The sequence below is a fragment of the Myodes glareolus genome, chromosome 7, assembly GCF_982192425.1.
Source record: "Myodes glareolus chromosome 7, mMyoGla1.1, whole genome shotgun sequence".
Classification (NCBI taxonomy): Eukaryota; Metazoa; Chordata; class Mammalia; order Rodentia; family Cricetidae; genus Myodes; species Myodes glareolus.
Window position 1 is genome coordinate 49,820,771 of NC_142032.1, and position 112,531 is coordinate 49,933,301.

Here is a 112,531-nt window from a genome sequence, read left to right on the forward strand (position 1 = left end):
GTCCTTGGAATACCAGCTGTCCCTGCTTCAGTGCTGAGGAGTTCCATCCAGAGAGGAGGAGATGGGCAGGCGCCAATGAAAGAATTCCTCCAACAACCTGAAAGGCAACATGACATTACCAGAATCCAGGGATCATGAAACTAGAAGAATTAAACACCCTACTCCAGAAGAAGTAGAAGAAATTGACTCTAAGCAGATCTTTATGAAAATAATAGAGGAACTTAAACAGGAGGTGAAAATCTGCAGTAAAAAAATGGAAGATAAGTATAACAAAAAGATTGAAGAAATGAGTAAAGAAATGGAAGAAAATTATAACAAAAGTTTGAAGAAATGAGTAAATCCGGAAAAGAAATTCTGGGAAACCAAGAAAAAACAATCAAATAGGTAATGAAAACAGTTCAAGATTTGAAAACTGAAATGGAAGCAATGAAGAAAACACAAACCAAGGGACGGCTGGCTATAGAAAACCTAGGTAAAAGAACAGAGACTTCAGAAACAAGCATAACCAACAGAATACAAGAGATAGAAGAACGACTCTCAGACTCTGAAGACGCCATAGAGAAAATAAACGCTCTGACCAAAGAAAACAGCAAAACCAACAAATTATCATCACAAAACATTCAGGAATAATGGGACATAATAAAAAAAAACCCAAATCTAAGAATAATAGGGGTAGAAAAAGGAGAAGAACTGCAGATCAAAGACCCAGAAAATATATTCAACAAAATTAAAGAAGAAAATTTCCCCAACCTAAAGAACGATATCCCTATGAAGGTTCAAGAAGCATACAGAACGCAGAATAGACTTGATCAAAAAGAAAATCCCATCACTATATAGTAATCAAAACACAAAACATTCAGATTAAAGAAAGAATATTAACAGCTTCAAAGGATAAAGGTCAAGTAACTTATAAAGGTAAACCTTTCAGACTTATACTGGACTTCTCTATGGAAACCATGAAAGCCACAAGGTCCTGGATAGAGGTACTGCAGAAACTAAGAGACCATGGATGCAAGCCCAGACTACTATCCCCAGCAAAGCTATCGTTCACTATCAACGGAGAAAACAAAATATTTCAGGATAAAAAAAAATTTAAACAATATGTAGCCACAAATACAGCCTTACAGAAAGTATTAGAAGGAAAATCACAACCCAAGGAATTCAACATTGCCAATACTGCCTACAATAACTCAGACAACTAGCAACCCTTCACAAGCACATCTTAAAGAAGGGAAAAACACACTCTACTACACCCCCCAAAAAAGGAAAATATCCGGAGACAACAAACACTGGTCATTAGTATCACTGAATATCAATGGACTCAATTCACCTATGAAAAGGCAGAGACATGCAGATTGGATATGAAAACAGGATCCAACATTCTGCTGTTTACAAGAAACACACCTCAACCACAAAGACAGACACCTACTCAGAATAAAGGGTTGGGAAAAGGTTTTCCAAGCAAATGGACCTAAGAAACAAACGGGTATGGCCATTCTAATATCTAACAAAATTGACTTCAAACTAAAATCAATCAGAAGAGATGGAAATGGACATTTCATACTCATAACAGGAACAATTCATCAGGAGGAAGTCTTAATCCTGAATATCTATTCCCCTAATATAAAGGCACCCACTTATGTAAAAGAAACTCTTCTAGAACTCAAGGCAGTCATCAAATCACACACACTAATAGTAGGAGACTTCAACACACCTCTCTCACCAATGGACAGGTCAATCAGAGAGAAACCTAACAGAGAAATAAGAGATTTATTGGAGGTATTGAATCCAATGGATTTAACAGACATCTATAGAACATTCCACCCAAAATAGGAAAGAATATACCTTCTTCTCTGCAGCTCATGGAACCTTCTCGAAAATTGACCACATACTCGGTAACAAAGCAAACATACACAGATACAAAAAAATATTAGTAACCACCTGTGTCTTGTCAGACCACCATGGATTAAAGTTAGAATTCAATAACAATGCTACCGCCAGGAAGCCAACAAACTCATGGAGGCTGAACAGTCAACAACTGAATCACCCCTGGGTCAAGGAAGAAATAAAGGAAGAAATTAAAGTCTTCCTTGAATTTAATGAAAATAAAGACACAACATACTCAAACCTATGGGACACAATGAAAGCAGTGCTAAGAGGAAAGTTCATAGCACTAAGTGCCCAATTAAAGAAAATGGAGAAAGCACACAATGAAGACTTCACAGCACACTTGAAAGCTCTAGAAAAAAAAAGAAGCAGATTAACCCAGGAGGAGTAGAAGACTGGAAATAATCAGACTGAGGACTGAAATCAACAAAATAGAAACGCAGAAAACAATCCAAAGAATCAATGAAACAAAAAGCTGGCTCTTGGAGAAAATCACAAGATTGACAAACTCCTATCCAAACTAATCAAACGGCAGAGAGAGAACTTGCAAATTTATAAGATCAGAAATGAAAAAGGGGACATAACCACAGACACAGAGGAAATTCAGAGAATCATTAGAACTTACTACAAAAGCCTTTATGCCACAAAATTGGAAAATGTAAAAGAAATGGACATTTTTTTTAGATAAGTACCATATACCAAAGTTTAACCAAGACCAGGTGAACAATCTAAACAGACCTGTTAGTCACAAAGAATTAGAAGCTGTTATCAAAAATCTCCCTACCAAAAAAAGCCCAGGACCAGATGGTTTCAATGCCGAATTCTACCAGAACTTCCAGGAAGAGCTCATACCTATACTCCTTAAGGTATTTCGCAATATAGAAACAGAAGAGTCACTGCCAAACTCCTTTTATGAAGCTACAGTTGCTCTGATAGCAAAACCACACAAAGACACAACCAAGAAAGAGAATTGCAGGCCAATCTCACTCATGAACATCGACATGAAAATTCTCAATAATATACTGGCAAACAGAATCCAAGAACACATTAGAAAAATTATCCATTATGATCAAGTAGGCTTCATCTCAGAGATGCAGGGATGGTTCAACATATGTAAATCTATCAATGTAATCCATCATATAAATAAACTGAAAGAAAAAAACCATATGATCATTTCATTAGATGCTGAAAAAGCATTTGACAAAATTCAACACCCCTTTATGATAAAGGTGTTGGAGCGATTGTGGATACAAGGATCATACCTAATATAATAAAGGATATCTACAGCAAGCCGACAGCTAACATCAAACTGAATGGAGAGAAACTCAAAGCCATTCCACTAAAATCAGGAACATGACAAGGCTGTCCACTCTCTCCATACCTCTTCAACATAGTGCTTGAAGTTCTAGCAATAGCAATAAGACAACATAAGGGGATCAAGGGGATTCAAATTGGAAAGGATGAAGTTAAACTTTCATTATTTGCAGATGATATGATAGTGTACATAAGCGACCCCAAAAACCCTACCAAAGAACTCCTACAACTGATCAACACCTTTAGTAATGTGGCAGGATACAAGATTAACTCCAAAAAATCAGTTGCCTTCCTATACACAAAGGATAAAGAAGCAGAGAGGGAAATCAGAGAAACATCATCTTTCACGATAGCCATAAATAGCATAAAATATCTTGGGGAAACACTAACCAAGGAAGTGAAAGACCTATTTGACAAGAACTTTAATTCATTGAAGAAAGAAATTGAGAAGGATACCAGAAAATTAAAAGATCTCCCTTGCTCTTGGTTTGGGAGGATCAACATAGTAAAAATGGCAATTCTACCAAAAGCAATCTATAGATTCAATGCAATCCCCATCAAAATCCCATCAAACTTCTTCACAGACCTTGAGAGAACAATAATCAAGTTTATATGGCAAAACAAAAAACCCAGGATGCCAAAACAATCTTATACAATAAAGGAACCTCTGGAAGCATTACCATCCCTGACTTCAAACTCTATTACAGAGCTACAGTATTGAAAACAGCTTGGTATTGACATAATAACAGAGAAGTCGACCTATGGAATCAAATAGAAGACCCGGATATTAACCCACAAACCTATGAACACCTGATTTTTGACAAGGGAGCTAAAGGTATACAATGGAAGAAAGAAAGCATCTTTAACAAATGGTGCTGGCATAACTGAATGTCAACCTGTAGAAGAATGAACGTAGATCCATATCTATCACCATGCACAAAACTCAGGTCCAAATGGATTAAGGACATCAATATTAATCTGACCACATTGAACCTGATAGAAGAGAAAGTAGGAAGTAGTCTACAAGACATAGGCACAGGAGGCCACTTCCTAAGTAGAACCCCAGTAGCACAGACAATAAGAGAATCAGTGAATAAATGGGATCTCCTGAAACTGAGAAGCTTCTGTAAAGCAAAGGACACTGTCAGTAAGACAAAAAGGCTACCTTCCGACTGGGAGAAGATCTTCACCAACCCCTCATCAGACAAAGATCTGATCTCCAAAATATACAAAGAACTCAAGAAACGAGACAGTAAAACTCTAATCAACACAATTATAAAATGGGGTACTGAACTGAACAGAGAATTATCAACAGATGACCTTGGAATTGCCAAAAGACACTTAAGGTCGTGCTCAACCTCCTTAGCGATCAGGGAAATGCAAATCAAAACCACTTTGAGATACCATCTTACACCTGTCAGAATAGCTAAACTCAAAAACACCAATGATAGCCTATGCAGGAGAGGATGTGGAGTAAGGGGAACACTCATTCATTGTTGGTGGGAATGCAAACTTGTGCAGCCACTGTGGAAATCAGTGTGGCGGTTTCTCAGGAAACTGGGAGTCAGCCTCCCTCAGGATCCAGCAATTCCACTCTTGGGAATATACCCAAGAGATGCCCTATCATACTACAAAAGCATTTGTTCAACTATGTTCATAGCTGCACTATTTGTAACAGTCAGAACCTGGAAACAATCTAGGTGCCCCTCAATAGAAGAATGGTTAAAGAAGGTGTTGAACATATATACATTAGAGCTTTACTCAGCGGTAAAAAACAATGACATCTTGAATTTTGCATGCAAATGGATGGAAATAGAAAACACTTTACTGAGTGAGGTAACCCAGACACAAAACAGGAATATGGTATGTACTCACTCATAAGTGGATTCTAGCCATAATTAAAGGTCTTTGAGCCTATAATTCGTGATCCTAGAGAAGCCACATAAGAAGGTGAACCAAAGAAAATCATATAGGTATCCTCCTGGATATTAGAATTAGACAAGATTGCCAGGCAAACTTGGGTGCACCGGGCGTGGGGGGGGGGGGTGGAAGTAAGGGGAGATGGTTGGAGAGAAGGGAGAGGGGGAGGATTGGAGATGGCTTTGGGGAATGGGATGGGGGGAGTGAGGAAGGATGGATGTGGGAGCGGGGAGGTGTGTATCTCAACTAAGGGAGTCATTTTGGGATTTGCAAGAGACTTGATTCTGGAGGGGTTCCCAGGCCCAAGGAGAGGTTCCTAGATTGTTCCCTGGGCAGCGGAGGAGAGGGTGCCTGAACTGGCCTTAGCCCATAACCATACTGATGAATATTTTGCATATCGCCATAGAACCTTCATCTGGCGATGGATGGAGATAGAGACAGAGACACTCATTGGAACACTGGACTTAACTCCCTAGGTCCAAATGAGAAGCAGATGGAGGGAGAGCGTGAGCAAGGAAGGCAGGATCAGAGGGAGCCTTCATCCTACGATGGATGGAGATGGAGACGGAGACCCACATTGGAGCACTGGACTGAGCCCCCAAGGTCCAAATGAGGAGCGGAAGGATGGAGAACATGAAAAAGGAAGCCAAGACCGCGAGGGGTGCGTTCACCCACTGATACAAGGGAACTGGACTGGTGGGAGCTCACCAGGGCCAGCTGGACTCGGACTGAACGAGCGTGTGATCAGGCTGGATTCTCTGAATGTGGCTGACATGGGGGCTGACTGGGAGGCCATTGACAAAGGCGCTGGGTCTTGTTTCGTCTGCATGTGCTGGCTCTCTGGGATCCTGGTCTGTTTGGATGCTCACCTTCCTGGACCTGGAGGAAGGTGGGGAGGAACTTGGACTTCCAGCGGAGCATGAGGCTCTGACCACTCTTGGGTCTGGAGAGGGAGGAGGGGAGGGAGTGGGGGGAGTGGGAGGGTATTAGGAGGAGGGAAGGGACTTGGACTTCCCATGGGGCAGGAAGCCCTGACTGCTCTTGGGAATGGAGAGGGAAGAGGAGAGGGAGGGGGGAATGGGAGGGTATTGGGAGGAGGGAAGGAAGTGAAAATTTTTTATAAATAAATGAATAAATAAAAAAAGAAAAAAAAGAAAAAAGAAGCAAAAAAATATACAAAATATACTATATATTGACTTAAAAAAAACCCTTTGGAAGTAGTGCAATTTAAGACCCTCCTAATCAATTGTTATTCTCTATTCACATTAAATGTTCCAAAAAGAAAGTTAAATTATTACCATTCAAACACTAACAAGAGGATCACCTTTAATCCCCAGCAAGCAGAAGGAGAGGCAAGTGAAAGTATGTCAGTTTGAAGTCAGTCTACATAGTGAGTTCCAAGACAGCCAGGTGTTGGGGAACCTCCTTCAGTCAATGGCCTTGAGAGGTTGGACCAGGTTGGATGTGGCCTCAGGTACAAAAAAAAAGCACAGATTTCCTGACCTCCATGCCTGTGTGTTACATTTCATTCCTGTTCCACGTTGTAATCTGTGAGTTCCCCTTTAATAAAGAACGCCATCTAAAATTGCAATGCCCTGCCTACAGAAACAGAAAAATCAATGCAACAAATGTATACTGAATTGCAATGGGAACTTACTCGCCCAATAATTCTAAAATAAGAGTAACATGAGGTGGCTCACACTTTTCCATTTCATAAACTGTTACAAAGCCAAACTAATCACGACAGTATGCATCCAGACTAAGAACAAAGAAATAGAAAATTGAACAGAGCTATCTAAAAATAAGAATCCTTGCACAGTGGACTACTTACTATTTTATCTTAAGTTTTAGTTTACAAAGTATGCAAAGACAGCAAAAATAATAATGAAAAGAAGAAATTTAATTAGGAAGATACTTGTATTAATATTATTTTAAAATAAAATAGGCTGAATGCAAAGCCAGTTGGTGAGCTACTTGAAGTAAAAACATGAGGATTTTACTTCAGCTAGCCGGGCTTTAGTTTTCCAGGTTTATAACACCTGCAATGCAAAGACAGAATGGGTGCATCCCTGTAGCTCACTGCCTAATCATCCTAGTCTGATCAGTAAGATCCAGGCCATTGAGAAACAGTGTTTCAGTAAGCCATGTGAATAGTGTAGTGAGGAGCAGCATTCAGTGTTGAACTCTGTCCCTCCTCCCACACATGCTTACACAAGAGCTCACATGTGTACACACACAAGTTTCATATACACATTGTACATCGACACATATACAAAAATAGTAGAATGAAATAAAAAACATAAATGTCAGTATATCAATAAATATGACATTCGGATGTTTCCATTACTCTGATTGTCATAATTATACATTTTGAAACAATGTATAATAGAATTATCAAGGATGATTATTTTGCTATGCAATTTCAAGTGTTTAACTTGTCTATACTTTGTAGTGGCATTTCATTTGTATTTTAATAAATAAAGTTTGCCTGGGAATTAGGAAAGTAAAATATCCATACTGGCCAATCTTATAGACCAGCCAGCAATGACATACACCTTTAATCCCAGTAGCCACATTAGTTGTCGTAGAAAGCAGGTGGTACATGACTTTAATCCCAGTGGTGCATACCTTTAATTTCAGTACTTGAGAGAATTATATAGTGGGAGGAAACAACTCTCAGACACAGTCTCATTCTGCGATTCCTGGAGGCAGCATTGCTTTTTCCGACTGAGGTCGAGGTACGAGCCAGTGACTGGCTGTTTTGCTTTTCAGATTTTCAGGTTGAGCTCCAATTTCAGTCTCTGAGCTTTTATTAATTGGGCCTCATTACTTTTTATTTTATTTTTGAGATTATAATATAATTACATCATTTCTCTTTTCTTTCCTTCCTCCAAATCCTCCCATATACCCCTCCTTATCTCTTTCAAACTCATGACCTCTATTTTTGTTAACTGGTGTTACACACACATATGTACATGAACAAACATATGTATTTTAAATATTACCTGCGAAATTTGTATAATATTACTTGTATTTATGATTTCAGTGCTGAGTATTTAGTATGCATAACCCCTGCTGTGTTCTTCCCTGTAGTTGAATATTTAACAAAATTATCAGCATTCCTTAGTTGCCTGTAATTTTTTGTTTAGGATTAAGGCTTAGTGGTCTCTACTGAAATGTTTATTATTGTTGTCCTTGTTCAGCTACTGTACAGAGAGTCAGGTTGGCAAGACTTTATAGGTGAAGCTTATGACATTACTAAGAAACACAATCTCACAGAAAATCCCCTGGTCCTCTGAATTTTACAGTCTTTCCACCCCTTCTTCTGCAGTATTCCCTAAGCCTTTAGGTGTGGAGGTTGTTGGCAGATGCATCTACTGGAACAGGGATCCACAACTCTGTATTTTCTGAATTGCAGTTTTCTGTAATGGTCTCATATGTGACAAAAAGAAGCTTCTTTGATGAGGAATAAGGAATATACTTAAATTTGAAAATCTGGAGCTAGGAGTCTTAAATGAGAGAGAACATGTGATGTTTGTCTTTCTGCATCTAGGTCACTTCACTTACAATTGTGTTTTTCTAGTTCTGCCCATTTACCTGCGAAGGCAATGACTTCATTTTTATTTACAGCTGTGCAGTATTCCATAGTCTATATGTACTACAATTCCTTCATCCATTCCTCAATTGATTCCATTTCCTAGTTATTGTGAATAAAGCAGCAATGTGCATGGCTGAGCAAGCATCTGCGGGGTAGAATGTAAAGGCCTTTGGGTGTTCTCAAAAAGTGGAACAGCTGGATCATATGGAAGTAACCTTCTAGAATTCTCCACATTTGTTTCCATAGTAGATGCACCAACTGGCAAACCCACCAACAGTGAAAAAGCACTCCCTTTTTTCTACACCCCTTTCAGCATTTGTTTTCAGTTGTTTTGTTGAACCTTGACATTCTGATTGGAGTAAGATGAAATCTCAAAGTTCTTTTGATTTTTATTTCCTTAATGTCTAGGAAAAATGAGTATTTTTTGAGTTATTTATCTTCTTATCATGTTTAGACTGTCTTTATTTACTATATCCTTAATATATTTTATTTTAAATTTTTATTTGAAAATAAATTTTTATACAACATGTTCTGATTATAATTACCCTCCTCCACATCCGTCCAGATCCTCTCTACCTCCCCACCCACCCAAATCCACATCTTTCCATGTTCTCTCTCATTAGTGAACAAACAAGTAACTAAAAAACAATAATGCAATAAAACAAAAATATTCATGGGACCCAACAAAGAAGCAAACATAAAAATGGAGAGTCAAAGAAAAGGCTCAAGAAATGTATATAGACATAGAGACACATGCATTGCCATGCACAGAAATTCCTTAAAAGCATAAAGTCAGAAACCATAATAAATAAGCAAAAGACTTGTGGGGTAAGAAAAAACAAAGAAAGAAAGAATGTACAGACAACACATTATGAGAAAAAAAACTAAAAAATGCCATTGAGTTCATTTTGTGTTGAGCATCTACTGCTGGCCATAGGGTCTGGCCTTAAAATTGGTTTGAGTGCTTTGTGAGACTCCATTAAATAAAACTAATTTTTCATTTTCAATTTCTGTAAGTTCGTATGGACATTGATCATGTTGATTTAGAGGGCCTTGTTTTCTTAGTGTGCTCCTAGACCCTCTGACTCTGACAGTTTTTCTGCCTCCTCTTCCACAAGCTCCATGAAGCCTGAGGGGAGGGACTTGATGGATATGTTGTATTTAGGATGTTCCAAGGTCTCTCACTCTTGGCACAAAGTACAGATGTGGGTCTCTGTATTTATCACATTAATTGGTTCATCCCACAAGCTTTGTGTCACTATTGTACTAGTGCAACATGCATGCAGGTCACCATTGTAGGTCAAAGATTTTGTAACTGGGTTGGTATTTATTTTTCTACTTGGGTAGCATGTTGATATGGGATTCTCCTCTGTGTGCGATGAATATGTTTTATTACCATTTGTTAGTAAAGAATCTGCTTTGGCCTATGGCAGGGCAGAATATAGCAAGACTGGAAATTCAAGTAGACATAGAGGAGGAAAGAAGGAGGAGTCAGAGAGATACCATGGAGCTATCAAAAAAGAAAGATGCCAGAGCCTTACTGGTAAGCCACAGCCTCATGGTGATACACAGATTAATAGAAATAGATTAATTTAAGACATAAGAGCTAGCTAGAAATTTGCCTGAGCCACCAGCCAAACAAAGTTGTAATTAATATAGTTTCTGTGTGGTTATCTTGGTCTGTGCCCCTGGGAAATGAAAATGTAGTCTCTGTTAATAGCATGCCAAGTACCTTCAGCACCATGAACACTGCTAGTCAGTAGGAATGCAGGCTCTAGGTTGGCAACAGCTTGATTTCTCCATGTTTAGTGAGTTATGTAAGTGTTGTCTTAAACAATATGGTCTTACAATCAATTTGTGGAGAGCAACCACTTGGAAGCCTAAGTTGTTGGGGGTTCCCACTGGGCTCCTTTGGCCAACAATTTGATTAATTGTAACCTGTTCTGGGAATTGTTAGCCTCATTTGATGGTGAGAGATGTCCACTTGATGCTTTGTCTTCCTTGTTATTTGATGATTTCATTTAGTTCACCTTCATATATGCATATATTTTAGGATGCTTCTATTGTATTAGGTTTCCATATGAGCCCTAAAATAGCCCTTAGTTTTAGCTGTCCCACCCCATATTCTCTCCTTCACTCCCCTCTTGTTTTCCTTCCCTGTTTGGTTCTTAAGTTCCAGTCCTCCACCATCAATCTATAATTATATATTCAATTTCCCTTTTCTAGGATAATGTAGTCCTTCTCTCGGTTCCTTCCTTTGTATCTAACTGCTCTTCTTGGAAATCTGCTGACCACATTAGCTAGGGAACCAGGTAGGCAACTTTCACTCTCTTTTCTGTTCTCCAAATCCAAATCCCTGCCCTGTAGCAGACCACCTGCAGAGGCCTGTCTTCCCTCTCTTCCATTCCCTGTGTACTCCACAGATCCTTGTGACAGACTCAACTCTCCTCCCTCCCACCCTCTCAGTCCCACACCCTGCTAGCCCATCCCCATTCTTGCATGTCAGATTCCAACACAGAAAGAAGTTCTACCCAAGACCCTTAATGGTCACATCTGGTGAGGAATCAGAAGTACACCTACCCAAACAACCCACTGCCATCACAGGGTCCTAGGATCCAGAGAGGGCAGCAGAAACTGACGACCATAAAATCCATCCAAAAAGGTAAGGTCAGTGACAATATCGAGAACTGCAATTGTCCCAAACATTTAGACATTTTAAAAGTCTAAAAGTTGGCATAAAAGCACCGTCAATAACAGTTAGGACAATGTGTCTCCACTAGACCCTAGCAGCCCCACTACAGTGAACCATGAGAAATGCAAAATGGATGAAGTACAAAACAAGAACTTCAAAATACCTATTATGAATATGCTCAAGGACCATAAAGAGAATATGAATAAATCCTTTAATGAAATCTATAAAAACACAAACAGTAGAATGAAATGAAAGTTGCTCAAGACATAAAAGTTGAAACAGAATTAAAAAGGAAAACCCAAACTGAGCAGAAAATAATTTCCCTACAGCACATAATAGCCAAGGTGCTAACTATACAAAAGAAAGAAAGAATATTAAAAGCGACAGAGGAAAAAGAGCAAATGGCATATAAAGACAGACCAATTAGAGAATAACATCTGACTTCTTTTAGTATTGTCATCATCATTTATTTTTTTATTTAAAATTTCATATACATGGCAAAATATGATGTCAGGCATATAGTAAATATTCCATTAATATTTCTTCTAAATGACAGACACCACCCGACATTTCTTTTCCCCCTCTTATTAAATATAGATTTATTTCTCATATAATATATCCTGATTACAGTTTCCGTTCCTTTTACTCCTGCCCAGCTTTTCCCCACTTCTCTTATCTGGATCCACTGTCTTTCTATCTTTCAGTGTGAAAAGAAGAGGCTTCTAAGAACTAACAACCAAGCATAACAGAATAAAATATAAGATAAAATAAAGCTACTGGCTGTTTTTGTGTGTCAGCTTGATGTAAGCTAGATGAGATCAAGCTGTAAGGCATTTTCTTGTTTAGTCATCAGTGGGGGAGTTCATAGTGGGTAGTACCATCCCTGGGTTACTGATCCTGGGTTCTATAAGAAGGTGGACTGAGCAAGCTATGTGGAATAAGGCAGGAAGCAACTCCCCACCAAGGTCTCTGCAGTAGCTCCTGCCTCATGGATGCTCACCTGCTTTGAGTTCCTGTCTTGGCATCCTTCAGTGATGAACAGCAAGGCAGACGTGTAAGTCAAATAAACCCTTACCTCCCCAACTTGCTTTTTTGGTCAGGTGTTTCATTGCAGCATTAGAAACCCTAGCTAAGACAAAAACCCATTTTATCAATGTTGGACAAGAATCAAATTTTAATGAAAGGAAAAATAATAACTGAGTGGTTCCTGTTTTGTTTACTTTGTTTTTATTTTTGAAACAAGCTCTCTCTATGTAGTTCTGGTTGTCCTGAAATATAGACCAGGTTGGATTCAAATTCACATAAATCCTCCTATCTCTCTCTCTCCCACGTGCTCGGATTAAAGGCATGAGCAACCATGCTCTACGTAGAGTTGTTCTTAAAACCTAAAATCCGACAGAATTTTTCTAGAATTGCCTATTTCACAGCTTCTAGGCATCAAGTAGAATCATCTATCATGGGAGCAGCACTCTGTTATACTGGGAAAATAAAGCACAATGTGTTTGTACACTTAAAAAGAATAACACCTGATTTTTAATGGAGACTCTAAAAGCCAGAAAGGCCTGGACAGGTTTCTACAAACTGTACTAGACCACAGGTGTCAGCTCAGACTGCTATACCCAGAAAAGCTATCCAACACAGTAGATGGAGAAAAAAAAAAGACATTCTAGGGTAAAACCAAATTTAAGCAGTATTGATCGAAAAGCTCAGCTCTACAGAAGGGGTTCCAGAATAAAAACTTCAACCTGAAGAATTTAACCACACCCAAGAAAGCACAAGTAATAAGTTATCTCAGACCAATAAATCAAAAGACATCTATGGGATTAATCTAGTAAGAAAGAGGACCATGTTGACAAAAGCAGTCTATAGATTGAATGTAGTCCCCATCAAATTTCCAACACAATTCTTCACAGGTCTTGAATTCTCCTTTCTGCTTCCTCATCTGCCCCAGTGTGAGCAAGCAGCCTCATATTTCTGCCACCACAGCCCACAGCTGCTCCTTCTCCCCCCACCCCTGCAACTGATAGCAGACCAAACCACCAACCCACTAGCCAAACAAACCCTCTGTGCTTTAGTATGTCAGGTGTTTCATCACAGCCTGAGAAAATTAACTAATGTGGAAAACTATCCAGAAAGTACTCATAAAACTACAGAAAAGAAAATACCGTTGTGAGTCACTTATCTGGTAAAGACTTAGTATCCAGAATATGTTAAGAACCTCTACAGAGCAGCTTGAGCGGTGGCTCAGCGGCTAAGAGTGCCTAACGCTCTGGTGGAGGACCCGGGTTCGAGTCCTGCCTGGCACTAATAGCAATCGATACTAGATCACTATCAATAATCGGGGAAAAAAAGAACCTCTACAGGTCAGCAACAAGGAAAAGTCAGAGACAAGGAAAAGAAAATATTAAAATCTAAAAAAGAAAGTCCTTGAGAACTGTAAGAGAGTATCTTGCTGGATTAGACATTAATGCAGCCAGAGGCCAAGAGAAAGGACCCAACTATACCTGATGTTTCAAAGATCAAAGATGCCTGTGGTAGGAATGGGAAACTGGAAGTCCACACAGAAGACTCTTGCTGGGACCCTCTTTACTGGCCAGACACTCCTGCTGACTCATTTGCCTTATACTTATTAAATACACTCCTTCAAATCCAAGGCACAGATATTATGGCATAGGTTCTGTGGAAAACAATTTGGCAGTAGCTCACTAAGGAAAATTAAGGTATCACATAGACCTGCCACTCCTAATTACATGCTTGACAATTTGCAAGAACTCAAAATGATTTCTATATGGCATTATTCACTACCTCAAAAAGGCAGGTGAAGTCCATGTATTTATCATCTGATAGCATATAAATCAAAATATGGCCTGAACACATGGTATGATGCTGCTCAGTCATAAATGCTAATGCATACTGCACTGCTGGGGAACCTCAAGATGGAACTATGCTTGATCTTACCCAAAAGACCAAGAGGTGTTCTACAATAAGATTTAAGTCAAACTGGCATGCTTTACTGTTCTTTCCATACACAGGGTAGGTAAGTTTATAGAGATGAGCAGATTAGCGATTCCCAGAAGGAAACAAGTGTTGCTGTTTGCTACTCCAGCTGTTTTAGACTGTGTAGATATGATAGCTGGACATTACAGTTTATGCAGTAAATGACAGTTAGTTTGAAAACAATGAGTTCTATATTTTGTGGATTTCATAGCAAATTAAAAAGAGTAGCAGAGGGAGGTTAGAGAGACACAAAGAGGAAAAAGCAATGGGACCAAAGAGGTAGAACTAAGTTCTGCATACCAAGTGACAAGCTAGGAATGCTGGTAACCACCTAAGGGAGAGGCAAAGCAAACTCTTCTCTAACTCGCCTCTAGAGGGCGCCCTACCTGTAAGTCTCTGATGACTTTTATTATTTTTTTAATTTATAAAAGTTTATTAATTTATAAAAGTTTCCATTTCCGCCCCTCCTCCCAACACCCTCCCACTCCCCCCACTCCCCTTCCTCCTCCCTCTCCATCCCTAAGAGCAGTCAGGGTTTCCTGCCCTGTGGGAAGTTCAAGATCCTCCCCCCTCCCTCCAGGTCCAGGCAGGTGAGCATCCAAGCAGACTGGATCCCCAAAATCCAGTATATGCAGAGGAAACAAGTCCCAGTGTCATTGTCAATGGCTTTTCAGAAAGACCTCGTGCTAGCCACATTCAGAGAATCCGGCCACATTCAGAATCTGATCTTTCTTTTTAAACTCAAGTCGTTTTTATTTATTCAAGTTCTAAAGCATTCAAGCATGAGCAGTTGCAATACATTTCTCTTTAATCATTTTCCAAGAATCATTAATATTTACCCATTTTAGTTTCTTTTCCTCTTCTCACTCCTTTGATCATTGACCTTTACCCCAGATCATTAACTTTTATATTACAAGCCAAATGATTACATCTAGCCAGGGACATCTTATTCATACTGTGCCCTAGCTGGCAGCAAGTATGTGTTTACAAAAAAAAAGGCGTGATATTTTTGTATTTTTGAAATCAGTTGAGTGTATGATGTCATACCTCGGATATGATTTTCAGGTGTAAATCAATTTCTAGATAATCTGTATATCACTTTTATGTGGACAACAGTTATAATCCTATTCTTTATAAATTTTCAAAATGGTAATGATTGCCTAAATTTTAAACTGTTGGGACCAAATTTCTATTCTTCCTGGAAGTTTGTTTGCGTCATTTTACTTCCAAGGGAACCGGGAGCTTTAACTGAAAACATAGTTAACCGTTCGTATCCTGGCACCAGAGAGATGTCTGACCTTTCATATCATTTATCTTTACTTTATGTTGCCCCACAGGTTTTCAGTGTCATCTTTTAAGAAACCATCTCCCAAGTTCTTAAGCTCTTTGGAATGTAGTTTTCTAATGAGTTCCTTTTGCTTACTCAGAATGACTGCAAAAACAGCCAGGGGCAACTGGAGAAACCGGTTTCTGTGAATGACTGCAGAGAGCCTTAAATTTTTTTTGTAGAGACTTTCAGAAAAATTATCCTGTAAACTCAAGCCACAATCACAACTGGCAAAGCAAAACTAAGAATTACCATAAGAGTAAGCAAAGTGAAAGTTAGAGAAACCTGAAGCCCAGGAGCTCCCTGAACCAAGGCAGGGGTGGGCAGCATCACTTCCACAGGTCCTTCTGGGTGGATGGGGTTCTCCAAAGGGCCACGCCTTAAGGACCTCCATATGCGAAACATTTATGCACCATTCCCAGGGGTGACAGCTTGGCTTCTGCCACTTAATCCTTTGTTTTCTGATTTATTTCTGTATCCCCAATGTCAATCCTCTGTCAGCTATATAGCTAGTGAATATTGCCTCCCATTCTGCTGCCTTCCTTTACACCCTGTTCATTGTTTGCTCATCTATATGGGGTCCTTTTATTTATATGAAGTTTCAGAGCTCAATTCTTGGTCTTAATTCCTAAGGACACAGAGTCCTGTTTAGAAAATCCTTTTCACACCTATTTTGAAGGGTGCTATTTATGTTTTCTTATGATAGTTTTAGTGCTTCGGGTTTCATATTGAGGCCTCAATTTTTCTTTTGTGCAGTCTTTTGGCAAGGAATTACATGCTGTCTCATTACACATCTTAGATTTTCTACAAAAACCAGTTGACCCTTAGATGAAAGCATCATGGAATATGTACCCTTTCCCACTGATTAGTTATGGCCGAATTCCATTCTCAGTACAAATGGTGTATCTATGATTACACAGACTATCTCAAAGTTTATAAATATTACACATTATAAATTATGGAGAGGATTTATCCTTGAGAATGATGAGGGAACAGTAAACAGCTAACTGTGGCACACAAGAGTTTCCTTTTATTTAAAAAAAAAAAAGAAGAAAAGCCTGGTTTTAAAAAAAACAAGGGTAGCTCAGTGGTTTAGAGCATTGGATACTCTTCCAGAGGACCTGGGTTCAATTGCCAGCACCCACATGGAAGTTCACAACTGTTTGAAACTCCTGTTCTTTGGGATCTGATACCCTCACACAGACATACATACAGGCAAAACACAAGTGCACATAAAATTAAAATAAATAAAAGAAAGAAATGAGGAAAAAGACAGTCTTTTGAAAGTTTGAAATACCAATATCAAAACAAGGCAAATAACCAATAAGAACTAAGAGCTGGCTATTTAAAACTATTGGCAAACCTTTAGTAGGATTGATGAAAATAAGAAGATAGATAATTGCAATTAAGAAAATCAGAGTTGTGCAGAGTTATATGACAAGAGAAACAGGAAATTCAGAGAATCATAAAGACATCCTTTTAGAAATCTACAATCTTCCACACTGGAAACTCTAAAACATGGAGGAATTTCTTAATACACATGACCTACCAATGGTAAACCAAGATAAGCTTGACCTTTATAACATAAATGGTCCAATAATATGCAGTGATACACAAGGAAAAAAAGTTCCAAGTAAGAAAATTTCAGGGAAAGTTGGAGTCAATGTGGAATTCCAGCACTTTTCCAAAAAAGAACTTATCAGTTCTCCTCAAAATATTCTGTAAAACAGAAGCAAATGAACAGTCCCATGCTCCTTTCATAAAGTCAGTGTTGCTCAGAAAGCAAAAGCAAAATACTAGCCATTATAAAGAAATTATAGGCACTATTTTTGATACTTGTAGATGTAAAATTGCCAATAAAATACTTTAAAACTGTATTTAAGAACACATAAAAATGATTATCCACCATGATAAAGTTGGTTTCATCCAGGAGATGCAGGGATGGTTCAGCAAACCTAAAGTATTTAATGTAATCTAGCACATTCATAAATGGCAGAGACCACATTTCCAATTCATGAGATACAAAAATGAATTTGAAATTATTTACCACTTCTGAAAAACATACTTAAGAGTATAGGGATACCTGGGATACAGTTCAATATAATAAAGATAACATATGGAAAACCCACATCAAACATCATCCTAAACAGATAAAACTTCAAAGAATTTCCACTAAATCAGAAAGAAGACAAGTTTGTCTCCTCTTTTCCTGCATAAAATACTTGAAGTCTTAGCTGGAATAATAAAGCAAAGATTGAGTTAAATGGGGTGCACACAAGAAAGGAAGAAGTCAAAGACTCTTTGCTCACACATGATAGGTTTATATACATAAAAGACTCTAGGAGTCTCTGATATTTCATCGGGTTGAACTTGGTTGAAAAGAAACAGAGGCACTGCTGAAGTGCTCTTCCCAGAGAGCTGAGTGGGTGCTAGCCTGGGCAGCCTGCCTGCCTGTCCGGGAAGGGAGCACAGCCCTTCCCCACTCAGCTTCTTCGGCAGGGTCTTCGGTGTTCCAAGGGACCCCTCCCCTCCCCCCACTGCTGCGGGCCCTTTGTCTCCCGGGTCCTGGGAAGACCAGCTAGCCCTGTTGCACTGCTTAGGAGTTCTTCCCAGAGAGGTGAGTGGGTGCTCACCTGGGCAGCCTGCCTGCCCGGGAAGAGAGCACAGCCCCCCCCCCAGCTTCTGCAGTAGGGTCTTCAGTGTTCCAAGGGACCCCTCCCCTCCCCCCCACTGCTGCGGGCCCTTTGTCTCCCGGGTCCTGGGAAGACCAGCTAGCCCTGTTGCACTGCTTAGGAGTTCTTCCCAGAGAGGTGAGTGGGTGCTCACCTGGGCAGCCTGCCTGCCCGGGAAGAGAGCACAGCCCCCCCCCCAGCTTCTGCAGTAGGGTCTTCAGTGTTCCAAGGGACCCCTCCCCTCCCCCCCACTGCTGCGGGCCCTTTGTCTCCCGGGTCCTGGGAAGACCAGCTAGCCCTGTTGCACTGCTTAGGAGTTCTTCCCAGAGAGGTGAGTGGGTGCTCACCTGGGCAGCCTGCCTGCCCGGGAAGAGAGCACAGCCCCCCCCCCAGCTTCTGCAGTAGGGTCTTCAGTGTTCCAAGGGACCCCTCCCCTCCCCCCCACTGCTGCGGGCCCTTTGCCTCCCGGGTCCTGGGAAGACCAGCTAGCCCTGTTGCACTGCTGAGGTGCTCTTCCCAGAGAGCTGAGTGGGTGCTAGCCTGGGCAGCCTGCCTGCCTGTCCGGGAAGGGAGCACAGACCTTCCCTCCTCAGCTTCTTCGGCAGGGTCTTCGGTGTTCCAAGGGACCCCTCCCCTCCCCCCACTGCTGCGGGCCCTTTGTCTCCAGGTCCTGGGAAGACCAGCTAGCCCTGTTGCACTGCTGAGGAGTTCTTCCCAGAGAGGGCTGAGGAGCTCTATCCAGAGAGTGCTGCGAAGTCCTACCCAGAGAGTGCTGAGGAGTTCTATCCAGAAAGTGCTGAGTAGTTTCATCCAGAGTGGAGGAGATGAGCATGCGCCAATGCAAGAATTCCTCCAACAACCTGAAAGGCAACATGACATCGCCAGAATCCAGGGAGCTCGAAACTAGAAGAATTGAACACCCTACTCCAGAAGAAATAGAAGAAATCGACTCTAAGTGCTTCTTTATGAAAATAATAGAGGAACTTAAACAGGAGGTGAAAATCTGCCGTAAAAAAATGGAAGATAAGTATAACAAAAAAATTGAGGAAATGAGTAAAGAAATGGAAGAGAAATATACCAAAAAGTTTGAAGAAATGAGTAAATCCGTAAATGAAATTCTGGGAAACCAAGAAAAAAACAATCAAACAGGTAATAGAAACAGTTCAAGATTTGAAAACTGAAATGGAGTCAATGAAGAAATCACAAACCGAGGGCCGGCTGGCTATGGAAAATCTGGGTAAACGAACAGAGACTTCAGAAACAAGCTTAACCAATAGAATACAAGAGATAGAAGAAAGAATCTCAGACTCTGAGGACACCATAGAGAAATTAAACACTCTGACCAAAGAAAATAGCAAATCCAACAAATTCTCATTACAAAACATTCAGGAACTGTGGGACACAATAAAAAAACCAAATCTAAGAATAATAGGAGTAGAAGAAGGAGAAGAATTGCATTTCAAAGGTGCAGAAAATATACTCAACAAAATTATAGAAGAAAACTTTCCCATCCTAAAGAACGATATTCCTATGTAGGTTCAAGAAGCATACAGAACACCGAATAGACTGGATGAGAAAAAAACATCCCCTCGTCATATAATAATCAAAACACAAAGCATTCAGACTAAAGAAAGGATATTGAGAGCTGCAAAGGAAAAAGGTCAAGTAACTTATAAAGGTAAACCTATCAGACTTACACCAGACTTCTCGATGGAAACCATGAAAGCCAGAAGGTCCTGGATAGAGGTACTGCAGAAACTAAGAGACAATGGATGCAAGCCCAGACTACTTTACCCAGCCAAGCTATTGTTCACTATCAATGGAGAAAACAAAATATTACAGGATAAAAACAAATTTAAACAATACGTAGCTACTAATCCAGCCTTACAGAGAATACTAGAAGGAAAATCACAATCCAAGGAATCTAACATTCCCAACACTGCCTACATTAACTCAGACATCTAGCGACCCTTCACAAGCACAACTCAAAGAAGGAAAACACATACACTCTACTACCCAAAAAAATGACCAGAGTCATCGATCACTGGTCATTAATATCACTTAATATCAATGGACTCAACTCACCTATAAAGAGGCACAGACTTAGAGATTGGATACGAAAACAGGATCCAACATTCTGCTGTCTACAAGAAACACACCTCAACCACAAAGACAGACACCTACTCAGAGTAAAGGGTTGGGAAAAGGTTTTCCAAGCAAATGGACCTAAGAAACAAGCGGGTGTGGCCATTCTAATATCTGACAAAATCGACTTCAAACTAAAATCAATCAGAAGAGATGGAGATGGACATTTCATACTCATAACAGGAACAATTCATCAGGAAGAAGTCTCAATCTTGAATATCTATGCCCCTAATATAAAGGCACCCACATATGTAAAAGAAACTCTTCTAGAACTCAAGGCAGTCATCAAACCACACACACTAATAGTAGGAGACTTCAACACTCCTCTCTCACCAATGGACAGGTCAATCAGACAGAAACCTAACAGAGAAATAAGAGATTTATTGGAGGTACTGAAACAAATGGACTTAACAGACATCTATAGAACACTCCACCCAAATAGGAAAGAGTATACCTTCTTCTCTGCAGCTCATGGAACCTTCTCAAAAATTGACCACATACTTGGTAACAAAGCAAACTTCCACAGATACAAAAAAATATTAGTAACCACCTGTGTCTTGTCAGATAACCAAGGATTAAAATTAGAATTCAACAACAATGGTACCCCCAGGAAGCCAACAAACTCATGGAAGTTGAACAGTCAACTACTAAATCACCCCTGGGTCAAGGAAGAAATAAAGAAAGAAATTAAAGTCTTCCTTGAATATAATGAAAACAAAGACACAACATACTCAAATCTATGGGACACTATGAAAGCAGTGCTAAGAGGAAAGTTCATAGCACTAAGTGCCCACCTAAAGAAAGCGGAGAAAACACACATTGGAGACTTAACAACACACTTGAAAGCTCTAGAAAAAAAAGAAGCTGATTTACCCAGGAGGAGTAGAAGACTGGAAATAATCAAACTGTGGGCTGAAATCAACAAAATAGAAACACAGAAAACAATTCAAAGAATCAATGAAGCAAAAAGCTGGTTCTTGGAGAAAGTTAACAAGATTGACAAACCCCTATCCAAACTAATCAAACGGCAGAAAGAGACCTTGCAAATTAATAGGATCAGAAATGAAAAGGGGGACATAACCACAGACACAGAGGAAATTCAGAGAATCATTAGATCTTACTACGAAAGTTTATATGCCACAAAGTTGGAAAATGTAAAAGAAATGGACATTTTTTTAGATAAGCACCATATACCAAAGTTGAACCAAGACCAGGTGAACAATCTAAATAGACCTGTTAGTTGTGAAGAACTAGAAGCTGTTATCAAAAATCTCCCTACCAAAAAAAGCCCAGGACCAGATGGTTTCAATGCAGAATTCTACCAGAACTTCCAGGAAGAGCTAATACGTATACTCCTTAATGTATTCCACAATATAGAAAAAGAAAAGTCACTGCCAAACTCCTTTTATGAAGCTACAGTCACCCTAATACCAAAACCACACAAAGACACAACCAAGAAAGAGAATTACAGGCCAATCTCACTCATGAACATAGATGCGAAAATTCTCAATAAAATACTGGCAAACCGAATCCAAGAGCACATTAGAAAAATTATCCATTATGATCAAGTCGGCTTCATTCCAGAGATGCAGGGCTGGTTCAACATACGCAAATCTATCAATGTAATCCATCATATAACTAAACTGAAAGAAAAAAACCATATGATCATTTCATTGGATGCTGAAAAAGCGTTTGACAAAATTCAACACCCATTTATGATAAAGGTGTTGGAGAGACTGGGGATACAAGGATCATACCTAAATATAATAAAAGCAATATACAGCAAGCCGACAGCTAACATCAAATTGAATGGAGAGAAACTCAAAGCCTTTCCACTAAAATCAAGAACACGACAAGGCTTTCCACTCTCTCCATACCTCTTCAATATAGTGCTTGAAGTTCTAGCAATAGCAATAAGACAACATAAGGAGATCAAGGGGATTCGAATTGGAAAGGATGAAGTTAGACTTTCGTTATGTGCTGACGATATGATAGTGTACATAAGCGACCCCAAAAACTCTACCAAAGAACTCCTACAGCTGATAAACACCTTTAGTAACGTGGCAGGATACAAGATCAACTCCAAAAAATCAGTGGCACTCCTATACACAAAGGATAAAGAAACGAAGAGGGAAATCAGAGAAACATCACCTTTCACGATAGCCACAAATAGCATAAAATATCTTGGGGTTACTCTAACCAAGGATGTGAAAGACCTATTTGACAAGAACTTTAAGCCTTTGAAAAGAGAAATTGAGGAGGATACCAGAAAATGGAAATACCTTCCCTGCTCTTGGATTGGGAGAATCAACATAGTAAAAATGGCAATTCTACCAAAAGCAATCTATAGATTCAATGCAATCCCCATCAAAATCCCATCAAACTTCTTCACAGACCTTGAGAGAACAATAATCAAGTTTATATGGCAAAACAAAAAACCCAGGATAGCCAAAACAATCTTATACAATAAAGGAACTTCTGGAGGCATTACTATCCCTGACTTCAAACTCTATTACAGAGCTACAGTATTGAAAACAGTCTGGTATTGTCATAAGAACAGAGAAGTCGACCTATGGAATCAAATAGAAGACCCAGATACTAACCCTCAAACCTATGAACACCTAATTTTTGACAAGGGAGCTAAAGGTATACAATGGAGGAAGGAAAGCGTCTTTAACAAATGGTGCTGGCATAACTGGATGTCAACCTGTAGAAGAATGAAAATAGATCCATATCTATCACCATGCACAAAACTCAAGTCCAAATGGATTAAAGACATCAACATCAATCTGTCCACTTTGAACCTGATAGAAGAGAAAGTGGGAAGTAGTCTACAAGATATAGGCACAGGAGGCTACTTCCTAAGTAGGACCCCAGTAGCACAGACAATAAGAGAAACAATGAATAAATGGGACCTGCTGAAACTGAGAAGCTTCTGTAAAGCAAAGGACACTGTCAGTAAGACAAAAAGGCTGCCTTCTGACTGGGAGAAGATCTTCACCAACCCCTCATCAGACAAAGGTCTGATCTCCAGAATATACAAAGAACTCAAGAAACTAGACACTAAAACTCTAATTAACCCAATTAAAAAATGGGGTACTGATCTGAACAGAGATCACAACAGATGAACTTCGAATGGCCAGAAGACACTTAAGGTCATGCTCAACCTCCTTAGCGATCAGGGAAATGCAAATCAAAACAACTTTGAGATACCATCTTACACCTGTCAGAATAGCTAAACTCAAAAACACCAAGGATAGCCTATGCTGGAGAGGATGTGGAATGAGGGGAACACTCATCCATTGTTGGTGGAAATGCAAACTTGTGCAGCCACTGTGGAAATCAGTGTGGCGGTTTCTCAGGAAACTGGGAGTCAACCTCCCTCAGGACCCAGCAATTCCTCTCTTGCGAATATACCCAAGAGATGCTCTATCATACCACAAAAGCGTTTGTTCAACTATGTTCATAGCAGCACTATTTGTAATAGCCAGAACCTGGAAACAGCCTAGGTGCCCCTCAATAGAAGAATGGTTAAAAAAGGTGTGGAACATATACACATTAGAGTTTTACTCAGCGGTAAAAAATAATGACATCTTGAATTTTGCATGCAAATGGATGGACATAGAAAACGCTTTACTGAGTGAGGTAAGCCAGACCCAAAAAGAGGAACACGGTATGTATTCACTCATAAGTGGATTCTAACCATAATTAAAGGTCTTTGAGCCTATTATTCGTGATCCTAGAGAAGCTAAATAAGAAGACGAACCTGATGAAGATTATTTAGCTATCTGCCAGGAGGTAGGAAATAGTCAAGAGTCTCAGGTAACCTTGGGTCATGGGGGGGGTGGGAGTGTTGTTGGAAGGGGAGAGGGTTAGAGAGAAGGGAGTAGGGGAGGAATGGAGAAAGCTGGGTTGACCGGGATGGGGGGAAGGGAGGAAGGATGAATATGTGATCAGGGAAGAATATATTTCAACTAAGGGAGTCATTTTAGGGTTTACAGGAAACTTGATTATATATGGGATCCCAGGTCCAAGGAGAGATCCCCAGATTGTTCTCTGGACAGAGGAGAGGGTGCCTGAACCGGCCTTGGCCCATAACCATACTGATGAATATTTTGCTTATCACCATAGATCCTTCATCTGGCGTTGGATGGCAATACAGGCGGAGACCCACATTGGAGCACCGGACTGAGCCCCCCAAGATCCAAATGAGGAGCAGAAGGACGAAGAAAATGACGAAGGACTGCGAGGGATGCTATCACCCACTGATACAAGGGGACAGATCTAATGAGAGTTTACCAAGGCCAGTTGGACTGTGACTGAACGAGCACGTGATCCAACCAGATTCTCTGAATGTGGCTGGATTCTCTGGATGTGGCTGGCCCGGAGTCTTTCTGAAAAGCCATTGACAATGACACTGGAACTTGTTTCCTCTGCATATACTGGATTTTTGGGATCCAGTCTGTTTGGATACTCACCTTCCTGGACCTGGAGGGAGGGGGGAGGAACTTGAACTTCCCACAGGGCAGGAAACCCTGACTGCCCTTAGGGACAAAGAGGGAGGAGGAGAGGGAGTGGGGGGAGTGGGAGGGTGTTGGGAAGAGAGGTGTAAATGGAAACTTTTATAATTTAATAAAATTACTTTAAAAAAAATCTGGGAAAAAAAAAATTTCCTAGCAGAAAATTTTCCCAGGAAGATAGTGGCCTTCCCCTTTCCCACCCAGGATATTCTGAGCACAAGGTCACTTAGCTTAGCCCAGCCAGCCACCTGGTACAGGCTGATAAAGATGGCCTAACTCAAGAGCAGTGGCCTCTCTAAAAACAAGAAAAAAAGCTTATTTTACAAAATATGAGGGAGCAAAAGTCCTTGTACCCATGCCAAAGCATCTTCAAAGATTCTCTTTGTAAACTGTTTCATGCTGTTCTTTTCTATTTTATGATCTGATGATGTATGCCTTTGCCAAGTTCTTTGATTGTAAAAGAATATAAACCTTCTGCTAATTAAAGTAAAGTTACAGCAGCATATTCAGCTACATTGAATGTGTCTGTCTGTCATTTCCTCGCCGATTCCTGAATTTTCCTGAGCCTTCGCCCTGATTCTCCCACGGTCTGAGTGGCTCCCCTGAGTCTGTCCGTGGCAATTACTAAGCTTCATAATAATCAAAATTAAATGTATAAACATTATGTAGTATATTAGAATACTTGTTTGTTATATTTATTACCGATACATATTGTCAATTTGTATCCAATGCAGACTTTTACAATGATTTCAGTCAAGTGTATAATAAATAAATATGAAGCAGTTTCTCAATTTAATTCACCTAGCATACTGACATCATTGTGCTGAGTAAGAATTTAGATAAAAATATTTTAGCAAACTGGAAAATTGGTGGTAACTTTTGAGTACCTCTAGAAGTATACAAGCATATAATGCATGACACTCTCTACATCGAATGGTTACCCTATTTAACAGAGGGAGCCAGTATGCAGTCTAGGAGTTGTTCTAAGGAGGATGCAGACTACTGAGAGTGAAAAGGAAAAAAGAAAGGAATACCACCCGTGGTGTTAGAATATAGGTCCTTAGGGACAAACAAGTCAGGCCCCAGCTAGGGGAGAGGAAGAGATAAGGGGGCCTGTTGTCCTGTGACAGGATGTGAGTCAGGGTAATTACAGCCGGCCATCGGCCATCGGGTCTCCAGCTAGGAAAGCAGGAAAAACAGGAAGCCCTTGGACAACCCCCTCCTTGGTATTTAGGTGAAAGGTCAAGAATTTGCCACTCAGCGCGCATTCTTAGCCTTATTTGAATTGACCAATGGAATGAATCCCCGTAACCACGCTTTTCGCTTCTGTTCCCGCGCTTTTGCTCTCCTATAAAAACCCCTCACCCCAGCCTGACGGGCGCGCAAGTCTTCCGAGAGACCTTGTCACCCCAGGTACCTGTGTATTCGAATAAACCTCTTGCTGTTTGCATCCGTAAGTGTGGTTTCGTCTGATTCGTGGGTCCGGGGGCCTCTCTCGAAAGGAAGACATCCCTCGGGGGTCTTTCAGGAGGGGTGGATGATACACATGAAGAGTGACTATTTTATAAGATGTTTAAGTTGGGACAGAGAAAAGGTGACATCCAGAGAGCTAAGTGGAGGCAGGGAGTATTCCAAAAAGAGGGACAGGAAGTACAAAGGCCCTGAAGCAGAAGCTTGCTTGGAATTATAAAGAAATACCAAGGAAACTGGTGTGAATGAAGGGAAGGATTTGGTAATTAAGTAGCTACAGTGCAATAAAAGTGGTATCGTTTAAAAGGAGCCTCTGTTAGGATGCCGGCACACTTTCAAAGAGAGCAACAGACAGCATTCTTGTTATTGTTGTTTTTTGTTTGTTTGTGTGCTTTTTTATTTTTGTTGTTGGTTTTTCTTCTTCTTCTTCTTCTTCTTCCTCTTCTTCTTCTTCTTCTTCTTCTTCTTCTTCTTCTTCTTCTTCTTCTTCTTCTTCTTCTTCTTCTTTTTTGTAGACAGGGTTTCTCTGTGTAGTCTTGGCTGTCCTGGAACTCACTCTGAACTCAGAGATCCACATGCCTCTGCCTCCCAAGTGTTGGAATTAAAGGAGTGCACCACACCACTGCATTGCTGCTATTTTTGTTTTTAAGACAGGGTCTCATGCAGCACAATTTGACTTGGAACTCATTGTGTATCAGAGGATGTGATGGCCTTGAACTCTTGATACTTCTTCTGAACCTTCTGAGAGCTAGCATGTAGGCTTGTGCCAGCACATCTGATTTATGTGGTGCTCAGAATCTAACCCTGTTCTCATGCATGCTAGGTGAGTACTCTACTGACTATGTCCCCAGCTTCATTTTGTTTTGTGGTTTTCTTTTTCAAAACAGGGTCTCTGTGTAGCCCTGCTTGTCCTGGAACTTGTTTTAAGCAGCATAAGAACCAGGTTGTCTTATACAAATGAACTAATTGTTTTCTTATATTTTATCTTCTCTTTAAAGAATTTTTAAAAATATCTTTTATGCCTGACTGTTTCAGACAGAATCTAACTATTTAACCTTTACTGATCTGGAACTCATTCTATAGAGTAGGCTGTCCTTAGTCACAAAGATCTGCCTGTCCTTGCTTTCTGTGAGCTGGGATTAAAAGCTTGCTGGACCACACACAACCTTTTTGAGAAATTTTATGTGGACATGGTAATAAAATTATGAGGTCATACAGGAATATTAATTTATATAAGAAGCATAGACTATGAGATTTCCAATAAAATGTGCCCCAAAAGTACATTTTATTTGAAAGTACACCACTTTTTAATGGATTTTTAGCCAAAGAGATTAATATTGGGAACTGGAGTGATGGCTCAGTAGTTAAGAGCATTTATTGCTCTTGCAGAGGACCTGAGTTTGGTTTCAAGCACGTATGTTGGTGGCTCACAAGTACCTGTATCTCCAGCTCCATGGGTTCTGATGCCACTGACCTTAACAAGCTTCACAGTCATGTGCTGCTCACCTCCACAAAATGGTAAAAAAGAAAGAGAGAAAGGAAGAAAGAAAAAGAGAAAGAAAGAAAGAAAAGAATCTTTTAAGAATAAATATGAGATCAATATGCCCTAAATGTTCATATTATAGTTAATTTTGGGTTATTTTTGTGACAAACAGCTTTCATTTGTCTCTGACAAACTTCCCATATACATGTGTTTTCAAAGCAAGCACTCTTACTCACAGAGACATCTCTCCAACCCCTAATAAGATCTTTAAGTTTATACTTCTAAACATGTTATGTGCTAGGTGAATCATACATAGTTAGCCATTTAATTCTCTAAACAATTCTATTAAATTGATTAGTCATTGTGTTCAATTTTACATTAAGTCATTTGCTAACAGAGAATAATGCAGACTCCCAGACAAAGTCAAATTTCGGATCTAATCAGAACATTATTCAACTTAAACAATGCTAATGAATATGGGATGGTTTTTTATTTCACGTATTTTTTTATTCCATTTCCCCAAGCCTAGTGTATGGGGTTGCATAGAGGAGCAATGAATTTAAAACTGAATGTCTAGTATTCAGCAGATAAAGTCTAGTAAGCAGCAGATAAAGGTTGCATTTCATCCACACACAAACAGCAAAGCCAATCCTGAAAAAAGGGGATAGCTTTAGGCATGAAATCTAGGGCTCAGAGAATAGCTGCTTTCACACAGATGGGTACACAGTCTTATTTTCTTCTTAGAAGATATTGGTTCGTTATCTATGCCTCTTCCACCTCATGTTATCCATCACCAAAATGAAGGTCTGAGACCTGCCTCCAGATCTTATGAGTTCAATTTGATAATACATGACCAATAGTATAGTGTGTGTGTGTATGTGTGTGTGTGTGTGTGTGTGTGTGTGTGTGTGTGTATTCATCACAATGTCTGCCAGTGATGTGGCATTGTTATGTATGCCATAGCTCTAGGTGGAAACTACAGACATATATGAAGATACAAAAACTTAGGCATGAATATAATGCACAAACCAGGGTAATGGCTTTAAATAATCATTTCTTTTATTTTACCTTTTTTTTTCTGGAGCTGAGGACCAAACTCAGTGCCTTGCACTTGCTAGGCAAGTGCTCTACCACTGAGCTAAATCCCCAACCCCTAAATAATGCCTTCTTAAATTTAGGAAGTTATTGACAAAACAATAAAAATGGCATTCGGCATATTCAGTCTTTTCACTGGTGATGAACCTGCTAAACATAACTAATTTAAGTTAGTTTAACAGTTTCAGTAAGCTTAAATGATGCATTTCCTCTCCAAGAAAAGAACTACCATGATAATTTATGCATTTGTTTAAGCAGCATTCTCACCCTCTGAATTATGGATTTTTTTGGCATTAACAATTTCTTGTCATGAGGTACTGTCCTGTGCACTATGGTGTTCTCCATTCCTAACTCTCTTCTCCATTCCTAACTACTAAATACCTGAAGCGACATTCTTTCCTCTACACAACCTTCTGCTGACTTAAGATAAACCAAATGTCAATAGGCATTACCAAATGTCACCTGGGGGAAAATATGTCCCCTGAACAATCACTATTGGAGTAGAAAAATCAGACTTACAGTACAAATGTTTTTTTAATCCACAAAGTTATAAATATGTAGCATTATGTGAGGGAGAGGGAACCGTGTATTTTACATACATTGGTATGTAAAATGGTATTTTATGCATTTGCAATCTCTGAGATGATTTTCATGCTTAGCAGTACAGTTTAAATGCAGTTTCACTCTGGACCACAGCATAGATAGGCCTGTAAAATACTACCTGGCATATCTATGATGTAAGATAAAGATGTCTTATGAACTCAAGCTTTTAAAAGTCATTGAAAGTATGTAATCTTGCAAATTTTAGGTACTATATTTCTAAAGAATGTTATAGAGATTTATATTGGGATTACATTGAATCTGCGAATGGCTTTGGTAGAAGGGTCATTCTCTCAATGTTAATCCTACCAATCTAAGAGCATGGGATGTCTTCCCATATTCTCAGTCACTTTCTTCAAAGATTTAGTTTCAATTTCAGAGGTCATATCATTTAATGACTATAGAATGCCAATCTCACAGAAATACATTGATATATCCGAGGTCAGAGAAAAGAGTTTGGAATATACATTAATAGTATATTGATTTGGTCACATCCATTTTCTATGACTTTCAATCAAGTTAGTGCAAGAGCACAGCAGGAATTTCCATCAATCATGTGACCAAGAGAAATAAATGAAAAATGATAATTAATGATTGGCATTGATGAACACTTTAAAGATGTGATATGTGCCTGATATGGAGAATAGCACAAGGTAAATGGAAAGCAAGAGGTCTAAGACTGTGTCTTTGACCTGGAAACATCCAGAGCAAGACAAGTTTTGGACCAAAATTAGTGGTACACTCTTGCAACCTCAGCTCTTGGGAGGTAGAGACAGGATTATCATTAATGTAAAGTCATCCTCAGCTACACAGTGCAATTGTGGTCAACCTGAGCTGTCAAGACCCTAATACAAAAGAATAACAAGTGGGGAAGGACCAACCAAAGAGACAAACCAACACAAAGAAGCTTAAAAAGAGAGATGGAAAGGATGTGAATGACTATTTCAGTGTGATAAAGAACTCAGTCACCCTTATAACGGTGAATGTAGAAAAATTTTACAAGGCAGAGAGTAATATGAATTTCCATCTGTTGTCTTGGGGAAGAAATGCTCATTATTTTTCTAAACAAATGATTCTGAAAACTTGGCTGCTAGTCTGACAACATCAGAATCACTGGAAAACTCATTAGAAATGTAAAATCTAAGGCCTTTACCATGATCATTAAGTCACAGAAAGTAGATTTGAAGCCCCACATTCCGATTTTTATATAAAGTTTTCCATCCTTCCCTTTTTCCTCCCTCGCTTCCTTATTTTCTTCTCTTAATTTGGCATAGGCTCTCCATCTGCCCAAACTAACCTCAAATTCCTAGGTCCAAGTTATCTTGTCTTGGCCTCCTGAGTATCTTGGCCTGCAGTTGTACACCAACACCTAGCTACTATGTCGTGTGCTTCTGATGCATGCACAAATTTGAGGACCACAACTAACAACCAGTGTTTTCCAAACAGTGACCACTTGGTCTCCAAGGGATATTAATGTCTGCAAATTCTTCCAGTTATCAAAGGATAATGGGAGAGAGGGAGATAAGTCAGTTGGTGAAGTGCTTGCTGTGTAAGCACGAAGACTTGAGTTTGGATCCTCAAGACCCATGTAAAATGTTGGGTACAGCAATGCCTACCTGTAATCATAGTGCTGGAGAAGAAGAGGTAGGAGGATCCTGGGATCTTGCTGCTCAACCAATCTAACTGAATTGACAAGGTCCAGGTTTAGTGAGAGATAGTCTCAAAAAGTTGGGAGTGGAGTGCAATAGAAGGCACACACTATGTGTACACACACACATACACACGGTGGGGAGACTAGAAAAAAGTCATGGAGCATGCTACTCACACCATATGAGTAGGGACCTGGCAAGCATCCTAACCCCAATCATACCATACAATATGGGGTCATATAGTCACTGTTACATGTCTAAGGTGCTAAAACTGAGAAACCCTGCTCTCAATTGAACCTCCCGTGTCTTCACTTTCCAAGAAATTAAACCTCAGCCATTACTTTGGACTTGGTGGTATAGGACTGGATGTCCACTTCTATAACATTAACACCAGGGTAGAGATGAAAAGGAAGGATATCATTTTAATTACAGAGCACTCTGCTGTCCCTGTTGCTACTGGGACAAAGAACTGTCCTAGCAAACATGTCCCAACTTAGGAGCTCTCTCCTGCTCTTCCCAGCAACAACATGCTTTCCCATGACATAAACTGTCTGTGCTTAACATGCTAAGGCACCAGAAGATATGTGACAGTAAGTGTTCTGACTGGGCTTCTCTGTCATCAGCTCCTTCCTGGGTGCATCTATATTTTACTCTCCATAGCTTATCACTTGCTCTCCTTAGCATAAAACTTGTGCAACCAGCCACATACTCTATTTATTCTCACTGGGTTGCAGTAGATTGGGAAGTCAAGTTTTTGAAAGTCACATTGCTTCATTTTCTTGGGGCTAAGAGGGAACTGGAAAATCAAAGTTAGGCTTTTCCTTGTTATCTTCCTTTGCTATTTTATGTGTATTTTGTTTAATCTGATAAACTGTATGATTCATGTTTAATGTATTTAATATAAAAAAAAGCAGTCAGCAAAGGAGTGGCTACTTTCTTAAGACCTGATGAAAATACACTTGCTGATTACTGAAGGAAAAGCCATAGACAGAGAGGAATAAAGCACAGAAGCCAGAAAACATTATTTCATTATCACTAGCAAGGTTGCAGAAGTCTCCAAGTTGTGTACTAGTGCTTCCATGAGGAACCATTTGGAGCTTTGTGTAGTTGATAAAGGAGTGTCATTTAGATCCAGGAAGAGTTCAATACAGAAGGGCATAGACTTTCTTCAGATCATGAACTTAAGGGAGTCTAAGAGCAATCTGATGAGCATGAACTATGGCATATCTGTCAGCCATTCACACTGCTTCTCCAGAGTACAGACAGCACCAATTCTTTGCATCTGGTTTCCATTTATTTTCTTTTTGGTCACCTTTATTCTTTGTCTGCCATCCAATTACATCCCCAGCCCCCCACAACACCATCTTGTGTTCAAGGCCAGCTTTACACAGGCACACACTTCCATTGGTTCCAGGCGCTGGGCATGGTGAGATGATGCAGTTTGTAACTCATTTTTTGCATGGCAATATTGCTTTTGTCTGTGTGAGAATAAACAGGAAAGCCACGTTTCTTCATAATCTGGTCTTGTGAATAAATAACAAAGGAGACAAGACCTTGCTCTCGATACTCAGGCACGGTGCCTCCCATTCTCATCTCTCCAGTTTGGTCCATTAGGGTCCAGGATGCAGGAGTCCCTTCAGGCCCCAGGACACAGGAACTTGGGAACTTCTTTATACAGCGTTCAATGAATCTATGGCTCCGCTCATTGCCACCAAAAAGCCAGAATTTATTCACCAAGGCAGCATGAGTGATATCCAAGGATGAAAGTTTAAACATGTCTTGATTGCTATAGAGGGTCCAAAAAGAAAGCAAAGCCTGTTAGTATAAGGGTATAGTCTGTTCCTACCTCTATTTATCTTGAAGGGCAGAGCATTGAAAACATCAAATGCAAAGTCCTGGAGGGACTTATGCTGGGAGGGGAAGAAGGCCAGTGTGGTAGGAGAACATGAGCAAGAATAATAAATGTCAAACAGTGAACAGAGGACTTTACTTTTACAATAATATGAACAAAGAGAAACCTGGTCAGATTTATACTTTTGTAGATTATTCTGATCACTTTTAATTTCCATTCTTAATTTATTTAATGACTTTTTGTGTGGGGATGAGTAAGAGAGTACGGATGTACATGGACTGGGGATTAGAGAAGAACCTGTAGAGATGGTTCTCTCCTTTGACCATGTTGGTCCCAGGTATTGAGTTCAGTAGATCAGTTAGTCAACCATGGCCATCAAAGTCATTACTTGATGAACCATCTTGCTGGCAATATTATAATTCAAACTTTTAAAAAGTTTTTTATTTGATAATTCCATGAGTATATGTCACAGATGTTAGTTTTAATCACTTTTAACTACCTTCATTCTACTGTCCTCACTCTATTGAAGCTCTGCCCAATAAGTTCTTCTTTCATTTCCTTTGTGCGTGTAGTGTAACCAACTGAATATAAATAGAGTGGCTTGCATGAGCATGGGTGGGGTCATCTACAAGAGTGTGGACAGCAAGGACCAGAGTAAAATCAGCATCAGACAGTGGGGCTGTAGAAGAAAGATGTGAAAGATATATAACAACTTTGATCAAACTCACATGGCCTTGGGCAGGCCACTACCCGGAGGTAAATTCTTTGGATCCAGCATGGCAGGAAACAGTTTCTTGATTGTCTCTGATGTTGCAAAGAGGATGTTTTCTGAGCGGTTGACTTGGAAAGACTGAATGTTTGCAATATTTTGTATCGCCTCATTCAGGCGGGACTGGGAACCTAAATGGGTTTATAAGAAAACATTGTGAACTTCTAAGCAGAGAGGAAATGGCTAGATACGTTCTGGGTGGGGCCTCTCCAATGGGGTAGAAAGTGTGAGATTTAAGGTAGAATTTGATTATTCTCGTGTTGATGCTGTTGTGTGAACGGCCATATAGTCATGGCTGACAAAATGTTCCCTGTTTTACAAAAATGAAGACATGACAGGGAATGAATTAATTCATAATCATTTTGTGAACAAACCAAGACTGGAACTAAGTTTTTAAGCTATATAATTGTGTAGTTTTGATAATCAAAGAGAATGAGCTATAAAATATGGTAGCCAGCTTCTTCGGAGTCATGTACCCAATATAGTGGATTATTGAAGCAAGGATTTGGAATTTAATTTGCTGCATCTGTTCCCTGGAGTAGTTTATTTCTGTACCCCGTCTGATCAATAGGCATATAAACTTATACAAAAAGAGGTTTAACGGTATTAGACCTTGAGACTTTATTTATTATTTATTTATTGATTGATTGATTGATTGATCCTAGTTACCTTGAGACCAACTGCATAGAAACTAGCGTAGGGTAGCTGGTCAGAGACACATTGTACCATCATCACAACCAATAGTTGGCATTGACTGACAGTCAGAACCACCAACTACACATGTGAATGAGCCTGTGGTGAAGCAACATGTATTGAGTTCTCCAAACAACATATGATACATGAACAAATCTAGTAGAGAAGAGTAATGAGCTGTCTGCAAAGCCCAAACTAAATTGTTGGTTCGCTTCATTATGAGTTTTCTATTACAGCAAATTTTAACTGACCTATTCCCCTGTTCTAGTTTCATACTGTGGCTGTTGAGAACACTATAATAAAACTCAACTGGGGATGGGAGGATTTATTTGACTTATACTTCAAGGTCACAAATTGTGGACATCTGACTGAGGACATGGAACTTGGCAGGGAGAGCATGCAGATCTTGTGAGACAAGAGACAGAAGGGATTGATCTCATTTCCCATTGTTCTTACTTTGAATCTGCAAATGTTGTTTCCAGTTGACTACTTCTGGGGAGTCCAGGAATTCCTGACAGTTCTGGGGATCTTTAGAGAAGATTTGGTAAGTATTGGTGTAGAAATCATGGTCATCTGCCATGTCCTGTTATCATGGAGAAAGGAGAGATAATACTTATTGCTTCTTGTTTATGATTGCAGTGCTAGTTATATTATACATTCATATCTTAATTTTTATTTTATTATTTTATTATATGGGTGTTTTTCTTGCATCAGTATCTGTGTATCACATGCATGTGCTTGATCTCAGGGAAGCAGGAAAAGGGCATTGGATCTGTTGGAACTGGAGACACAAATGATGGAAGCCATCATGTGTGTGCTAAGAATTAAACTCAAGTCCTCTGGAAAAACAGACAGTCCTCTTAGCCATTAGGCCATTATAGACTGTGTTTACACAAACTAAAATGGTTACAATGTTATCAGGAGATGTACTAAGCATGTGTGTGTGTGTGTGTGTGTGTGTGTGTGTGTGTTGCACATGTAAGCAACTACACATAGAGGTCAAAGAAGAACCTTCAGGATCCTTCCTTAGGTATCATCCTTTTTCTTCAGACAAGGTCTATCATTGGCCTGGAACATGCCTAGCAAGCTAGTAGTCTGATTAATAAGCCCCAAAGATCCATCCATCCTGTCTCCCTAGCACTAGGGTTACAAGCACATATCACCATATAAGACTTTTTCAAGTGGGCTCAAACTTTGACCCTCATGCTTCCATAGCAAGTACTGTACCCACTGAGGTCTCATCCCAGCCTAGGCAATGTAGTTTGATGGGGTCATTGCCATACATTTGGTCCATCACAAATTGAAATGTTAATGTGTAACATATGTGTATGCATATATGTGTGACATGTATAAACCTGACTAATTAAAATATACAACAGTGAAACTTTTGGTATGAACATTTTACATTTCTCTCACCATTTTAAGAATATAATGTAATTAGTTGTCATACTATACAATAGGTCTCTAACATATTCTTCCATTTTAACTGTAATTTTGTATCTTTTCATGAGCATTTTGTCTATTTCCCTTAACACCCAATCTCTAGAAATTACTGTCAAACACTTGTCTTCTACAGGACCAACTCTATTTTTTGAGATTATACTATAATTACTACCTTTTCCCCTTCCCTTTCCTCTCTCCAAAACCTCCCATATACTTCTCCCTTCTCCCTTTCAAATTCATCACCCCTTTTTCCATTAATTTTTTATAACACGTACATAGGTATATGTATATAAATGTATATTCCCAAATATAATTGATGTGGGATTCCCCTCTGTTTGCTGTGGTTACCATCGGTTAATAAAGAAGTTGTCTTTGGCCAGGCAGGGTAGAATAGAGGCAGGCAGGGAAAACTAAACTGAATGCTGGGAGAAAAAAGGAGGAGTCGGCAAGATGCCATGGAGCCGTCAGAGGGGAAAGATGAGAGCTGCCAGCTGGAACCTTGCTGGTAGGTCACAAGTCACATGGTAAAATATAAAATAAGAGAAATGGGTTAACCAAATATATAAGAGCTAGCTAGCAATATGTTTAAGTCATTGGTCAAGCAGTAATTTAAACAATATAGTTTCTGTGTGATTATTGTGGGGTCTGGGTAACTGGGAACGAACAAGTAGCCTCCCACAGCATATAATCTGGGATAAAATATTTTAGATTTTACATGAATAATCATAGAAGAATACTTGTTCACACCTGGCTCCTTACCTTTTCCTGAGGTCGGACAACCACTGTGTTAAAATCAGGCCACTTGTCAACGATGGCTTTTAGGTTGAATGGGTTTCCATGGATCATGTGAAAGACGGTCCCATAAACCTGAAAGGAAGCGAGACAGTTAGTTTATTAAAGATGAACCAAAAAGCACCTTGTGTGGTCTGGATGTAGACATTCCAATGAAACTGTGACAGTTGGTGATGACAAAGAGCCAAGGACAAATCTAGGACCAACAATATCATTCACTACTTTTTTCTTCATGGATATTCTAGGCTTCTCTTGGAAGAAAATGTGTGCTTTAGCGTGTGAGTAAAGAGTTAAGTATTCCCTTCTAAACAATAGAGAGCAACCTCATCTCACTCCATGGGCTCTGCAATACCACTGGGAAACACCCAGATTTTTCTCAAAATGCTTGACATTCACTTTTAACATAAGGAATAGGAAAATTACATTTTAATATTCGATATCAGAGAGTATGTAAAAATAGCTTTTAGCCTTCAGAATTTCTGAAAATAGTTGTTCAACATAAAAATAACTCAATGTAGGTGTCCATAAAGTGTCAAATGACATAATTTCCAGGAAAAAAATTAAATTTTCTTTCTCCCTGAGAGATTTCTTGACTCCTGTGGATTGCCAGGGCACATAAGAAGATCTTGGCTCTTATCAGTGGGCTTTACTAAAATGTGTTTTTTCATTTTAGTTTGATTTGAAACAGATTTATTTGGGTGGTAAATAATAGGATTGTTTCCTCATTAGCCTTTTATTATTAAATAAAACAAAACAGTCTATAAATGAAAGAATGGTAATATTTTTCTTCTTTATAGAAGGGAGTAGAAAATCTGTTAGAGAAAGTAAGAACTGAGGGCTGGAGAAATGGCTCGGCCATTAAAGGCTAGGCTCACAACCAAAAATATAAGAGAAAGTGAGAACCGAATCTACTCACTTTGTCTTAAGTAATTTTGTAGAAAATGTCTTATAGAGTGACACAAATCTGGAACTATTTTTCCTCTAAGCCACACACATGCAATCACACAAGCACCAACATTCATATATTCACACACAAACATGGGCACCAACACACACAGAAATATACAAATAAATGAAATACACATGAACTATTTTACACACATACAACTACTCACACAAACATACATACACACAGAAATACATATACAAACATGTGCATATATACATATATGCTATGGGACAATCTTTGTACACAATGAATATGTATTACTCTCATTGGCTAATAAAAAAGATGATAGCCCAATAACTGAGAAGGAAAAGATTGAACAAGAGAGCCAGACTAGAAGAATTCTGGGAAGATGAAGGGTGGAGTCAGAGGAGTCACCAGTCAGATGTGGAAGGAATTGGACACACAAAATGAGATAGAGGTAAAAGCTGCAAGCCTCAGCACAGCACAAAGGTGAAGAGAAATGTGTTAAGTTGAAGAGCTAGTTAGTAAGAAATCTGAGCTATAGGTTAAGCATTTATAACTAATGTAAGCCTCAGTGTGTTTATTTGAAACCAAGTGGTCAGGACAGGAAAACTCCACATATATACATTCATACATATGTCCATACATACACCACCACAAGTGCACACGCACAGCACCCAGAAAACATACACATAAACTCTTGCATACAGATAAACACACATAACTATGCACACAAACACACATATACAGCACACACAAACATGGTTATACTTAAGCTCCACTGGAGTGAACCTCACCTCATTTGATAAAAAAAACATCAAGGATCTGAATCTACCATTAGAGATGCCTTTACACAGCTCACATGTTAGCATTTGTATCTATTGACACAGTTTAGTCAACTCTAAGGTCTCTACTCAGTTGCACTGGGTTTGTGGGGGGAAAAAATGGAAGCCAAGTCCAAAATATTCTGATATGCATTAAGTTCAGACCCGTTTCTAACTTCAAACACACTCAAGATGGTTCAATTTTCACATGGAAGCATTCTTCTGGAATGCACAAATTAAACATTACTAGGTACCCTCAACTAAATGTGAAGGAAAACCCCAGGGAATCTCAAGTGCTGCTAAGAATTTCAAGTGCTTGAAAAGAAGCAGCAGAGGGCAAAGTCCATGTGTGCACATGACTGTGGTACAACTCATTGCCTTTGAGACATGGAGAAGTAGATATCCCTACATATTCTTGCATTTTATTTATGTATTTTATTTGTGGGGCATCCATGAGTCACAGCGTGTATGTGGAGGTCAGATGGTAACTCTTAGGAGTTAGTTCTTTTCTGTCACCAAAGGGGATCTGGAGATCAGACCTAGGTTGTCAGGCTTGCAGGCAAGCACCTGTCTCTTGAGAAGTTTTGCCTACCACAATGCTTAAATTACTTCTTTACATCACCACAGTCTTTTCTATGATGGTTGAGTCTTACACTATGTATCTCTGGCTGACCCAGAACTCATATGTAGATAGGATGACCTCGAACTCACAGAGAACCACCTGCTTATTGGCTTCCAAGTGCAGAAATTAAAGGTATGCACTACCTCACCTGACTATATCTCCATATTCTTAACTAATGACACAGATATAGTGGCAATATATTGAAAAAGGTTATGTAAATTAAATTGGAAAAATATGAAATATGTATTGGCTCAAAATAATATTGCATAGGATCTGGGAAGATGGCTCAATGGATAAAGCACTTACCACACAATAAACTCCACAGACAAACTCCAGTTCAAAATTCTCGTTCCCAGTACCCACACAGTGCCTAGTAGTGTTGACATCCTGCTTGTAATCCCAATGCTTGGAAGGCATAGTCAGGGGAAATTTCCTGAACAACCTGACTAGCTATACTAGTGGAATTGGTCAGCTCCAGGTTCACCAAGAGACCCTGTCTTAACACATAGGGTGAAAAGTGATCAAGGAAGACACTGAACATTAACCTTGAGCCTCTTCATGCATACACATATTCTATTCATGCATGTACACACTACACACACATCAGTCATACCAAACACATGAACACACACCACATGTGCATGCGCACACAAACAGTGAAGCATAAAAGTTAGACTCTTTTTCACTTCCACTTTCTCCTTGTTGGCCTTCACATTTTCTGAGATCACCTTTAAGGATTCAGGAAGATACTTCCTCAATGATCTCTCCAGCATCTGCAGCATTTGTGCACCTTGCAGTGTGACAGCCATGAGGACACTTTACCTTGGAGAAATAATAAACGGACATTCGTTAATGACAGAAATAACAGTAGTCAGTTCTGTATGATTAGTCAAATCTTTCATTCACTAACATTCTCACCAGCCCTAAGGAAGCACTGGGCTTGCAGGAGGAACACAGGAGTCTCTCTAACCTTCGCAGTTTCTCATCTCATCATTGGATTCAAATTACATTAACAAGTGCATTTTATTCTTTTGAGTTTCCAGTGTGCTGTTGTGTCTCCTGGCATCTCCAGTAATGGTGTTACTCAGGAAGTTGCCTAGCCTCTGTGCTTTGATTTCTTCAAAGGTAGATGGAATGATAGCATCATTGGGCTCATAGAATGTTTGTGGAGCTAAAATTAGATTGACTAACATTCAATGTGTTTTGGTAGAGAGCTGGTCATATAAACAATATTCAACCAGGCTATTTATTTTCTTGCTAATGTTTCTCCTTCTCTTCTTTCTCCTCACGTGAGTTAATATTGCATAATATCTTGATGAAAATGTTTCATTGTAAAATACTTTGACATTTTTAGATATAAGTAATAAAACTTTATAACCAAGTCATATTCCAGCTTCTGTTTTTAGCCTGTTGTTGTTTTGTGCCTTTCTTGCACAGTTCCCTCTCTAAGCAAATTCTTGAGTAGCACTGCGCAACTTTTAATTGAACTCTGGAGTTGCTGACCCTGCCATGCCAGAAATAGAAATTAATCTGATGAAAGCAGTTTAAAAGAACAGAACAGAATTTTTAAAAGCTATACAAACACAGGTACATGCTAAATAGAACTTCAATGTTTATGACTAGGGAAAGAAAACATAAAATCCAATATAGCAAATATTATAACTTTAAAACATTAACACCATACCTACAGGCATGATATACAGTGAATATAGGTACAGGATTGTGGGAAGTGGGCATAACATTACTATTAAAAATACAATCAAAACAAATAGCTCACAAAATAGCTTCTAAGTAACATGCAAAGGATGAGTTTAAAAGAAAGCATAGGTAAATTCAAAACTAGTCTTCAGATGCAACTTGAGCATAAACTAGTCTGTGGTAGTAGTCTTCAGATGCAACCTTGAGAATACATTTTTCTTGCTATCTGATTAATAAGTGGCATCACCATGGGGTGTATTCTCGCTACCTTCTTACCAGTAGTGAACAGAGAAACCCAAGTACCTTGTAATACAACTGGAAAGACTGAGAACAGTAGTGCAGTACCTCCACACAGTAGATTCTATATTCACCCACTTCCAAAAACCAGAAAATACTACCTCATTACTGCGTAGAAGAAATATTTAAAGATTTTTCACTATGCTTGACAAACTACCTTTTACAGAATACGTGTATGCTATATGTTTCTTCAAGAGACATTACTATTTTTCCCTTAGGTATTTTGGGTACATATTCTGAGAGTCATTCAGTACAATCATTTTGATATCATTTATTTGAGATGAGGAAAATGCTAAAAAGCAATAATGATCTTTTACAAACCATGTTGTTTTATATATTTAATGTATACCATGTGATTTTGTAGAACATACACACAGTGCATAGCTTTATATTAAATTTGCAGGTGCTGGGTATGTGTGCATGCTGACAGAGTGAAGCAATTAACATAGTTCATTATGTCAATAGGTATGGAGAATTTTGTTTGTTTGGATGCTCTGTGAGCACAGCTGATACCATGGGCTAGGGAGATGATTCAGCAGGCAGAGGAACTTACTACACAAGCTCGGTGATCAGAGTTTGATCTCCAAAACCCACATAAAGGTGAAAGGAGAAAATCAGCTCTTCAGAGTTAGCCACTGTCCTTCACAAAAGGGCTGTGGTACACATGCTCCCAATATAAATTAATAGATAGAAAAAGAGATGATGAGGATGATGAAGATAGATAGATAGATAGATAGATAGATAGATAGATAGATAGATAGATAGATAGATAGATAGAGAGATACTTTAATGAACAGTTAAGACCTACTCGTCATTTATGCATCCCACAAAAACATTTTATGACCCAAAGTTCTTGTGTTGTTCATTTGGCCTCCAGACTCTTTCATTCCACAGATCTACTACTCTGAGACACATCCTCACCTGGAAAGCTGTCTCCACAAGATGTATTTGTAAAAGTGGACTTCTGGGAGGTGAAAGACCCTTCCGAGGCAGCAGTCTCAGTGGGAATCTGAAGAGTGAGTGAACGTTGATGTGTCTCTTGCAAAAATTAACTGAGCTGGGGCTAGAAATGTGGACCTTGCACTCGGCACGTTTACAAAAACTTCTTGTTAGCTCCAGTGAAATCTAACCCTTCCCTCCTTCCCTGGTCTCAGGCTGTAGGAACTGGCTCTGCAAGATGAGGCTAACATTTGCTCTCTGAACTTCTCTCTTGTAAACATCACCTTGCTCTTTGCCCCACTTGCCATTAGTATGCCAAACAAAGGTATAGTAGGCCAGCAGAGTGGGAAGGAAGAGTTAGGTGAGCAATATCCTCTTCCTCCCCATTCTTACCATCAAATATCAGCAACAGCACAAAACAGGAAGTTTGATTTATAGTGCTCAATATCATATCTTTTTTTTAAATGCATGACATAAAAGAAAATGACTTTCCTGCAGTGTTAGAGCAATACGAATCCCTTTCTCATAGTCTTTTTCTGCTGCTGGAAACCATTTTGTGTTCTTGGTCTGTGCTCCCTCAGGAGGCCATATTTATGCCCATGGTCTGGATCACCACCAAAGGTCATGTGAATGCCCCTGGTCTGTGCTGCCGCCTGAAGTGCTGCTGATGTCTAAGGCCTGTGTTGCCACTGGAGGCCATATCGATGTCCATGGCTTGTGCTCTGGTCAAGGACCATAATGGTGCCAGTGGTCCAGACTGTAGCCAAGGATTGTATTAATGTCTGTGATCTTAACTGCTGCCAGAGACCATGCTGAGGTACGTGGTCCATGCTGATGGATGCTGGAGGCCATGTGGATGTCTATGGTACCTGTACTATTTCCAGAAACCCATGTGTAAGTTCATGATCCATGCTGCCACTTATTGGAAATGTCAAGGAAGTTTCTGCTGCAGTGGTATCTATGACTGCAGACTTACAGTTGAGAACGAGAGACATAGAAGACTGCTGCAGCATCTGTCTCCCCCACTCTTCCCCCAAAGAAACAGTCTAGACAGAAAGTCATTGAGGAGAACTCTTAATCTCACTTTTACGGAAACAGAAACTGGTGGCTACTGTGGTGAATATAGAAAAGCATTCAGTACAGACATCTTTTATTCTTTTATAAATTCCACAAAAGGGCTGCATTATGCTATTGCCATGATGTATAGGATATATTTTGACTTTCCATAGTAGTAAATGATATGCTGTATCTGCCTCCTCTATAACCCTTTCCTATCTCCTCTCATTTTACCCTCTTTTCTCTTCTAAATCTCTTAGAATACCTCTATTTTCACTTTATCTTTCTTCCATACGACAGAAAATATGTGATGCTTATATACATGAGCCTGCCTGCTCCACTGATGATCCCATTCAGTTTCTGTACATTTTCCTGTAATGCAATTTTATTCTTCTTTGTCACTAAACGATGCTCTGGTGTGTGTGTGTGTGTGTGTGTGTGTGTGTGTGTGTGTGTGTGTGTGTGTATGATTTCTTCCATCCGTTTGTCCACTGATGGCTGCCTACCATGATTCATACTTTGGCTATTATGAAGAAGTAGTGAAGTACAGGCATGCAGACATCTCTGTAGTAAGTTTTGATTCTCTGGGTATGGTCTTAGTATGGATGAAACACATGGTACTTTTAATTTCTTTCTATAACATCCCATTGAGTTCTACAGTATCTGAACTAGTTTGCATTGCACCAGCAGTGTCTAAGGGTTCTTTCTCTGCTTCACTGTTGACAGAATTTTCTGTCTGAGTTCTTAAGGCTAGACATTTTGACTGGAGTGAGAAGGAATCTTGATGCAATTTTGATTTTCATACAACACTTATTAACATTTGATCCACCTTTTTAAGGACAGACAAGGTTTATTGGGAAGTTATTTTAAGTCCCAACTTCGCTATATGAGACAACTAAGGGAAGAAGTTTGACAGGCTCCAGATTCTTGGAATCAGTACCATTTTCCCCGCTAGTCATGAGTTCTGCTAAGGAAAGAAGAGATGCTGAAACTGGAGAACCAGAGTAGATATTACCTACACAGAAAGTCAAAAGAACTTGAATGTTCCTTCAGTCAATGGACTGGCACTGTGTAAGCCTGCACATTTCTCTGTCTCATTTTAGGATTCTGATGTGGGATTTCCCTCTTTATGTCTGAATACCATTAATGAGTAAAAAAAACTGCTTTGGATCTATAGCAGGGCAGAGTTTAGGTAGGCTGGGGAGACAGAACTGAATGCTGGGAGAAAAAAAGGGCTGAGTTAGCTAGAAGCCATGGAGCCACTACCAGAGACAGATGTGCTGAAACTTTGCTGGTAGGGCCACGACCTCGTGGTGACACTCAGATTCATGGAGATGGGTTAAATTAATATGTAGGAGTTAGCCAATAAGAAGCTAGAGCTAATGTGCCAAGCAGTGATTTAAATAATGCAGTTTCTGTGTGATTATTTCAGGGCTAAGCTAGCCAGGCAGCCAGAAACCAACAAGCAGCCCCCTCTTTAACAGGGTTCTGCATTTCCTTGGCACATTAATTCTCCTTCCCATCACTTGGGGTTTGAAGCCACTGTGATTAACCTTGACTTTATCTTTAACATAACTCCGTTGAACTGTTTTGATGCCATTTACAGGGTAAACACATGGACTGCATAAATCACAAAGGCTGACTACAACAGAGGAAAGGGGTCCTCCTTTACCCCAACTATAGAAGCAAACCCCTCCTCTTCTGTCTTCTTCATCCCACTTACTTAAACATACAGCCAGTCAAAAGACAAGGAATGTGTCTACTCTCCTCTTTCCAAGGGCAAGTTTCTTAACTTCTTTGATACTTGGGAGGGAGATGTGTTGAAGTGGGGGTAAAGGCAGCTGGAGGCAGTGGGGGTATATATGATCAATTAATATTGTATATATAAATGCAGTTCTCAAAGAATAAACACCCTTGTTGGCATGGGTGTGGGAAAGGAGGAACTATTCTGCATGACTGGTAGGAATGTTGATTGGTACACCCATTATGAAAAATTGTATGAATACTTTAAAAGAAATTTAAAAACAGAACTATCATGCTATCCATAAATACTTCTTCAGGGCATCTATACAATGAAGACCACCCGATCTTTACTTCATGAAGGCAAACTCAATGTGGGGCAATTCATAAATTGTCAAGATATGGAAATAACCTAAATGTTTGTAGATGGACAAATGGAAAAAGAAACTATGGCATGAAAAAATATATACCACAGTGTAAAAATATTATCCTTGACAAGAACAAGTTCTTACCAATTTCTGTAAAGTGAATGAACTTGGGTAATATATCAGTTAAGATAAACTAGGCAGAGAAAAACTAACACGTGAATTCACTTATATATGAAACTTAAAACAATTTTTAAAAACAGAAATAGAGAACAAAATGCTAGTCACGGAGGTTAGGCATGAGGTGAGAAAGATAGTATGTGTGTCAGAAGATTACAAAATTTCCCTCATGTTGATAAGAAAATGTGGAGATCAACTTATAACATAAATATCAAAATAGCAATGAACTGTATATGAGATTTAGACTAAATGGGATTGTAGATGCTCTTAATGTCAAATCAAAATATAGTAAATATGTGAGGTGATTGACTTGTGAAATTGATTCACTATAACAAACATTCTTGTTGTCTATTTTTTCTAAAACCTCATGCTGTACATATTTAAAACACACAATAAATTTTCTTAAAAATTAGTCTTCCAAGAACAAGTGCAGTTCCTCCAACACCAGTACATAGGTGCAGGCCTGTGTGTCTTTGGGCTAGAGAGTCGGATGCCCATCTTTGGGTCGTAGTAGTGGTTGTAGTGTTTATTACCTGGGAGTGAATTAAAAATGGGGGATTTGAGAAAGGCAAGAAGAGTTTTGTTCAGAAGTGTGTCCAGTGTCACACCATGGAAAAGGGAGGCAAACATAAGACTGGATCAAATCTCCGCGGTCTGTTTGGGAGGAAGACGGGTCAGGCGGCTGGATTCTCGTACATAGATGCCAACAAGAACAAAGGCATCACCTGGGGAGAGGATGCCCTGATGGAGTGTTTGGAGAATCCCAAAAAGTACATCCCTGGAACAAAAATGACCTTCGCTGGAATTAAGAAGAAGGGAGAGAGGGCAGACCTAATAGCTTATCTTAAAAAGGCTACTAATGAGTAACTCCACTGCCTTATTTATTACAAAACAAATGTCCCATCTCATGACTTTTAATGTGTACCATAATTTAATTCATAACCAAAATTCAGATCATAAATGGCTAACAATATTTTGTTGGACAGTTCTGATTTAAGTGAAACTGACTTACAGAAAAGTGAATATGATCTTTTATAAAAATAACAATTCCAGTTGCATAAACGCTATCATTGCTTTCCCTTTCTCAAAGTAAGATTAGACTAAATTATTAAAGATCTACTTTCCACAAAAATGGGGGTGTCACCTCAAACCTACTGAATATTTTTATACTGAAATTTATATAGCTGGGCATATGACTATGTTTAAACACTGGGGAAATTCTGTCAACATCTCAGAAACAAGAAGACTCGCCTGTGTTTCAGTTTGTACTCACTGGCCTGTTACAGGCAATGGCCAGATTCAGGAAGCAGCTGTCTAGTGACTCAATGATGCTTTAATTATAATTTCCTAAGTCAAAGGATGTTTCCTTTTACCACTGAAAGGCACTTACTGTGCTCTATGTATAATAGCAAATAAAGAGTATTTAGCACTTGCTAAAAAATTTGTCTTCCAGATACCATACCATACATTATAATAAATTCACTTATGAAATATTTATCATGGTTATTAAACAGAAAACACAGGTCTATCAGTGAAGTGTTCAGTCCAAAACACCTATTGATGAAGAGCACTCTAGCTCCTAAGTAAAGAAAAGAGTGTGAGAGAAAAGTGTGAGCTATCCACAAGTCAGCACCATATCCTGACACAAGAGATTGTGGACAACAGTCCACAAGAGGATAGTAATGTGCAGCTGCAGAGAAGTGTCACTGACATTCAGAGTGTAGAAAACTGAACAAAGCCGGTGGCTCAGTGAAGAGGTCTGGCCATGCTTCATCTGTTGGATCTGAAAGGTAATATGAGGGCGGGAACTGTGACATACTATTGCCCATTCACACTGCTTCCCCAGAGTCCAGTGCCCACTCCTTTATTGTTCATTACAGTTTGTATTTCCTCTATGTGCACCATTCTCCCCTCCAGTTTTATTGTTGCTTATCCAACACAGCCACATGTTCAGCACCAGAGTTACAGAGGCACACAATTCCACTGATTCCAGTCACAGGGCATAGGGACGTGCTGCAGAGTATGGCTCATTTTCTGCATGAGTTTGTTGGCTCTGTCCATATGATTATACACAGGGTAGCCATGTTCATCCATAACCAGAGTCTGAGTATGAATGATGTGGGAGATGAGACCTTGTGCCCGGTAATCAGGCACAGTGCCTGCCATTCGCATTTCTCCAGTTTGGTCCATCAGAGCCCAAGATACAGGGGTTCCTTCAGGTCCCAGAAGACATGAGCTAGGAAAGGTCTGGATACAGCGCTCAATGAATCTCTGGCTCCTCTCACTGCCACCAAAATGCCAGAATTTATCCACCAAGGCAGCATGGGTGACATCCAGTGATGAGAGTTTAAACATCTCGTGGTTGCTGTTGAAGAAAAAGAAAAAGAGCAGCCCTAAATTTCATGCACAGAGAAACGTTTGTCCCTTCTCATAAAAGTCTCCTGTGAGGTGTGAGTGTTGCAGTGATGGTAGGCATCAGCTGGGCAGTGTCTGGCCAGCCATGTGATGGTAGGCAGAAGCTGGGCAGTGTCTGGCCAGCCATGTGATGGTAGGCAGAAGCTGGGCAGTGTCTGGCCAGCCATGTGATGGTAGGCAGAAGCTGGGCAGTGTCTGGCCAGCCGTGTGATGGTAATCATCAGCTGGGCAGTGTCTGGCCAGCCATGTGATGATAGGCATCAGCTGGGCAGTATCTGGCCAGCCGTGGCAGTTAGGTAGGTAACTAACTTAATTTAACCCTCTCCATTCTTCTGCTGCTCTATTTAGAAGGGATGAGTTAATAGCCATTCTATCAGATGACAGAAATTAGTATTATAGGAAGTTTCATCTTACAAGTACCCAGGACTGTACAACAAAACAATTAAATCTTCATTAAGTAGAAGTAGAAGTGGGTCTCGACATTACTGTGACCCACCTTCCCACAGGAAATAGAGAAGATGACATCATATAAATAAGAAAAATGGACAAATAAAGAATAAGTACTCAAAAACACATTCTAGAAAGCAGCAATGCAAAACTTTAGAATCATGGAACCGTGTATGTGTGTGCGTGTGTGTGTGTGTGTGTGTGTGTGCAAGATTTTGGGTGCTTTTCTCAGTCTTGCTCAGTCTCACTCACTTAACTTGGAGATCATCACTGTCCAGGGATCTCCCATTATCTTCTTGACTCTACCACATCAGTACCAGGATAACAGGCACACTATAACATCTGGGTTCTTATGGACATTCTAGGGATCATAACTCAAATCTTCAGGCTTGCATGGGAGACACTGTATAGACTAAGCCTTCTTCCCAGCCCTCATATCATGAAATCTTCAACACTGGTATCTGAGAGTCCTTGGCTGCCATATTGAATGCAAGGCAAAGTAGAAGTTCAAATGGTCAACAGCATGGCATATAGACAACTCCTCCTTTGTCTACTAATGTGTGAAGACACCTACAATGAAATAAAAACTCTCAGGATGCATAAGCAGCGGATACAGACTCCGGTCACAACCATGCCCTTCATCATCCTCATGGTGAGCAAGTCACTCCGCCATCAGAGACTATTTCCTGCTGTGAACTCTAAAAATATATCTCCTGTCCTGACTGTCCTCTGAGTAGCTAAACCAGTGCTACTCTGGATGAAGAGGTGCTCTCTGGCTCCTAATGCCCTTTACAGTGTGAGCAAAGTTCTTCAGTCATACTGAACCAGAAGGCCCATGGGACTGAGCATCAAGTTCCCATCAGTTTTTAGTGCTGCTCTGTGCTACCTTGGAAATAAATGGAGGGAAAAACATAGTTTGCTTAAGCGTTCTTAATTGAAAAATATTTTCTCTGTGAGGTGCATTGATTGATTAAACATATATTTATTAAGAACCAACATAAATTGACATGCTAACGTGGAAGGGTAAAAATACCTCACCAGGCTGTACCTCTAAGAACTACAGGAAACTAACAAATGCTGAGAGCAGGAGAAACAGTCTTCTCCCAGTATGAACCTCCTAATTGGTTATCCAATCTATTGGTCCGCCATGAAATCATATACATACAAGTAATGCTAAACAGACTATGTTGTATGTGTGTGTGTGCCTATACACACATGTGTAAAAATAACAGTTAAAGAAAAAGAGTCCACAAATTTGAGAAGGAGAAGGTGGAGGCACAGGATGAAAAGAGGGAAAAGATGCAATTATATTTTCATTTCCAAAATCAGAACTTTCTATATGTTGGGTACTGTTTTGCCTCACACTGAACAACACAAAAAGACTCTTGTTCTTTTTGTATTTTTTCATATTGTTGGGTCACACATGTGGAGGTTGGAGGACAATCCATGAGAGTAGGTTCTCTCCTTACACCATGTGGGGCCCAGGGATCTAACTCAGGTCATTATCTTTGCAGCAAGTGACTTTGCCCACTGAGACATCTCACTCACTCAATACTCTTATCCTGTGAAAGTCTAAATATTGTGGCAGGCTTCTAGCAACACACAAGTAGATATTTTTTAAGTAATCTGATTTCAGCTAATTAAAGTGCAATAACAGAAATATAAATAGTTTTCATAACAATTATAAGTGGTTCTTGACGGGGTGTTCCGAAAAGCATTGTCCATGGATATATAAACGAGACTATGAAAAACATAGCAAAAAAGCAAGACAGAGGAAATATGTGAATAATGGAAGGACAGTCTGATCCCCAAATCCCATGTTTGTTTAAAACTGGGTAGAGAAGTACAAGTCTGCAATCATAGCTCTGGGGAGCAGGAGACAGGTGGATCCCTGGACCTGACTGCCCAGACAACCTGTCCTCCTCAGTCAAATCCTGTCTCAAAAAGGAAACAAGCAAAACCAGAAAATGGATGCTTCTCAAAGGAAATACCATCTGAGGTTCTCCTTTGACTGCCACATGTATGTACAAACACATCAACACACACATACTTGCAAAGATTTTAAAAAGCCATGAAAACAATTTTTAAAAACTGTTTGTGGCATTTGAGGAGATATATCACACAGTTCCTGTTACATTTTTAAAACAATTATCTTGTAAATGGTCTTTTAGAGTAGTTAGGGAGCTGTGGTAGTGAGAGATCAGAGCAAAACAGAGTATCTTCAAACCAACTCACATGGCCCGGGGTCTGCCAGATTTATGATGTAAATTCTCTGTATCCTCCATTAGGAAAGGAACCAGTTTCTTTGCTGTCTGGGGCATCATGTAAAGAATACATTGTGTTCTTTTGACTTTGACCAGCTTAGCAGCTGTAATGCCCATTATTGCTTCATTCAGGCTGGATTGTGAACCTAGAAGGGAGTGAAACAGGGAATACATAACTGTCCGTCTAGGTCAAAAAAGCAGTCCAAAGATGTACACAAGATTTAGTAAGGAAACCTCGCCTTGAGTATGAGGTTTCCTAAGTTATTCCCTAACTAACATCCCTAAGTTATTCCCTGGAAATGTTTTCTTTCATGTCCAGCAGAACAGTAAAAATCCTTACTGTCTCTATGAACAGAAGCATATTTAAATAATAGTCAATCTTGTTCAAGCATGTCCAGGCATTAATCTTATACTTCATTCGATCTTCTCATTGATTCAAGTTTTAGGATCTTTCAATATCAGAATTTTTATATATGAAGACACTGAATAAAGAGAAAGTCATTTGCTCAAGAATCACAACTTGGAGGCAGAGCCAGGAACTTTTCTGTGGTCTTAACTCCAGAGGGCACATTTGTAACTGCACTAGACATAAACCTGAATGACCTTACAAGTGCTCCATGTCACAGTAAGCTGTCCTGCTTGTTCCAGGAAGAGAAGGATGGGAAAGTTCTTCAGAGGTAAAGTTCTATCTCCCATCTAGTTGTCCTGAGGGCTTCTAAATATGTCTTCAAAACACATTAGGTTAACCAAAAACTACACATTTGCTGCTTCTTCTATTAACACCATAGTCTGTAATATTTGAAACTGATTCCACCATAGAGGTAGTGGAAGCCAGACCAAGAAATATGCATTAGGTTGAGATTCTGAAGTTTGCAGAAAGAAAGAAAGGCTGCAGGGTGAGGTTCCCAGAGTGGAGATTGATCCTATGGATGTTCATGCAGGAGATCCCAGCAGCCAGCACGCAACTCCTGTCGTCTTACTTTGAACCTGCAGATGTTGTTTCCAATTGATGGCCTCTGGTGTGCCAAGGCACTCCAAACAGTTCTTAGGATCCTTAGAATAGATCTGGTAAGTGTTGACATGGGGATCAAAGTCATCGGCCATCTCCTAGTGGGTTGGGCAACATAGAATCAATACAATAGATTATACTATCTATGTAAGTTCAATATTTTTCAGAATTTCATTACTCTTTTTCCTATTATTTTTTGAATTTATTATTTGAAAACTTCATAAGTATATATAACACATTTGGTCATATTGTCCCCATTCCCTCCCTCCAACTCCTCAAGACCCTTCCCAATATATAGCCTCTCCAATTTTATTTATTGTTTTAAAATTAATCATTGAGTCCAGTTAGTACTGTCCAGATGTATATGGATTTGAGGCGACCCCCCTCCAGAACATGGGCAACCTGCCAGCGGCCACTGACCCCAAAGAAGTGGCTCTCCTTCCCTCAGCAGCCACCAGCTTCAGTCAGGGTTTGGGGTTCAGGGAATCCTTTCCCATCCTTTCTAGCATTTTCAAACTCATTTATCGCTGGGCAACGGGGGCACACTCCTATAACACCAGCTCTTGGGAGGCAGAGGCAGGTGGATGTCTGTGAGTTTGAGGTCAACCTGGTCTACAGAGCGAGTTGCAGGATAGGCTTCATAGCTATTGAGAAACCGTGTCTCAAAAAACCACACACAAAGTGGTTTTGATTTGCATTTCCCTAATCGCTAAGGTTTTGCATGTCACCACAGAACCTTCATCTGGCGAAGGATGGAGATAGAGACAGAGACACATATTGGAACACTGGACTTAACTCCCTAGGTCCAAATGAGAAGCAGAAGGAGGGAAAATGTGAGCAAGATACGCAGGACCAGAGGGAACCTTCATCCGACGATGGATGGAGATAGAGACGGAGACCCACATAGGAGCACTGGACTGAGCCTCCAAGGTCCAAATGAGGAGCAGAAGGAGGGAGAACATGAAAAAGGAAGTCGGGACCACGAAGGGTGCGTTCACCCACTGATACAAGGGGACTGATCTAAGGAGAGTTCACCAAGGCCAGCTGGACTGGGACTGAACGAGCATGTGATCAAACCGGATTCTCTGAATGTGGCTGACATGGGAGCTGACTGAGAAGCCATTGACAATGGCACTAGGTCTTGTTTCGTCTGCATGGACTGGCTTTTTGGGATCCTGGTCTGTTTGGATGCTCACCTTCCTGGACCTGGAGGGAGGGGGGAGGAACTTGAACTTACCACAGGGCAGTAAACCCTGACTGCTCTTGGGACTGGTGAGGGAGGAGGAGAGGGAGTGGGGGGAGTGGGAGGGTATTGGGAGGAGGGGAGGAAGTGAAAATTCTTTAAATAAATAAATGAGGAAAAAAACACACACTCACACACAAAAAAAACTTTCCTCAAACTTATTTATCAACCCCAAGCTGAGATGTTTCCCTCAAATGTCAAGACCAACCTTCACTCTATTTATAAAAAATTTTTATTAAACCTTATTAAATTTTATGTATAGGTACCATTACAATTTAAAATCAATTAATGATGGCTAATGAAGCATTCTTCCCTAACTTAGTAATAGTCAGGAAAAGAAGAAAAGTGATACTGTCAAAGGCTTTATAAGAATAAGTCTTGTTCCAAACAGCCTCAAAACGAATGTGCCTTTTCCTTCTCTCTGTGTACAGAGTGTTTGCACAGGGATGTGAGATGTGCATGGAGGTCAGAGGTCATCTTTGAGAGCCAGGCCTTACCTTCACCTTGTTTGCCGACGCCAGGGCAAGGTCACCTGCTTAGCAAACTTCCAGGAATTCTCCTGGCTCTCAAGCCCCAACTCTTGTAAAATGCTGGGATTACACACACGCATTGCTCTTTATAGAGCTTTATGGGGCTGCTACAGATCTGAATTCAAGCCCTTAAATTTCCATGGCAAACCATCTCTCCAGCTCATATATATGGCACAACAATATTGAAATTGGCAAGATGAACTTGTATTTGAATTTATATATATATATATATATGATAAAGTCATACAAGAATAAAACATGATGTCTTTAAACTGTAAAGCACAAAGAACCATTCTTCAAAAAAAATGTGTATTTCTGGCAAAATCATCACGTAAGTTTTTCAAAAAGCTCTTCTCAAAGTAAGAATTTTGAAGATAATTTTGAAGATAAAGGGAAGTACTGAATACTCGCTAGCCAGAAAATATTGCACAGAAATGAGCCTGCAGCTAGACAAAATTACAATTGACAATCCATCTTATCGATATATTTGAAAACAAAATATTATTTATTTTTATATTTTAAGTAAATTAAAATTTAGTATATAGTGTATGTTGTTTGGTGAGGTTTTTTTTTTAAAGAAATGTTCCTGTGTATGTAAGAAGGTACATGTGATATTATGAAACACATCCTCATCACCATCCTTGTCAATAATAATAATAATAACATTGAATATACTGAAGCCAATTAGCAGATCTGTTGTCTCACATAATTACTATTCTTTCTTTGAAAATACTAGCAAGAACTTAACTAATTTAGCAATAAATACCATAAAACTTCATGCTGCACATTAGATCTTTGTACTTGATTAGCCTACAGATCTACTTGTTTGAAGCCCTAGGCATGTAGCTCCTTGCTCACCACCATCAGCTACATGGGTTTCAGTTTTGTTCAGATATTTAGAAAATTTTTAGATACATAGAAAAATGTTTTAACTCACATGTAAATGAGATTATATTGGGGTTTTTTGTGTGATTGCCAATTTCACTTACCACAATGTCTTCCAGGTTAATCTCTATTTTAGAAGACAATAGGATACCATTCTTTTTCTGCTAATAATATTTAATTTTATACAGATATCACTTTCCCATTAATCTGTCTGTGAGTTCTAGGGTTATTTACAAATAATTCTGCTATAAATATGGCAGTGTAGATACTTGCTGTACTGATTTTATAATATTTCTATATTGTACCCAGAAGAGAGATTACAGGATCAAATGATAGTTCTATTTTGTACTGAGGTCCTTTCCTCTTACACATAGACTGTTAAGAAGTTTTATCAAAGAAGAGTAATAGATTCTGTCAATTTTTTCTCATCCACTGACATGCCATGTGGTGCTTTGATGGTTTGTACATACTAAGCCAGCCTCCAATGACAGTAAATCACTTCACTTGACCATGGAATATAATTATTTTGATGTAACTCACCTGCTCCTGAGGACGGACAATCACTGTGTTAAAATCAGGCCACTTGTCCACCAAAGCCTTGAGCTTGAATGGGTTTCCCTGATTCATGTGGAAGACAGTCCCATAAACCTAAATATTTCAACACACTGAACAGTCAGTTTATTACACAGAGACAGTAAAAACCTTTTGTTGTCAGAATAATGCTGATCTCTATAAAATTAGTGTGTGTAAATTATACAATATCTAGCCCAATACTTAAGTAAATAGATTTTTAAACAAAAATCATGAAACTATTATAATAGTTAAATATGCAGATACAGTAGATTAGTAATCACTCAGTCTCACATCATGGAATTTTGTCTTATACATTTCTATTTTCTGCCATATAAACATATGCCCATACAACCTTATAAACAATGGAATTTCCTAATGTATATGAATTTTACATATACTGTACAAAGACATATTTCCATGTCAAAATCAGAAATTTACATACTAATGTTTAATAACTGCGTAATTGTTAATATTGGGAATGAATTACACTTGACATGTGATGAACTATTCAATATTCACTGTTTAGAGAGAGACTCTGTAGCTACAATACACATATCTTTCTTTTACTGTGACTTCAGTGAATATTGATCAGGAATGTCTACAAAAATATTGACTTATTGACTCTACTCACTTTGTGTGCAAGCACACCAACACCTGGTATATCTGGGAGCCATCCCCGATAGTGGACAGTCCCAGCAGAGGATATAAGGAGTTGGTGAGGGAGGAGTCAGGCAGGCTGTGGTAGTCAGGAGAACCTTGCAGCCTGACAGTCTATCATCTTCCTTATGTAAAATTTAGTAAGTAGGGATACAGTCACGTTGTTCCAAAACATAGATCATATCATTCTTGTTTTTACATATGTGTTTCACTTCTTTGCTCATCTTTTAGTCGTTATTAATAAGCTATAACAGAATAGAGTTATCATTTCCAATCATTTTCCCTCAAGTTTTGGCATCATTGATAAACAGAGTTATAATTTTTACTCATTAACTTCGTAACCCAGTTTCTAGGAATTTAGAGGCATATGACACGATGTTCTTAGGCTGGTTACTTCCTTGACTACAAGGACATTTGACCAAGACAATCTTCAAGCCATTCCAGGCACGCTGCCATGTTCCAAGCAGTGCATTATTAACTCTTAATGGTTCCAGCACCCAAGAAATATCCTTAGGCCCAAGCTGCTGCAGTTGTTATTCAAATTTTGGTATAATGTACTATTTATATTTTATATCTTTATAGAATACTTTTATCATCTTTCTACATCATTCTTTGCCCATCAGTATAAGTCTCTGTGTAGGACAAAGGTAGTTTCAGCTAGTCTAACTTTGTTGCTATATATGCCACATAATTGCTTGAGTGCATAGTGGTAAGAGGCTTGCAATCTGAACTGTGGCCAACTCCTCTAGCCCACCGAATCTTGTTGCCCTTTTTAAGTTTACTTTGTTTTGAATATCTTGTTCCTGGGTAAGTACAGGGTGAGAGGTTTCAAAAATATCTCATAGCCTCATAAAGAGACCTCTGACTTCTTTATGTGTGTCACAACCTACAAGGCATAAAGAAGACCTTCAAGTAGATAAGAATATCTCCCTAAAATGGAGGAAATAATATGTTTAGGACTCTCTCAGGGAGGCTTGGAAATAGCATTCCAGGGAGAAGGCATGAATGATTCATCAGAAATTTTCCATCAATCCAATATTTGCAAACTGTCTCTCATGTATGCAGTGGTGGAGAGGAGAAGCACTATGGCAGCCATCATGTGGCTCAGTTTTGCTGGATCCTTGTCAAACAGCTGTGCTGCCGTTATGACTTCTGCCATCCCCATCAGGTAGAGCTGTGCTGTGGTATTATTTAACTGTCCAATGAATTTTTTGGACAAAGAATTTTAAACCAGAACCATGGACTCTGCCATTTTGACAGATACCCTCCCTGTCTCATCAAAAGGAGCAGTGACTTAGAATTACAGGAATCTAATGCGGCTTAGTCTATGAATGACAGCTATGCATATTGTCAGAGCATCTGGGAAAGTTAATAGAATATTACACTGTTCGTGTTTCTCATCCTCACAATCAGTATAATAATCGTACTAAATACATTAGCTTCCTATTGCCCAGAAGAATCCAGATATACCAGTGGCTAACAAAAGAAAATGTCACCCACTTAGAGTCTCTATCTCCTGCTGAGGGAGCTTGGCGTTTGGTGGGGATTTTGTTTTGTTTTGTTTTGTGCTATTGTAGGTGGTAACTATTTTAAGTTTTTTGTTCCCATTATTCATTAATTGCTAATGTATACAAATAGAATTGAGTTGTTCTACTTGCATATTGATCTTGAATCCTTTAGCCTTATTAAACTTAAGTCCAGAAGATTGTTTTGTGGACTCTTTAGGTGATCATGTCCTCTGAGAACACACTACATTTTACCTCCCCCAACCACCACCATATGTACTACTTTATTTTTATTGGATTATATACTGGTTAGGTCACCAATGTTTCATTAAATAGGATCAGGGAGAATGGATATCATTGCTTAAGTTATCCATCTTAAGCAAAATATTCCATTTCTTTGCTAAATAGAAAGATCTTAATTGTGCATCACACCTACATGCTTTTTTGTCATATTGAACAAATTCTCTTTTTTCCTAGTTTTCTGAGTTTCATATTTATCAAGAGTACTATATTTTGTCTCACATTTTCTCTATACCTATTAATAAAGGTCAAGCTAAGTGTGGTGGTGCATACCTGTAATGTAGGTAATCAGGGGGGTTAGGCAGGGTGATGATAAGCTAAAGAGCAGTTTGGACTACTTATCAAGTTCTTGTCTTAAAATACACAAAAAGTTGGTCATGGTGGTTTACACCGGTAATTTGAGCATTTTAGAGACTAACGCAGAGGATAGTCATGAATTTGAGGCCAGCATGAATCAGTTGTAAGATGCAGGCAGTTTGGGCTATGTTGTGAGATTGTCTCAGAAAAGAAACTAAGAAGGATCTTAGAAGTTTTATTCAGTAGTGTATTGGTATGATGATTTGTATTGATTAAGCATGGAGTCACACCTATTGTTTAAATGTACCTTGATGTCTTGGTAGTATTTTTGAGGACTTTTGTGTTTATGCTAATGATGAATACAGTTCTATAGCTTTCTATTGGTATATAATTTTGGTTGTGTTACCATAATAACTCTGATATTATAAAATAAATTTAGACATATCCTCCTCTGTTGTATGCTGACTAATGTTGTGTGTGGTTGGTATTATTTATTCTTTATGTATGTTATCTAGATAAAGCATTTCCTTTGTCAGAATGTTTTCATATGTATCTGTGTGTGCAGGACTATTTAAGATTGTATATTCTATTTTTTTGAGACAGGGTTTCTCTGTAGCTTTGAAGCATGTCCTGGAACTAGCTCTTGTAAATCAGGCTGGCCTTGAACTCACAGAGATCCACCTACCTCTGCCTCCCTCCCCATCCCCCACTGAGTGCCACCACTGCCTGGCTATTAATTGTATATTCTTAAGAAAACTTTGTTAATTTGTATTTGTCACATAATAACAGCATATCTGAAATCTATGAGCATATTTTCAATTACAGAACATCCTTGTTATGTTTATGATGCCCTTTAGATTTTTAAAGATATCTCATATATTATTTTTCATTTGGGGAATATTTATCTTCTCTATTCTAGGTCAGTTTGGTTGTAATATTATCAACAATGTTTCTAGAAACCCGATTATAAATGGATGATTAATTTTCTTTACTTTTATTTCTCACTCAGATACATTTATTTCTGTTCAAATGTATATTTTTTTTTCTTTTATGGTTTACTTTACTCTGCTTGCTAGAGGGTTTATTTGTTCTGATTTTTCTAGATTCTGGGCTGGAAATAAGACAAGTAATTGAGATCATTTGTATAGTTTTAGTAAAAGAAGTTCTATGTGTTTCACATTAATCAACACATTGGTTGTTGCTGTACCTCCATTGCTATTCAATTAATTTAGTCTAAATTTTTTTCTAACTTGGAAGCATAGTTCATTTATTATTGTGTTTTCATAATTTGCAGAAATTTGGGGAATTTCCAGGCATACTTTTTAATTTTAAATATAATTTTGTTTTAATGTGTGTATGTATGCATGTGCATGTGTGATATATGTGCAGACATGCATGCTCATATGTCTGCAGAGGTGAGAGGGCTGGAGAAGAGTACTGGATGTCCTGTTCTATTTCTCTCCACCTTGTCTCTCTGAGACAGGTCTCTCACTGAACCTGGAGGAGGTTAGCAAACAGTAAGTTCCAGTGATCTGCCTGTCTCTACTACCTAGAGCACTGCTATTATAGGTGTGCAGGTCCATGCCTGACTTTTTACTTGAGTACTAGGGATTCCATACTCGGGTTCTTACACATGCAAAACAAGCACGCACTTTTACCCCTGAGCCATCTGCCCAGAACCTAAATTCCAAGAATATTATTTATGTGTTTTTAAAACACTTAATGTGATTTTAATGTAATTTATATTTTATACAATTTAACATGTACTTTTCAAACATTTAATGTGATTTCAGTAATATTTCAACTCTATATTGCTATTTATATAAATGATATATATATATGTTAGAATTTTACATATTCTGTCTTGAAAAATGTTATGAACATTTGAACAGAATGTGGATTCTGCTACAGCTAATGAAAATATTCTTTAAGTGGCAGTTAATACAGTGAGTTCCCAACGTTTCTTGGGTATTCACTCCTTTTATATTCTTTCCATCACCTCTATACATGAAGGAAAGAAGAGTATTAGCCTTAATTATACTTGTGGGTGGTGTGGAAAGTTCTTCTGTATATGTGTTGCTTTTATTGGTTAATGAATAAAGAAGCTGTTTTGGCCTGTGACAGGATAGAATAGAGCTAGGTAGAGAAGACTGAACTGAATGTTGAGATAAGGTAGGGTCAGGAGAAGTCATGTAGTCCTGCCAGAGACAGATGCAGGATGGAATCTTGCTAGTAAGCCACAGCCACACGTCAATACACACATTAATAGAAATGGGTTAAATTAAGATGTAAGAGTTGGCAAATAAGAAGCTAGAGCTAATGGGTCAAGCAGTGATTTAATTAATACAGTTTCTGAGTGGTTATTTCAGGAGTCTGGGCAGCCAGAAACAAACAAGCAGCCTCCCACAAATATACATTTTGATCTCTGATGAAGATACTTATACATTGTTTACATTTTGAGGTCATTGTCCTCATTTGTTGTACAGTTGTTTAAAAAATTGTTTAATATTCTAATGTGAAGTCTTAGCCTTTAAGATATATAGGTATTAAGAATTATAGGTCAGTATTCATGTTTGTCATACTTACAGTTAAACTAACCAGGTTTTTTAAATACATAGAGATTGTATTCTGCATAGATAGGTAATCTTCAACCACTTCAAAGAGCTGTAGAATATGGAATTTAAATAACTTAGGGTTCTGGTGACATGAGACACATCTACTCCTGGCAGCACCAATCTACTTCAAGAGGATGATGGGCATTGAAGAGGCTCCTCAGGGAGTTTGTTAGTCATTTGGGCAAGAAGTTGCTCTTGCCTTAACTGTTTGACTAAACTCGTAGGAATCACAGAAAAATGACTGTTGAAACTGCCTAAAGAAAGTTAGGTGGTTCTTCAGGGTCCTGCTTCATGAAAGAGTCTGCCAGACATTCTGCAGGACACAGAAGAAAGGGACTGACAAACTGCCAAAACAGGCAAAACTATCTTTGAAACTTTTTGCTTCATGGAAAAGTCTGCTAGATACTATGGGCCTGTAGGCTGAAGATGGAACAGTACAGAATAATTTTGAGTAACTGTCCAGATAGCAAGATGTCTCTGTGAATTCTAGAGTTTTAGAAGTTGCTTACAATGTACTTCCAGTTACCTTCTGGAGTCTTTGATGGAGTTGAAGAATAGATAGGTATAATTATAGTTCTCCTTAGTTATGATAAAAGATAAAGTAAATATAAATATTGTACCAGTAATTCTTGCTTAATGCCTATTTTGTTATATGTAATTTTACTATGTTAAAGTTAAAACCCTCCTTTTTATTTAAACAGAAAAAGGGAGCTGATGTGGGAAGTCCTTCTGTATATGTGTTGCTTTTATTGGTTAATGAATAAAGAAGCTATTTTGGCCTATGATAGGATAGAATAGAGCTAGGCAGAGAAGAATGAACTGAATGGTGGGAGAAGGAAGGCAGAGTCAGGAGAAGTCATGTAGCCCCACCAGAGACAGACGCAGGACAGAACCTTGCTGGTAAACCATAGCCACGTGGCTAAATGCAGATTAATAGAAATGGGTTAAATTAATATGTAAAAGTTAGCCAATAAGAAGATAGCACTAATAGGTCAAGTCGTGATTTAATTAATACAGTTTCTGGGTGGTTATGTCAAGAATCTGGGCAACTGGAAACAAACAAGTGGCCTCCCACAACATGTGGGTTTATTTTTCCTTTTAGTTCTACCAACTTTTCTCTCATGCTGAGCCTTTATTGCTATGAGTGTAAATTGTCTGGATAAATCAACATCTTTGCTGTAATACAAAGATATTCCTTATTCTTAGTAACAGTCTAGCCATTTATAATATGCATAAATAATTATGGGGAAAGCTATAATACACAAAGTTATAGATACATTTCTAAAATATAATTTTTTGTTCATGCAAAATTACATGCAGTTCTTATGAAGCTGGTGAAACAAGAATTGAATAATTATTAGTTTTGAGAAAGAGTCATATGGTTTAACCTCTTCTCACATGTCATCAGTCAGAAAAGCATTAAACATTAACATCACTGGCTTTGTCAACTTGCAACTCTGGGAAACAGCCTGTGTTATATAAAACAATTCCTATGTAAGCACAAGGAATGTCCCTGAGTCAGCAAAGATCACCTAGATCACATTGCCACTCATTGTGGTGTGATCCAACAGAGCTTTTATTTCCTCTTCAGTAAAATGTGTACAGTATGCCCTCCTTGCCTCAGGGTGATATCAACTAAATGTTGGCCACAAACTAAATACCTAACCCAGAACACAGTTCAGTAAATGTTCCTTCTCTTTACCATCTTGTTCCTAGACACTTGATAGTCCATTTTCCACAAGGACATTCCACATTCACCTTTAAGGACTCGGGAAGGTGTTTCCTTAAGGACTTCTCCAACATCTGCAGCATCTGTGAACTTCGCAAATGGAGCATCTTGGCAGCTACGTTATCCTAAAAAAGAGATTAAGAAATGCCAAAGACATCTGCTGTGAGATGGTGTCTTCTATATACGTGGTGGTTTGAAGAAGAAAGGCTACTATAGGCGTATGTATTTGAATGTTTAGTCATTGAAGAGTGGCACTACTTAGGACAGGAGGTGTGGCCTTTTTGGAGGAGGTGTGCCACTGGAGATGGGCTTTGGGGTTTCAGAAGCCTAAACCAGGCCCAATGGCTTTCTCTTCCTCTTGCTGCGGTCTGTGAATCAGGTTGTAGAAATCTAAGCTCCTTCTCCAGCACCATGTCTGCCTGCATACCACCATGCTCACCAATCTGATTACAATGGACTAAATCTCTGAAACTGTAGGCAAGACCCAATTAAATGTTTTCCTTTATAAGAGTTGCTGAGGTTATGGTGTCTCAGGACAATAATAGAATACTGACTAAGATAATATATGACAGGGAAACTATACTTCAGAAATCTCAACAATATGGTTACCAAAATAAGACTGAAAAAATGACAATATCAATTGATATGCCAGTGTAGACAGGGGAATTCCCACAAGGCTCCTCCCCTAGATGAAGATCTACAGATGATCAATGGCTGCTGAGAGAAGAGGAGTCAGTCTTCCCAGTAACGAGTCTCATGATAGGTTATCCGATCCCAAGAGGTCAGCCCTAAACAGAAATGCATAGCACTAATAAACTCAGCAAGGTGTGTGTGTGTGTGTGTGTGTGTGTGTGTGTGTATACATGTAACCATAATGTATGAGTAAATTCCCATTAATTTAGAAAGAGTCAGGGTGGAACACATGGAGGAAGGAGAGGGAGAGAAAGGAAAAATGATATAAATATAGTACTCACATAATTAATTTTCAAAAAATTCAAAAAATTCAAAAAGAAAGGCCAAAGAATGAGAAGAGTTAGAATATATGCAGACACAATGGGACATTCTAGTTCATGATTTAAGGTATATTCCTACTGTTTCCTGGGTTCCGCCTATACTAAAATTTTCACTAAATGGAAGAAGGGATAGGTATCACTGTGAAATGATCATGAACATCATTTTTCAAACTTTAAAAATATTTCTGAAGATTTGCTTTCATTCTTATAACATCTACAATTCTAGCAATAAAGGGTATATGATGTTAACAAACCTATGCTCAAAGCATAAATGGGCAAATTTTAATAGATTTGTGTGTGTGCACATGTGTGCAGTAGTATTGGGGATTAAGCCTAGGTCCTTAAGCATACTAAGCAAGTACTAGACCACTGAGATACATACACTGATAAGTCCATTGAGTGACTTTTCTTCTATACAAACACTTGTAAATTTAAAGCAAACTGAAAGGGATTAAGATGGATGGGTTATCTGTGTCACTGGCACTTTGTAAATGAGGTCATATAAATTAGGTAGTAGCCTTTAAGTCTACTGAAAAGCACCTAGCTCTATGCTTGCTCATTATTTGTCAACATATCTTAATACGTAGATGAAGTACACCATTTCTCGATATTGAAAACAAAAAAGAAAAGCAAAAGATGAAGGTGTTTCTTCTGAGCTCTTCCATGTGGATTGTAATGATGTTATAGTACACCTTATCAGAGTTGACATTGTGTTAGAATAATTTTACATAGAGATAAACAGATTAATAAGTCACATTGAACCTAATAGAAGAGAAAGTGGAAAGTAGTCTACAACACGTGGGCACAGGAGACCACTTCCTAGGTAGAATCCCAGTAGCACAGACAATAAGAGCAACAATGAATAAATGGAACCTCCTGAAACTGAGAAGCTTCTGTAAAGCAAAGGACACTGTCATTAAGACAAAAAGGCAACCTACTGATTGGGAGAAGGTCTTCACCAACCCCGCATCAGACAAAGGTCTGATCTTCAAAATATATAAAGAACTCAAGAAACTAGACACTAAACATCTAACTAACCCATTAAAAAAAATGGGGTACTGAACTGAACAGAGAATTCTCAACAGAAGAAATTCAAATGGCCAAAAGACACTTAAGGTCATGCTCAACCTCCTTAGCAATCAAGGAAATGGAAATCAAAACAGCTTTGAGATACCATCTTACACCTGTCAGAATATCTAAAATCACAAACACCAACGATAGCCTATGCTGGAAAGGATGTGGGGTGAGGGGAACACTCATTCATTGTTGGTGGGAATGCAAGCTTGTGCAGCCACTTTGGAAATCAGTGTGGCGGTTTCTCAGGAAACTGGGAGTCAACCTCCCTCAGGACCCAGCAATTCCACTCTTGGGAATATACCCAAGAGATGCCCTATCATACTACAAAAGCATTTGTTCAACTATGTTCATAGCAGCACTATTTGTTTTTACTTACTTATTTATTAAGAATTTCCACCTCCTCCCCACCTTTCTCCCCCTCCCCACCTCCCCCTCCCTCTCCAGTCCTAAGAGCAGTCAGGGTTCCCTGCCCCGTGGGAAGTCCAAGGTCTTCCCCCTCCATCCAGGTCTATAAAGGTGTGCATCCAAGCAAACCAGGCTCCCACAAAGTCAGTCCATGCAGTAGAATCAAAACCCAGTGCCATTATCCGGGGCTTCTCAGTCAGCCTTCATTGCTAGCCACATTAAAAGTGTCTAGTTTGATCACATGCTCCATCACTCCCAGTTCAGCTGGCCTTGGTGAGCTCCCATTAGATCAGTCCCACCGTCTCAGTGGGTGGACGAACCCCTCATAGTCCTGCCTTCCTTGCTCATGTTCTCCCTCCTTCTGCTCCTCATTTGGACCTTGGGAGCTCAGTCAAGCTCTCCAATGTGGGTCTCTGTCTCTATCTCCATCCATTGCCAGATGAAGGTTCTATGATGATATGCAAGATATTCACTAGTGTGGCTATGGGACAAGGCCAGTTCAGGTACCCTCTCCTCTGCTGCCCAAGGAACAATCTAGGGACCTCTCCTTGGACCTGGGAACCCCTTTAGAGTCAAGTCTCTTGCAAACCCTAAAATGACTCCCTTAATTAAGATATAGCCAGAACCTGGAAACAACCTAGGTGCCCCTCAATAGAAGAATGGTTAAAGAAGGTGTGGAACATATACACTTTAGAGTTTTACTCAGTGATAAAAAAACAATGACATCTTGAATTTTGCATGCAAATGGATGGAAATACAAAACGCTTTACTGAGTGAGATAACCCAGACCCAAAAAGATGAGTATGATATGTACTCACTCATAAGTGGATTCTAGCCATAAATAAAGGACATTGAACCTATAATTTGTGATCCTAGAGAAGCTAAATAAGAAGGTGAATCCAAAGAAAATATATAGTTATCCTCCTGGATATTGGAAGTAGACAAGATTTCCAGGCAAAAGTTGGGCGCACGGGCGCGGGGGGGGGGGGGTGTAAGGGGAGATGGGTAGAGAGAAGGGAGAAGGGGAGGACTGGGGAGAGCTTGGGGGAATAGGATGGGTGGGATGGAGGAAGGGTGGATATGGGAGCAGGAAAGTAAATATCTTAATTAAGGGAGCCATTTTAGGGTTGGTAAGAGACTTGACTCTAGAAGGGTTCCCAAGTCCAAGAAGATGTCCCCAGTTTGTTCCTCGCGCAGCAGAGAAGACCGTGCCTGAACTGGTCTTGTCCCATAGCCACACTGATGAATATCTTGCATATCACCGTAGAACCTTCATCTGGCAATGGATGGAGATAGAGACAGAGACCCACATTGGAGCACTGGACTGAGCCCCCCAAGGTCCAAATGAGGAGCAGAAGGAGGGAGAACATGAGCAAGGAAGTCAGAACCGCGAGGGGTGTGTCCACCCACTGAGACGGTGGGACTGATCTAATGGGAGCTCACCAAGGCCAGCTGGACTGGGAGTGATGGAGCATGTGATCAAACTGGACTCTCTGAATGTGACTGTCAATGAAGGCTGACTGAGAAGCCAAGGATAATGGCACTGGGTTTTGATTCTACTGCATGGACTGGTTTTGTGGGAGCCTGGTTTGTTTGAATGCTCATCTTCCTAGACCTGGATGGAGTGGGGAGGACCTTGGACTTCCCACGGGGCAGGGAACCCTGACTGCTCTTAGGACTGGAGAGGGAGGGGAAGTGGAAGAGGGAGAGGGAAAAGGGAGGTGGGGAGGAAGTGGAAATTTTAAGTAAAGAAATAAATGTTAAAAAAAAAGAAAAAAGTAAGTAGATGGGTGGATGGAAGGAGAGAGAGAGAGAGAGAGAGGAACAGATAGATAGATGATATATATTCTTTAACTTTGACTCAATTTTTTAAGTTAATTTACTTTTATTTTATGTATATTGGGGTTTTGCAATGGGTGTTGGTGTTGGGCCCTCCAGAATGGGAATTACAGACAGTTGTGAGCTGCCATGTAGGTTCTGGGAATTGAACCTAGGTCCTCTGGAAAGGCACTAAGTACTCTTAACTGTTGAGCTATCTCTCTGTCTCGACTCATTTATTTTTAATTTAAGTATGGTAAAACTAGCCAGGTGGTAGTAGCACATGCCTCTAATCCCAGCACTCGGGAGGCAGAGGCAGGAGGATATCTATGAGTTTGGGGCCAGCCTGGTCTACAATAACTAGTTCCAGGACAGACTCCAAAGCTACAGAGAAACCCTGTCTTGAAAAACAAAACAAAACAAGAAAAAATAAAACAAAAAATATCTCACCAAGTTTAAATTAATAATTTTATGAGTTATGGTAAATGACTACATTTGTTTAACTTGCACTATAATAATAATTCATACCATTTCCACACATTCATAAGTCCAACAATCTCTTTATCTGACTCTTGTATCCAAGAAATCATCAATAGTTTTTGACTCTACAATTGTCCTTCAACAAAAATATAAATTAAATGGAATTATTTAGTACATATTTATATACTAAATCTATATCAGAATTGTGTTGTATTTTTCCATGTATAATACATTAAAATATATTTTGACACTAGTTTCTTTTAATAGTCAAATGCAATTATTTTATATTTCAGCAGTACATTTATTACTTTTAATCAGTAGATAATATTTCATAATGCATGAATCAGAATTTTTATCCTTTACTCTTATGGACACTTGGTCTGTTATGGTTTATATACCATTATTCATAAAATTATTATGCCAGTAAATGTACACATTCATTAGAATGCTTTTATTTCCAGAACTATATGCCATGCATTTGGCTTTTTAAGTATCTGCTTATCTTTTTTCCAAAGTGAATGTACAATCTTCCATCATCATTGTATAATGTGAGAGTCTCTAGTATAATGTTTAGATTCTCTAAAATAATCAACACTTGTCTATGTAGCCATAGCAGGAACCACGGATGCAGTATTTTGAAGTCTTAGCTACTCATGGAAAAACATGCAGGGCTCATTACCAAGGCAGCAAAGGTTAAGGCCAACATATATTTCAGAAGATCAGTTTTCCAAGAGATTGGCAATGCTGGATTTTACCCAAACACTGACTTAGCACAAACACTGGTTAAAGAAATCCTCCTAGTATAGATTAGGAGGGATTCGGGGACTATGGGTGAATGGGGATTGGTGGAGGAAAGAAGTGGGAAGAGAGGAGGGACAGGAGGCTGCCGTCTGGATGTAAAATTAATTAATTAACTAATTAACTAATTTTAAAAAACAAAAAAAGAAAGAAGAAATCTTCCCAACCCAATCTGTATTAGGTGAACAGCCCACTGGAAGGACCACCCTCCCCATCTCATGTGGGTCTTACATGCGCCCTCCTTGTTCTCCCAGGACAGAGATAAATACAGACCCTCCAAATCCCCATTTTTGCTTCAAAAACTATGAGCCGAACTCATAAATCAATTAGACAATAATTATTAACTAAACAGATCAAATGTCTCTACTTTCCCCTGCTCAGTATACAGCATGCCTTCCCCCTAACAGCTTCCACAAAATAAATTGAACTCAGGTAAAATGTTCTCTGATCCATAGCAGACACTGCTGCCTGTTCCAGGTCCCTGTACAAAGTTCTTTATGGTTCTGCTTATTCCTTTGTCATAAATAGCTAAACTGTTCATTCTCGTGGACCTGAAAGAACAAGGTTTGTGTTAGCCAACTTGACACAACTTCAGTTGAGTTTGCCCTCATCACCTGACTGAACTTTGGCCCACTCTCAGCCTGAGCCAACACTCCCACACAGATGTCTCCTCCTCCCCATGAGGGCTCTCCATAGGCTGGCTTTCTCCACTGCAAAGAAGAACACCCCTTCTCACCTCTCCCATGTTTGGATGTTTGCAGATCATAGGTCTGCTGCATCTCTATTTCAATAGTCCCAACCCCTGCAACCTGTTTTGCAATAATCTTGTATATAACAATTCTTCTCTCCTAACCTAAACCTTGAATTAGTTCTTCTTCAGTTAAAAAAAAAATGCTAAGGCCTCACTATAAGTTTACCTCGTGACTAGCATAAGAACCCAAATGTCTGCCATTCCCATCCTTTCATCCTTTCTCATAATAAATCACAAATGAATGCTTAATGGTTGTTTTTTCTAAGGAGTCGACTTTTTGAGGTTGAACAAAACTATTTTGAAAGTCTCTTCATTCCATGAGTTTTATAATTAGAGTGGACCACAGAAAAGGTTTTGTGTGTGTGTGTGTGTGTGTGTGTGTGTGTGCGCGCGCGCATGTGTGTATCTATGGGGAGCAGAGACTGATGTTGAATATTTCTGGCAACTTTTCTCAATCTTATTTCCTTTCTTTTCATATGTGTATGAGTACACATGTGGGTATAATGTGTATGTGTATGTTCACTATGTGTATGTTCACACTCACATTTGTGTTTGTATATGTGTGTAAGTACAAGCACAAGTGCTGTGGAGGTCAGAGGACAACCTTGCTTGGGGCAGAGTTTCTTGCTTCTTCCTACTGCACCTGCCAGGGTAGCCTGTGAACTTCCTGGGTTTCTCTTGTCTCCTCCCCTCATCTTTCCATGCTAGGATTACACGGTCTGTTTTGCGAATCCTGGGGACCCGAACTCTGGTCCTCAAGCTTACGTTATAAGTACTTTATCCACTGATCTGTTTCTCCAGCTCTCAGACCTTAACATTTTTTTATTTTGATTAAAATCTATAAGGAGGTTATTAATTTAGCTATAAGCCCCAGAGGTCTTCCTGTTTCTTCCTTTCCTGCAGTAGGATTATAGGCACATGTTTGTTGTGCCTGGCTTCTGACATGAAGACCTCGTGTTTCTGGAGCAAGTTCTTAATAACACAGCCATCTCCCTAACCCCAATAAGAAATATCTGGAGGTAAAACTGAAACATCGGACTTTTTTAAAGCTCAATTCAATTCACAAGGCAGCAGATTGTTGACAAGTATTTCACTCTTCTCCCAGATCTGTTTCATTGGTTTCCCAGTCATCCTGGCCATGTGTGCATTCAGCTCCACTAAGTAGGAAGCAAATATATATATATGTGAAAAAAAATCACTGAAGAAGCCAGAGTCAGAAAGGACCAAGAAGACTTGTCTATCCCTTTTGAGTTCTTGCTCATGCTCTCTCCTACTTCATGTTCATTTCCCTTTTCTCAAATGTCTTCCCTGTGTGTTCCAGTCTCCAGCATAAGACAGAAAGAAGCAGCCACATAGAAACTGCTTAAGCAGCACATGGTTGCATCAGTGATAAATTCCCGTGACAAATTGTCAGCTGCTGATGTTTTAAATGTTATCGTTTAATCAATTTACTCATTAGGGTGTGGGGGTTTGCATGCCATGGTACACATGTGCAAGTCATACAACATATAGGAGTCAATTTTCTTCTTCTACCATGTAAGTTCCAACTCAGGTAATCCAGCTCGTTGGCAATCAGTTTCACCAACGGAACCATTCCATCACCTGTCCCTTTCTATTTTGAAATAGCCTTTGGCATAGAACTTTTTCTGTTATCCTAAAAGGTTATTATTATTTGCTCTAATTACAAAGTAGTATTTGAAAACTATTCACCTACCTTGCCCCCAATTCTAATATCTTTCTGAATCTTGTCCCCTCTTGAAAGAAACCTAAGGGTCTGATTACACACTGTGTATGATCTAATATAGAGTGGCATTTCTGCATATGGACCCACTGTATAAAACAGAAATGATAAAATAATGGAATTGTAGCACAGAGCGAAATGATCAAACAAAGCCTGCGACCAATGGTCATATCACATGTCCTGAGCAGCAGGACTTCACAAGAAGAAGACGCTTAGTTGTGGATCTGTAAAGACCTTAAAGAAGACTGCATAATAATCATTGAGCAGAGCAGGCTGTTAGAAAGCACACTAGTGACCATGCCCCTTGGAATCACTGGCTATCTTGTTAGGAACTGAGGAAAAGCCATTTTGTTGGATTTAAATAGCAGCAAGACTTTGGTGTACAGTTTGCACAACTCTGTCTTTCAAGACAAAGCCGCATTTATCCTAGATCATTTCCTCTCTGTTCCTTCCACTTTCTTGGCAATTTTAAGTAGCCCTTGGCCTATTTCGGGTGTCCGTGAACTTACTTACCAGTGTTTAAGAACTAGTTCCAGCTGGCTCCTTCTGTTTACTCTGACTTCTAGCTCTCTGGTAACTAGGTTTAGGGATTTCCATTTTTTGTTTGACCCTTTGGAACACTGGTTCTTTAGATGATCCAAGACAATATATATCTGCATAAACAGCGCTTGGATGAGTTTGCTCTTATTGGCTCCAATGACCAAAGATCTCACTTTTCTTTTGATCTTATTGCTTTAGGATGTTGGGAAATGCTTGGACTAATGAATCTTCCATGTGTGATCCCTTACCTATGCTTGTTCATCAATTATGTATGGGCGATGACAGGCTCTTCACTTACCCTTGAGCTTTCTATGTAGAAATTTTTATTGATTTTTTTTTACTCTGCTCTCATACAGCACACCCCGACATAGAAACAGTCTCAACCAGAACCACCGAAGCAAAGGAAGACTTCGGAGGATTCACTTAGTTCTGTACTCTTCTTCAGTGCTCTGGTGACAGAGCCGAGGGCTTTGTATGTGAGTTCCGTAGCAGAGATACATCTGCACCTCTTCTAAGTGGTTTTTCTTTGAGCCACCAAGTTCAGGTGTATTAACTTTATCTGGGGTCTCTCTTTTCCACACAGAATGTTCCCTGGAACATCTCCTCATCATAAAACTATGCTGTAGCACTCTTGACTTTTCTTCATTTTATTATTGTAACACTACCTTTAATGCCTTGTTTTAAGTTTCTAGGTCAGGTGACTCAGTATACCCAGGCAAATGATAGAATAAGAAGAAAAAATACCCAAGAAAAGAAGAGCTTTGGAAATTCACAGTCAGAGATGAAGATGGATGAGCACTGGTTAGATGCAAGCAGAACACTGCTACAGATGCACAGATCCCTGATGGTGGAAAGAAACAAAAGCCACTTTCTAAAGGTAAACCAGGTGGGGGACAGGCAGTTCTATCCTGTGGACAAACTAATAGTCCTCACTGCATTCAAACCCAGTTATGAAGGAGACAGTGACTTCTCTGCCAAATGAGATTTGGAGAACAGCATCTGGATGCCATCTTGAAAGAGAAGTTATTGTTAAAAGTTGAGTTGCTATGGGGCCTGAAGTCAGGAATGTGGATACTCAAGCCTTGTGAAAATAGAATACAGTTGCCCTTCCCTGCTGGGGACTCTTCTGGGATATAGCTTCAAGTTATGTATTGTTCTCATCCAAAATGCCCACCACATTGTCAGATAAAAATTGACAGCTTGTCAGAACAGCAAAGTTCCTAAGAGAAAATTCTAGGTCATCTGTGTTGAGGTCTAGGTTTAACAAAATGACAGCTGGATGACTGCTGATAACTGCACTATTACATGTGTGTGTGTGTGTGTGTGTGTGTGTGTACATACATATATTTGTGTGTGTGTATGTATCTTCTCTTTACTCCATGTTCCTCATGGATAATATAAGAGATAATCATAGTACCTGACCCCTATATTTCTATAGTAACTTAATGAGTTAATATTTATAGTGCATGAGAACAGAACCAGGAACACTGTAGTGCTCTATAAATATTACCATTACTATCATGAGCTAACAGTGTAGTAATCGGACTGTGAAACTTTGTAATATGTGTCAACATTTCTGGTTTAGTAACTGGACAGACCTATTAACACCAATACACACTACACAGGATACTACTTCTCTTACTACTGAATGTTATTAACTTTGGTCTCAAGAAATACTACTTATAAATCATGAACACAAAAAGTAGAACAATCACAAAACATAAATTTTTATTTAGTTAACAACTGCCAAAGTCTATTAAATAAAAAATTATGAAGTATTTATATTATTCCAAGTTTGCTCATTTCACCTGGTGTAAGAATTCATTCTTCATTCAACATGAATATTTATGACCTCCCTCTATCCATGTGTTGGAAATTCTAACAGTCACTCTTTATATACTGAAAGGTGAGACTTTGGAACGAGGCCTCAAGGACACACAACAAGAACACCATGCCTGAATTGGAAAACAGGCTGCCACCTGGCATCACTGCAGGTTTTTTGGACTTGGACCTCCCAGCATCCAGGCCTGTCAAAAGTGAAGCTGCTGTTGTCTATGAGTTTGCTCTCTTATGAAATTTGGTTTAAGCAGCCCAAAGAGTCTAAGACAAAGTAGCTACTGAAAGCCAGCTACTGAAAAGAATGGGGATTTTTAGCAGATAGCATCTTTTCCAAGTCCCAGAAAACACACAACAGTAGAAGAGAGGCATTCCAAGAGGCCAGCCTGACGTTCGAGTAGAAGCACCTCCGAAATTTCATGCAAATAAGAAGCAAATTGGAGTCTGATGCCAGAGCACGGCAGGAATAATAGTGAGTATTGCTGGGTACATTTGGAACCAGCTTCTGCACGTATGCATCCAGAAGCAGAAACATGTTATTCGGCTAGTACAGGGAAAGAGGGAACAGGCACTCATTGGTGAGCTGCCAGTGCTGGCCATGGGCAAAGTCCTCTTGGAAATGGTATTTGGAAACTCCTTACGAAACCATTTCAACATTTGGAATTTGTCCCCCAAAAAGTCCATGCAGAAAATTATTTATGAAAATCTATACAAATACAGACATATCACCCTTTATGTACATTCATATATATGACATAAAAATATTTTTAAATTAAAAGTCCTTAATAATATAGTTAGTTGCATTATAATGAGGATTTTAAAATACATATGTTTTTATGGTTTTGAATAAGTAATTCACATTTTCTAAGTGTTAGCATATTTTTCAAAGTGATTTTAAACAGGGAGTTTCACTTATATGGATAGTAGTAGTCCAAAGAAATCTGACTACTTTAGTTTGTTACAAAATAATGTTTGCATATACCCACATTAATATATGTGTATATATACATATATATGTCAACGGATAATACCTCCTGAATTAGCACACTTCCTCCCAGCCTCAATTACATTTTCTGTCACAGAACTACAAATAGCAAGCTTTCAGTTTCTTCATATTTACCAATTCATAATAAGCCCTGCCTCCGTTCAATCAAGAATTTCTCACAGATACCAGCAGATTGCTCTGTATATTTCTCCCCAGACATACATTTCTTCACCAACAAGCTCTACCAACTTCTATCCACATTCAACAGGAATATTTTGATGTATCCCCTTCAGTAGAGAGTCAAAAGGAGATCGCAAGTCCCCCAGTGTTCATTGCTCCTTGTCCTCACCTGCAAGACTGTCTCCTCTTTCAGTCTCCACAGACGTCAGCTGGAAATACAGCTTACCCTCAGAGTATGTGAATTAAGGGGTGCTTTGATCCAGTTTCTAGGAAGCCTTTAAGCGGAAGTTCTTAGAGCATGTGTACCTAACTCAAAACAGTATGAGATCAGGCCCCTCCCTCTGGGTGGTCCTTGTTCCAGAATCCTCTCTGTAACTGGGAAGTTAGTAATATACATTTGGGGCTTTTTTCCAAAAAAGTGGACAACTTTTTGCTCCCAGAAATCCCACTGTCACTCAGAAACTGAAGCCAGCAGACCAGGAGCTAGGGAATGTGTGGGTATAAACATGCAACAGAATATTATTTGGCCCATCAAGGTATAAAATTTCATATGTGCTATAATATGGATGAATCTTAATACATTGTATTAAATGAAATAAGCTAGACACAGGTGAGAAATATCATATGATCCCACTTAGGACATCTGTGTAGAGTTGGCAAATTCCCAGACACAGAAGGTAGAATGGAGGTTACCAGGAGCTGAGAAAGTTAAAAGTTATTGTTCAGTAGGTACAGAGTTTACATTGGAGAATGGTGATATAGATTGGGGTATAGATAATGGAGACAGTTGAAAATACAGTCAATATATATTTAACACTACAACAGTGCACACTTACAGTAATTAAAAGTGTTATGCAGACTTTACCACAATATATTTACTTATATGTATGGATATATGCAAATGTGTGTATATGTATGCATATGTAAGTGTATATATGTATGTGTATATGTGTGCGTATGTATTTTCACAAGACAGAATAATCTATCCCTTTTCTCAGAGACCAGGTCATTTTCCTGTCTGTACATCTCTTATCATTGTATTTTTTATTGACTTCATGTAAATACATTCTGTTTTCTCACAGCATAGCTGAAGGTGATCATTGTTACTTAAATATAATTAGGGGTGTGTGTGTGTGTGTGTGTGTGTGTGTGTGTACATGTCCCTCTGTATATGAGGGATTCTCATGACAGTGTGTATACATATGGAAGCCAGAGATCAACGTTAGGTGTCTTCCTCAATGACTCTCTACCTTATTTTTTGTACCTGGAACTTTCCAATTTGGTCAGGCTGGCTGGGTAGCAAAGCTCCAGAGCTCCTCCTATCTCCTCTTCCCAGCACTGGGATATCAAACTTGTATAGCTTGGGCCCCAAGTTTAACTGGGTGCCAGTGATCAGAACTTAGGTTAGGTCCTCTTAATTACAGGACAAGCACTCTACCAGCAAACATCTCTCAAATGTAAAGTCTTAGCTAAGCAACTTTAGCCAATGTTTTGCTGGTCAGTGTTTTGAAAACAGCTCTTCTTTGTAGAGTCGGGCAGGATTCAGAAACCAAAGGCTACACAAAAATTTCACGTGCCTTGTGGTCCTTAGCAGAGCAAAGTTTGAATCACTTTCTAATTTTACTCTTATACAGTACCATCAACATTATACAAATCCCACTGAAGCACAAAAACCTTGAACTCAGTGCCTCTGGGTTCAAAATTTGATGTAAAATCCCTTGAGTGAAGCCATTGAACTAGCAAGAAATCTGGGCATTGAGGTATCTGAGAACTTTGCAACTGTGTCTCAAAGGGAGGAGGGGAGGGGATGAGGAAGGAGAGAGGAGGGGGAAGGGAAAAGCAACATATTTTTAGATTTCACTTTAATGCTTGCATAATAGAATTATGTCACAGAAATTTCATGATTTATTCAACCATTTTTCTGTTTTGGAAATTTAGGATGCTTCCAAAGTCTTACCATTATTAAAGAAAAACCACATGAGAGGCATATTTGTACATAGTTCTCAATTTTTGTACTTTTATTTTTAATTAATAATTGACACACAGAATTAGGTTTCATTGTAGACACACAGAATTAGGTTCCATTGCACCATTTCCAGATAAAATTTATCTTGGCTCTCTTCCCCTGTCTCTGATGCCCCTTGCCCTCTCACCCCTCCCTGTATCCACACCCATGTCGCCCTGCTGACCCCTGCTGACCCCTGCTTCCTCAAGGCTCCTTTCTCTTCTCTCGCTCTTTTCTGATTTCAGAGCCTACAATCACACTCACCCCAATTTATATACATACACACATACTTTATAAACTGGAATCTGAAATATGAGAGACTCGTGTGCATTCTGTCTAAACGAGGATTTTGGTTTTTTGCTAATTCCTATATTCATTCATTTTCCCCCGAAAGTTACATGATTTCATTTTCCTTTACAGCTGAATAAAATTCCACCGTATATATGTACCACATTTCCATTGTCCTTTCGTCTTTTGTTTCCACTTAGGCTGGTTCCATTCCTTTGTTATTGTTACTCTGTTGTCTGTTCCCTGCTCTGGAAACAAAGGGAGCAGCTTCCCTGCTGGGCTTTCCAGAGCCCAGTCCCCCATTCTCTCTGCTTCTGCTCTGGCCTGTTGCTTCAGTGCTTGGAGTATACAAGCAGAGATATCTGTGGATGCCACCACATTCAGGATGTTCCAGTCCTGAAACCCCTGGCTCCATTCTCTCTTCCTAGTAACATTCCCACACTTTCACAAACTAGACTGCAATTAGAGTCAGGGGAATCACTCTGTCTCCCCAAGTCTTACACCCAGGGGTAGACACTGGGAAAGTTGGGTCGGTCCACAGAGGAGGACCAGAGACAACAATGTTAAAAGGGGAACATGTGCTAGCAACAAGGGTGCTTGAGACAAAGCAGGGTCAGTCAAGGTGTGAGCAGCCAAGGGGCTCCAGCAATGTTTTTGCTTGCTAAGGAAGCATTGCTTGGGGGCTGCAACGTCCTAGAGGTCCTGCACAAAGAGCCGCCAGGGACTGAAAGGGGGTATAAAGGGGTCTCCTGCTGTTAAGCTGTAGCTGAGTTTGCTTAATCAAGACACTTTAAACTACTTGGAAGGACATTTATTTGGAAGTGGTCATGGGATCCTGAGAGGATCTAGGGAAGGGAAGCACTTGCCCTCAATACCATCGCTGACACCAGTAAGAGAAACTGCCCACAACCCACGACCACGAGAGCGGTAGCTCCTGGGATAGACAAGGGTTGTGGGCGGCTCACCCGTGTCTTGACGGAACTGGTTCATGGACTGCAGGTCGATGATGTAGGGCGCAAGCCGACTGTCCACCTGGGGCTGTAGGGACGCCCGCGACCGTGCTCATTCAGCCATTCCCACACCACCACGGCCGAGGCCAAGAGCATGGCGAGCCCGGGCCATGTAACGCGCCGTTGCCCGTCTCCCGGGCCCGGCCTCCTGCGCTTCCTCCGGCGCCGCCGCCTCCGGGCCTGGACCGCGCCCCCCGCCCCGCGCCCCGCCGCCGCGGGCAGCCTCAGCTGCGGCCCACGGAGGAGTCCGCAGCCGCGCAGGCACCGGGACGCGGACCCCGGGGCCGCCCGCCTCCGACCGCGCTCCGCCGGGCTCTGCCGCTGCCGCCGCCGCTGCTCCGAAGGGTCCAGCGGCTTCATGCAAAGGCCCGGCCCTGCGCCCTCGCCGCCCCGCCTTGCAAAGCCACCAGGGGGCGCGCGGCCCGAGCGGCGCTGCACCCGCCTCGCACCAGTTGCGCCTCGGGCTCCGCGGGCGTCCGCGTGGATCGCTCCGCACGGTCACGCCCTCCGACCTCTCTCCCTGCGGCTAGGCTCAGTGCCTTCCAGAAGGAGTCGCCCCCCCCTCCCCGGCAGCGGCCCTATTTTGCAGTCTCTGCCTGCCTGTCCCTCCGTCTTTCTGTCTGTTTTGAACGTTGCGCCGGCCTAGTCCGCGGCACTAGCTTCGAGCCCCTAGTCTTCTTCAGGCCCGCTCACGCACTGGCACACCCACACTCGCGCACTCGCGCACGCACAGTCTCAAGTCCTCTTCAGTCCCGCCTGCTATTGCCTCATCCTGGCCTGCGAGCCTTCTTTAGCTGTCCCTAGAGCTTCTTCGCCCCCTGCTGGTCTGAGTCCTCACGTGCAGGTCAAAAGTCACACACCTTTGACCACTGAGAGTCAATGCCAAGGGACGCATGTGTTTATGGCATAAATTTTATACCGTCTTTGTAGAAATCAGAGGAGGCTGAGATGTTGTACCGGCTGCTTGAAAAGTTAATATGAAACAAAGAAATAGACTATTTTAGGTGCCGGTCCGGATTTTGTATATTATACGTACATATATAAAAGGGAAAGGAGCTACCCCAGACTATCAATCAATGAAAAGCTCAGTGCCTCATATGGGTTATCTCCTTTAGAGGTGTCCCACAGAACCCTCAAAACATTACAGGCTATTCCCAAATATTTAGGTTACTCTCCAGAACTTGGTAGGAATGTTGATAAAGATGTCCCACTTAGGACTGAGAACTCTGTTTTATTCTCGGTATGTGTCTCTGCATTGATTAATATCCACTGTGTCTAGGGGCATAGACATAAATACTTAGAAGGAAATTTGACTCTTTAGGAAATAGCAATTGCAGCTTCTACCTTAGGACCCAGGACCTCCCCATCATTGATTTGGGGCCAGATTTCCAGTGTGGTTGTGCCATATCGTCCTTTCACTTAGCAATGTACTCAACGTCTAGTCTCTACCTCCTCATGAGTAAAACCTAATATATTATATTATCATTATCATCGTTGTGAGGAGGTACACACAACGTGTGTGTGTGTGTGTGTGTGTGTGTGTGTGTGTGTGTAGAACAACTTTGTAAATTCAATTCTCTTTATCCACCACATGGGTTCTGGGAGTTGTACTCAAATCATCTGGCTTGTGTGGCAAGTTACTTTAGCCGCTGAGTGTTGTGAGGAAGCCGCTTGTTGGTTCCTGACCACCTGGCTAGTTTAGACTCGAAATAATCACACAGAAACTGTATTAATTAAATCACTACTTGACCCGTTAGCTCTAGCTTCTTGTTGGCTAACTCTTACCTACAAATTTAACCCATTTATATTAATCTGTATATCACCCCCACGAGGTTGTGGTCTACCAGCAAAGTTTCAGCACATCTATCTCCGCGGGTGACTCCACAGTGTCTCCCTGACTCTGCCCTTCTTTCTCACAGCATTCAGTTTCATCTTCCCCGTCTTCCTAAGTCCTGCCCTGCTATAGGTCCAAAGCAGTTTCTTTATTCATTAATGGTAATCCCAGCACACAGAGGGGACTCCCACATCAACTGAGCGGTCTTGTGTTCACTGTTGCTAATTTACTTTATTTTAGTATTCCTAATAGGAGTGTAGTAATAATTTCTGTGCTCCTCGTGTGTGTGTGTGTGTGTGTGTGCACACATCATGCATTGATGACAGTGCTGCTGAACATTTACCTAGGTGACTATTTCCATCTCCGTATCTTCTTTGAGAAATGTTTGTTCATGTGTTTGGCTACTTTAAAATTTTTTCTTGATAAAATTCTTTGGGTATATGGCTTTTCATTTTCCATATTACATTTAAGAATTCGGCTGTCTCTCAGATTTGATGCCTTTCCTTTTTCTTTTATAAGGTTTATGACTTTACAATTTATATGTAGATCTGCAGTAGATTTTAAATATTTGGGGGGCAATCAATTCACGTGTTTATTGAGTGCCTGTTATGTGCTAACTATTGTTCAGGGTACTTGGGGCACATCAGAGAATAAAACAAGGAGCCCTGCCCTCGTGGAGCGCACAGTCTATCGTGTGTCGCTGCTTCACCTGTGTACTGCTTGTGACCCTGGGCAAGTCACTGCACCTTTCTGCCCAATGGGGTAAAAGGAGGCTGGGCTCAGTAGACGCTCAGCAGGGTGTACTGCAGATGCAGGCCAGGACACCACCCGAACCCACCACCCAGACAGCAGAGAGGGCTGGAGGCACATCTTTAACAATCAAGTACAGAGAGGAGAAGGGAGAGGAAGGGGGCAGCTACACGAGCTGCTGCTGCTGCTGCTGCTTGGTGGTGGTCTTGTTGGCCAGGTCCTTGGCCTTCTCTGTAGCTGCCAGTGTCGCCTCCTTTGCTTTTTCTTCGGCCTCTTTGGCTGTCTCAACGAGTGTTCTGGAAGGAGCCTCCCCTTGTAGCTTGGCCAAGAGGTACTCAAAGCCCTTCATCGTCTTGGTCACACTGCTTTTGAACTAGGCAAGGCCAAATTCCTGGACAACTCGAGAGACACTAAATAAGCTGGAGGAGACCCAGGCTTCCCGACGGATTTCGGTCCAGCCGTTGTTGTCAGAGTTCACACAGTAAACACATCGTTCCTCCACCGCCATCAGCCCGGCGTGGTTGATGTTCCAGATGAAGGTGGTCATGGTCTGGTTCTGTGGGTCCACAATAGAGTCCTCCAGGATGTACACCGAGTGAGCAAGGTTGGCAGGAAAAAGTCGCTCTGCCCAACGTGGCATCCTTTTGGGCTTGGTCAGGAGTCTCCGGGACAGAAGCTTCTGGTCAGGGGTCACCTCCCGGTGTACTATGTCTTCCGTTAAGACATGTTTGCTATAGGGATTCGGGTACCGTTGCCAGAAGGCAGAGAACGCTTGGTCCCAGGAACTTCGGAGCACGCTCTGGCCCAGGAAATACTTCACCATCGTCCTGACCCGGACGGGCTCAGCACCCGTGCAGCATCAGGGTGAAGAGACCCGGGGTCGGGGGCACGTGGCTCAGCGCATGCCCGCCAGGCTTGTAGCTCTATCACTACGGCCTCGTGTCCAGGTCCCTACGGCCGCCGTGAGGGACTATAAGACTGGTAGATTTTAAATTAATTAAATGAAAAATCCATCCCTCCCTTCTCCTTCATTTGTGGCTCAGAGAACTTATTGCTCCAGTGTAATTTATTGAAAAGTTTCCTCTGAATTTCTTTGATCAAATTTCTCTGTCAATGACAACTGGACTTATTCCTGCGAACCTATTTCCAACTTCTCTATTCCTTTCCATGAGCTGTGTGTTCACCCATCTAGCCATAGTATTTACTGATGTCACACAAACTGTTTTAAGAAGACATATTGGGTTACTGTAAATAGGGCTAATTTGGAGTAAATAATAATGTTTTAAAATCAAATTTCCATTATTCATTTCTGGTAAATGAGAGAGAAATTATTGTTATTGCCTGTTAATTCTAAAAGTGCTTTCATTTCCACTGTGGGCTAAATTATAATCTCTCCAGAACTCATATGTTGGTTTCCTGCCATTAATCATCATCACAGATGTAGGATCTTTAAAGTTCTTTATCAGCTTGAGTAACATACCCAGTTTCTATACCCAGTAATATAACCACTTGTTTTTAATCTCAGTTACATCCTTCTACTGCTGCACTTTCTATTCCCCTCAGCCTTATCTAGCATTTCTCCTGGGACTGGCATTGCCCATGATGTCATGAGCAAAAGCTCCCTTTCTTGGCCCTCTGAGACCTTGACTGTCATGCTTTCCTGAGGCTGAAGTGGATGCAACCATCAATGAGCTATCAAATACGGTCAAAGAGTAATGAGAAAGGTTCAAATACATCACTTGATTGGTAATCACATTCTTTCCTTCCTCTCTGACCCAAAATCTACCAGGTGGTGGCATGTGTCCTTTTTCCTGGTGGAGTGTAGAAGATTTAATGGTCTCCCTCTACTACCTCTGGATAAAAGTTCTGGAATGTCCCTGGTATTTGTCTCTCCTTATTACCCATGGGTTTGATCTCTTTCCTTCTGAAACACATGTGGGCCAGGGCCTCTTTTGTGTTCTGTCAGTGAAACTGAAGTGATAAAGAGAAAAATTGCCTCTCTTTTTTTTTTAAATCAATAAAATTGAGACCATGCAAGCTAAACTCTTAGTAAAACTATTTAAATTTAAATATCAAGGCCTTTTACATACTTCCGTTCTTCACTTGGCATACTCTTGGTTGAGTCACCACCAAAAGAGTATGCCAAGTGAAGAAAGTCTTGCGTCCAGCTGTCAGTTTTGCCTTGGCTTCCTGTTTGGAAGGACTGTAGTTCCTGGATGCATCCGGCAGAGGGAGATGTTGTGCTGGGAAAATGCCTCTAAGCAGGTTAGGAGACTTGAAATCACCACAGCGGGACTTTCCCACCTTCCTTTACAGACTCGGATTTTGCTAGCCTACCCATAGGGCCAGGGGACAATCTACACGTACAAACTGAGCAGAGGTAAAACAAGAGGTTCCCTTCTGCACCACTCATCTGAATCCACCCAAATGATTCTATTTTTTTGGATTCTTTTTCTTTTCCTTTCCCCATTGAAACCTAAGCTCCATCAGTTGACTCTTATTGTTTCCCTCCCACTAACAGAATCACAATAAAAATCGGAGGCTTATCCCATATACTCCTGCTCAGAAGCCCAGGGAAATGAGAAATGCGGGTAAGGATAGCTAGAGAAGGGAAGGAATGACAGTGGAGAGACAGAGAGAGGAAACTGGACTGTCAGTCAGCATCTTTTCACACCAGCATCCTTTTCTCTCCCAGTAACTCAAGGCTACAGGAGATGGAGTCCAAGTGTCTTCCCCACTCTCGCGCTGCCTCTCACTGTTTCTATCAGGTTAATCTGACTTTGACCACATCTTCATTGAAAAGGGAAGGATATTGTGGCTTAGTTGAATGAGTTAAAGCAACAATGTTGAGTCCTGCTTTGAGTTCCTGCCAACGTGGGCATACAATTATGCATGGCCTCCAGAACCCCTTTGAGATAGTAAGCTTTCAGAACTATGTCTTACTCTTTCACCCTCAAAAGCAACTGAAGATAAGATAGGAGAAGAGTGAGTTCAAAATAAGAAAAAGAAATCACCTCTGGTTTTAATTGTAATTATTTCTAATGTCTTGGTTCACCCAGTGCTATGTACCACATTACTGTTGACACGATTTATTTCCACATTAGTAATTTATGTATTCACAGTAGCTGTAACTGCGTCCCTTTACTGCAGAGCCATGGGGCTTGCTCATCCATGGTCACTGACCATCCTTTCCTGCCCCTCGGCAGAGAACAATGTAACAGCGAAGAACCACATGGGTCACTACCTTCACCCTTCCCTCCCATAGTCAGACCTCTAACATAGGGATCAGTGGGGACTTTTGATTCCCTTCCTTCCCCCACTGCATTTATTTTTTGGTTGACAGACTTTGCTTCAAGATACCAGGAAATCCTCTCAGGTTCTTGAATGTACAGTGCTGAGTATGTAACAGAAAGGACAGTTATTTATAGATTACAAGTTGGCAGGCTGAGGAGTTGGCTCCAGGGTTAAGGACCAGGGGTTTGGTTCTCAGCACCATCATGGCAGCTCACAATACTCCAAGTGTAACTCCAATTCCAGAGGGTCTGATGACCTCTTTTCTGGCTTCCTCGGGCACCAGGCAAATACCTACTGTGCAGGCATATATGAAGACAAAATACCATACACATAAAATAAATAAATCTTAAGAAGTTTTATAAATTGAGAGCTGAGAAGTTAGATCGTGGCCTTGTTTCATTCTGATGGGAATGAGTGTAGCAGGCAACTCAATCCTCTGTGCAAATGACAGGAAGCATTACAAGTACTTGATCTGAGATGTTTCCTGATTAATTTTAGAAAGCAAATATGAAACCTTGTAGGAAGCAGAGCTTAGAGTAAGTATGGAAGAAACCAGGATTGTCAACCACACACGCCTATTTTCTCCAACAAAATGGATGATGCCTGGTCATCTGGAATGCGGGGCAGTGGTCAGACAACCTGGTGGTCCTTTTGCTATTCTATTAAAAGCCAGCCCCCACCTGAATTTTCCCCAGATCCTGAGAATTGCTTAGGACCTAATCATGGGCTTTGTCTCTCAGTGAATGGAACTCACCCTGCAAAAGAGGTTCCACGAGCTTCACGTCCTCCATCAGTAGAATCCATTCTTGAGCTTATTAAACATTCTTCTTTTCCAGGTCCTAGCCCTGAGCACTGTTTCTCAGTCAATAGAACCCATTCTTATGATAAAGGTCTCAGATACTATAAAATAAACCATACATGGGGTATTTTGCAAAGAAATTTCTATGTAGCCATCTCTGAATTTTTGTTATAAGGACTATTACATGGAAACTTTTCCCCAAAAAATTCTACTGTGTTTAAATATGTAAGAAAATTGAACCATGGGATCATCTTCAAGGATAAGTTCCCTGTCAGTGGTGATACTTACAGTGACCCCCACTCCCCAACATTACTTGAAAATGATGAGGATCTTTTGGCTGTATAGCTGAAGGACAAGCAGCTGCGGAAACCATCTTTATTACCTTAGAGCACAGAGAATGCGTGTTCGCAACAAACCAATGGGAATGCCGTTCAAATCATCTTTATGTTTATTACTTCTAACTCACTACATATACACACTTTAAAATTTTGGTCCCTCTGTATCTCCTTTGGAAAAGACAGACAGAGCAGGAGAAAGAAAACATTACACAATAGTGCTAGGAGATGTCTGGAAAATAAGGGAAACTGAAGAATCGATGCAATTGCTGGTGAACCTGGCCCCTTAACAATCGTTCCACACTATCTTATCCACGCCTGCCCCTGCCCTCAAGACCGCCAGCTGCCTTCAGTACATAGTTCTCTTGATTTTGATGGTGGTGAGCTTGCCTTCCTTTCTCGTCAAGAGAATAGGACTTGAGTGTCACATTGCCGAGAAGTGTTCTAGGCTATGTCCGGTGTCCTCCTGGCCCACTCCATGGTGAATGCCAAGAAGTAAAAACCATCTCTTCCAGTGTTCGCTCCCCATCACTCAAGTCCAGAAGCTCCTGTGTCCACATTGTAGAGCAGAGACCAGTTCCCTTGCCTGCTCAATGACTTCCACACCATTCCTTGAAGATGCATTCTAGACCCAGTCTTAAGCCAGAAAGCCAGAGCAGAAGAAAAGCAGGTGATTTCAGGGACTTCCTGGAGCTAAGAAACCTGTGACCCAGTGATCTGTCTGAGCTCTGGTCAGCAGAGAAGGAAGATACAGATAAAGCAAAAATGAAACAGTGCCTTTGAAATCAGTTGAAAGCAATAAATCCCTTTCCCTTACTCTCTTTGGACCACAACTTCAGTTTCCAGGCTCTGAATTTTTTCATATCTTTGCATCTCCTGACTCTTAGTCCACTGAGACCCGATATTTGCTTAATCTTTTTCATGTTACTTTACTTAAACAGTTCAACTAAACTGGTTTTTGTGTGTTTTGGTGTTGTTCATAAACTTTGGAAAAATGCCAAGTGCACAGGGAGTAATCTAGAACATCCATCTTTTGATAGTATCCATCATTTTAAGAGTTCATAAAACATTATTGTCTGCAGAATAATAACACCATAGGCAATTCCCTTAAATGTGAAAAATAGATTAAATTCTTTTAGGACTATGGGTTCGGCATTTCGTCTTCCTGATAATTTCCAAAGATTTTTTTATACCAATCTTCATTTTGCTTAATATCAGCAATAATGGATTCCATAGTAGAACCAAACTCAATAATATTGTGAACTCCACTTTCATATTCACAAGTGAAGCCAGCAGTGTGCATGGCCACCAATGAACCATTAGAATCAAACACTGGGGATCCAGAAGACCCACCAAAAAAAGTGGTGTCATAGGTAACAACATCAGAGTTGTGAAGCAGTTTCTGGAAGCTTCTTTGGGTGTATAAGGGGACAAAAGACCAAGAGACATGGTCACCTGCTGCCTCTCTTGCCTGAACACTTTCCTCACATTTTCTTTCTCGATTATCTTGAGGGACTACTGTACAACCATCTTTAGACTTCTTTTCTCCATCTGGGTGGCCAATGATATAAATCAACCCATTAAGTGGCACAGGTCCTATCCCATTATACAGGTCGGCAGGTACCTCTCGTACATTGTCCTCTAGTTCTAGGACAGCATAGTCAAGATTTTCATTAGATATCTCAAACCAGGGTTTAACATTAAAAGCATTGTCTTCTCTTGGTGGGAACTCTTCATAATCAAAGATCACATTTACACATTGACTAATGGTGCTTGCCCACTTACTTGGCTCTACACCTTCCCCCACGATGTCAGTTATCACATGCCGACAAGTGAAAATGTACGGCTTTTTAAAAACAAAGCAGGTGGCACAGCCCTCGTTCCCATTGTTCTTCCACCACAGGAACCCAACTGAGTCACTGGCCTTTGAAAGACTTTTGAGCACTTTAACAGAAGTAGAATTTCTTGTCAGTTTCCCAAAGTTTTCTTTGTGCATTTTGAATAAGGAAGCTTTTTTCTTTCTTTTTTTACTTTTGTCCTTGATGTATGCTCTGAATTTTTCTCGTTGTTCTTTCAATATGGGGTATTGATCTACAATGTGTTCATCTACCTCATGAAAGCTTCTGTTCTCTAACTCAGAATCCTGAGTGATGGATGTTATCCTCGGGTTGTTTGTTTGCTCAACCTCGACCTGGAAGAGTTTGCCGTCTAACTCATCAACCGGCTGGGTGTTTTCTATGATGGTGTCCAATTCACTAATGAGCTTCCAATCGTCACTCTCTACAAAAGAAAGAAACCTGCCATCCTTCCTCAGAGTGTCCTTGATGGTCTCTCCTTTGAGGCCATAAACACAGAGTTTGTTCCCCTTTTGGCGAAGTTTTCCATTTTTCACAATCCTTTTTATCTTACTCCCAATTGCATGAATATAAAATCGGACATAACTGGTAGATGGTTGGTCCCATGGTTCAAACAATTGCTTATTATCTTCCGGCTGACTTTTACACGGCGAAAATGTAATGACCAAGTGGCAGCCTTCTGGAAAGCAGCAGAGGGGCATGCCAAGGTTTATGTACCCTTCGATTCCTTCTTTGCCACACACCAGCATTTCTTTGCCTTGTTGATTTTCTATCTCTTCTTTGACAGCATTGAGAGTGCTGAGTGCTGCATATAAGCTACTTTTCTCACTGTGCGTCAGCTCATGCTTCATTTTTTTGTTTTTTCTGCGGTTAACATCCAAAGTGATTAGAATTTTCTTATTTGGGGGAGGAATCTGATCTTGTTGAATTTTCTTAGATGAAAGTGGTCTTTGGTCCTGTGTGTTTGTTATATCTCTTGGCATTTTTCTAGAGATCCCTTTTACTTGAGAAGTACTGGAATCATTCTGCCCTTCTTTGGGGACCTAAAAATAAATGGTGAATACTTTGTAACTGAAAACTCCAGTCATATTTTTCTTTTTAGTGTCAACTCCCTTCATTTCTGTGGGAAATTTTTTAAATGCCAATTTCAAAAGACCAGTAAATAGAATTAAAACAGAGTTTATCTTGGGATCTAAAATACTACCTCAACTTGATATAACATCAGTCAGAAAAGTTCCTCATGTTACACATGGTGCGTTTTCTAACAAAGAGTAGGACAGACACAAGTGTAATCCAGCTACTCAAAGATCTACCAGCGTCCATGGATGGCATTTCAAGTTATTTTTATTATTTTCAGCAATAAACATTTTATCTTATCCAAGCACAAGGTATATTGCATAAAGTTTATTAAGCTATTTATTTATCATTAATTGAGATTTTTAAGATTTATTTATTTTATGTATATGAATGGTCTGCCTACATATATTTGTGTGCTCCATATGCAAGCCTGATGTCCATAGAGGCCAGAAGAAGGCATCAGATGCCCTTGAACTGGAGTCGCCAGGGTTTGTAAACCACCATGTGGGTGCTGGGAATCAAACTCAGTTCCTCTACATCAACAACAAATGCTCAGTAATCAGTGATTTATTGAGATAGAATCTTGCTATGTAGTTAAGACATCACTGGAATTCAGTGTGCCACCCAGGTTTGCTTCAAACTCATAATTTTCATATTTCCTTAATAGCTGGATTCAGGCAGCATTTATCATGAAATGACTAGAAGCTATTCCCTTTGTCTTTTTGCATGAGCTTATATATTTTTTGTAAATTTTCATCATCTCCCGTTTTTTTTTATAGGACTTTCATTAAGAACCAGGAAGGGGGAAATTTGAATAAATCAAATTCAGTAAACAGGAAAGTCTCAATGAAAATTAAAAAGGTCTAGGGCAGTTATTGTTTACTGTGCCTGACAGGCCCTCAGATCACCTGGGAGATGGGTCTCTGGACACATCTGTGGGGTGTTGTCTTGGTTTCATCAATTTCAGTGAGAACCAGCCTGAACCCTGCTGGCAACATTCCCTGGGTTAAATCCTGGACTATTTAAGATGATAAGGGGAAACTGAGCATGCATTCACTGCTCTCCACTACTGACTTTGTGTGCAATGTAACTAACTCTCCCAGGGACCTACTTCTGTGACTTCCTTGCCATGATGGATTGTAAGAAATTGTGAGCCAAACAAACCCTTCCTATTCTAGTTGCTTTGGTTGGGGTATTTTTATCACAGCAACAGAAAAAAAAAACTAAGACAGTAGCTGACAACTATGTCTGAAAGGGTCATTTTCCTTAAGTCATATTCATCATGAGAAAGATGTCAATACATAACCAGTTCACACGCCAGCGAAGTCACTCACTGGTAATGGAAGCAGCGATGTTGGAGCTTGGTAAAAAATTATATCTGTTATCAATTTAGTGACACTAACATTCTCAGTTAAACTGACAAAAAGAATGCAAGGCGATGTAAATCTAAATTCTATCCGGGCATAGAGTCTCTTTAAATACATTTCTGTAGTCTAGATTTGGTCAGAACCATGCTTTTCACTTCCACGGGAGTACTATAATAGACCTTTATATATTCAAATACTCCTAGATAGATATGGAAATTGTTATCAAATTTTTTCTTTCCTTTTTGAGGCATTCTATAGTTCACTCAGATATCAAATGCATAGTCCTCTATTCTCAGGCTTTGGAATGTTGGGATTACAGCATTGTGTCACCTTTCCTTGAAAGGGAAAGGGATCACATGTGTTTCTCCAGCTTGCTGTCACAGAGTTGCACAGAAATAAAGAGATCTTGCCTAGACATGAGTTTTCTAGTCATTTAGATGCCTTGCTTTCTAGAATCTAGACACAAATAAACAAGAAAAAGACTTTGAGTTTGTACATCAAGTGCCTGACACTTCTCAACTGTCTTGATATAATAAAGGAATATTTTAGTCTTGGAGGACACAATTGTTTGTCATAACAGAGCTTGAAACTAGGAGGTTCTGAATATCTCAGCAGACTTGCCCAAGTCTTTATCATGGGCTCAAGCACTCTGCTCTCTCTTTTGTTTTCATACACAAATGAGAACCAACCTTCCTCACTTGCCTACGAAGTTTATAGTAAGAATAAATATACAAAAACCTTTGTAAACTATAAAGTACCAAGCAAATATAGGCTGGTATGATTGAAGGGACCAATCATACTCAAACATTTCAGTGCTATTAAATAGTATTAATTTTGTTTCACAGATTGCTGTGACATTACATTTGATCTTATAAACAGTATTGTCCGTTCCACAGGTTTATATAACATATTACATTTGATCTATTTTATTAATGTTTCAGATATGTTTGCAACTTTTTTATAAACACTGCTTTGATATAGCTAAAATCTGTATTACAATTCCCCATCTTTGCTGCCATTCACCAAAATAAAGTAGTTGAGAAAGATCCTAGAGTATGTCATTGTCCCAATCAACAATAAGTCATTTTCTTGGCAGTAGGTCCTATGTGACCTAAGACCCATGATGGCTAAGACTGCTACTAGTATATCTTACAACAAAATTTATAGACATACCTGAGGGAAAAAGTCAAGGATTTTTTTATTTTTCCTTGCATTAAATGGGATCGTCTGTGATCTGCGCTTCTTAGAGCTCATGGTGAATTTGAGATGAGGCAGGTGACTCAGCTGAAACACAAACTTCAAAATGGCTCATGTTGAGTTGGGAATTTAGTTCAGTGGCAGAATGCTTGTCTAGTAAATGCAAGGCCCTAGTTCAGTCCTCAGCTCCGAAAAACAAGAAAGAGGGGGGACGAGAAAGAGGAAAAGAGGTTAGAAGGGAGGGAAGGAGGGAGGGAGGGAGGGAAGGAAAGAAAGACAGAAAGACAGAAAGACAGAAAGACAGAAAGACAGAAAGACAGGAAGAAAGAAAGAAAGAAAGGAAGGAAGAAAGAAAGAAAGGAAGAAAGAAAGAAAGGAAGAAAGAAAGAGGTGTTTCAAGTTTCAAGTTATGATGGTATCTCTGCATACAGACTAAAAAATGAACTGGGTCCTATATTCTATCTTTCCCCTTCAGCTCTGGCCTTGCTTGTCCCAGGATGGTATCCACCAAACACAGTCACCCAAATAACAAAAGCAGAGCATTACATGCCATGCCCTCTACCAAACACTTAACAGAAATCATCTGTGTTAGCTAACCCCATCACTACCATAGAAAGCAGGTTCTATATAGATTTTGTTGAGAGAAAGGATATGTCTTACAAGGTAGATGGTGTATCCAAACCCACAGCTTGAAGTAAACAGAGAATTCAAATGCGCATATCCTACAAAGAGTTTGCAGCTGGGAAACTCAAAACAATGTTCTACTTACGTTGGTGTTAAAATCAGCCCTTTATTTAATAAAGAGATGAAAAGGGCAGGGAAAGAGAACTGAGCAGTAACCTGAAAACAAAGGAAACAGAAAAGATATATCAAAAAGAAGTCTGAAAAGTTGGCCAAAATGACAGCTAGAAACATTAATTACTACCACTTTAGGCCTTTGTTTGAAGTGGTATTTTCTCCTGCTGTCTCTGCAAAGGGAAAGAGCAGTTTAAACGCAATGCTGACTACCACAGTTTGTTCATAGACTCTTGCTCATGGCCAGCACCTGTTATACTTGAATCCAGCACCCAGTATTAAGTCTGTTCTTTCTGAGGGAAACCCTCTCAATGCCCTGAAGAGACACAGGGTTTGACAATCAACATGCCTGCCAGTCAGAACCTTAAGGACGCTACTCTAGTGACTAATAAAGACAACTGCTACTGTCTAGCCCTTGGCAGAACATTCTGGGTTAGTACATTTATGTTGATAGAAACAGCAGACAAACAAGCCAGGTTAAAGTAGTAGCCAGCTATTTGTGTATAGACGGCTTCCACGCTACACACTAGGCGTGCCTGAGGAAGAAGTCAGTACTTTTCACTTACTCTGTGTATTTTTATTCTAAAAAAAAAAAAAAAAAAAAAAAAAAAAAAAAAAAAAAAAAAAACAGATTTAGGAAATGTATTGTGAATTTTTGCTATGCACAACATTTGGATACGAAGAAATTATCTTTATATATATACACTTTTTTTATTCTTCCCAACCGCTGTTTCCCCTCCCTTCAATCCTCCCGGCTCCTCTCCCTCTCCCTACCTTCCCTCTCCTTCATATCCATTCACCCTCTGTCCCCCCACCCCACCCCACTCCGCGCGCTGCCAAAAAAAAAGTCTTCCAGCGATGGCTTAACAAAATTCTTAATTCTTTACAAAGTTAAAAGACAATACTTAACTTCATATGGAAAAAGAAACACTCAGGATAGCTAAAACAATCCCGTACAATAAAAGAATATCAAGAGCTATCACCACCCCTGGTTTCAAGATGTACTATCGAGATAAAATAATAAAAACCTCATGGTATTGTTATCAAAAGAGACAGATTAATCAATCGATTCTAACTGAAGAGCCAGAAATTAACCTTAAGGGGCATTTTACTCACCAGCTTTTCCTCAAGGGCTTTCCTCTAGCAGCTAGAATCCCGCGTCTTTTTGAGAAAATGAAACCAGACTATCATTATATGTCATTGGTCTCTGGGAGTAGAGATTGCGGATTGGTCTTTTCGCTGCCCAGCAACCCGCTATGCATCAGTCCATTGGCCGAGCTCAGCGCGGGTTCTGACCTGAAAGATCCTTCCTGGTTCCTAATGGCCACGTTGTGAAAGCAGCCAAATGCCCTTCGAGTCGTGTGGACCACAACTCTCCAGGGATCCCCTCTAAGAGTGCAGTCGAATGACGGGTGCCGACTGGACTAGGCGGGAAGCCGAGAAGCCAGGACTCGGTGGAGGGTTCAGCCTGGCTTCAGGAAGCTGCGCATGACCGGGGATTTCCTGCCGGCGGGGCAAGGCAGAAGAGCCCAGGTAGCAGGTGCCATTGGTTACTGCAGGCAGGAAGTGGATGAGCAAGGAGGAGAAGGAGAAGCCAGCATTTTTCTAGGGGATAGAATCCCTACAGGGGACCCAGGCTCAGTACTCTAACAGTCGGGAAGAAGCTGCAAATCCTTGAAAATGACAGATAGGTCTTTTTAAAAATCTTAATTGTTACACAGAGCATTTATTTATTATTTATTTGTGTGTTATGTGAATTCGTGCACCTGCCACGTGTCACAGTTTTCAGAAATTGCTTCTTCCCTACCATGTGGGTCTGTCTTATGGATCGAACTCAGGTTATCGCGTTTGGCAGTAGATGCTGAGCCTAATAAACCTGTCGTCTAGATGTACATCGTTGAGAGTAAATATTTTCCACCGGTAAAGAAGATTGTGTCCACTCCAGAGATGTACATCTTAGATATTCTGTTAAGCACTTGCCATCTGTTAGTCTGATCTGAAATGTGATGTTAAAAAGAGGGGGGAGGTCCGAAACCAGCCTGGTTTACAAAGCAAGTTCCTTCTATATCAAGGCGACACAGAGAAATTCCTCTGTCTCGAAAAACCAAAAATAAACAAATAGTATAAAATTATATACATGTATATCCTATTTTAAGGGAAAGCACAAGCCACGGCATCAAAAGACACATTGATCATATGTTGAAATGGTAACATTGAAGATCAGGATGGAGTGAGGCACTGTAATTAAATCAGCCCTTCTACCACTCACCATTCAAACTGTTCATAGCTCTTTGGCACTACAGATAATGCTTCAGTAACATATTCATACAAATATCTTTACATCCTGGCAAGTTTCTCAAGTGATTGATTTACAAAAGGAGCATTATCTACACAAGGAGTACTCCTTCCCTTCCTCCCTCCCTCCCTCCCTCCCTCCCTCCCTCCCTCCCTCCCTTCTTCCCTTCCTCTCTCTCTCCTTCCTTTCCTCTCTCTCTCTCTCTCTCTCTCTCTCTCTCTCTCTCTCTCTCTTTCTCTCGATCTGTGTGTGTGTGTCTTCAGGTTGACACTGGGTGTTTTCCAGGATAGGCCCTCACTTTACTTACTGGGGCTAGATCTTGCTCAAAACCCAGAAGCTAGATGTCTCTGTTAGTCTTACTAGCCAGCCAGCTTGGTCCATGTATCCCCAGTCCCTGCCTTCAGTTGACAGGGATGACTGGCATGCCACCAGGCCTTCAGGAGTTTTTCAAGAGTTCTGGAGATCTGTGGTCTTCTCTCTTGAGTGTCAAGTGCTCTACCACTGAGCACCCGCCTTCTTAAGAGCATTAGAGAAAAAGTGGTTTTAAAGAAAGAGCGTACTGGAGAGAAGACTCGGCAGCAAAGAGCACTTACTACCCTTGCAGTGGACCCCAGTTCAATACCCAGCACCCACATAGAGGCCCACGACCATCTGTAACTCCAGTTTCAGGGGACTTTATGGTCTATCCTGACCTCTGCCTATACCTCCAGACCCTCACATAGCCTATTATCTTCCTAGAGGTAGAAGGACTGCATATAGGAAGGTTTAATTGCTGGGACCTCAGGACTGGTGGTGGTTGTGAGTTTAGAGACCCTATCCCAATTGTGATGGCTATTCTTGCTTGTCAACTTGACTATATCTAAAATAAACTACAGTCCAGAAATGGAGGGTATACATGTGATCAGGATCTTTTTTTCCCCTTTTACCCAAAAGCTCATACTCTGCTTATTCTTTTTTTGAAGTAGTTTTTTTTTAAAAAAAAGTTTTTATTGAGCTATAAATCTTTCTCTGCTCCCTTCCCTTCCTCCCCTCTTCCATTCTTCTTTCTTTCTTTCTCTCTCTCTCTCTCCCTCTCTCTCTCTTTCATAATGATCAGGATCTTGAAGCAGAAAGACAGCAGGTCTTTGATCTGGATCTTGAGACTAGAAGACACAGACTTTTGATCCAGATCTTGAGGCGCGAAGGCACACCTTTAATCTGAGCCACACCTACTGTTGGAAGAATGATGGAAGAAGGAAGGGGGTATGTTGGTTCTTTGTCTGTTTACCTTTGCCTTGGCAGCACATCCATTCCTTTACTGGCATTGGAGTCTGCTTCTTTGGGATTCCAACATCTACAGAAATCCAGCTGAGACACCCAACCTTGTGGGAGTGAGCTACTAGGTTCTTGGATGTTCCATGCATAGCTAACTATTGTTGAATAATTGGACTGCAGCCTGAAAGTCATTCCTAGATAGGTGATAGATAGATAGATAGATAGATAGATAGATAGATAGATAGATAGATAGATAGATAGACAGATAGATATTCATTCCATAAGTTCTGTGACTCTAAAGAACCCTGACTAATACACTAATCCTCTTGCAAATGGAGGCAATTTCTCTGCAGCAAAGAGAGATGTAAGCTCATTGTCAATTCAGTAGCAGATAGGAAAGATCATTCCTCTGTGCTTGAGCAGCACAGAATAGGATGTCCAGGTTATTGTCTGTAATCCCCAGAAGCCCTGTCTCCTTATTGGTTTTCGTATCAATTGGTTTTTCCTTAGTGCATGGGATGACACTTGAGCTCTTGTCCATCAAGCTATCCTTCACTCACTGAGTCCAACTCATAAATCACTGTCTCTGTGATGCCCCATCCAGGTAAAGGCAAACGTGCTTTTCTCTGTTTCCCCAGAACACACCTGTAGTTGTCAGTATTTTTTACTCTAGGCTCTTTGTTCTTTGTTCTTTTGGGGTTCACCACCCAGTTCCCAAATAATTCACACACATGGAGACTTATTCTTACTTATAAATGCCCAGACTTAGCTTGGCTTGTTTCTAGCCAGCTTTTGTTACCTTAAATTATCCCATCTGCCTTTTGCCTCTGGTTTTTTTTTCTTTTCTTCCTTCTGTATATCCTACTCTTGCTCTATTGCTGGCTGTGTGGCTGTGTGGCTGGCGCCTGACATCCTCCTCACTTTATCCTTCCTTCCTTCTTTTCTTTCTTTCTTTCCTTCTTTCTTTCTTTCTTTCTTTCTTTCTTTCTTTCTTTCTTTCTTTCTTTCTTTCTTTCCTTTTTGAAACAGGGTTTCTCTGTGTAACAGCCCTAGCTGTCCTGACCTTGTAGACAAGGCTGACCTCAAAGTTACAGAGATCCACCTGCCTCTGCTTCCCAAGTGCTAGCATTAAAGGTGTGCGCCATCACCACCTAGCTACATCCTCCTCTCCTAGTTCTCTCTTGCTTTTTTCCCTCTTCTTCCAGGTTTCTCCTTCTATTTATATTCTTCCTGTCGGCCTCACCTATCCTTTCTCTTGCCTTGCCTGTTCAGATCTTCATTAGACCATCAGCAGGTTCAGACAAGCAAAGAATCACAGCTTCACAGAGTTAAACAAATGCAACATAAACAAAAACAACTCATCTTTACATTGTTACACAAATGTTCCAGAGCATAAACAAATGTTAACATACCTTAAAAAATATTCTACAATATACATCTGCAACTTTACCCACTGAAGCTGGCCTGCTCTTTTGGGGTGGGGAAGCCTCTTTCAGTAGCTAATGAAAGAGTCAGTACTGAAAAGCACTGATCTTATCCTATTAAATACCGCATTATTTTATCTATTTCCACCTATCCCAATCATGTGAAGGACTTTGCCAGGTTATTTTGCTTGGTTGGGTTTGTTTGTTTTTTGTTTGTTTGTTTTTTGTTTGTTGATTAGATCACAGAAATATAGCCCAACACCCTTCACTTGGCCAAAAATATTATGGGCATGCCTAGAGCCAATTAGATGCATCATTTCAGAAGAATGTAGAAACAGGCTCTTTTTCAAGGCCAACACTGTCCCCAGCGATGTGAGACAATTCCAACAGCCCTGCTGAGCATCAGCACAAGGGGGAGGTTTCCTTGGTAACTATTCTCTATTCTCTCACTCTTGCCAAGTTGCAGAGAGTTTGTATCAAAGGCCTCAGAGGGAAGCTTGGAAAAGGCAAGCAAAGCTGACTTCTTCAGTCCTAAAGGTTCTGATCCAGCTCACCTGGATTGTTCATAACACTTAGCTTTACTCTTCAAGAGGAAATGAAGGCTGACTCTTAAAACTCTAACAGACTAAGTTTTAGAGCGATGTTTCCTGATGACTAACCTGATAAGGGACAAGATGTATCAGACGCTTGCTACCCAACAAGCCACCAAACGTCAAGATAGCCAGAAAGCACGTGCTCACTAAGTGCCAATAGTACTGGACAAACGAGAAGGACAAGGTGAAAGAACTAGACCACTCCCAAGAAACCAGAAGGGTGGAGGTAGGGGTGAGAGATAGCCCTCTGTGAACATGTGCCTTAATTTTCACCAGCCTGCAATGCTTTTGCTCTTCTCAGTTAATGACCAACATGGTTACTGTCATGGGACCAAACTTCTCTCTTCTTTTAGCCTTTTGTTCGTTTTCATCTGTTTTCTTTCCTCACAAGTCCAGTCCTTGTCCCTCTTTGACCTCCCTGGATTCTCACCATCCACCATTATCTGCTGAAAGTGACTCTTTCCACCTCAGCCTTTATATTTTAGATGGAGCTAATATATATAAATGTATTATCTCTCTCTCTCTCTCTCTCTCTCTCTCTCTCTCTCTCTCTCTCTTTCACACACACACACACACACACACACATACACACACACCAGGTCCTTCCTCAGACTTTGTGAACAGCCAACGAAGACTTTATCAACCCTGTTGCTCCTTTCAGAAACCCAGGAATCAACACTGAGTCCTCCATCCATAAAGAAGTTCTGTAAACAACCTAAATGTCCCTCAACCGAAGAATGGATAAGGAAAATGTGATACATTTATACAATGAAGTACTACACAGCAGAAAGAAATAACGACATCTTGAATTTTGCAGGAAAAAGGATGGATCTAGAAAACATTATTTTGAGTGAGGTAACCCAGACACAGAGAGACAATTATCACATGTACTCACTCATAGGTGGTTTCTAAACATAAAGCAAAGAAAGCCAGCCTACAAACCACAATCCCAGAGAACTTAGACAACAATGAGGACACTAAGAGAGACTTACATAGATCTAATCTACATGGGAAGTAGAAAAAGACAAGATCTCCTGAGTAAATTGGGAGCATGGGGACCTTGGAGGAGGATTGAAGGGGGGGGAGACGGGGAGGGGAGCAGAAAAATGTAGAGCTCAATAAAAATCAATAAAAAATAAATAAAAGGCAAAAAGAAAGTTCTATATGCTGTTCTTTCCATCTGAGTGTAGACTCCCATACGGCTACCCCTTTGGAGAACCATCATCACTGGAGCCCCAAGACAGATATCTCGCTCTCTGTGCTTTTTCACATCTGCCACACAACCCCAGAGTTTGTAGTCCACATAGCAGAGTGATTTTTAACAGTAAAAGTCAGTTTATACTATTACCCAGCACCATAGGCTCCCTTTAGAATAGATTTCACACGAATGATGATCTGCGCAGGTATGTGCTAACACTCATATGGTATGGTTCTTTCCAGGGAATATTTTATGTACAGAGGAAGTGAAATAACTTCAAAATTGTCCCCCCATCTCTAGTTTTCATGATTCTTAAATTTGTGCATCCTACAATGAAAGATCAGCAGGTTCCCTGCTGATCAGTGATTTCCTCTCCACAATGTCTATTTGGTGCCACTCACGTGGCCACTCGCCTCAGATCTTAGGAGTGACATTCACCTAAGAAAATTACTACAATCCCCTCTTATTTTACTTTTAACTTTTCAGTATGATTCTGGCAATTCTAGTTCTACAGTTACTGTCTGCAAACCCTGCAGATTGTAGAACCTAAGCCAGACTGTAGCTTCACTGTGTGTCTTTTGCTAAATTTGGAAAAGCACACCTGGTGATTCCACACCACCATAAACTTCTACATAAACATGTGTCTATCCATGAGTGATCAGATCCTGCCACCCTGTCATCCTGTCAGCTTGACCCGCTACACAAGTTCTCTTCTTTGACCGACATCTCAAAAGCGATGATTCTAGGTGAGGACCATTCCTTGTCTTCAGTTGCCTACCCATGGAAGAGCCCACCAGTTTCTAATAGATGTTCCAAACCTGTGGCCACACAAATGGCCCTCCTTAAACACAGTGGTTACACATCAAAACAAAACAAAACAAAAAAGAGAGTTGACTGTGATAAAGGGAGTTGTAGGAAGGAGATGGGTAAGAGGTAAAGAGATTAAAGGGGACGTGGTGATCAGAATGTACTTCAAACTTCTACAAGGGCTGGAGGAATAACTAAGTGCTACTCTTCAGAGGATCAAGTTTGATTCTCAGCATCCACAATAGCAGCTTAGAACCATCTGTAACTCCATTCCCAGGTGGTAGAAAGTCCTCTTAATCTCTCTTTCATCACCAGACACAAACTTGGTGCACAGAGATACATGCGGACAAAATGCCCACTTGCGTAAATAAATATTTTAAGATATATTTGAAATTATTAAAGAATAAATTTAGTCAAAGATCTTCACATATATTCTAAAATTAACCATGTTTGTGCATCACTGAAGGGGTTAAAGATAATTTCCATATTAAAAAACACCCTACACTGAAATACTGACCGAGTTTTCAAACAATTAGGCGTTTTCTCAGCCCCATGTGGAAAGCACTTCTTTGATAACATCAGTCTCGGAATTGCTCTCTCAGGAGCCTCCTTTAGGACCATCCTTCTTGGACAGACAGACAGTCTTGACCTCCAGGAAACACTGCCAGAGTTGTTCCATCTGCATCATGCTGTAGAATCAGAACCCCAAACCACCAGGCAACTCCCGCTCCCCACAGTGCTGGCTTAGTTCTTCTCTTCTTGGGTTTGTGCCAGGCTCCACCCCAAAACCCAGAACGCCAAGGGTGGAAAGGAGACAACAGGATATGAGATCACAAAGTTCATCCTGTGATTCAGACGTTGGCTGTGTACTGACTGCACTGGCAATCCCCTGGCCCGTGCTCCAAACATCCATGTTGAAATAACAGGTCAGAACACTGGGCTGGATCCAATTCTACTCACTGGTGTTGCCCCATGTAAAGGGCCATGTTTTCTTCTAGTAATGGGTAATAACACATTTGGGGATAATAAGTCTTTTTATAAAACAATAGTTTTAGCCATGTTCTAGTATTTAAAGGAATATAGCTTAATGGATTGCTTGTCAGACTAATACTTAACTAGCTTTCTTCTACAGCCTAGGAACACCTGCCCAGGGAATAGTATTACTCACAGTGGGCTGGGCCCTCCTACTACAATTAGCCAGCAAGACAGTCCCTGCCCCCAGACATGCCCACAGGCAATCTGATCTTACCAATTTCTCCTCAGCTCAATGGAAACTGTGTCCCTTGGAATCTCCTTTGTTCTCTGAAGGTTTGCCTGAAAATTTGTTAGGTATGACCAGAGAAATCTATATTCCATATAGGATTTGGCTATGATTTATTATGGATTTTCAATATGATGGTGCTTCCTGGAGGTGAAGGCTGTCCCCCTTTCCTTACAAGAGGCATCAGCAACCTGAGATCTAGGAGCAACCAGGAGGTTACTACAAAGCTCAATATTTGTTGTTTGTTTGTTGTTATTTGTTTTGTTTGGAGTGTTTGTGCTTTTTTTGTTTGGAGGGTTGTGTTTATCTGTTTTGAGACAGGACCCCTCTATATAGCCTTGGCTGTCCTGGAACTTGCTACATAGACCAAACTGACTATGAACTCAAAGAGACCTGCCTGCCTCTGTCTCTCAGTGCTAGAATTAAAAGAGGATGCCACCAAACCTGGCTGGGCTGTGGTTTGATGTGTTAAATGAACTCCCTCCCTGACTCTTCCCCCAAAATACAGGCCCACATTAAAACAAATCTAACAAACAAGAAGTCTTGAGACACACAAGTGTAGGGACAGCCTGTACCACTTCTTGGCCTTTCTTCTCAGTTTGCCAACACCTACTATTATGGAAACAACATGATTTCTCAGTGTTGAATGGCTCCCCACAGTTAGAGGTTAATAAAGAAAAGGTTCTTTATAGCGCTTGTCCAGCACTGGCTAATGCTCAAAGAGGAGCTGTCCTCACATACAAGATTTTACTAACTTATTTACACTTTAGACTTCTGCATTCCACCAAATACAACAGCATTCTTAAGGCTCTTCCAGGTCCCAGCTCCATGTTACACTTAGAACTATTTAAACAAAAACAGGAAACTGCAAGTCTGCTCACGTGGGAGGTTTACACAGCAAAGATATTACCAGAATCATTTCCCAAATACAACAGTGTTCCTCTTTCCAAATAGTTGTTACCAAAGTCCTTCTTCCTCACCTTATACTTCTGAAGACAGTTGTGACCCCTTGAGCTGCCCCTTAGAGACATATCTTTTTATATGGGGATGGACCTAATGGCCTATCAGAAGTCAGGTCTGTCTCCTTTTGTTACGGAAATGGAGCCTAATTGGAGGTCAATCTTGGTGAATAAACATTAGCAGAAACTTTCTCAGGAAACACAATTTCAACTGTAGTATGGAATTTTCTTTCCCACAGTTTCTGACAATTGTGTTGAGCTTACTTACCTTTCAGTTATTTATATTGGAGGCAGTGCCCCTTTAGCTGAACTCTTCTTTGTGTAACTTAATATTTCTGAGCAAGTTCACCAGTAAATACATTACGGCATCAATTTTACTGCTTCAAGTTTCTCCTGTATCCACAGATCCTCTGACTGTGAGTGATTTGTGGTCAGCACTTCCTGGTCAGGGGAAAATACCAATTTACTCCCTCACCTGCATGAGTGACAGGGCACACAGGTTAAAACTGTGGAAAGTATTGCCCACCTGTGCCCACATTGCCCATCATGAGATAAGAGTCCATCTGTCAAACAGGGTGAAGACCCACCGATTCCCCTCACCCAGGGTCTTGATTCCTCCCTCCACTTAAACTCATAAAAAGAATTCAGCAGACAGCCTTTAGTGTGCATGTGTGTGGGGAGGGGGTGCTGTTAAAGGTAGGATAGCCACGAGGAGCCAGAGGGAGAGAGGGAGGAGTGATACAATTCTATTTCAACTGAAACATTCTTAAAAGAACCATTACAGGGGAAATTTATAATTATAATCTCAAAAAGTAAGAGGATTTTTTTTAATTTTTGAGAAAACAAACAAAACTTAGGACTCTTGAGCTCCTTGTTTGCCAGAGCCTTCTTCAGCCCTGTGAGTGTATTCCTGACATTTACTTTCATTATTAATATTATAAATTTATACTTTTACTATTTCCACACCTGTGTCTTGGTCAGTTCTTTGCTTGAGACCAGGAACCCAGACATCCCATCACAGGACACAGGGAGACAACACCTTTGTACCAAGGATGGCACAGTCTGGGGGTAGTGACATGGTACCTTTGAGAGGTCACACTTTGTGAGTGATCCTTCGAACTTTGCAGGTGTCCCTTGAGGAGGATTGTGGGATGCTGAGCTTTGATGTAAATGATTTTGCTCCATCATCCACTCCTGCTGTGAGGGGCCGCACCCCATCAATCAACAGGGATGCTGGATCATGCACCGGAACCTCAAAAAAACAAACAAAAAACAAAACTGTGAGCTAAAGTGAGCCTTCTGTAAATACATCATCCTGATGTTTCACTAGAGTGAGTGCAGTCCAATGGTTATAAGCCAGTGTTACAAAGGCAATAGCTTCCTGAGTGCTGTGCTTGGTTCATCCGTGAATTCTGGGCTGTTCTAGACTGATCTTTGGGAAAACAATTCCCAGCTTTCTCTGAACCTAAGGAATTGTTTCCTCTCACCCTTCTGGGGGATTCTTTCCTGCTTTATTGCACTCACTCACTGATTAGCAATTAGTTAACATTTCAAGAGCTATCTTCTGAAGACCTCCTAGACTCTCTGGGCAGATGCAGCTCTCTCTGCTTTGCTGCCCTTTCACCTGCAAGGCAGCTTCCCGATGCAGACAAGTTGTGGGCTCTGTCTATTTGCTCCCCCCCACCCCAAAACACGCCTAGGAAACTGCGCAGTGAGCTAGACAGAGATAGGACTGCAATCGTGTCTTTTCTTTCTTGGGAATCGTTAGTGACTTTCTTGTGCTCTCTGATGTCCAGTGTTTGGTAACTGTTTTTTCATGGATCTTGCCTGTCTCTGTTTGAACTTTGATTATTAGGGGTAAAAAGGTAAATCATTTTATCATTTCCATCTTGGCCATAGAGTTTAATTATCTTTTACTGATATTTGTGAAAATTTCTCTAATTCCTTATGGACTGCACCTGATTTTTGGTCAAAAAGATGGAAAGAATTGAGCCCATGTCTGCTCTGGCAAGCAGACAGGACAGTCTAATCTCTCCAAGGAATTATAAGTTATAAATACGGAAGATTCTTTTAAGAATTAACCCAATTGACCTGCCAATCATCTGGAAAGAAAACTGCCCCTCAGTAAGTTGTAACTTCGAAGTCATGATACAGCCGAAGACATGTATGTTATAAGGATGGAAAGAATAACCAACCCTTTGAGGAGGTACATGCCTCGAGACCCTCACAGCCCTCCAGTGGATGCAATGGCCAGCTGTTAAGCCTGCCCACTTTTCTTAGTTCTGACTCAGAAACACTCCCCACTTCCCTTCTAGAGGCATGAGGCCATAATATCCTTTGAGCCAGCTTGCCAGAAACTCTATGCAGCACACTCCCAGAGGAGCCACACCCAAATGCAGCTGCTAAGGGGCTTCCGTTGCTGCCCCAGGGATGTTCTTGACCTCTCACTCAGAAAACATGGCTTCTGCTCTTCCTCCTGATCAATGCAGACAGGCGGCAGCTCAATGCCCAGTTTAATTGCTCCGCTTTTTCTTTACAACACCAAAAAACAAACAAACAAACAAAAAAACCCTTATGAGTCTATGTTTACATTGTTTTATCTATAGGACTGACACCAGCTCTCAAGAGAAGCATTGCATTCCCTGGTAACAGATGTATCCCTATTTTCTTGTGTTGCTTAAAATGGAGTTGAGGCAATCACCTAACATCTGATGTGCAAATAATAGTGTATGAGTTAGCAAACCCAAAGGACTATAATGATAACCAGGAAACTACTGAAAAATACATTTTTTTAATTCACTAGAAATACACAAAGATGAAAAAAATACAACTAACACTTCCTGAGAAAATGTTTTATGCCTGGGGGTCATATATGTGTTATTTTACTTTTAGATTAAAAATCACTCCATCTTATTTGTTTGAGAGGGCATGCCACTTGATAGTGTGGAGGAGAAGGGGCAAGTTGGTTCTCTCCATCCACTGTGTGGATTTTGGTACTAAGACTTGGCAGCAAACACCTTTACCCAACCTGAACCATCTCACCTGCTATCTTATATGGACTGTCTCATTGAACACTTCTGCATGTGTTATTGCTGTCATTCTTAATTTCAAATGGTAAAATTAAAGCCTCACTTGATTGACTTTGGTGGGAATTGCTTTTTATTTTTTGTTTTTTAAGAAAACATACCGAAGAGTATTTGAACCCAGGAAACTGGATACAAATTTTTGACTTATACAACATTTTACTCCACCTATGCCTACTGATAATACATAGATAATTGATCTATGAGCAAGCACTTTCAGACAAGGAAGGAATGAATGTTGGAATCAAACTCTAGAAATTAGTATGTCATATTAAATATATTTTATTTATTTACTATAAAGGTCTTGCAAATTTTATTACACAGCAAAATTTGACAGATCCAATATCTGTAAAGACCTTAAAAATTAATTTAAAAAATCCAGAATAATGAAACTCACAGAAGAGGAGTTGTTGACAGTAGCAGAATTCAAGAGGAAGTGGCAGGATGAGACAAAGGCTACAAATCTTCATCATAGAAGATAAGTAATTCTAGGATTCAATTATAAAATTGCACCTGTAATTGAGCTGTACCTATAACATTGAGTTTCATACATAAACGTGCCCAGAATAAACCAGAGATAAATTACTCAATTGTCGAACACATTTGAAAGTATGGCAAAACTGGTAAAAATATATGATCAGTTGGTTTTACCTTGTGCTAGATTTTGCAGGATTATGTATAAAGGCAATGAATTTATTATCCTACGTTTTACTGGGTATAATTTGGACATCCTACCATCACCCTGAACTTCTTCCCCTCTTTTTCTTTCCTTCATTCTGTTTCATGCTACTAAATTTGTGTTATTACATTCTTCCTCTTTGTGTTGTAATTCTGTGATGAGTATCCTTAGCTCATTTAATAAATGGACATTTTAATTAGCACTTCAATTAAAGTCTACCCTTGAGAGCAACAAGTCTGACTCCCATTTTTGAGACGCTGGCTTTAAGACTGCCTGATTGCAGTGAAAAAGCTTCACTATGCCTAATGAAATGGGAAGCAGGGGAAAGCAAGATTTCTGCAGCACAGCCCTAACTTGTCAGTCCATGTCCAACTCTCACATCTGCTCCCATCTCCTCCGTTCCTCCCTGGGATTAAACCCAAGGCCTCCAGCATACAAACGCAGACAGCTATAGCAATGAGGTTCAGCTTCAGCCCCCAAAACACTCTCAGTTTGTAAATTTGCTTCAGAATTTATTTCAATAAGCACATGTAAAATAAGAGGAACAATCTCAAGGCACAGCAGCCTTGAGAATGAAGCTCAAAGAGCATGATACAAATCCAGAAGAGTGCGTTCAAGGGTCGAACACGTACGAGTTAAAGGCAGGTGACAATAAGCAGTGCGCCGTTTATATTTTTACTGCAAGTGTATACGTACCTTTAAAATGTTAGGTAGTGATAATTTCAAAGCGAACCCAGGCTTAATGGTTGTTCTTGTGAAGGATGGGCATGGTGGAGACTTCTTATGATTTGTTTTATGTTAGTGCTTAAGCCGGGTGGCAGACATACATGTTTATTATCATTACATAAAATATATGACATGTTATATGTCACATTTGCATGTAGAAATATATTTCATTGTAAGATTCAAGGGATGTGCTCGATGTATTCTGGACCCACCAATCTGATGTCCATAAGACTTGCAGTGCTTGAAGGCTGTGTGTCTGATTCTCTGCACTGACCTTTAACTCTTCTTGACAGTTAGCCTCTAGTTGGGCTGTCTATATGCACTGGCCTTTCCCTTGTGCAAGAACTATAAATCTGGCTCTGAGGACTTGCTTGGAAACTCCATAACTTTCTGTCCACTCCAGATGATCAATGAGCAATTTCTGATTTTTCAAAATATGAAATTCAAACATGAGAGAATGTCGTTTCTTTTAGACAAGCATGCAAACTTCTGGGTCATAGAAACTACATCCTGTCTGATAAACATGTCTTCAATCATAATACATTGCAGACCTCACCATGCACTAAAATGATGTCCGAACTTCTAACTGACATAAAGTGGTCTACCCTGAGGTAAAACGGAATGTGATAAATCTAAGTATTTTATTATCCATGTTTTTCACACAACCTTCTTTTTTAATACAGTGGTATATGTTAACATTTCCATCATATCACTCACACTAATATGGCATGTGTTTAATAGCTTATTTGAAATGTATTAATATATTTCTAGAATGGAACCCTCTTCATCAGACTGAAACCTCTGTACTCACTGTGCACTATTGGAAAATCGGGTCATGACAAGGGTTTGTCTGCTGCAGGCAAATATGGCTTCTCCCTGTTTGATCAGGACCCAAAGCTTGCTCTCCCCACCCCCACCCCACCCCTCAGTGGGGAGCTTTGTCCTCTAGTCACCCAGTTTCCCACTTCCAGGAAATACCAAGCCACAGTGGCTCCCCACTGCTGCAGCAGGGAGAGCTTCAGGACCCAAGGCTTCTCATTCTTGGTCAAGACTGTAAGATAAGAGCTCACTTTCCCTACTGAATGTAAAGCTAATTCTTCCAAGGAGCCATCAGGCTCTGTGGCCTGAGCTCTTTGGCTTCTGGGGCTGTGTTCGGTACCCATACTTCTCAAGCTTGGCCAGTCCAACGTACATCTCGCAGCCCTTTATTCCCACCGCCATTCCCACTTGATTTTAAAACAAAACAAAACAAAACAAACAAAACCAAACCAAAATAAAACAGAACAAAACACCCAAAACCAAAAACCAGAAGAGAGAAACTTGGAGAATAGAAAGCTACATTGACCCAGTGAGCTGCCTAGTTTGAAAAAAGGGTCCAATTCACCCTCTGAATGTGGCTGACAATTGGGGCAGACTGAGAAGCCAATGATAATGGCACTGGGATTTGTCTCTACTGCATGCACTGGCTTTTAGGGATCCTAGTCTGTTTGGATGCATACCTTCCTAAGCCTGGATGAAGGGGGAAGGGCCTTGGACTTCTCACAGGGCAGGGTACCCTGCCCTCTCTTAGGACTGGAGGGGGAGGGGAGGAGGGGGAGTGGAGAAGTGGGAAGGAAATGGGAGGAGGGGAAGAAGTGGAAATTTTGAATGGTATTATTTATAAAGCAATAAAAAAAAGGAAAAAAAAAAGGTCCAATTCATGATGACAAAGCACAGAGGTGGGGGAGAAGAGGCGAGGGAGTGGGAGGCGGGAGAGGGAATGAGCGCCACTGAGATTTGGATCCGAAGTCCTCTCCTTCCCTCTTTCTCCGGTAGCTCCAGTAACTCCTTTGATCTTCTGAGGAAGTTGCTAAAAAGAAAAACCCGACTCAATGTCTCTGCACCTTGCCAAGCATCTCTAGGCGGGACTCCTTCAGCTGGAGGGAAAGATCCGACCTATGGCAAGCAGGAGCCAAGTGTAAACCGCTGTTTACAACAGATGTTCCTTTTAGGCTACTTACCGCTTCAGTTCTGGAACAGACCTGGAGTTTGAGGGGAATTAATTGGAAGTGAAATGGTGCAAAAAGACAGCGTCTTGGTGGAGAGTGGGTGAGAAAGGCCCGTGCACCCGAGTGCTGTTGTTCTGAACAGGGAACTGGTGTGCGGTATGCACTTCTTGACAGAGTAAAACGAACAGAAACCAAAGTCAAGCTTTTAATTTTGTTTCATTTCATGAGGCTCAGAGAGAACGTGTTCTCATTTTTTAAAACCGGTGTCTGTAAATCCAGTCACTCACTTTATGAAAAATGCCTCAAACTCATTCCCCTGTGTCTGAATGTTGTGTACGGCAAATATTCGTAAATGTGTTTTCTTGACTGTGCTTCATTTCAGAACGAAAATACACGTCTTGACAAATACTGGTTTCTTTCGCAGATGTGCCCAGCATTTGGCAGAGGTGAGCCATCTACTGGGAGAGCTGATTCCTGCATTAACCCTCACCATAAATGTACTTCCCCAGGAAATTCCACCAGGGACTAGAAGGTTCTAGTTTCCTCGAAAACCAGCCACTCTTTATTGAAAATATTTGTAAGTGGTTTTTTAACCATGTTCTCAATCCCTTCCCGGCTAAGATATACATTCCCCTTAAAAATATATATAAATTGAGCTTCTTACATAAAGTATTGCAACAATTTAGCTTATAGGGTATTTTTATGTGGCTGAATTTCGCTACAATTTGTATCTTATTATTAACCAGCATGAGTACCATGAGGTTAGCTCTGAGAAAGGAGAAAATCTAGGATGGGAGAGCTAGGAGAGAAGGGACCTGACATTTTAAAAAGTGAATGTAAATAATTAAATATCATAACAAAGCACATTTTTTAAAATTTTGTTTTCTGACAGCAACAATAAAAGTAATAAAATGAAGAAAAACCTAACACACCCCTTCTCTAGAGAGGTTTCCAATGGGGGGCCTCCTAACGGCTGATGCCCCTTCCAAGCATTTCTACTGAGGTGGGCACATCTCATTGACTAAGCTGATTCAAGTGTTTCTAGTGAGGTGGACACACTCTGAGTGACTAGACTGAGTTCATTTCTGTGAGATTGCTGAAGCTACTTTAAAAAATAAAAATAAAAATAAAAAACAGGCCTGAGTGGAGGCCAGTGCTGGATTCAAAGGTAGCTGGTGTTAGCTGTGAGCATTAGTGATATGGGACTAGTGGGTGCTCAGCAGGGTGTTCCTGAGCTTAGGGGACTAGTCTTCTCTGCTGAAAGAAATTGGAGACCCTTGAAGCTGGAGGCAGAATTGCCACCAGGACTTCCTTAGTGACTCCATTTTGTGCTTCACCCAACTACTCCCCTGCCCCAACCAACCCCATCCTGCTGATCAGATCCCTTTCATGCAGTCACATTTTCAGTTCCTTGTTTTACAGCACAGAGAAATTGTTTCAATCAGTTGAAACTTCTGTTATCTGGCCACCCCTGGAAGGATGCAGCTGTAGGGACTGGTTCTATAAACACCACCCTTCGTGGCAAAGAGTCCTTTCTGGCATCAGCCCGCTGCCACCCGCAGGAAATAGAAGATTCTTACGGTGGTGACTTTCGGTGACTTTCATTGAGTGGCATTGTTCTGTGTCTCCAGGGGATATCTCACCACCCATGCTGACAGCCCAGGGGGCACACACACAGTTTATTTACAGTTGTGCTTCTTGTTCTGTAGTGTGCTGAGAAAGCAGGGTGGTAAGCTGGAAACAAGCTTAGGTCAACTGTGGCACAGCTTTCTGGCCAGGCTAGCTGAAGAAAACCATAAAGTGAGAGAGAGCAAGCTGGCTAGAGAGGGCGAAAGATAACAAGAGAGCAGGAAACAAAGACAGAGAAAGGAAAGCAGGGAATGCGGGAGAAGTGGGGAAGGAGGAGCAGAGTGGGGAAGAGAAGATGGAGTGAGAAAGCAAGCACTTCATTCAGACCGGTAGGTTCTGGCTTCTCCATCTATAACATGGGCTGGTCAAGGCTTCTGGCATCATAAGATTCAGAATAGGCACTGGAAATGATGTGTGAGGGAAGGGAAGTGTTTTCTTAACCTCTTGATTCTTCCCACTTGCAGAGAAGTCTATGGACTGCCCAATTTCTGTCTCTCTGCTCACTTTTTAAACAGCCGTCCACAGTGTGCGCCATTAGCAGAGGCAGGATTTCAAGTGGTCTGACTGGCTTAGAAAGGAATGTCTGCCTTCAGAGACAGAATTATCACAGTCCAGTTCCTCATTTTCTTACTTTCATTTTCCCAGGTCTCTACAACCTAGTGAGTGTCCCTGCAGTTAAGCACTAATACTGATATCAGCATCTGTCCTAATGTTAACTGTGAAAGACTCCCGTGGGCGTCTTCCTTCGGGAGAGACCCCGTGCCCAAAGATCAGTCGAAAACACGCAGCCGGATGCAAACAGCAAGAGGTTTATTGGGGATACGCAGGTACCTGGGGCGACAAAGTCTCTCGGAGGACTTGCACGCCCGTCCGGCTGGAGCGAGGGGTTTTTATAAGAGAGCAAAAGCGAGGTTTACAGAAGCAAGATGCGGGGTGGTAAATTCTTAACCTAAATAACAATGAGGGGACTACTCAGCGATTTACTGTTCCCCTTATCCTGTTCCCCTTCCCTGGCTGGCGACCAGATGTCTGATTGCACAGGCCCTGACTCGTGACGAGCCCCGCTTTATACGTGACTCAGGCCTCGCAATCCTCTCTTCATCCCTTGAAGTCTTTGCTCCATAAATCCCCTGTCCTGCAGCCAGATAAGGCTGTCCTTGTTCTAACCTCAGGTATCTTTGCTCAGCATTCCGGAGGCCCTGAACTGAGCTTGTTATCTGTTCAGCATTCCAGAGGCCCTGAACTGAGCTTGTTATCTGTTCAGCATTCCGGAGGCCCTGAACTGAGCTTGTTATTTGTTCAGCATTCCGGAGGCCCTGAACTGAGCTCGTTGCTGTGAACCTTTGCAAAACGGTATAACTGTGGCTAAAACGAGTTGGGGTCCTTCAACTGGGCAGTCTTCCCATGTGACCATTGCCTGAAGATTTTACCTACAAGAGGTATTTTTAATCTTCCCAGCAGTCAGGGTTCAGGTTTGTGCCACTGTGCCCATTTGTACAGCGTTAGATACAGAACCTAGGGGCCGTGTGCAGAGGAAACGCAGCTGATGAGAGGCAGCCGAGCAGAGCCCAGTTTTGTCAGTACTCACACTGGTGTGCATGTTTTCATGCCGTTACAGTTGCTGCTGCTTCTCACAGACAAGACATTGACAAAGAGAGGCTAAGTAGATTTCTTTAGTGGCTCATTACCAATAGTTCTGGGAAGGAATCTTAGGATCCTCCTCTGTCGTAAAAGGGTTAAGACATAAACAGAGTGTTTAGATGGCTTCTTATGACTGTAATTATTAAAAACTGCTGCAGGTCAGCAGGTGGTGGCAACGGGCCATGTAGTGGCAGGCAGGCCCTGCGAGCAGCCAGCCCCAGACAGGGGCTGCTGCAGGTCTATGAGCTATGGCTGTTCCCCAGCAGGAAGACTCGGGGCAGCTGGCAATACAATGCTGCAAGTCCCCAGCAGCTTGCTGCAGGATCCCGGTAGTGGCAGACAATGGGTCCCAGGAGCAGCCAGTCCTAGGCAGGGACTGCACACGAGACCATGCAGCAGGTCTCCAAAGGTGGCTGGTCCCTAGTGGTGTCCCCTTTGGCCAGCCATGTGGCAGCGGCTGGTGAGAGACTGTCCTGTGCTACCGTCTCACCCGCAAGAATGACGTGGGACACTTAGGACCCTTCTGCAGAAAAGCTTTAATGCATCTTGAGAGAGAGAGCATAAGCTTCCAAAGCGGAGACCCAGAATGAGGGAACCCATCCCTTATATAGGAAACAGTCCTCACTTCAGACGTGTCACTCTTGGATTGGTCCGCTGCCCATTATCCCAGATAATGCCTCGGGAGTAGGCAGGGACAGCAGTGGGAAGTTACCAAGCACATGTGCATTCACCTGGCGGTGAAACCGGATGCCAGCGCCATCTTGTAATGGAGTATGTGGTTGCGGTCCTCCACAAGAGACAAAATGATAGATACACCATGCAGAGTGAGGTTAGATATTTATTTAGGGGTTATGGAAGGGAAGGGGAAAGGGCAAAGGTGGGGAGAGAGGGAGAGAGCAGAGAGACAGAAGCTGCCTCTCCAAGAGGGACATGGAAAGAGAAGAGACTAAGGCTGCAAGCAGGAAGGCAGGAAGGGAGTGGGCATGGCTTGTATCTTAAAGAGACAGAACATTGCAATGACTTTGTATTAGTTCTTGAGGGTCTGTAGAAATTATGAAGAAGTAAATATTCTGTGGATGAATTCTCTGTTCTTTTTAGCAGTCAATGATTTCTGTAGAAAAAAAAGGTTCAGAAAGCATAATAAATTCATGTGTAATGGTACAAATTTGTAAGCTGAGTGATCAGGAGGGCAAGGCAAAAAGATAGCATTATCTTTTCTTCTTCTTCTTAGACAGATGCATATTTATTGCTTCTTGTACATTTATATGATCTGTGGGAGCAAGGACAGACATGTACCTCAGTGAGTGTGTAGAGGTCACAAGACAGCCTCAAGGGTTAGTCCTAGGGTTCCACTTTGTTTGAAACAGACATTCTTTGTTGTTCACTTCTTTGTACACTAGGCTAGCTGCCAGAGGAGCTTCTGTCTGTCTTCACCTCTCACCTCACTTTAGGAACTCTGTGGTTATACAAGAAAGCACTATGTCTGCTTATGTGAGCTCTAGAGTTTGAATTCAGGTCTTCATGAATGTGTGGCAGATTCTTTACCCACTGAGCCAATGCCACACCCCAAATACACTGCTTAAAACCACTTTAGGCTACATAAGAAGATGTCTTTTTAAAAGGTAAAGGTAGGATGTGTGCTTCAGACATATCAAGGAAGGAAGAAACTTGGAGTAGTGAAATTGATGCCATGAATTATTTACTGTGATTTAGAGACCCCAAGTAAGACACCATCCACTGCCTAATAACACTTCTAAAGTCTTCTTAACAGTCCCCAACTGCACCCTCTCTCCTGGGCTCCATATCCTGTTTCACAACTTTGGCAGAAGACTTCTGCTTTTCTGGAGGCCATACCATACTGGGAACTCCAGAGAACTCAGAAACTCAGGGGTCACATAGATAATTGGAACCCCAGAAGCAGCATTGGCACCCAAAACACAAGAGATCATATAGGACCCATAAACCTCAGTGGAGACACTTTACTGGACCTGAAGACTCAGTGGTCACCAGAACCCCTGACCACTCAGTCCAAAAGACCAGAGAGGAAACAGAAACCAAGGGAAAAAATATCTATCTAAAAAAATAAACTCAGAAATCAGCACCTAACTCTATAATAACCCCAAACCCAGATGACTAGAGGCCAGGAGAAGAACACAATCAACAACAGCCAAGGCAACATAACACCACCAGAGCCCAGCCATCCTACTACAGCAAGTCCTGGGTATTCCAACACAGCTGAAGCACAAGAAAGTGACCATAATTCAAGCTTGTGAAGATGATAGAGACACTTAAAATGAAATGAGTAAATCTCTTAAAGAAATTCAGGAAAATAACAAACAAGTGAGGGGAAAGAATAAAACTGTTCAAGACCTGAAAATAGAAATAGAATCAAGAAAAAGACCACAAACATTTGTAATCCTGGAGATGGAAAATCTAGGTAAGCAAACAAGAACTACAGAGGCAAGCATCACCTACAGAATACAAGAGACAGAAGAGAGACTCTCAAGTGTGAAAGATACAATAGAAGAAATGGCTGCATCAATCACATAAAATATTAAGTCTTTGGAGGGATACCTTGCTCAGCCTAGATATAGTAGGGAGGGCCTTGGACTTTCCCCAAAGTGATGTGCCTTAACCTCTCTGAAGAGTGGATAGTGACAGGGTTGGGGGGTATGTAGATGAAATGGGAAAAGGAGAGGGATTGGGAACTGGGATTTGTATGTATAATTAAAATATGTAGTTTG

At 40.5% G+C, this 112,531-nt stretch overlaps 3 protein-coding genes and 2 pseudogenes across 10 annotated transcripts; 1 reads left to right on the plus strand and 4 right to left on the minus strand.

Annotated features, from left to right (window-relative positions):
• Window positions 1-32,641: 32,641 nt before the first annotated feature.
• Window positions 32,642-42,350, minus strand: LOC125397991 (glycine N-acyltransferase). 2 transcript variants are annotated; one of them, XM_048430547.3, is made up of 6 exons: window positions 42,191-42,350; window positions 40,003-40,096; window positions 36,886-36,993; window positions 35,140-35,266; window positions 33,950-34,121; window positions 32,642-33,155 (listed from the first exon to the last, which is right to left on the minus strand). In XM_048430547.3, exons 2-6 carry the CDS (start codon window positions 40,081-40,083, stop codon window positions 32,753-32,755), a joined length of 891 nt encoding a protein of 296 aa, XP_048286504.3. In that variant the 5' UTR covers window positions 40,084-40,096; window positions 42,191-42,350; the 3' UTR covers window positions 32,642-32,752. The 2 variants fall into 2 exon arrangements, with proteins under 2 accessions (XP_048286504.3, XP_085549776.2); XM_085693650.2 differs by lacking the exon at window positions 40,003-40,096 and having other exon boundaries at window positions 42,191-42,343.
• A 3,748-nt stretch (window positions 42,351-46,098) lies between these two features.
• LOC125397990 (cytochrome c pseudogene) lies at window positions 46,099-46,447 on the plus strand (annotated as a pseudogene).
• A 14-nt stretch (window positions 46,448-46,461) lies between these two features.
• LOC125397989 (glycine N-acyltransferase-like protein) lies at window positions 46,462-77,012 on the minus strand. Of its 3 annotated transcripts, none has more exons than XM_048430545.3 (6): window positions 76,901-77,012; window positions 62,048-62,143; window positions 54,883-54,990; window positions 51,656-51,782; window positions 50,647-50,821; window positions 46,462-47,914 (listed from the first exon to the last, which is right to left on the minus strand). In XM_048430545.3, the coding sequence occupies exons 2-6, from the start codon at window positions 62,123-62,125 to the stop codon at window positions 47,512-47,514; spliced, it is 891 nt and encodes a 296-aa protein (XP_048286502.1). In that variant the 5' UTR covers window positions 62,126-62,143; window positions 76,901-77,012; the 3' UTR covers window positions 46,462-47,511. The 3 variants fall into 3 exon arrangements, with proteins under 3 accessions (XP_048286502.1, XP_048286501.1, XP_085549777.1); XM_048430544.3 differs by lacking the exon at window positions 76,901-77,012 and adding an exon at window positions 73,812-73,970; XM_085693651.2 differs by lacking the exon at window positions 76,901-77,012 and adding an exon at window positions 67,841-67,889.
• A 2,592-nt stretch (window positions 77,013-79,604) lies between these two features.
• LOC148121391 (PRELI domain-containing protein 1, mitochondrial pseudogene) lies at window positions 79,605-80,389 on the minus strand (annotated as a pseudogene).
• A 3,594-nt stretch (window positions 80,390-83,983) lies between these two features.
• Window positions 83,984-106,657, minus strand: LOC125397987 (serine protease FAM111A-like). Of its 5 annotated transcripts, XM_048430536.3 has the most exons (6): window positions 106,530-106,657; window positions 101,125-101,293; window positions 100,310-100,482; window positions 90,224-90,294; window positions 89,431-89,553; window positions 83,984-86,856 (listed from the first exon to the last, which is right to left on the minus strand). In XM_048430536.3, the coding sequence occupies exons 5-6, from the start codon at window positions 89,509-89,511 to the stop codon at window positions 85,099-85,101; spliced, it is 1,839 nt and encodes a 612-aa protein (XP_048286493.3). In that variant the 5' UTR covers window positions 89,512-89,553; window positions 90,224-90,294; window positions 100,310-100,482; window positions 101,125-101,293; window positions 106,530-106,657; the 3' UTR covers window positions 83,984-85,098. The 5 variants fall into 5 exon arrangements, with proteins under 5 accessions (XP_048286493.3, XP_048286495.3, XP_048286494.3 ...); XM_048430538.3 differs by lacking the exons at window positions 100,310-100,482; window positions 101,125-101,293; window positions 106,530-106,657 and adding exons at window positions 90,816-90,831; window positions 91,366-91,737; XM_048430537.3 differs by lacking the exons at window positions 100,310-100,482; window positions 101,125-101,293; window positions 106,530-106,657 and adding an exon at window positions 91,366-91,738 and having other exon boundaries at window positions 90,115-90,294.
• Between the last annotated feature and the right edge of the window lie 5,874 nt (window positions 106,658-112,531).

What these genes read in the sequence shown, in the direction of transcription:
- LOC125397991 (XM_048430547.3), bottom strand. Translation starts at nt 40,083, where the DNA reads ATGGCTGTCACACTGCAAGGTGCACAAATGCTGCAGATGCTGGAGAGA. An exon ending in ATCTTCCTGAATCCTTAAAG is followed by an intron (nt 36,994 to 40,002) that starts GTGATCTCAGAA and finishes GCTTCCTTTCAG; the next exon opens with GTTTATGGGACCGTCTTTCA. An exon ending in ACAACATTTGCAGATTCAAA is followed by an intron (nt 34,122 to 35,139) that starts GTAAGAACAATG and finishes AAACCCATTTAG; the next exon opens with GTTCCCAGTCCCGCCTGAAT.
- LOC125397989 (XM_048430545.3), bottom strand. Translation starts at nt 62,125, where the DNA reads ATGCTCCATTTGCGAAGTTCACAGATGCTGCAGATGTTGGAGAAGTCC. An exon ending in ACCTTCCCGAGTCCTTAAAG is followed by an intron (nt 54,991 to 62,047) that starts GTGAATGTGGAA and finishes TGAAATATTTAG; the next exon opens with GTTTATGGGACTGTCTTCCA. An exon ending in TTGTCCGTCCTCAGGAGCAG is followed by an intron (nt 51,783 to 54,882) that starts GTGAGTTACATC and finishes CCAACCCACTAG; the next exon opens with GAGATGGCCGATGACTTTGA.
- LOC125397987 (XM_048430536.3), bottom strand. Translation starts at nt 89,511, where the DNA reads ATGAGCTCTAAGAAGCGCAGATCACAGACGATCCCATTTAATGCAAGG. An exon ending in TCCTTGACTTTTTCCCTCAG is followed by an intron (nt 86,857 to 89,430) that starts GTATGTCTATAA and finishes ATTTATTTTTAG; the next exon opens with GTCCCCAAAGAAGGGCAGAA.